Here is a 118129-nt window from a genome sequence, read left to right as displayed (position 1 = left end):
TGAAAAAATTATTTCCCCAATATTTTTCACTCAAGTTATGTTAAGTTAGTTAAATTCCTTCATGTTAATACTAATGTGTATGTGTTTCTGTAACTTTTTATTAATTAAATTATGTTTATTGCTTAATCGACAAGTCATTAGGTCAATAATAAACCAATTGTTAACGTAATATATGCGTAAAATAATTAGTCCCGAGAAGTCCTGGTGCCCGTGAAAACATCCAGCTTTGATTTTAGATGAGCTAGGCTCCCATTAAATTAATTTTATTTGGGCTTGGTTTTGATACAGTAAATCTTATTATTTCTGAGAAGATTTTACTCCAAATCGAATGAAATGTATTTTATTCTGTGGAACAACAAAGTTTCCCTCTTCTAACGTAATAAAAAAGATTCACTAGGTGACACCGTTTGCCGTTGGAAACATCTAATATGACAACGATAACATCACTACCATCAGGTCATATATTTTCTATTAATAATCCCAATACACGGTTATAAGGCAGAAACGCGGAATATTTGGGGGTCGTGTACCTATGCTCGTCGTAGGCTGAAGTATCAAGTTTCGCAATATTAGCGAGCCTCACAACCTCGTCATTAGTCTTCCTTGAATACAAGCGCGGTAGTTTACCTGTAATCCAAATTTGTATTGATCATCACCTCGTGGATATGTTGCTTGTCGAATTCGATCCAATATCTGTAGATTGATGACAGCGCCGCGTGGGGTGTGGTGAATTCGCTCCTTCCGGATTAATTGAACCCAACCGACCCAGCCCAATTCCGAGCTTCCGCGCGGAAGCTCAGAATTCAAGATTGGAAGTAAGAAATGCCTGCGGACCAATATTGCTCAGCAATCAGGGTCCGGGCCACGGAATTCCTATTACCGTAACCTGCCCCACGGTATAAAGTCTATCGCATGATATCGACTAGCCCTTATCGAAGTATTTAAATTAAAAGATGAATGTAGTTGAAATAATACTTAAGCGACTTCTAAAATGGCCGAGACTTCGTAGTCGTGGGCGTCACTACTTTTTTAAATTATCTATTAAAATTATTCAGCAAAAAAACTAATGATGAAAAAACTAATATCCGACTGAATGGGCTTGAAATTTAAAAAAAAACCAGAGGCCTTTTCATGTATGTATGTTTCGGGGATATCTCTAAGGTTTTATGCAATCGTTCTATGAGCCTTCGATAGGGATAGTTAAAATGCTGGCAGATCTATGTAGCGTGAAATTTATTTGTGAGCTTCTTACAGTTTTTTATAATTTGGCCTGTAAATTGTACTGTGGAAACCATAATATCCAGATATTTCCAGAAAACTATTAGGCAGTTATTTACTAAGGCCTCATCCAGCGCTGTTGATTAGGCCAGCGTTGTACTAAAAGGTAGACAATTTCTCCTTTGTGAATGTAACCAGCGTAAAAGAAGAAAAATTGAATTGATAAATGGTCTTACTGTTTTTCAAATTATGTCAAACGGACGGTATATTGAGTTACATTAAAATGCCAAATGTGATTTTCCATAAAGACACGAAAATCGGCCTGAGGTATCCAGAACTGTTTGCGACACACACCATCATGGAAAAATTATCATGATTTCCAAAAAGGCCATTGTATAAAAAAATAGAAAACGATGAAGGCACAACCACATAAAAAGGAAGCGTGATCTGTCTATATCTTCAATTCCAAGAAACTGTGGGAGATGGCGCGGCTGTAACTTTTAACGGAGTCGTTCGCTAAAGTTACATTACAATGCAACAATTTCAGGTGCAAAAATCATTCGCCTTGACCAGGAATCGAACCCAGCTCCCTCGGTGTCCGGCCGAGTAAATCAGTTAGGCTACCGACACTACCGAAGCTACTCCTTATATTTTCAATGGTTATATGTCAAAAAACCTACAACTGCATAATATAATTTAAAAATTTCACGTGTTAATTGCCAGCGCTCGTTTTTGATGATGTGTGGTTAATAAGAAATTGAGTTCGAGTATTTTGTAGTGCTTCCAAATCTAATTTTGATTTTTCATGGTACACCCGTGAATGACAAGGAAAATATTTTAGGCTAATGGAGTGGTAATATAGATAATTTACGGAGCCTGTAAGTTATCATCATGGTTGAAACGCCGAATCGTTTGAAATGTTTTGTTTTATCAGGATTTTACGTAATTCGTTATGAAAATTTGAGTCTAAATTGGTCTCATTCATCAAAGAAGGCCTCAGCGGCTAGGGCAAAAAGAAATCAGGCTATAATCGTTATTTTATTAATTATTTCGACGAAAAATGATGTGTACTGTGGTATTAATTCCTAAACGCATAAATGAAGAGCAGAAGATCGAGGAGGTCGTAACCTCTTTGAGAATATGATAGAACATTTTTTTTCTCAGCAAGACATTAGGTGCTACATTAATGAACTTCGAAAAGACCATTGATAAAACCTGGTAGAGTAATATCTTGAAATGGCAGGGGAAAAAAGAGATTGGTTGCAATGGCAAATAGTAAGCAAGCAAATATCAGAGTACCAAGCTGACGAGGAATAAAAGGCGAAAGAAAAAAGAAGATCCCATAAATGAAGGAGTTTCAAATGAATGCAACCCCTGGCCTACACTTATATATATAGGTAGAAAAGATGATTAAAATTAGTCTAATTAGTTAAAAATTATCCTATGTAGGTATTGAATAAATTTAAGTCGGGTGTGGAACATTAAGACATGCTCGGTTACAGACGATATAAGAGTTTTAGCGGAGAATTTAAGAGACCGTAAAAGATAATTTTGAAGATCGGCTATAATAAGTAGCTTAGCTAAAGGTCAGAGCAGAAAATTCTGAAAGAGTCCTTCTCTGAGTGCAGTGAATCAAGTATTCGACCGATGTATCATGAAAATGCGTACAAATTAAAATATAGCCCTATTATGCGGAAGAGAGCGGGCGAGACTGAAGGCAAGCTTTGCACGAGGAGGATAGAGAATGGAGCGATTGGAATCTTATAACTGCAGGAGAAGCAGCAAAGCGTGAAACGAAGACGTTTGGTGACATGGAGTTCAGAAAAGCACATACTAGGAAGCGTTCGTGATGAACAGCTATCAAGTACTACGCTCACATTGGATGCGATTACATATACGGAAATAGTGTGTGAAAAAATTCATTCAGAGTATGGCCTTCGTCGGGTAGGAGTCGTGGATATTAGGGGAAGTAGCCCAAAGAATAGTTACAGCCCTTGAAACCTAGCGCTGGAAGCGAATGCGGAATATCAAATGGGCAATGCTACTCTGCCCAATAAATACGCGAACTTCGCGCATAAAAACTTTATTTTACCAAATTTAGTCAACATCAATTTTAAATACATAATTGTTTCCCCTTCAAAGTACTCTCCATTCGTTACTATGTACTTATACCATCTTATTTTCCATTGTTAAAGCACCTTTGGAAGTCCTTGGCAGTTAGGCTTTTTAGTTTTCTCGTCGTTTCTATTTTATTGTGTCCACATCTTCCCCGTTAAATCCCCTCATCATATTTTTGCATTTAGGGAATAGGAAAAAGTCGCAGGGGGCGAGATCTGGCGAATGAGGAGGATGATTAAGGATGGTGATTGAATTTTTTGCCAGAAACTGGCGAACAATCAATTCTGAATGTGCAGGTGCATTGTCATAGTCAAGGATCCATCCATCATGTTCGGTTAAAATAGTGTTCTGTGATTTTCCTAAATTCAGTTCATGAGCGATCATTCGGACAGTTTTTCAACGATCGGCAAGGACAAGGGACCGCGCACGATCAATGCTGTCGTCAACAAAGGTGGTTGAAGGTCGTCCCGGCCTTGCATCATCTGTGGTGTCTTGACGGCCATCTTTAGAAGGCTTAATTCACTTGAAAATGGATGTTTTCTTCAGAGCATTATCACCGTAAACAGCTGTCAACATTTCAGTAATTTCCTGATAACTTTTACCGCACTTCACCAAAAAACTTGATTTCCATTCTTTGCTCCGTGATTTCGTCAATTTCCACTTTCGACAAACAGTAAAAACAAGGACAACGGAAACTAACATAGCTAGCACCATACGCACAGCTAGACGATCCGCCAAGCACAGATGGCTCATTGGGTCTCAGGCAACTAGAAACACTAGTGGGCTATAGTGGTGTAATGGCCACCAGATTACTCCAGTTCGCGCATTTATTGCACAGACCACGTATTGCGAACCCAAAGTGGCAAAATAACTACATATATTAAATGCACCTGGATAAATGCACGGTTTGAATCAAAAGTATCGGGAAATTTTTCGGAAAATTAGATTTGTTTCAGATATTACTACAATTCCTCAAAGTTCTTCAAAGTACACCTCTTGAGCGTCAACAAACTTTTGCCAGCGGCTTTTCCACGACTCGAAGGCTCCCTGGTAGGCGCATCCCGGAAGGTCATTGGAGCTACCGTGTGAGCTTCTTTGACGGCACTTGACGGGTCCCATTGTGGTGTCTTTTGAGGGAGGATTTCACTTTTGGGAATAGGAAATACCTAGTCGGGACTGTAAGGGGATTCGGGAATCGTCATGTCGCGTTGCAGAAGGTCTTTGCAAGCCGAAACATGTGCACATTTAACTGACGGTCTGAATTCTGCACTTGAACACACCACGACAAAATTGTTACCGATACTTTTTATACAAACCTCGTAATGGATTTGTTTGTCAAATTATAAAGTGAGGTACTCCACGAGAAAGGCTGAGAGATAAATGAACAGGCTAAAATAAGGTTGGGAAGAAAATCTATGCGGAAGTAAAGTATTAGGATTACATAAGACAGAATGGAAGGTTTCCGCCAACCAGCACTCCGGATGAAAGAAATAAATGCTCATTAATATCCTTCAATGAAAAAGTGGTGTAAAAGAGTCTTTTCACGTCGCCTGATAAACCTTTGTGTGTACAGCTGTTCGGAATCTCGTGTCTTTCAGCAAGAGAAAGAGAGACAGAAAGTAAAAAAGGTAGGAGATCCATGAAATTTGAAGACATTAGACCGAAAATCGAATGTGTCGTCAAACTAAATGCGGTGAAACTCAACTCCCTTCAGTCTGAAATATTTATGAAAAGAAGACGGCCATCGGTTGTAATCGAAGGGTAGATGTAGAAATGGACTGGGGACGGTTGGGGCCATTCTCCTGTGGAACTGTGTTAGTCTAATGCTACCTAATATAATGTACGTAGCGCTAGTGCAAAGCGTCCTGGGGTAAAAATGGAGCGCGCTTATAGCGCCGATCCAGTGAGCGTGGAGCAAGAACCGAACGAGAGGCTAATGCCTCGAGGATCTTTGGCAGAGGAAGGGTCCCAGTGAGGGACGAGTTAAAAGAAGGAGTAGAAGGTCGGAAATAGCTGGTGCTCATCGGTGGGATGCATCGAGGAGGAAGTCACCTGCACCTGCTTTTTTCTTATTCATCAGGTACTGAAATTCACGAGGCGTGTGACCGCGTAACCCCGAGCGATGCGCTCTCCTCCCTCGCTCCCCTCCGCCCGATCAATTCTCCACCGCGTCCTTTTTTTTCTCAAACGTTAGAACAGTAACAACGGAAACAGTCACTATTGGCATTCATCTACAATCTGAAATGGATCAAATGACTCTCCTGACTCATATAGGGGAATCGGGATGGCTAACGTACTGGCTTCTCACCGAGAGGGCCCAGGTTTGAATACTTGAGACGGTAGATCTTTTTTAGTCGTATCCCAATCCTTACTCGAGGTGCTTTGTGGAGAGTACTTAGAGTGAATACGCCGTCCGTCCGATGGGGCGTTAAGCTGCGGACCCCTTGGCGCATTTCGTAAAGAGTAGGCTAATGCCGACGCCGGGTTTCTCTCCACCCTTTCTCCTTTCCTATCCATCCCTAATGGCGTAAATGGGCTTAGCTGTCAGTCGCCTCCCTTAAAAACTACTACTACTGACTCATTTAATGTCATCCAAGTCTCGAAAAAAGCTCCCAAAGCTGTTTGCTGGTTGACATCCGGAATATATGTACAAGCTATACAAAATATCTGTAGAGTGGCCGTAGTCAGGGCGGGAATGAGGATTTGAGTGATGAAGTAGGACGCAGGAGCGAACCTCGGAGAAACAGCCAGGGTCGTCTTCCGGCATTCTCATGGGCTAGAGAAAACAGGAAACTCAGCCAGCGTTGGTGCATTCTCGAGAGCGTGTGCTCACTCTCTCTCTGCGTGTAGATTGGAAAAGGGTCACACGAGATTTAACGCCGTTTCCTATTGAATGTTCGATGGAGCGAGGAGGCCGCTCTACTTTTTTTGAGCAGGCATCCGTCTAATTAGACTTCTCCGTACCATGCTTATTTCGAATGTGATTATACCCTAGCACGCCCCCATTTCGATTCCCGCAGGCATTGCCAGTTAATTCATTGAACAACACTTTTAAGTGGCACATGAAATAATGCATATCAGTGCCCGACGGAAAGGAAGAAACTGGCGCAAAGGCGATAAAGCGATATGTATACCTTTACTGAAGGTGTACATATCTATGTAAAACTGCGGTGTTTTTAACCGATAAAAAATACGGTGGTTGCGCTACGTAAAAACGTGTATTAAAAACTACACGCACGTGCCCAGAGCAGTTCAGAGGTGCGCTTCCGACTCCTTATACTATGTGAGGGGGTGACGGTAGACCGGAGGTGGTGTGTATGCTAGCAGCCGAAGGTCATTGGTTCCATTCCCGTGACCGGCGAAAATTTTTCAGCCGAGAAAAAATTTGTTAATGGTTTTTTGGAACTAGGTAACCACACGTTAACAGAAAATACACAATAATGGTATTTCGGAACAAGACAACGAGGAAAATGGACTTTACCGGAAAAAGCTACCCTGAACCCATGGTGAAAGGCAGCAGTTTCACCATTAGGCACTGGTGGCGCAGACCGAGTGGGTCGGCCCGGCATCAGCTGCCACAGCTGCAGGCCAGAGTGACCAGAAGCTCACGGTATCGGCCGCATTACTGCGTTGTGGAATGCAACGGGGAACCACCACATTATTCTCTTTAGAACATGCAGCCTTGCATTAAAATATAATGAGGGTTGCCGTAAAACCAATCCAAGGATTGCAATACTGATGATGATACTATGTGAAGTATTTAAATGTCATTTTAACGTCTGTTCTAGACTGTGGAAAATCCAGAGTTAAGGTTTGGCAACGTAATGATAGGATTTATGAACCGCAGTGGAAAAAGAAAACGATTATAATTGAAGGAATAATGCTATTTCTCTTTTAATAGACTCTGCGTTGAATACATTGCAAGAATTATAGGGATGCGCCTTTAATTTTCCACTTGAAAGAGTATAAGATAGTGTGTGAGTAACTTTGTAGTATATGCATAAATATAGAATTAATTGATGAATTATTTCAGGAGTAAAATAAATCCATTTGGAATGAAATTGTCGCTAGATGATTTTTTTTACAAATGTATCTGCTTGGGAAATATCAAAAGAGCAATGACCTCTTGCTTCTGATAATAAGAGGAGAAGTTAGTGGAAGGAAAAGAATGTTACAAATTTGAGGAGAATCTCTTTCAGCTCATTACAAAAACACATACCCTAAGTAGAAATATTGTTCCTATTTTCTCTAAATTAAATAGTCTAAAAATTCAACCCTGAAAAATAACTTTTGGGATGAGTTATAGGGGTCGCAAACAGTTATCATATTCTATGATATAATTTTTGAATCCATATTCTAACCTTACCCAACAACAAACATAATTGTTGCACCTGGACATAAAATAATATTCCTTTATCAGAAGTGTTATTTAAAACATTTTAATCAATTCAAAAGTTGATGATTGTAAAGATTAAATCAGCGAAAATTGACTGTTTCCCATTTGAACTGAGCTAAAATCTTTGTGAATAAATAAGTAAAATTGTTAACTAATATAAGCATTACTGTTTACAAAAGCCGATTTTAACGAATTATGTTTATGTATTTTATAATGTGTACACATATGGAGTAAAAACCATTCCAAAAATAGTATTGCAATTCCAGGGAATAACATGACCCCAGGAGTATTTTATATAGTTGTAAAAAATGTTACTTAAGTTTATGACATGAAAAGTCTGATATTATATTTATATATTTAGGTCAATTACTTAAAATTTGATTTAGGCTCAACATCTCATTTTGCTTCTTTGCTGGTGATATTTAACTTTTATTATTGCCATCTAGAAAAAAGGAAATCAGGAAAAAATGAAAGCATTCATCAGGCTTATAAACAATATCAATTTGAATAGTGCTAATGATGAAGTTCCTCCTGGCTTGCAGAATGGCTATGGAAGGAAAAAATATTAAAATCCACTAGTCACTTTTTCCAGCTTTGTACTCGTACCAAACTTAGCTGGATATTATTTATTGCTGTTATTGCTTAAAACATATTTCATTATTCATTCAAATGTTCACAAAAATGCATATAGTATTGCGCAGTGATGAAGTTCATGCTGTTTTATCTGGAATTAAATAAGGAGAAATGAATTGCCTCAACTGATAAGTGGGATTCAAATTTTTATATGATATTCAATGAATTGGCAATGGCCTCTGATAAGCCCCCCAACGTTATTGTGTATCATGTGACATGCCACTTAGTATAAGGCTTGCCATTTCGTATAATCCTGAATTAAAATTTACAATTGGAAACATTTGTGATAAAGTAGTTATTAGTGCATTTTATGTTCTTCTTTGATCAGTGTTATTCTTTTATATATTCTTAAAATGTAGATCAAGAGTTAAAAAATAATAACATTATTTATGAAATTGGTTTCCAAAATGATTAAGTCTAAACTGTTTCAACAGCCTCAAAATTTGTTACCATGGTAATAGGCTGTCTAATGCTATAAAATGGGCACTGACTTATCAAGAGGCTTGCATCTTTTTAATGTAGATGCTCAAGGGATAAGAAGCTACACTTAAAGAGTGATGTGGTGAATAATATTCAATAAAAGAAGCTGGGTGATTGAAATGTGAAAGAACTTTCAATGTTGGCTTTGAGTCAGCTCCTATATCACCTTATAACATAATAGGTAGCTAAAATTTGGAAATCAGTACTTAGCACCAGTATATAAAGATACAACCACAGAATCTTCATGATCACTTTATCCAAAATTGTATGCATCCACAATTCAGTTAAATCATTCCTAAACATGTTGTTTAATTAGTGGAAAATAATACAATGCTAATACATCATCCAATTCTATGGTTTCCAGCTCAATTTGATGGAACTTCATGATGAAAAGTGAATAATAATAACTTTGTAAGTTCCTTTTATTTTTATTTTAAAAACAACCAGTTTCATTGAATAGTTGACCTGATGATGTCAACTATTTGTCGAAACTGGTCATTTTAAAAATAAAAATCAATGGAACTTAAAAAGGCATTATTGCTCACTTTTTAGATCATCCAGAGGAGGATATCTCATAGGCAAATTTCCAGTCCCAATGATTTTCCTTGTCCCAGTTTCAATGAAATCATCTTTTATAAAATGATTATTTATTTTTACAAGATATGTAATAAAATATAATAATATATATATATATAATTAATTATGTTTTCACAACTCATATTTATATATTAAATTTCAATTCAATAAACTTCACAAATCTTCCTCTTTTTAATGTTGGTGAATGACTAGAATAGCAAAAAGAGGTGACAGTGTGTCTACGTGCTTCACTGTTACAGAACTATGCACTAATCCACCCATCAACCCATGATGGGACACTTTTAATAGCCTCACGTTCCACTGGAGTACTTTTTGTTTCTTTCCTGGCTCAGTCTGATTGAAGTCTGTTCGATGAGGACATTCTGTAACATTATCTTAAACACAAAATTTCACTTAAACCTCTTCATGTATTGGTGAAGTATTATTTGTATCACAAGAATCAACATATCCATTGGCAGTTACTTTAGAAGGCACATAATCTTTCTTTGATTTGCCAATATCATTCTTCTCATCCCGGAAGTTAATGTTTAAGGTTGTGTTGGACATTGCTTTAGCAATATGGGATCCTTGACTCCCTATAAAGAGAAAATGAAAGATATTTCATTTTTTTTATACATTTATAATTTTTGTATGATACAACTAGCCAAGAAACACAGTTCATGGTTCAATTTTTAATTCTATCATACGAGCAACTTCCTTTTAATTAGATTGTCATGTATAATATACCTCATACAAATTCATGCCAGACATGTTCCTTAAATGATACTCATAAATTTAGGGTATTGCATTATTAATTGTCTGTCGTGTTATTATTTTGTTGGGTGAACTTAAAATAAATAGATAATTTGAAACATGCTTGAACAAGATAAAATAAACTTAAGAAAATATACCTACTTCAATGAACTAATCATAAGCATATCCAAGCCTTTATTTTCACACAAATCACTTATTCATTTATGACAAGTTTTGATGAAATATTGAATTAAGTCTTTACATTTTAGCTCTTTGAAGATATGAGTATGGAGAAGAATGGAAAAAATAAAATGGACGGAAAGGAAAAAAGAAGTGTGAGGCATGGTCAGGGAAGACATAAGAGAGATGAATTTGAAGGAGTCAGGAAACATGGATGAAGGAGGTTGTTGATCAATGCACATTAGCGGATGACTCCGTTAAAAGTTACTGTTGCGGCATCTCCCGCAGTTTCTTTGGAGGTTGTTGATGTCTGTGACGAAAGGGAGATGGTTGGGTAGGCACGGTGGAGGGAGAAAAATTTAGGGAATTTGCAATGAACGAAGGATGGGATGGAAAGACTCTCGAGAAGTAGATTACATTTTATCATGCTATGCATTTTAGGTTAAAACAAAAATTCTTAACCCTTTCACCATCAGAGACCTTTCTGCTCTGACTGACTATTCAGGGACTCTGTTGCATTGTGATTTTTGTTTTTTTTTCCTAATTGAACACATGCAAGAGAGCATTTGAGCCTGGATGATCGAATTGTAGATACTGATGAAAAATCACTTAATTTACAGTTGGTAGCTGAGAATGAAATACTTAATTTTGTGATAGTTTCTACCATATCCTGGCAGGAAAAAGTTTCATACAGTTTAATTTAGGCTTACCCAACTTTGAAATTTCCTTTAGTTTATGCTCTGATATGATGGAAAATCAGACAGCAACAATGGGGTTGTAGTCGGATGGGGATGAGTACATGAGTTAAAATCAGGAAGTTTTGGAAACCTCAAGCCTAAAATTTGATTGAACCATTCAAATAATGAAAGCCAATTTAAGTAAAGGTCATAATTAATATGTAGATATTCTCAGGATTTAGTGGTTCATAATCAAAGTAGTCTAATCACTTGAATATGAGACGAATGGTTGATAATCAAATTCAAAGATTACCAAGGAAGTTGTAATCCATCAGTCATCTAATATCTATCATTCTGTACTGTTGTTGCTTTCAATAAAATACCCACTAGCCTGGGACAAATCCCTTTTCTATCCCACTCTAGGGATGTGAACTCATTGCAGAGTGCATTTTTTAAACAGAAAGACTGCTTTTTGATGCATTGTTAAAATAGTAGAAATTCAACAATTTAGAACAGCTTTGCCCGTAAAAATTAGCCCAAGATATTGTAAAAATCAAAGTAATGATCTGAGGTGATTGACCAGTTCTGCTGGTCTGATATATAATGCAACTAATTTTATGTAGACATTTTCTCAAATTATATTTTATTAATCTGCAAAATACACTTTGTGGTTCTATTTAAAAAAAAATCAATCCCAAACATCCTTATCTTCATAGATGACCAAGAATATGTAAGAATTCTCTATATCTTCAGCTTAAAGAATTAAAAAGTGACGCAGAGGGTAATAATTTGAGCACTTGCAAAGAAGCTGTAATTTATCAATTAATTTTGCAAAACCCAGTTTTGGGCAAAATTGCGGGTTTATGCTAAACTCTAAGTTTACCAGAACTGAAACTGTCCAACAGTTAAAAAATGTTTTTTTTTCATTTCTGTTTTGTATCTGTGAATTGAAGTGAACTGAGAAGCATAATAACTGCCATCACTATTCAAAATATTCAGACTTGTGGTATGCCACTCAATACAACTTAACCATCAGGGGGTACCAATATATTTATTGTTCCACTCAAATACTGCAAAGGTATTTTCTACGTACAATCTTCCCAAAACCTCACAGATTATCAGGTAGTGTTAGTCATTGAAGCCAATATTTTGAAAGTCTAAGAATCTTGATTTGAATTCTACAACTTAAAAAAGAATTCCATATTAGTGAGGACAATATAAATATTATGTCCTAGTTACAGTATTTTTCCTGTTTAGGGTAGAATATAATGCTGACTATTTTCTGTTCCTTTAATATGGTACAGTTGAGAAACAAATTTTTTTTTGGACCTGAGCGTAAGAATGTTTAAAGGTTACCAATCCAGATTATGGATATCCCTTATCAAAACAAATCGTATGAATGGTTGACCAAGATGCCTTAAGAAGACATCTCTTTGCTCTTCTATTAAATTCAGCTCTTACTTATATTGATGAAATCAATGTGCGATTTTGTTTCTTGATGTAAAAAACACAAAAATGTAAACCAAATTATTTGGTCAACTGGATAGTAATGGTATGGGATGAAAAGGTTGCTTTACTTTAGAGTGGTGAATTGAAAATAATAGACTATTGGGCCACATTGGGCATGTTCTGACTGCAGGTACCTGACTGAAATACTGTATTGGCCTCATTGTAGTTCCCTATACTTTTTACTTATGGGTGTCAAAAATATTTAATTCCAAGCTCTTTAGGGGAAATAATTATTCTTATTGAAAGAGATACATAGTACAGGAAAGTGAGAGCATTTTAAAAATGTGAAAGAAATTATTATATAAATATCAATAAAATTCATGTACCATATAATACCTCAATGATATTTTTGCTGTTGATATTTCAGAAAATGGGGAATCATATCAGGAATTCAGGTCAATATAATTGTTTGATATTTCAACATAAGATGTGGAACATATTAATGTAAAAATGAAAATGGTAAAGCTCAATGAATAGTTGTCTCAAAGAGGTTTTGAGCCTTCTTTTAATGATTTTTTTTAAACTTCTGATAAAGTCTAAATTGCCCCAGTTAGCCTTTCCATTTCTGCATTAGTGTAAAGTTACTATCCATTGATAACCATGTACAATTACTTGTATATTTTGAAGGAGTTCAAAACTCATTAAAAATATATTTTGGTGTTTACATGATAGCCATTTTTGTTTAAAAACATTGGTTTTGAATACATACCTGCAAACAATTTTTCCAGAGATTCCTCACAGTGGAAATACTCCAACATTCCTGGGTCAATGCCAAAGCAAGTTTCAGCAACACTTCTTTTCCAATTCCAAAGGATGACTGAATACTTTTTGGCCTCTATGTCTTCTATCATTAACTTAATGCACTGAAATAAAATTGTGATCACATAATGAGATCCCTCCCAAAAGTACAGTAAGATCTAAAGAAGGTCACATACGAGGGTCATCCGGAAAGTAGTACCCGTTCGTGCCGCATGAAGTGCTGACGACGCGAGTAGCCGCTGGACGAGGTCAGATAGCTTCAGTGGCTTGTCTGCCTTCTCTGAGCCAAGTTGCGTGACGCTAGCATTGCCTGTGTTGTTTCTGTGATTGTTTACAATGTTTAAAAAAATTGAGAACGCCGCCAGTTGTGAAGTGAGGGCAGTGATTAAATTCCTCAATGCAAGAAACGTTCGCCCATGTGATATTCATCGCCAATTAAAGGAGGTGTATGGAGACAATGTAATGGACGAGTCGTCTGTTCGGCGGTGGTGTCGCAACTTCAACATGGGGAGGGGGAACACACACGACGATGAGCGTTCGGGGAGACCGTCTGTCATTACAGACCAACTGGTGAGCTCAGTTGACGAATTCGTGAGGAACGATCGGCGCGTCACAATTGATGACATCTGTGAGCATTTTCCCAATGTTTCTCGAACAATTGTTCATGAAATTGTTAAACACCATCTGCATTATGCAAAAATTTGTGCAAGATGGGTCCCTCGCGTATCTCAATGAGCTGGCGGCGAAGGACTATGCAGCAGGAATACAGAAACTTGTCACACGTTATGACAAATGCCTTAATTTGCTTGGAGATTATGTTGAGAAGTAGTTTAAAGTATCCTCTTTCAAATAAAATTTTTTATGTTTGTTAATATTTACTTTTGTGTCTTTATTTCACGAACGGGTACTACTTTCCGGATGACCCTCGTATTTATGTATATAAAATACACAATTTGCACATGAAGATTGTTGGCATAGGCCTCAAAGTTAAGTGGGTTGATATTTTTATCTTTATCAATCATGGGTTAATGTACATATGACTCATGTGATGAAAATGGTTCTTAAATATTAGAAATCTTGTTACATGTGTTATATACAGTGAAACACACCTTAGCTGCTGTTGCATCTATGTACTGTATGTGGGTACCATCAATTACAACAGTGTAATTGCAATCTTTCTGGTCATCACTGCCACTTGACTTCAGAACATATTCCCTTACATATTCAGCCGAAGGAAACACAACACTTCGGTCTGGGGTCATCAACAGCACACAGTTATGTCCATACTGAAATGAAAAATTAGCATAATATATCACTTGTATATCAAATATCCTGCAGCATAGTAAAACACAGATAATAAAGGGGAGAGTATATCTGGTATAAAATAATGTTATATTTAGTAATTGGTTCAAAGCAGATTGATTTATAGGTGTGCATCTATATTTTTAATTCTGATTTGATCAATTTTTTGAACATGAGGCATTTTGAAGTGTGGTTTTGTATGGCTTTGATATTTGGTTATTGAAGCAAGATAAGAGGCTAAGATTAAAGGTTTTTGAGATGTGGGTATGGAGAAGGATTAGAAGGGTAAAATGGATGGATATGAAACCAAACGAAGGAGTACTAGGCATGGTGGTGGATGAGAGAGCGTTAAGCGAAAAGGTAGGAGAGATGGATGTAGAGCATTTTAGAAGGTGATGGGCTGCTGAAAACTGTGACAGAGGGGAGGATGTTAGGCAAGCAAGGTAGGGGTATGAAAAGGATCAAGATGTTGGAAAAAATGAAGGGAGATAGAATGTTTACAGAATTGAAGAAGAGATATTGCAGTGTGGGTTGTCAGGTTTTATTTTGTTCAATGAAGCCAATAAATGTAGATATGCACAGTTGGTGTTCATCCAAAGCCTAGCTAAAATGGTAGAAAACCAAATGTTTATAATTGTTTTTGTTTCAGAGAAAGCCTTGAACTATGAATTCTTGATTACAAATTTGATTTATTTGAAATTAAGATTCATCCATTTATAATAGCTCCACAGTGTAGGATGAGGTTGGATAACTAGTGCTTTTTTCTCAATATGAAGGGAGGATTTATTAGCATTATAAAATAAAATATGAGGTTAAAATATATTTTTGTATTGAAATTTTCAATCTGAAGCCTGTAGAATAGTATTCAAGGTATATCGATGATCACCTTTAGCTAACAAGGGCAAGTTTACGTAATATAAACGTAGATGTTTTAGGTCTTGTGTTATTTTTGGAGATTTGGCTAGCTAAGTGAAAATACCCAAAGAATTACAATATCATTTCTAACACATAAATTCAATTGTCCTATAAACTATATAGAATTTGCTGAATTTAGTACATTACCTTTAACTTATTTATTTTAATTGAAGGTCTTGCAACATCATACAGCAGAAATAGTAAATTCACAGCCACACCAACCAAGATTCCATACTCCAATCCCAATAACAAGCTCACAAAAAAAGTTGTAAAGCATGGAATCAGATCAAGCTCTGTAAAATAAAAATATCATAATGTATATTTCTTCTCCAAGATTATTCGGGTCTCCCACCGGGTCCACGTTCGTAGGTTTGCCGACGTTTCGATGGCCGAGTCGTCCATCGTCTTCAGGGCATCTTGGAAAACATTATTCGCCGGGAAAGTACCAGATCATTCTTCATGTATATTTCTATTTGGATGTTTGTGTTAATTAGTTTACTTCACCATGGCGACCTTCACCATGTTTGATATAATTTAAGAGCCTTTTACAGTTATTCATTTTCACAATAGTTTCATATTCAATAGCATTTATTATTAAGCATTAGTTTTATAACCCATGTCGTTCCATCTTTTTCGATAACATGCTTTTAAAAAGAGCCATGAAAGGGAGTGTCGCCACAATAAATTTGATATGCTAGTAGTATTTTTACTATCTCAGTCGTAATAACCATTGAAAGGTTTTCAGTTTAACACATAGTAATAATGTTGAGAGAGAGGATATTATGACATTGTCATGCAGATTTTTCATTGGAAAATCAGACTTTGATGATTAAAATTAATTTAAAATTGCACAACTTAGGTAATATGCAATCAAAATCTGTCATTAGATTCCCTATGTGAAACCGGCTTGTATCACTGCTCATGGGAAAAAATCTGGCAGAGTGCTTAATTCAAAATGAACTTGCAATATATGTATTGTGGACTAGGCATGTTAAGAAACTACTATTTAAAATTTAGAAATACATTTGTTTCATACTTACTCTTTGTTTTCCATAGGACTATGACAACATGATATTCTATCATAAAGATCACAGCACAAATGATCACTGCTGACAGTGTTGCTTTTGGAATGAAGTAAAAAGTTGATGTCAGGAATCCCAGTGCCATGAGAACCATTACTCCTGCAAATATTAAATGGAGGTTAGTACCTTATCATTTATTAACTGATTACAACAAAGCATTAAAGGCTGTGGTTTTACGAATCAATAGGTTCAATATATTCATCTTTACATTATATAGAAGGCAGTATTTACTGAAAATATGTTTTGAATATATTTATAATGTGTACAAGTTAAGTTAGAGGTGTAATTTATGAGAGTTCATGATAATGGTCCACTTTGCCAAGGATCCTAATTTTAATATCTATGACATGGGGTGAAGAAGACTATTAGTCACTATTTGGCCGTTGATTTAATAGTACACAGGTAATTTCATTAATTGGCTGCAAGATGTGGGGGGGTTAGGGGATGCTAATTTCGAGCTCACAGCAAGGTTAAGAATGAACAGCAGGTAAACGAAAGACTAAAAAGCTGGTTAAAGAAGAAGCCATGTTATGGTCTGGGTGATCTATGTTGGGGAAGAAGAGTACTGGAACACAAAATATACAAGAGGTTTCGAATCATTGCTCACAAGGTTGAGTAAAGAGCACTTTGGGAGCAGCAAAAGTGGCCAATTTCCTACTGCTGATTTAGGGAAAATAAGTGATGAGTGTAGTCTAATGATTTACCCACTTTTACAAGGATTAGCACACATGGCGTGCTAGAATGCCCATCCGCATCATGCATGATTATGGTGAATGTCAAGAAGCTTTTTAAAGTACTTCCAGGCCTACCTAATGGAATTGACAGCATTTATTTGAAAAGAAAGATGCTTGGAAAGCTATTGTTTAAGATACCAGGGTTAAACAGTTTATTACTATGGTTACATTAGTGTAATGTCAATATTAAAAGTTATCTCCATTAGTTGCAGTTGGCATTCTTATTTTACTTCTTATCCTTGGATGTCAAATAAGCTGATCAAATGAGGAGTGTTAATAATGAGATCAGAATTTAACTTGGGTGCCCTCTGTATCATTCATTTATTAAATTAATGCTGAGGACCTCTTGAAAGGAGATGGAATAAAAAAAAATTGGAATTTATCCAGTTCAGTCATAACTACCATTTAAGAAGGTAATGAGGAAGTTGTTCCCTCCATTCATTGTTCATTTCCTCACATTAATTAATTGAATTTACTCCCTTAATTAATGTACATTAAATAGAAAAGGCAGTGTAAATTGGCCTTGAAAAATTCTACAATATCATTTTCACCATGAAGTCATTAATTTATGTTTTAGCTATTTTCCTTTTACGGATATTATGGGGTCTCATAAAGGGCATATTAAATAATCCTACTCTCACTACGCAACTAGGGATATAAACTGACATCATATATTCCTTTGTTAAATTAGCCTTTTCAGAGAATGGAATTATTTGGAAGAAATACAAGGTGGGATCAAAAACCTGCATCTGCTTGAGTGTTTTGTAGTCAAAAGTAGAAGTTGCTGGTAAACAGATAAAGGCCATGGCTAATCCAGGTAGCAAGAAAATGTATCATAACTCTTGAACTTATACAAATAATGAAGAATCTTATTGACTCACCCTCATACATACATAATAAAAATGGCTTGAATAAAAAATCTATCATGCTAACCTGTAAAAAGACCTCCTAAAGGTGTCCTTACTCCAGAAGCATTATTCACAGCTGTTCGTGTAAAAGAACCTGTCACAGGAATGGAGTGAACAAATGATCCAAAAATGTTGCAAGCCCCTAAAGCCACCATTTCCTGGGTTGCATCCAATGCCTTCCCATTAGCTGATCATTGAAAAAGAAAAAATAGTAATTAAGGCAACACTTTAAAAATATTTTTGTATCTGAATCTACTTTGTAATAAATCCTTTCTAATATAGGTAATTTCTAATGAACTTGGAAAAATTTCCAAGTTCAATTCAAGTTCGAGTTCCAAATTCAATGAACAAGATATTGAATTATTAGTTGAAAACATTTTGAAACCAATGGAAGCTTCTGTATATAGTTATAAAATAGAGGTAGAAAATATTATGTACATATTGCCATTTGAAAGCACTGATACACCAGCATTGGCAAATAATATAACATGTTGAATTCATGGTATTTACCTTTTTGGTAGTAGTTTTGATCTTAAAGTTATGTGTATATGACTTTAAATGTACACAATGAGGCACACTAATATATCATAAATGCATTCCTTTTTTGCCAGTTCAACAAAAAGGAGTGGTAATTGAATCATTTTGCTTCAGTCTCGGTGTTCCTAAAGTCACAGACCCCATCCAACTATGTGGAGTAGCACTAATGCAAGGATACATGATAGTCTAGGTTAGCTATCTTCCTTGCACTCATTGAGATGAGGGTCAGAATGGTGACAACTGGCCCTGACAGTGAAGAATCTGTGGTGGGGTTTTAAGGTAAATATGAAGAGCCACCATTTGTTTTGTCCATACTTACAAAATGCTTTTCCAATGGCAATGCTTTCCAAAACTGCTACTAGAGGAATTACAGCTATTGATGAACCAAGTTCTGACACCATTTCCACAAAAGTGTATGTATTGTTCCCATTAGTGGCATGGAATGGTGGGGGTTCAAAGTTGGGCAACCCTTCTTGAACGGCTCCTAAATGGATGCAACATATAAGTTGAATTAATGGATGTCCTTTATTTATGACAAGTACATGTTTTTTCATTAGTGAAGCAAAACAATACTTTCATAAATCTTGAAACAGAAGAACCCTGCTTTAGTTATTTGCACTGTTGATGTTTGCTTCTATAAATAGGAGAATTTTATTTCTTGTTTTGAATTTCAACAATCTAAATTTTTACATATCTACTGGTAGTCCACTTATATGCATCAGTTAGCAAATTCTTTGCTCAGAAAATGCATTTCAAGGTATCTTCACCATTACCTTCCATTTTAAGTCTATATTAGATCATGTTTTCATGAAATAATTAAGAAAGTGTTATACTTACTATATTTAATTAAAAATAGCCTTAATATTGGGAGTCCATTTATTATTAGATAGCTTGACTTTAATTAAGTGAATGGATTAATTATAGGATAAATCAAAGCTAATTTTTTTTACATACCTGTGAGTTGAAATGGTGTTGCTCCATTTAGGTAGCAAATGTAAGCAACTAAGGTACCAATAATTACAATGATGGCATTTCTTCCAAGAGAAGTGAGGCGAATCAATGCTGTTGCGACTCTGTTGTTACTCTTAACATCTTTCAGTTTCTTAAATGAAAAATGATATGGTATAAATTTATTTATCCTCGCATAATGACTTTCTAAGTAATATATTGAAGTGAATCCACCTGAATAAATATTTCCATGTAGTTATGTACTTGATAAGAATTGAATGAATTGAAAATTAGGCAATGAATCAAACTAGCCATTGTAATAAAAAATTGAATATAATTATTCCTTACAACGGGACAACTTTGTCACATCAGACCTGATACTACACATATATTACTTAAGCATATAAACCACAGTTATCAATCTGAAGTTCGGTTTGATAGATGAGGGTTGAGCTCATATAGTGCTATGCCCGATGATGTGCGAAATTCATATATCAGGGTAGAGTAGGCAAGTTCTTTTCCCTGTGCCACCTGTGCTTTCTCAGGAAGATCTGGTACCCAAAAAATCACACAGCTTGGGCAAGAGCACCCACAGGCATGCTCTGGAATTGAACCTGGATGCTCGGGTCAGTAGTTCAATGCTCTACCCTCCAGACTACCACATCCCTACTTCATAAACATATTTATTATTTTAGTAAGGTGTAACTTATTTACAGTCATTGTTAGGTAATTAATCTTGAATGTAATTAAATTTCCAATTTGCTTAAAAAATTCTGTTTTAAAATTGATGAGTAGTAGTTCTAATCTAGCATCAGAGGAAAGTTGATAATCCCGACAAAAGTTCAAGTTTACGTACATGTAATATTTGCTAACTTTACTACCAAAAATATTTTCCAATGAATGCTTCTGGGTCAATTTTTATTTCATGGCTCACTTTTTACACGTGCATAATCTACACATCTTTTTTTTATAAATTATATTATGTAAATATGTTTATCTGCTAACATTTATTATATATATATTTTTTCTATATATATATATTTATTTATTTATTTATTTATTTTGACACTAAATATTGATTATTTTTCTAATTTATTTGCCAGCTTTAGATGCTTCATTATTGCCAAACTGTTTCCTTTTAGAATTTTGAGTTCTTTGTTTTATCTTTTACATTGTCTAGCTGTATTAAGTGAATTGGTCCTTTCATATTTTTAAAAGTTTTCCCTGGCATTGGAGGAAGATCTTTAAATGCTTGATGGAAAAAATTGGCTGCTAATTTTTACAGTGGTGGGTAAAAAGTGAAAAATATATTTTATTCATGCTAAGTTACTATTGCCTCTTTGATGAATATACTAATTTTTTCTTGAATGATATCACTTTCTGTGCTCAATACAGATTTGAGGGAAAACAAACATTTCAAAAGTAATTGTTTAGAATTTAAGCCCTACCATTTTAATAATTTGTGATCAATTAACCAGATCAAGTCTGATTTGATTATAGTAAAATTAGATTTGATGCAAACAAATAAGATCAGATTTCTAGTAGCCAAGGTTTAACCTAACCGTAGCCATAGCCCTAGCCTAACTCAAGTTTAGGTTGTTCAGGTCTGATTTGAATTTGATTTGACATTTGCCAAATTTGGCCAAAGCAAAGACTCATCCATGAAACGTCTAACCTAGGTGTACCCTGGGTCATTTCCTGATGTGGTTTCATAGATCAGACCTGTTCTAAAATTTCTGTCAGGGTATAGATGCTTTTTATTCTAACTCGGATATTTTTCAGATTTTTGGCTTTAGCATGCATATTGAAAATCAGCAACATGCAATTTGCCACAATGTTATATCATTAGCTGGATGCATCAGATTTAATAAAAATGGGAGGTTTATGATATGCTAATTTTGAAGGAATTTTATCCAAGCATTGGTCTATTTGAAATTTAAATTTGGCTAAACCTTGGGAATTTGTAACAGAAGGACATTGTTTCCTTAATGCATCACGTTTTCATCAACTCCAGCATTGAAATTCTAAACAATATATTCTAGGGATATGAATATTTTATTAAAAAGCAGTGACTTACCCTGGCAGCTAACAGAAGTACAATACAAGTCACTCCTAAGAAAAAATCCCACAGATTTGTTTCTGTTATGTGCTCAAAAACATTGTGCCATGCTTCCAAAAATTCATTCGATTTCCCTCGAATGCCCAGAATTCCTTTAACTTGGCCTGAAGCAATTGTAATTGCAGCTGCTGAAGTGAAACCAGCGGTCACAGGCATTGAAATAAAATCCACTAGAAATCCTAGAAAATGAACAATAGATAAAGTAAAATATCAGTGATATGAATCAGGTTCCAGACTTCTCCAAGTCTGATATTTCTATCCCTGAACTACTTGTTAATCCTCTCATTTCAAATTCCTCTTTGGGCCAACAACAAAATATTGTGAATACTTATTTATAATATGATCACATAATAGCCTCTAGCATACATTAATATCAATTTTCTTTGGCCTTATTTGTAAAAATATATTCACCCAAAGAAAATTTCCTTATTTTAAGTGCTTGTCAAATGAAAATTAATGGCATTTACAATACTCGGCCTGATCAGCTCTTTTGGCTAAAAGGTTTTTTTTTTGCAATTATGAAGTTTAAAATTTGCTATCTACTAATGACCATTTCTTACACCAGGGCAACATATAGTAAAAATGCTAAAATACCATGACATCATAATATGCATAGATTTAGTTAGAAATTAAAGGCAAGATTGACTTAAATATCAGTTTAGCCTATTGCCCATGAATAAACTCCCATTTATTGGGCTAAAATAGAGCTGAGGACTGGTAGAATTATGAAACTCATACTTAAATACTTTTTCCAAGGGTTAATATTTGACTCTTGCATTATGGAAAAATTATATTGCAGCCAGCATACATGAAAGTATTATTTGTGCCAATTTCAGGTTGATTTATGGCCCCTAGCCTATTTTAAATGCTTACAGTTTGCCACCTAATTACAACCAGGTAAGATCAGTGTTCAAAAACAATGTTGTAAGAAAATTTTTTAATGAAATGGTTAAAGCAACAGATAAGTCTTTGAATTTTTTCATGCAACTGATTTATACTTATATGCTTAAAAATACTTAAATTTAGAGGATTCTTGCCAAAATGGAATTCATTCTTTAAAAAAATTTTGTCACCAGCATGCAAGAGTATAACAGATCATGCAAAATTAAGAAAATAAAACATGTCGGAGGCCTGGAGAAAAGTCCGTGTTCTTTCCAGAAAAGGATTTGGCATTATATGTGTCAAAATATTTCAGCCAGTATCCTTGCTGAGCAATTGAAACTAATCCAAAACCATTACTTTTGCATGGTGACAATATGATTTTATTATTTCTTAAGGAAAATAATAATACATAGAAATGTATTTAGTTGCTCCACTTACTGTAGCAATAGTGATATGCCTAATGCTCTTGGTAGTTCAATATTAAATAATTTATAAGTTATATTTTAGTTATAGAATTAGACTATTTAATAGAAAATGGTGGACTAAATACCAACCTAATTGAAGAAGGCCAAGGATAAGTATAATACAGCCTGACAAGAAGGTAAGGAGTGTTGCAAATGCTGGACCATAGCTCTCAACGTAGACTTGTGCCATCAGGGCCATAATAGCTGTAGGTCCAATTGTGATGTCTTTGCAGCTTCCAAGAAAAATATATACAAAACATCCCATAAAGGATGAATAAAGGCCATACTGAAATAGAAAATGAAAATAAAAATAGTTATTGGATCATTTATTGCATATGCGAAAGCAGCTTATGTTGATTTACCTAATGGTTAAGTGTGTGTGTGTATGTTTTTTGATATCATTTTTAGAAGTATTTCAAAATTTTGTTCTATATTTGTACAAATATTTGTGTTGATTAACAATATATGAATGGAAGATAATGACAAAAACTGCAATGAAAGCCATAGAAAAAAAGGAAACATTTTCTTTAATCCTTTCTCTGTAAAATAGCATTAATAATAAATTGTAATGAAATAATATGATGGAATTATATCTCTATAGGCTATTCATATTTCTACAAAGAACATATTTGGGAGTTAGATTTACAAATTGCTTGTCATTCATCTTCCATTGGCAATGGAATCATTTTATTTCATGATAACAGCTGAGAGGGTCATTGGGAAACAATCATTGGAAAGATGTGATTAAAGAAGTTCAAAGTGGCGAAAAACAGTTTGGTTTTCTTTAGATGTGTCATTTTAGTATTAACTTTTAATTGAAATCTGTTTTTCAGGGGAACTGTTTGGCTTTTCGAATGAAGTTTCCCTGAGAGTTAGAAAACAAATCGCACCAGAGGAAATGCTCGGGTGCTTGTAAAAGTTACGAAGTGTGGAAAAAGTATGGCCAAGGTCACACCTGAGGGGGAAGGCCGGCGACCACTCCATACGCTATGCCCTGAGGGATGGCCGTCAACCCGACAGTCAACCCGGCAAGGAAGTCTGCGAAGAGATCGTCAGCTTTGTAATTCCTGCTCCACGCGAGGAATGGGAACCTTCTCTCCCACGACTGTCTGGAACAGGAAGGTCGTGGGAAGCTGGAGCAGCAGCGGAGGAAGGAAGGGGAGGATGAGTCGGGGCCGCCGCGGGCATCGCCGCTGTCGGGGCCATCTGAGCGAGTCCTCCGGGTCACGGCTAAAGCAAGGCCACCTTCCGGCAAAATGCGGCAGCTGCCACCATCGCAGTCATCGTCACTTCGCATTCCTGTGGGCGGAAGAGGAGGAAATATGTAAGTGTGTCAGCTCGATCCGTTTTTTTTCTCCAGTTTTAGATTTTAGACGAATTTATCCCCGAAGATTTTGGTTCAAGGAAAATTCATAAATCTTGTCACTTATGCAATGGACCAAAAAAAAATTGCGTTAAAAATAAAGTATGAGGTTTCTCATTTCGTGGCAGCGAGCTGTGCCTCACCATTGTGATGTGGAGGTGCAGTGGCGCACCCTTTCGGTCATTCAAGGAGAAGGAGTGAAAAAAAGACGAGGAAGGGAGTAAGGAAAATAAGTCGGATACCAAGAGAGTGCTACAGTTAATTTTTCACTATAGAATGGGGAAAGTATGTCAAACACACCTACGAACCCCCTCGGAGCAGCCAAAAGGCGACAAATGATAGAACACGCTACAAAAGTTGCATATTTGCTCAATCGAGGTGTCGTGGCGTAAATGAAAGATCACCGGGCATCTGCTGAATCTTAATACGAAGGACAAAAAATTGGTTTATGAATTTCTATCCGAAAGAAAAGAATATCCTCAATTATTTGATGCAGAGAGATCTTTTCAATCGGTGTCCCTATGCCTTATGCACACGAAGTTCTGAGGGTGTTACCTCACATGCATCTCGGTGAAGGTAGGGAATAAAAGGTTTTGCCTGCCGTTGACCTCGAGTAAATATGTTTTTCAATTAATCATCAAAGGGTTGAGAAAAACTGCTGACGAATTTCTCAGAATGTACTTCTTTAACTGGATAGAGTGCTTACTGTATTTGACGTCTCAGGGTTTATTGATGTGGTCACCAACCTACGCTCTCTTCCTCAGTTGATTACCTTCCACTGTCAGTCTTGATTCTTGCTCGTTGATTCCTTATCTCTACCCTTTCATTTCTCTTCTCCAGCGTTCCATCTGCTCTCTCTCTATTCCCTCATCTTCCTGTCCGATACCTTCGCCACTACGTCAGGTTGTATGACCTCAACCCGGTACCATGGACATGTGGGTCAATGAAGGTCGATAGTTGACCTCTGTGCCTTCTCTATGCTCATTATGTTACGAGGGTATTCTGAAAAGTTTCCGAGCTGACAAAGGAAACTTTTCAGACCATCCTCGTAGCATAAAGCCACATCCTGGAGTCCCTCGTCTTTCCTAGCAGGCTAGGAGTGCAGGAGGAGCAAGAAAAGGAGTGCTTCAACTTGGCTTTCCTTCGTATCCTAGAAAAACCCTGTGTTGAGTCGATCCATGTCAGATGACGAGATGCACACGCAAATAAATAAGTGTAATATAACGTACACACATCAATTTTGTGAACAGAATATTATAAAATATGACGTGCTCGCCTTTTTCTTAAACGTCGAAAGGACGAAAATCACTACTGTTGATAGAATACTTGCGAATGGGCATAATTTTATCATAATCGCCTCATAATAATGCACGAAGATTATGGTTAAATTCGAAAATAGGCGCCCAAATAGATAGTACGTCCCTCCTGATTAGTTAATTTCACAAAGCCATATTCAGAAATGTCTGACTACCTAAAGTTCTCTAGGATTAAAATAAGAAGTTCAACCATTGAAAGGGCATTTCCACGATTTTAAAAATGTCAAAAGGTAACAGGCTACAGCTATTCATGAAATAGATTAAAATTTAAGCATATTTTTCAAATCCTAAATTTGTAAGAGAAAATTGAAATATTTTTGAAATTTTGGGAGGGAGTTTCTTCTCGTGGGTTTCTCGCCAACACGATATGCCACTGCAAAAGCTGTATCATAATTACTTTCCACAATAGGTATATGCCATTAGCATATTTCCCGAAAATCTGTCCTTGAAATAAGTCCGAAGTAAGGTAATCAAATTGGCACTCCTTGCATAGGACTTGCTCCGTTTGTGAACATGTCCAAATTTTTATCGGCATTGTTCAAATGCACGAAAAGATTAGTGTACACTTTTAGATTTCTAAGGACTGGACGAATGGTGGAACAAAGAGATCCGAGTGACGGAAAAAAAACATAATATAATATACATAAGCATAAACCGCATAGCGAAAAAGCGTTCTTTTTAACATTGAGATAATTTAGTTCGGCAATTCAACCACTCCTGGAACTTGTTAGCAGACGCAACCTCAGTCCCTTCTCGAGTGAATGGTACCTTATGAGAGAACAAAAGGGAATATCGGAGACGTTATTCCTAGGTGAGGGCGAAGAGTGACTGATCAAAAATATTTGGAGAAGAAGTCTTGAGGCATATAAAGTTTGTCTCCTCAAACAAAAAAAGCAATAAGCAGAGCAAGCTAAAGACTGAGTTTATAATTATATTTTCGTTCCTCCAGAAGTGGACTAAAAAAGTCGATGAACACATTTGACGAATTAAGTCGATATCTACGAACATTAAAACTTAATATAGATAGCTAATAAAGTCTATTTTCAAGCGAAAAAATATACATTTGGGTTTTGCGCGATTTCATTTTTTAAAGCTTTTTGAAGGCGTACCCGATCTCCAGAGGAGATCAATATCAAATTAATGGATTTTTGGCGAACTCTCATTGAGATATATTGAACATTTACTCCAATTATATTAGTGAGCATATTTTACTTTACATAAGACAACTTCGTAAAATTTGTACTATGAGGCAATTAAGGGGGGACAGTCAACTGCATGCAGGTGGGCATAAAAATAATATACCCATTTGAAGATCATTAGTTGTTAATTTTAAACGATACAGCTATAAAGACTTAATTTGTAATGCACAGTCAAACAGGGTTCGACTACAGATTCATGCATCAATGGCCTTGATTTCCTAATTCTTATGAGAATGAATGAAGACAGTGCTTAGCGCAAAGTTATTTTTGTAATTATCAATGGAAGAATATTATTCTAAAACGCTTACCAAAGTAACGATGATGTGCTGGGGCGATTTACCCACGCTGCTCGATAATGGACGATCGTGAAGAAATAAGTGCCTTAGTGTAATTCAGAATTCTGCTGATTGCTGAATATGGTTAGAGATGTGAATAAGATTCAGAAGAATGACCAAGGAAGATGACCATTTGGTTTTTTTAGGGAACGCGTCGAGTGGGCTAGCGAGTAGGTGACGATGTTATGTAGTGAGACGGCTTCTGAGACGAAAGTCGTGGGTGGAATGGGGGCGGCTGAAGGAACGAGGGTATTTTTTCTTTTAGACCGCACGCGCAGGTTGCGAGATGAAAACGTCCTCTATATTTTGTGGAATTTGATGGGGATAAGAAGGCAGTAAGGGATTTAACGGCCACGGACTGTTTCGGGCAGGGTTAAATGATAAGGAGATATTAAATATGCCAGTAATTAATTTCCACACTGGTTACAGAATTTGCTATTTTTTCAAGATAAAAGCCAACAACTACACATGGCGTAGGTATAAGTAATAATTTGGAGTATAAAAATAAAATATCAGTGTGGTACCCACAGTGTGGTACCACAGAGCATACTCCACGAATAAAGTTATTTTAAGGATCAGCAGGCATGTATGAAAAATCATCTGGAACACCAGCGTTGGTTTAGGGATTATTTCATAACCTCAGAATACGTATTTAAAATGGTTTTTATGGAATAATCCTAAGCAACTTAAATATAATAAAGAAGTTTTATAGACTTCACGCTAATATGGTTTTACTCGGCATATACGCGTACGGTAATTCGCTTCTTTTGTGGAGATACTGAGAGGTTATCATCCTGTATTAGTTATATGTCATATGGCGGCTTTTGGAAGGAAATAAGATAAAATGAAACCGATAGTTTGCAATGGCCAATGAATAATTGGACGAAATATTTTCTTCTGAATTTATGAACAGACAAAGAAAATTTTCTATTCACCACATACCATTTAATGGCTCAAGGATGTGTACGGTAGCGAAGGTTACTTCTAATAGGGAATTTGTGTGTCGTATTTTCTCAAACCGGAACGAGAATGGCAGTAGTTTCAAAATAAGGTCGGTTCCCGTCGTTAAAATATGTGTTTGGGGATAAAATTAATCGCAACGAATTACTTTCCAAGACATCACGGGAAAAGCTTAATTTTTCCTTATAAAGTTCCCCTATGAGATCCACCATCGACAGTACTCGTATCTTCAGTGTGCGATATCTGTATGAAAACAAGAGTGCGTAACTTGAGGTAATTGCGGCATGCACAAGCAATGTGGGCGCTCGTGAGAGAGTTGAAAGAGGTTCACGCGCCGATGGAATGCTCAATGTAGCCTCCGTTCATTGCAGGGGAGGAGCGTGGTTAGCCGCCTAACTCGAAGGTCGCGGGTTCGAATTACCTTGCTTAGAAACGGACACACTGTTGTGACGTAATTGGAATGAGTAAACAAAGCGAAATTCCCTCAGCCACTCGGGTACACGCTCCAAAGGACACTCGCTCAAGACGTCATCAACTTCCAAGAAACTGCGGGAGATGCCGGAGGAACTTTTAACGGAGTTATCCGCTAATATGCATTTGAATGCAACAATTTCAGAGTGTAAAAAATAAAAAATCCCGGTTAAGGCGAATGATTTTTACACTCTGAAATTGTTCCATTGAAATGCACATTAGCGGATGAATCCATTAAAAGTTACTGCTGCGGCATCTCCCGAAGTTTCCTGGAATTTGTCAAAGGTGAAAACAACCTGCGTTTAAAGTTGGCTTTAGCCTCGTGGACGACTACGAATGCCTGTGATTTATGTATGGTATTTCGTCACAACATCTTGTTCCTTTAAAGCCCCCAAAATGTCAGAATTTAAGAGGACGCCTCGATAGTTTAACTGGCTAAAGTACTCGGCAGGACATCGAGGGATCCCGGCTCGTATCCCGGTCAAGGCGAATAATTTTTAGTCTAAAATTGTTGCACTGACGCCATCAACGTTTCGCTGCAAGTATTTATTTCATTAATGAAATATGTAGCCATATTATGATTTTTTCAATTGAGCTATCGGGTACAGCATAAGGATAAGAGAATGGGAGCATAGGGGAAGGGGAGGGAAAGGAGGAACCAAGGACCATATTTCTCCTTGGATAGGATATTAATGATAAAAAAGTTGATGAATAGGTTTTGGTGGAAGGTCAAGGTTTAGCATCCACTTGATAACACCCTGCCAAATGTAGCTTCACTTAAGTCTTCGATGAAATGGAATTTATTAAGTTAACGGAATATTCAAAATTGTATAGGCGGAAGAAGGCTTGTAGATAGGGCGTTCGGTTATAGACCTGAGGGTTCAGGGTTTAAATTCGGTTGATTCCGAATGCCCCCAACTAAACCCAAGCCGTGTGATTTTCGTTCTTTCTGGGAAACCGCGGGCAGAGCCGGGCAAGGAACTGAATGCATAAATTTTACACACCTTAGGGCTGAGGACTGACATGAGTTCTGACCTCATCCATTGAACCGACCTTGGGGAATGTTGTGGTTGGGCAGTGGTTTGGATGGATATATTTCTCGGGATCGAAGCAAAAGCGTCCGCTGGCCTCGCCCGTCCATCAATGGGGATATAAATGCGGGCGGAACATCCATCACGCCTTAGGATTTCACTTTTCCATCGCCGTAAAGGACGATCGGCGATTCCACTGGTGGAGAGCGTCGGAGAAGTTTTACCGCTCCCTCACGGTCGCCATAGGAATTTCTCGCGGGCATTTTTGTTTTATCGTCGGGAGCGCCCCGATGTGGCGCCACCGAAGAATGAGTGTCCCACGGATTTCCCGTCCCTGACAAAGTGAGTGACCGTTGGGCACACCATTCCGCCTTGCCCCATCCCTTCCCCCTTCTTCCATCCACAACCATTCCCCCCCGGCTGACCCCTCTCACGCTGTCTCTCTCCCTTTCCCCCTCGATTGCCACCCCCAGGGGCATACCTTTGGTGCGCCAAAAGCTATCGAAAAAACTCGCTCTAGTCGTCGCCTGAAAGCCATAACATGTTTTACACTCGGCGGCTTTGTGAATTATACGTCAACGCTCCGGAAAGTTTTCCGAGCGTTGAGAGACGCATCGAAGCCGGTTTTTCGTGCAGAGTTGCGGCAGGAGGAAGCCTTATTTGTTAGCACCAGAAATGTGTCGTTTGAAGAGCTGTAAAATGTTTAGCTGATGAAAGGGACCTATAATATATTTTAATTAACCGTTTACGCGTTTAGAAGGACAGTTTCAACGGAGACTTGGGCCGTGTCGCAATGAAACGTTCACTATTGTTCATATTTCACGCTCTCTGATATTTTTTTGACTCCATTTGTTTTCATTGCCTTCAAGGTCGCGACCGTTGGCTCTGTGTTTCGAATTTAAATCTGTCGAGTTTTCCTCAAAGAAAATGTTTGAAATACGAAGAGGGAAGGGTTTTTATTGGAGCGACGGATTTACGTCAGTTGAAACGGTGAAATTCTCAACTGGAGAACTCACATTTTAGAATTTAAAAAGCGAATAATCTCTCGAAGGCTGTGAAGTGAATTGCAAAATGTCGAGGGAAAAACTCCATTAGATCAGGTTAAGAGCAGTTACCTCCTTGCCAACAAACCGCCGTCCACAATTGACTGCCTATTGAATAGGAAACGGTTATGCAATTCAGGTGGTAATTGCAGTGTACTCGGGACATAACCAAGGAGAAATATTTCTTGGCGTGGCATACGTTTACGAGGCAACTTGAGGATATTTTTTTCATGGTAAGAGCGAATGAAATAATAAGAAATATTCCTAACAATGGAGAAAATAACATAACTATTTATTAAATATCGTGAAGCGGCTCTAAATTTCATTTTGTGATATTGCTTTAGAAAGAGAATTTGATTCGGAACTCAAAGGTGAAATATTTCATTGGTACCGGAAGATCGTAATTCAATTTTAACTCAGAATTTTTTCTCGGAATAATCTTTAGATGCTGAATTTTTGGCTGGCAAACATATTTGGTATTGCTATTAAAATATCAAAGTAAAAAGTGGAATCTCGAAAGTGATAGAAAAAATCGCTAAAGAGGATATGAAAACAAATATCAATTATTAATATTCGACGCTTTGTTCTGCACAAATTATCGGAGTAAGTTTAAATGTGGGGAAATTTTATACAATCCAGTTGTCTTAATATCCAATTGTCTTTGTCTTCTGAAATACGCCGTGTCTTCCGTTCACCTTCCTGGTGCTTCAATGCGAAAGCTTCAAGCATCACTTTGTCTCCTTTAAATTAGTTATACATTATATGGATGCAATATAATTTTTATAATAATATTTTGAAACAATTTTATTGCCGAAACACAATTCTGGAAAAAGCTAATTAGAAAGAAAAAATTGATGACTTGCTAGTTTTTCCTGTCCCCTCTAGGAAAATACCTCACGATCTTATCCCTCAGTTGCGGTATGATATGCCTTAACGATATGACTCGGCTTTTTTGCATTTTAATAAAATATCTTGACAGTAAATTAAACGTGGCAACCTCGCTGTGACGGAGTTGAGTGGCGGGAAATCTCTCCTTTCCAGCCTCAACAGATCGCCGCGGTGGGGGAAGAATGCTGGCTCGGAGCAGGCTCCTCCACGGCCACCATCCAGCACACACACCACAAGACACGCGCTCACGTTGGTGACGAAAGGGGAAGAAGCGGGATAGGGACGTGAGGGGACATGGGAGGTGGATACGAAAGGGGGAAGGAAAAGAGTGGGAGACGTGATGGGAAAGAGAGAGATACAGAGAGAGTGGGAACACCAAAACTGGAAATGGTGAGTCCGTGCGTGCGCAAGTTTTCCTCGAGGTTCCTTGTAAATTGTGTGACGCAAACAAACAAGGTGTAGCCGACAAGTCTGCCGTGGCATACAAGAGGGCACTTCGTCCGAAAGATCATCTTCGGCTTTGCGTCACATCGTCGCGATATTCCGGCACGCTGAAGGTCTCCGCCGAGGCCCTCGTACTAAGTATGGACTGGGAGCGGTTGTTAAATCATTTTTAGCCGTGCTCTGGGGAATCACCATTCGACTATCCGAGAGGTTGAGATTTCTCTACTGTACCGTTGATAAAAGAATTCGCAATGATTTTTTACGAATTTCGTTTCGTGAAAATCTTCCTCCGATGTCAGTTACTGAGAAATTCTTGTCCTCCTGAGCCGTGATTATTTTATTATTGTTTATCATTAAAAATCCACATGTGCTGATAGACAGTGTCAGGTGGCACACAAGTCCCAAATAATCACAAAAGTAAAATCAGTCATTAAACAAGAGTACACTTAAAGGGAATCAGAATGACTATCAGGTAAAGTTGGTATTGTAGTGACTATGTCGTTCAGTAACTGACGGGGAGGTCTCATGTTCAAATCCTTTGTGAAGAGAAACAGTCATATGGAAAATCCGAACTAAAATCTTAATGGTACGATTATTTGAGTACGAACCACCTGGTTTATTACTGTGGTATGATGAAGCATGAGGTCGTAAATACAACAATTCAATTTTTTGAAAATAATACGAGAGAGATGAGTCATTCTTTCCATATACGCCCCTATAAAAGCATTCCGGTCGTCGAAATCAGGTATACCACGTGGACATAATCAAATTTGAGTGCATTCCTATGTAACACTTTTATTGCATTGTAATTGTGTGGACCTTAATGTTACCCAACGGTAATAAACACGAATGGATATTACCCTCGCTTTCGGAGAAACTATTCAGCACACTCAACAGGTTGCTATCCCTTCACCACGATTAGCGGGAGTGTTGTCAGTGGTATATACGCCTTCGTTGTGTAGCGAAAATCTCCAATGGAGAGGTGACGTCACCTTCGGCTTGAGAACGTCGGCTGGCAGAACCAAAGCTGCGGGAGAAGTGTCTCCGTTCGAGTGGGTGTGTTGTGTTCGGAACACCATTACAGAAAAACGAGCGTCCGGAGCGGAATTCTATTTTAAGGAAAAGATCGTCTTATTTTCAAGTCTTGTCGCACTTGACTTAGTTGCTGTTCAACGACGAAGAAGTTTGGTTTACGGGAAAGCAGTGATGCTGCCATCACTGGTTTCCCGAGTGCTAATCCCCCAGTCAATGGAATGGCAAAATGGACGTGGTTCTCTACGCAGGCGTGTTGGTTCGCACTGTCACATTGTCCTGGGAGCTAAATGAAATCCTCAATCATACCTCAACATTCAATTAAAGGTCAAAGCCAAACGAAGTCATGACGCAGCTGGAGTATAAAGTTCCGTCCCCGCTTTCTCCCTCGCAGGTCGTCCACTCGAAGACTCCATTCACGCCAGCAATTTCCAAACGCGGCAAAAGCATTTCCTAAAGCTCAAACAAAAGCATTTCTCCGACGAGGAATTTCAGCAACGCTGCAGTTTAATCGTGAGTATATCATAAGGTTATGACATGACCTTACGTTCAACAAAAATCGAAAGGTGATCATACGAAAGTCATTGAATTATCATGCGAGTCTACGGGTATATTTAGGCAGAAAAAAATCTTTCGGTTGACAGATAAAACATGGTCTACAGCTTTCGACCAAATTTGAATTCGACTTTCAACTAAGGTTAAGTTTTTCTATTTTTTAATCATTAAAACTTTTGCTTATGAGAAGCGAGAACACATTCAAAATTAATAAAGTTTATTCCTATATCGTAAAAAATACGGATCTCTTAAGAAAATTTAGCAAGCCGATAAGTACTGAAACTTTAGTATACATAAATTTGGTTGCAATTCTTAGCAAATGCTTGCTCACGGTGGCGCAAATTTCGCGGAGGGGAAATAAATGTATTTTATTCACTTATAACTTCCTTCAGATCTGCAGATAATTTATCAAAATATACTTATTCCTGCCATCAGACATCAGACATGTTGATCTAGACTATTCTACTCGGAGTCAAAAAATATCGAATGATTGATCTCTGAGAAAGTATCGTTGATTAGCCATCTTACTGGTCCCCATCCCCATTTGGCATGGGGTAAGGAAAATCTGAACGTGACGGTCTGAAGGAGACGGTGTTCGGATCATTAATATTGATGCCGATTGCGCTTACCAATAAGATGACCGGGTCTTGTCGCTGTTTTCATAGGAAGGTCCTAATAGTGTTTTTAGTAATTTTTCTGGCTTGACCTTTTGGCGTAGTTCATTATCATCAAGTGCATTTTAATATCTGTTGTCTACGTGGCTATATATTTGAGAATTCTTCATCGAAACTGCATCTGGCACAGCCATTAAAGAAAGAGATTATAAAACAATATGATAAAAAACTTTTAGTAGCATAAAGTCGTCACTTCACCCGCACATGACACTGATGTCGTATGTAATGGATTGGCCGGCTGAATTTCCGCTGGCCTCCCTCAATTCTTACTGAATCCCTGTCCTCCTTTGGCCAGCTACTTCCTCGAACTTTTCGTACCAAACTTTCTCAAAAATGCTTCAGCCTTGAGCGCGATTTTCTGTCATTGCTACGACGCATGCTCGCCGTTTTCCTCGTTACGCCTACATTCATGCATGCCCTCTATTGCCCTTCAGACATATCACTCACACGCTTGATCAAAGTTTTAACTTTTTTTTAACTCATTCACGCCCTACTGTGCCCGGGAACAAAAAGTTCTAGGCGAAATATTTTGCAACTCTCCGTGGACGGAGAGAGTCATGGCACACCCGCGGCAACGCAATAGCCGGGTGACGTCCTTCGTCATTTATAAGAGTGGAGAGTGAGAGGTTTTTCCTTTTCACTACGGGATTGTTTTCAAGCTAATACTTCAGAGCAAAACTGACGTAGTTGGGGAAAGATATACCCACCCGGGGCTGGAATGAGGAGCATTGGTGTTTGCCTAGTTCTAGCGGAACGGATGAGTTTATTTTCAGTAATGGTTCACATGGATTGATAAAATGCATTTTCGATGTTAATAAGAGTCCCAAGAAATACGTATCATGCGGCAATTCATCTACCTAATATATATCCAAAAACCTATTGCCTTTTGGAAAATATGACCAAATAATGTTTGCAAAAAACAAATAAGCAGAAAATAGCAAATTATGCAAAATTAAATCGATTAAAATCCTTAAAAAAATTGTAATTTTTTATTTTTAGGTACTTTAGGACCCTGCAAGCCACCGCTAGTCTGTGTAGAAGTGGGAGATTACACACTAGACTAATTTTTACCCGAATATGTCCCTGCTACAATCGGACGTTATTCTGATCCTTTATTGTTCGTGGAAGAAATGACATATTAAATCTACCTGTTCTGCACTTAATCTTTCTAATTTTATTGGCATGATACCTCCTACCGTAGTTGGATGGGGTAATAATACATTTTCAACATCACTGCCAAAGAGACGTCCATCCAATTTATGAAAGAGCTTCAATCTTTATTTTAACCTTTGCTCCGTAAGTGACTCCCAGCCTAGCTGCTCTAATATTTTGGATGTACTACTAAGTTTATCATGACAACGTTTTACAAATCTAGCTCTTATACACTGCACGCGATCCAATTCGGCAACCAATCCAACTTCGTAAGGATCACACACACTTGCAGCATATTCCATATGAGGGCTAACCGACGAAAGATAAAATTTCTCTTTGACCTTTTTAACGCTTTTACCCAGTACTCATCTAAAAATCCTAATTTTTTGTTAGAATGTCCACATATTCCCCATACATAAAACTCAGGAGAAGTCGTGAGTGATGGTAATGCCTAGGTATTTAATTGAGCCTACACATTCCATTTCGGTGTATTCGATGCAGTAGGCGTTCGGGAGGGAAATGCCATTTTTCGAAAAATTCACCACTATGCACTTCATAAAATTTAAGTCTAATTACCAAGTGTCACATTAGCGTTGTATAGCATTAAGGTCATCTGATAAAGCTGCTGTGTTCTCGGGATATTGGATATCACGGTCGTAAACCACTTCATCGTCGGCAAATAAACGTATCTTACTAGTGACTACGGAGTCAATGTTGTTAACGTTAAATAGGGATATGAGAGGTCCGATAACATTTCTAATGGGAGTACCTGAAGTAACTTTTACCGCATTTAAGCTCTCCATCTATGACTTATCTTTGTGTGTTGACCATTTAAAAAGTCTTTTAATCAACCCAGGATATTTTTATCTATGCCATGATATTGGGAATATTTTACCCTACTTACTATTTTACATCCTTACGTTATTGGGTGGGAATATTTTTACTTTACTGAACATATAGTGGTCACTTTGAAAAGTATCGATTTGAAACAAAAATTTATGAAAAGTCGGATAATTATTACCTTAATCCTGAAAAGAGACATGACGTACTGTTTTCTATTTTGACCGAGTTACGTAAATCTACATATTCATTACGCAAAAGCTCACTTCAAACGCAATTATACTATTGGATTTTTCGTTCAGATATTTTTTAATAGTGTAGAAATGGAAAAGATTTTGGCGGTGGTTTCTCGATAGCGTTATCTCTGAATTGTTAACAAAATTAGTAAATAATAAAGATATGATGGTAAAATAAGATATGGCCTCGCATATTTTTTGAAGATGATAAGCGAGAGCTATTGACATTAACGAGAAGAGCCTTCAAATTGTCCAACAAAGAGGCCAAATTGAACTTGTAAAATAATCTCCCTGGAAACACTTAAAGTGGGCTTTAAGGAAGTTTAGGGTAATGACATTACCATTGTTATTCAATTTACACTGCGGGTAGAAATTTTTTTCCCAATAAATTTCCGGTAAAATATTTGGAACAATATGACACATGCCGTCATAACATAGTGCCAGGCATAAGATCATGAGAAGGGTTTCCTTACTTATTTAGCGAAGCAAAAATTATTGCCTTCCCTGTCTTGCAGCTGAATGGATTCCTCAAATAATACAATGAAGCATTCGAAATGATAACAAGTAATACAATGAAGCTGGTCTCGATCAACTGTCATTTTTGTTCAGAAAATAAACAAACAGCCCACAGGAAAACAACTCTTATCCAGAAAACAAGACATTTACGATTTGCTCCTTGTCGGAACTCACTCCATATGTCCCGATCTTGACACATCATGAATGATTCACGTGTTATCGCGACCAGTAACAAAACATTGTATCCCCAGTGCGGTTTCCCTCGTAACAAAACACAGAACTCATACTCCACGTGATGGTGAAGCAACTTTTTATATTTTGCCCCGTTTTCTTTCGGCGAAATCTTTGAACTGCCCGGCCACAACGAGAAGGGGAGCTTCGGTGGGGAATCGTGCCTCAATTGTCTCTCCTCTTGTTTGCTTCTTCCGTCCGGAGGTGGAAGCGCACTCGATTAAGGGTATGCGCCTATGAGGAAGATAATAGTATATAGCGATCCGTCCTCACCTATTTTTCTGCGAAGCCCTCCCATGGGAGTCGACTCAGTCGGCGGTGGAAGCCGCGGCGCAGTGGGACGAATTCTTCTCTATCTCGGATGCGGTCTTTTCCCTCCAGAAGGCAGCGGGGCGCGCCATGATCGGTCGCACTGCAGCCAGTACGTTAACGAACTCATGGCCCGCCGCCCCACCTCGGTCACGAAAGACTAAATAAAAAGCACCTCAAATCGCGCCGTCGGACGGTCGATAATCACCTCGACGGGTGCAGTTGTGCCAGAGGGGAGTAGATTCCGACTCGGGGTGCATGTCCGCGGAATTAGGTATCGTTGTGGGGGAGCGTCCCTAAAAATAAATGTGGTGCGGATGGGACGAGGCACCACTGTGACACGAGCGGCCGAAAGGCAGTGAGTGCATCCGGCCACGTGACGGCAGCAGCTTCCGCCCGCGTTACGTCACTGTTGATCCCATCTCTTGTTTTCTCCTACCCCCCTCACCTCCCGCTTCGGATGGAGAAGTCGGTCGATAGCGAAGCGGGTGGGCGTGGTTAGCGTGCGTGGCGGGTCGCGTGGCGAAAGGGGGAGTTATGGGTGTGAATGAGGAGGGGTTAGGGAGAGGGGTAAAACTGTGAGAGGAAGAGGAGGAGAAATGAAGCGGGTGGATTCGTGGAATGCAATTGGTGGGAAAATTAAAAAAAGGAGCGATATTTCTCCGCGTAAGAAAGTAACCACGATTCCTCCGCTAAGAGTGAACTCTCAAATGATTATCCAAGTTTATCACCGTGCTTTCAGCGCTTAGACCCGTCAAGCCACTGCTGTGATGTCGTGATTGAGTTATTAGTTACTAGCATGTACGAGGGTCATCCGGAAAGTAGTACCCGTTCGTGAAATAAAGACACAAAAGTAAATATTAACAAACATAAAAAATTTTATTTGAAAGAGGATACTTTAAACTACTTCTCAACATAATCTCCAAGCAAATTAAGGCATTTGTCATAACGTGTGACAAGTTTCTGTATTCCTGCTGCATAGTCCTTCGCCGCCAGCTCATTGAGATACGCGAGGGACCCATCTTGCACAAATTTTTGCATAATGCAGATGGTGTTTAACAATTTCATGAACAATTGTTCGAGAAACATTGGGAAAATGCTCACAGATGTCATCAATTGTGACGCGCCGATCGTTCCTCACGAATTCGTCAACTGAGCTCACCAGTTGGTCTGTAATGACAGACGGTCTCTCCGAACGCTCATCGTCGTGTGTGTTCCCCCTCCCCATGTTGAAGTTGCGACACCACCGCCGAACAGACGACTCGTCCATTACATTGTCTCCATACACCTCCTTTAATTGGCGATGAATATCACATGGGCGAACGTTTCTTGCATTGAGGAATTTAATCACTGCCCTCACTTCACAACTGGCGGCGTTCTCAATTTTTTTAAACATTGTAAACAATCACAGAAACAACACAGGCAATGCTAGCGTCACGCAACTTGGCTCAGAGAAGGCAGACAAGCCACTGAAGCTATCTGACCTCGTCCAGCGGCTACTCGCGTCGTCAGCACTTCATGCGGCACGAACGGGTACTACTTTCCGGATGACCCTCGTAGTTATTATGGGATTTGGCCGCCAGGATATGTTCAGGGAATTGGAAAAGCGTGGAGGGAAACCCGGGGTCGGCATATTCCTGCTCTTGAGGAAAGGGCCCAGATATACTCAGTTTAATCTCCCACTCAACAACCATCTTACTCCAAATTAAGTTTACTACATATAGCATCCAAGTAGAGGATCGGGATACCACTGGAAAATCCCGCCATCGCCCGCATTCCGTCCTGGGCCCTGGGGGTTGGAAGCTGGTACAGTGGCCACTTCATCAACCGGACTGCCTAATAGTCAGGAGTTGTCAATAGCATTTCGGATCCATTGACTCAGGTCATAATTGTGAAATCTCAGTTTTCCCATAATAAATATATATATTTAAGAAATAAGTACGAAAATTTAGTTTTTAATATGAAATTAAAGGACAAAACAGGTCATTAGAATTGATGATATCAGAGCTGAAAAGTTTTCCTATTAGATACATGTTTGACCCTAAAATTTATGTTGAAGATCCTGAGCTTTGGAAATATCCAAGATCAAGACATATTTTGGATAGCAATAAAAAGGTTAATAATACCTATTTTTCGTTTTTTTGGTCAAAATTATGCCTGAAAATATATTTTCTCACTGCCCATACTCTCGTCCACCAATAATAATGTTAGTAATAACAGCTAAAGTTTCAGAAAATTATGTATACATTACATGATATGATAAATTGACAGGACAGGTGAGAAAAGATGCGTTATGACCAGTACCATCGATGCATCTTAAATGTAATGTGAAGTACTGCATTTGGTTGACTTTACGTAGACCTAATTCAGAAATGATGTGATCATGAAGTAGATCTGCAACTATTTGAAGCAAGGAAATTAAAAATATTCAGTTGAATCAAAGTATACATGCAGGTATTTTTTTTAAGTGTTGGTTGACGCACTTATTTATGCCTTTTGTCGTGCCATTTGACCATTTACCTTTTGTTACGTCAGTCACTATGCGGTAGAACTATATAGAACATGAAACGCTTCACTGCACAATGCTATTGACGGACCTGGACTATGATCACAATCTTCATAACAAACAGTACGCTATCATTATTTTCAGATAAGACGAAAAATAACGGAAAAAACGATCACTGATTTTGGGTCAGATAGATTTGGGATCTCATTAGGTAATCAGAGTATATTCGAAAATATTACAGATTTAAGTCAAATAATTTCCGTCACCACACTTTCACTAAAGAATTGCCTTATCAATCGTAACTTTTTACCGACCTTTAGTCATTTTTTTCAAAGTTTTCCAGTTTGTTGTTGAGCAATCAGTATAAATAAGGCGTTTATCCTAATCTACTCATTTTCATATACTTCGATACATATTGAAGGAGCCTTGGATATTTGCGTGTAACAGTAGGTTTGGCGTGATTTCATATTTATTTTACTCCAAAAGTACAGCTGGGCCAAGGCTTCCAGGACAAACTTTTAATCAGCGTTTGAGTAATCCCATTTTGTTATTTGTTGGGAAGAATGTCCATAGTCCATGGATAAGAGGCGGCTTACATTTATCTTTTAATGCGATACCACATTATCTGACGAGTGTTTAATGGTATAATGACATAACTTGATAGGTGACGTTTTTGACGTTTGACTTAATTTCTCGACATTTCTCAAGCTCTTCCGAACCTGACCTTATTTTGTAAAAGAACAGAATGGAAAGAACGAAATTTGTATTACCTACATATTTAATAACAGACACTTTGTTAATTTAAGACATATAATTTAAAGAAAGCTTTATTTATTGTTATTTATACAAAAGGTGCCTGGGTTACAATAAAATTTCATTTTTAAACGCAAACCTATGCAAATATGACATACTTTTGGATGTTATAGCGCTTACGCTGAGTAACAATTTGCAAGTCTTATGAAAGAAGTATCGATACTTTAGGTTACCCCGGGAATAACATTGCAGTTTTCCATTTTTCATCGATCATCTTAAGATTTAAGGAACTTACCCGTTCGGCCAGTCAATGAACATTTCGGGGCGGAGTAAGGAGAGATATTGAATATTTATGACCAATCATAATCCCGCATTAATTTGTAATATTGAACGTGTTTTAATAGGTGCCGTTTTTACGCGAACGAAAGTTTAGAGTATAATTGTCGTTGTAGTTGGTGGTAGAAGGCTATTTTATTGAGTAGGGTACATTTAGGCTAATTATTAGTTCCTGTAATTCGTGTCTGCGAAAATCAATGCGAATATCATGGGAAATCCTAGTGAATAATTATGTTAATGAAAACCAACCAATAGTATCTCAGTTTTTACTTGATTTGGACAACCGTGGCCAATCCCGGAATTTTGTGACTTGTGATCAAAACGTACGCGATAATATCCTAACGGTAAGATAAAAAAAACCCTCCGGAAGACTGGAGAAGTAGTACGATTTTATGCTTAATTTATATACACACGAAAGGTAAAGCGCAGTTCAAGTTTGCCAAGATAAACGAAAGAATATTTTTTTCAACCGGAGTGTAACATTTAAAAACGTAGAGATTGGGCACCACTTTCGAAAATGTCTCTCTTCAATCGATAAGCATACGATATCTTTATTTTTTACGGTAGATAAATGAGTTATCCCTCAGAAAACACGCCAATCGATGGAATATATTTGAAAATCAGTCTCAGTCATTTCACTTCCCACAACGCAGTTCGACAATTTGATCTAACTCGAGAAATGTTTCATCCGCCATTTAAATATTTACTCCTCACTTAAATTAATTTGGAAAAAGCCTGTGATACATTACACTGAATCTTATCTTTGCAATAATGAGTAGTTTAGGAATTTTGACTGTAAATGCCAGAAGGCTTCTAATTTAGCCCCATGAGAACTAAAGTACCTTAATAGCAGTAAATAAATGTGAGAAAGAAGCAAAGATTAGGAGCGGTGTAAGGCATCACTCTCCAATCTCTATGTAACTTGGAGTCATAGTTACAATGAATGAAATTACTAATGGTATTAAGTTAAATGGGAGGAAGAAGAAGCATTGCATTAGATTTCCAGGTGAGATATTATCACCATGGTTGATTCAGCTAGAGATATGGATAGAATGCTTGGAATTTTGTCAATGCCTATGAGAAATGGAAATTGGTAATAAATTTAAGGAAAAAAGAGATATTAATTTTTAAAAATCTGGTCAATGAAACGGTAAGGAATTCGATGGTAAGTCAAGTAGAAGAATACTCCTATTTAAGGAACATAGTTAAAAGAGAGAGCAGATGCATTTTCGAAGTGAAAAGACGAAAGGCTTTGGCATCGTGGGCATGCGAAAGTAAAAGGTATGATTTGAGGATCAAACGCGTGTACTTGTGCATTAGAAATCCTTATCAAATATCTCTACTTGGCGTATGTTGGAAGTTAAAGATGGACGATGGGAAAGAGAAAATTCATGCTTGGAACCAATGAAAGTACGGATTTAGAAAAGGGAAACAAGTACCAGAAGGACATATACGAAAAGAAAAATAGAGAGGAAAGTTAAAGATGGGAGTAATTTGATAATATTATTTGGAGAACAGGAAAATTTAATTTGTGGGGCATATTTATTAATTGGAGAACAGGAAAATTAAATTTGTTGGGCATGTTTTTAGGGATAACATCTAGAGGATATAAAGGAAGGAAAAGTTATTGGTTCAAAAGGAAGAGGAAAAGCCCAAGAAAGAAATTCCTGAATGTCGATAAAAAGCATTACGGGTGTTACAACGTATCAGAAATCGAAAAGCAAGTAATGGAGAGAACCACATGACTACGACGACGAGATTCAGCCTTTAGATCGATGATGGATCGCCATTGAAACTAGTTTGGCGCAGCAATAATATCGGCCATGATTATTTTTTAGACGTCGTCATTGTCTACATCTAAAGTTACGTTAACTCATAAACCTCTACTACAACGCCTGAAAACTTTGACCTGCTGTACTCCTTAGGAAATTAATGGTAACGCAACAAAATGCTTAATCGTTCTACATTATACCTACAATTAAAAATGCAGAGAAGAGATACACAAGTCGATCTAGAATTTTGTTTCTAATAAGGAAAACGAGGACTTTGTAAGATGATAGACCGCAGAATCTCCTTCACCACTAGCAATTCCCACTGGAATCATCTGTCGCTCAGATTAGAAGTAACCGAAGAAAGATCTTCGCAAACTGAAGTTAATGTTTTTTCTGACCTTGCAGCAGAATCAAATATTTGAAAATATGTTTTTCGTTCTGCGATACAAAAAATATTAGAGGTGCATTGATTGGTTTCCATACCAAATTACAAAATAGAGTCCTATTAGAAAAAGGGTGATCTTGCCCTAAACTCAAGTTTTATATTGCATACATGTATACGTCGTCCGTGATATTTTTGCAGTTAGTGAAAATTGGAATTGTGAATTTAAAACATTTTTAAAGATTGAGTGAACCGGATGGTCAGTGAAGCCACCACATTAGTTGCTGCCTTCCTTTCAGCTCCCTACTCCTGCGTTAGTTCATTCGAGGAGTTATTTATAATGGGCTCAAATGGTCGTGTAAGAAAGAGAAATAATCTTATAGCTGTAATCGTACGATGTATGTTATGTACGATTTACTCGTATGTTAAGAAATTGAAACTCTGCTAAAGGCCATGACCATCCTTCCCCGTCTGTATCCATCCTTTTGAGTAACTTGAGAAATTGGTAGACGAAACTATGGAAACTCCTTGTCCTTTGAAGTTTCTCCAGTTCATTGGCTATGTATTATCAAAATAATTAGTTCCTCAACAATAGCTAGAGCTTTGTAGTAGATTATTGTATTATCTCATGAATTGGCGAGAATACGGCCAGGGTATGGATTTATAGTTCTTGGTAAGGATGGATAGTTGTGTACGATCATAAGTGATTAATGTGAGCAATTAAACGATATAAGTAATAAAAAATGCCTTTTTATGAGTCACTTTTTTTTAAATCACAAGTTTTGACATTTTTGAACATTTTTTCCAAACAAAATTGCTGTGTGCATCTTGCATGATAATAGACCAAAGATTTTATAAACGGTTCTAACCTCACGGGAAATTAATAGTAATTAATTCATCTAATGTGTAAAAATACGAGATTAAAATTGATCATGAAACACAGTAATGCATGATTAAATTTTGCTTCAATGCGGCGACAGAATATCTTGGTATGCGCAGTACGCGAATGGAGTATTCGCTGCACATCATTTTACACTAGGGATATGAGTCATTTATAAACTATGAAGCATTCCTGAAGTGGGAGTGAAGGGAAAATACGTGTATATCGTTACGATTATAATAAATATAAACATAAGCCATTAAAATATCATTGAAATTGTTTTATGTGATTTATGCTCATTAAAGAAGACCTTGTGCCCGAGAAAATAGAGCCTGATACCATTGTTCCTTTTCACGAAGCTGTATCATATCCACTGTTCAGGCTTATAAACAACTCAGTTTATGTATGAGCACCGTGACAATAAGTAATTTCTGAATTGGCATGCCTTAGGTAAGCACTGCTTATGATAATCCTAAATGATAGTTGCATCCTTAGAGAATTCCACTCATGAGATACGTTTTCCATTTGTATTAACGCAGCTATCAAGACTTTCTCGTAATTCATTTTTCTCTTCCTTCTTCACTGACAAATTTTACTCGCATATGATATAAAGCATTTCATCGAATTGGAATGAAAAACTGTTACTTAGTGATTCCACGGCATTTTATTTAGATACGAGCCGGATTTGGACGATCAACGTCATCTTCAGGTTCTGCGGAGAACGTTGAAACTCAGATCGTATCGAAATAAAATACTGTGCAATCACAAAATTATAGCTTACAATCTAATGCGATTCGATTCCATGGAGTCATACCCTCCAGTTCCATATGATGTTTTTATCACCTACCAGATTCGCGTTGTTAAATATTCTTTAAGAGCGTGGTCTACTTAGGGAAGCATATTGTTTTCAATTCATAATCATGAGTATTGAAAAAGGGACTTGCCTGGTAAGCTTTCTCCTCGATAAATATGTCCTTACTATCTTTGTGATCATTGAACGAGTACACGTTTATGTATGCGGTAATAAGGAGATGGAAATGATTGAATTTATGTCTTTTGACTATTTATTCGCTCGACATTTAATTAAAATCGTACTGTGGGATTCCATAAACTTTTTTCTCATCCCATTAATGCTGAATGCACCAACGGAGAATAGATTAGAACTCCCAATTACGACTGATACGCCTTACCTATTAACGCGATAATTCTGCAATCCTTTAAATGATTTTCATCGAATCAAGTGAGTATGCACGTAAAGGGCTTCATGGGCCCTCATCTCCCGTAGGAGAGAAACACCTTTTCATGTTTACGCAATGCTGTTGGCGCTTTTCCTGTTGCACTCGGTCACATTCCGCTGGTCACGTGCACGTCCAAGGACGACTCTGCCCATCTGCTGAGGCTGCAGAACCTCCACAACCCTCTCTCTCTCTCTGGTCCATAGATCTTCATGAGTCATCAACCCGTCCGCCCGTCTGAGGAAAGCATCGTCTCCGTACGCGAGTAGGGATTTTTCAGACGGGTTCAGTGGCTAGTTTACATAAACAGTCAATAGTGAAGTGGGAAGGATCAGAGAAACATCCAAATGCATCTCCTGCGATTGAGTTTCGTGTGATCGCTAACAGTTTCATCGATCGGATTAATATTATTCTCCTGCGCCATTTTATTTCTCTTATTGGATAATGAAGACGCAGTCAGGATCACTCCTTACGTTGACAGACTGACTAAAAGATTTGTCTTGGTCATTAATTTGAATAATGTTTGCACACGAATCTCATCGCGAAATTCATGCGAGGAGACAGTTCACTCACTATGTCTCCTATCACTTGTCGCCTTAACTTTATTCGAGGAAGTTAGCCTCTTGCATTCTGTTCAAAGTAGCAGAAAGATTATGGAAATGATGAAACCCTGATAAGGGCGTGTCCGACGAACGATATTTCAAACATACGGGTTCAACGATGGCATCGATAGAAAGTTCTTCATTTACAATTTAACGTTTGCATACACCATATCGATCACCCAGAATCCATAGGTGCAAACAAATCGAAGAACGAAAAAGGAACTTATGTGGGAGTTATTGACAACGTATACGATTTATGTACCTCTCCCTCCAATAGATAAGACTTGCTCATAAGGAACTTAATACTTTATTGAAATATATTTGTTTCTTGCGACATAAATTATAAGCTATTGTCATTTAAAATTATGACCACTTCACCTATGAGTCATTAATAGACGCCGTGGACATGGAGAGTTAACTACCGGTTGTTGCTAAGAATTAGCATTCTATTGAAAATGTGGCCTGAAATTATTTCCTTTTCAATAATTTTTATGTCTATAAACCTGGTGTAGTAACTGGAGCCTGCTCGATCACCGAGTGAGTAGACACGGAATATGTAAGAACGTGCCAATCCACCACTTGAGAAATGAAAAAAATATGAAAAGCTGGGTAAGAGTCGCTTACTCCAGAAAATCGTAAATGATCGGACATTGGACCTTCGATTCCTTCTTCAATCATATTCACGGAAAATATTGGCAATATTTTTATTTTGGGAAATAATATGTTTGTCGTTATTAATTACTGGTTAAAATATGTGATTGACATTTTTATTTTTTGGAACTGATCGCGCTCGGCTTGAAAACGTTATTTTACTAAGTAAATTAATAATACCAATTACAGTTCTTATTCGGGAGTAGGCGAATTTATTTTGTGAGCGAAATTCGCCTAATTTATTTATATTTTTTCCTGGAGAAGGATTGGCACGATTTATGTCTAATTACTCTCTATTCCCACGGACTCGGGAAACTCTCACCTTGATAAATTTCCAACTTCTCTAAGGTTTAATCGTCGACTATTTGATCGAGTACACAGTTCAAGAAATCCAAGAAGATTATGGCCACAGTAGCGATTTTTAATAACGTGTGCTTAGCGCTCTGAAACTGGTTTTTTCCCAAAGAATTGCATCGTTAGCATCCATGACCCAAAAGTCACTCGTGGAAACGAGGTCTTGAATCTCACTTTTTCATCCGTCCTCGTAGCGCTGACCAATTAATCCTTTCCACATTTTATTCCTCTTCCCACCACCCCACACTACCGTCGATCTACGTAATGTACCAGTTATATTGGGGTTGTTGGTCGTACGCCTCCCCTGAATGTGAGGTTGAAGTTCTGAAACGCATATTATGTTAAAAATATTCTGTGACTAGTTAAGATTTTTTTAAACTGAATAAATTGCAACCATTGAATTTATCTATTGCCTTTTGGTCCATCCTTGTTATATTTGGCATATATCCTGCTCGTTCAGTCCTTAGAATGCTTATCGTTAGAATGCATGGTCAATATTTTCTCGCTAATGAAAGTATAGATGAGGGAAATGAGAGAACATCTTAAGGAGAGAGACTTTTTATCTCTCTGATACTACTACAAAAGAGACGATAAAGGCAATTAGTTTGTTTTTAACTCTTGACAGACGATTCCATTGTAAAAATTAGTCGAAACGCTCTTAGCCTTGAGTTGATTTTGGTATAATCACGTTATGTTTCACGAGATAAATGACTTCCTAGATATGATCATACCGGTATGTCATCGCAGGGACTGCGCTTTCCGATGTCGATTTAGTTCCAAATGCTGTTCGAGGTCCAGTTGAGTCTGTGTCCTTCGCCATCAACGGATGAAAAGCAATTGAAACGCCGTCTCTTTTGGCTGTTGGGAAATCTGCGCTTGGAGGTAGACACAGAAGATGAGTTGGATTATATAAAATATGGTTTATCAATTTTAATAAGGATTTAATTATGAAATAAGGACAATTTGCACTTTTCCACAGTTTATTTAACGTACGACGCGTTTCAACTCACAGAGTCATCATCAGGTACAAGACAAACTAAATAGTAAGGAGACCTTATTTATATGTACAGAAGATGTGGTTGGGGAGGGAGAGTCGTGTAGGGGAGAGGAGGAGGGGGGGGAGGAGAGGCGGAGAGGTTATAAAGAGCGAAAAATGGGGGGTTAATGACAGGAAAAACCGCAAAGTGGGGGACAAGGGGCTGGAGTATCGGGAGCGGGTTGTTGTATAGCAGGGGGTTAAAGGCTTAAGGACATAGGGAAGGAATTATCAGTAGGAGATAGTGGGGGGGGGGGGGAAGATGGGTTAAACAGGTAACTTTCTGGGAAGCAGAGCCCACTGCTGGTTTTAGTGGAAGGGATGAGCCACGTGCTGCGAGGGGGGGAAGGTGGGGGGAATGCACTAGTTAATTCTTGGAAAATATGATGAGCGGTGGTAGTGGGCAGTGAGAGACCCTGACAGGGGGGGGGGAAGAGAGGAGAAGGTAGGAGGGTGAAGTCATGAAAGAGGAGGGGCAGTAGGATTTTGATTCTTGAGTTTATTAATCGTGAAAGGGATCTTGAGGAGGGGTGAATGGTTCACAAAAATTTGTTCATTTAGGAGAACATTGTGGTCCTCCTGCAGTATTTCCAATTGTTCCAATGTGTCCAGTTTCATCCCCTTATTCTCCAGGTGGAGGATTTCCGGAACAAACTTGCACTCATGTGATGTCCTTATTAGATGTTTGGCTAGGAGAGACGTTTCATCCCCTGATGTCCAGCATCTCTTATGTTCTTTCACTCTCGTGATGAAACCTCTCCCAGTCTGACCTATGTAGCACTTTTCATTTTTATCCTTTCATCCCTTTCACGATTAATAAACTCAAGAATCAAAATCCTACTGCCCCTCCTCTTTCATGACTTCACCCTCCTACCTTCTCCTCTCTTCCCCCCCCCTGTCAGGGTCTCTCACTGCCCACTACCACCGCTCATCATATTTTCCAAGAATTAACTAGTGCATTCCCCCCACCTTCCCCCCCTCGCAGCACGTGGCTCATCCCTTCCACTAAAACCAGCAGTGGGCTCTGCTTCCCAGAAAGTTACCTGTTTAACCCATCTTCCCCCCCCCCCCCACTATCTCCTACTGATAATTCCTTCCCTATGTCCTTAAGCCTTTAACCCCCTGCTATACAACAACCCGCTCCCGATACTCCAGCCCCTTGTCCCCCACTTTGCGGTTTTTCCTGTCATTAACCCCCCATTTTTCGCTCTTTATAACCTCTCCGCCTCTCCTCCCCCCCCTCCTCCTCTCCCCTACACGACTCTCCCTCCCCAACCACATCTTCTGTACATATAAATAAGGTCTCCTTACTATTTAGTTTGTCTTGTACCTGATGATGACTCTGTGAGTTGAAACGCGTCGTACGTTAAATAAACTGTGGAAAAGTGCAAATTGTCCTTATTTCATTATGATGAACTTCCACGACCTCAAGCCTGAATCTGTTGAACTTAAGGATTTAATTGTCTTAAGCTATTGGATGACCTACTGATTCGTCACTAGAAGGGTGTACCACAAAGATGGTGAAAAAAGAAATTTCTAAAAACAGGTGGAGCTAGTGACCTTACTTGAAAAAATCAGCATTTCAAGACGATTTATGCTAATTGAATAAGTGCGCAAGGAAATTGATGATGAAATGTTTTGTTTATTTATTTCGAACCACTACAGATAGGCCTACAACCAGGTGGCAAGGCGTAATAGCGTTATAAATAGCCCAGGAATAACATAATCCCGATGTTAACAATCTCGCGGTAAAATTGATACGGCGGTACTTTCATTCGGGTATAGTGGCATTTTATTTAATTCACTGCCACGTTATAGTATTGCATCTGACTTGTTTAGGTAGTGGTGATATCGATATGAAATTAAATATTAGGAGTTAAGTTGCTACCGATTTTATAGCGAATATGAATTAATGCTGGTAAAAGATTTGGTATTTTCCCGGCGTATCAGCTGCGTAAATTCCTCTCGGGTCCACCGGGTTATATCGTCCATCTCGGCCGAGATGGACGATATAACCCGGTGGAGGACCCGAGAGGAATTTACGCAGATGAATTAATGCTGTTGACTTGCAGATTAATGTTTTAGATAACACTTGAATATCAACTTCTTATGAGCTGTATCTATGTTTTATTCTTTTGTTTTAGGAAACTGCAATTTTTCTTTAAGCAGAGAAACTAATTGGAAGGCATACACTTATTTAAGATATTGTAAATTATATGAATTATTAATATCGACGCATCTGTCGGGTTTACAAAACTGCATAATCCCTAGCTTACCTTTAATTGGTAGCATAGATTATTTATCTCTCTGCCTCTTCTCTCTGAGGAATAGGCTAAGCGTACTTTACTAGTAAAACTGCAGAATCACTCAAATTGTAGAGTATAGGTTATTTACCGCAAGCATTACACCGCATGAATAATTGCAATGAAGATTACCATAACTGGTTCGCTGCCTTGTACTTTTGAACTCTCTATGGTGACAATAACGCATATCTGTTCATTTCTGAAACATTCTGCAGAATTCATGCAATACTTGTATATCTTCAGTATTGACTTAACCAACAATTCCTAGTTTCCTCCTCATCATGACGCCAAAGGTATCTGCCATTACCTTCATGCCGCCTCCTTGTTTACGGTATTCTCCTTGCTCTACTAACAACGTTTAGTATCTCTTTATCACTCAGTATCTCCTTCATGCCCATTTTCTGTAACCTTTGAATTTTCCACATCAAATTACTTTTTTCCCCAACCCATACTAGAGCTCTAATCTTTTGTTTGCCTTCGTCTCTAATCAGTGAACCATTTTCATGATTATGTGTATAAAAACTATCATATCTCGCTTAAGTAGTTAATCATGACTTTATTGCTATCCCCATCTGGCACCAAAATAATGCCTGAGTATGCGAATTGTTCCATCTGCTCTTATTTATTTCTTTATATATTTTTTCGTGTTTAACTATTCTTTCCATCTTCTCAAAAATGCCAAATCTTTCGCTTTAATGATCATTGAATCTTGTTACTCTGATATTCAAAACTCAGACTAATTCCGCATCGCAATCGAAAATGAATTTTCTATTTTCTTGAAAGAGAAAGCACGGAATATTACGAACATTCTGTCTTACTCACCCACCTAGGCATAAAAAGGTGTGTTATTAGATGCAAATAGCCTTCTTGAAGATTAATACTTGGATGGTTAGAAACTTTCCTTTTGCGAAAAACTCCGAACCCTGAAGGATTTCTCATGGTTCTGTCTGAGTGCGATTTTTGTAATGAATGGGATTGGGTAGCGACAGAACTCGGCTGGCAGAAGAAGACACTAAAAAAAGTAATTCTTATATTTTCGTTTAAAAAAGAAATGCATGGGAATCTGCCAATTTATGCTGAATCATATTCGTAATTTCTCCTATTGCAAATATTTATTTGATTAAATGATAAATAAGCCTGTTTTAATTATCTCTAATAGTATAATTAAATTCTTTTTCTTTCTTGCATACTATTAATGCTTATTTTGATGTATATCAGTGTGCTTATATTTTTAAATGAAAATAAAAAGCCTACAAATTCAACACTTTCATCTCTGAAATTGTTGCATTTCAATGCAAATTCAGCGGTTGACTCCGTTAAAAGTTACTGTCGCTGGATCTCCCGCAGTTCCTTGGACATGGAGGTAGAGTTTCTAACGGGCTTTTTTGCTAATTGTTTTTAAAAACTGCTCTAAAGACTCCACTCATACTCATGAACGATCCAGTAATTTCCAGGCATAATATTTCTGTAGCTAAGCGCCTTGCTTAAAAAAGATTCGAACAATGTAAAACATGACCATGAATCCCATTGTAGTGAGTGGGCGGTAGTGACCTCGAACGTTTGTCTACCTTTCTTGTGCCACGTGCGAACTCTTCCTTAAAATTAGGTAAGAGGACAATGCTAACGTGTTTGGCCGCTTAAGGTAAATCAACGAATGATTTATGTAAATCTAATACCCTCTATTTGTACAGAACTCATTATACAACGCCCCCATTCAATTTGTGAGACCAAGTGTGACAATAGCGGAACAAGGGAGTCGCTTCTTACGTGAAGACAGGACGTTTTAGAGATGAACGCCATCGTGGCAGTTTGTTAGTCAAGTCTAATGCCGCTTCCACATGTGGAAGGGCAAAGCCATTACGAAAATCCGCACCCTTCCTCGATTAGCTCACTGCCACACTATTATCAATGCCAGAGTGGCCTCATGCCCTTCGACACAAGAATTGGCCGACAGGTAGGTGTACGTACACGCTACCTGCGCAGTAAACATATACTGTCTGCGTCGACATGCTTTTAGGTAAACGAGCAATAGATAGTGTACCACCTACTGTGTATGACATCACCAGCAAATATTTCCCGTATAAATTATCTCTACCAATCACCTGAACGACCTGTACGAAGCAAAAGTTATCGTGTCTCAGTACTGAGCAAAGGATATTACACAGCTTCTTGATGTTTTCTTAAAACACTTGTGTTTTAAAATTGAGTTGACGAATGAAAGGGGTTGTGAATGTAATGGAATGATTCAGTTGTTTTTCTTGTAGACACGTGCCATAATGATAATTTCCGTCCGGTAATAGGAAAATGTAGATGAATATAATTGGATTGTATTGTTTAAACCCTGTCTACTTATACCCCGTCAACCTTTCCCCGTCTGTTTTGTTAGAATAATTCTCCAGGTAGAAAAATTCAAATTTAGTCACAGTTAAGCGGGCAGTTCCTCAATTATCTATTTCTTCGATTGCATTTCCATGTATGGAACAATACCGATGCCTTTGCTTACCGTAATATTTTATTGTTATTGTTAATTATTTATTGTTATTTCCTTAAGGACTCGTCATGGAGCGTGTTGATGGAATGGGCCGACACTGATATCATCATTTCGTGAGAAAAAAAGGAGTGTGATATATATTATTCATTTGGTTGTTGGCGGAAAGTTTTTGTTAGTGCTTGACCTCGGCTAAGATTGTGTGTTCTGGGAAGTTGCCAATATTTCTTGCCTCGTGCGATTGTGACCGAAAAATTCTTCGTGAAATATTTCGTAGGTTTTGATTTAGAAATACGATTTATTAACGAGTGATGTTTTTGCCAGTCTCATCTAGCTATCGAGTTTGACGTGAATGTAGAACACAGGCGAATGAGTTGGCAGTCATAACCCATCACTCGACTTCGTTACTCTACATAATGTTTTTCGCATTTCTTGTTGAAATGAGAAGAAGTTTCGGTCATGTGTTGGATAATGTTGCCAATGCCTTTCAAAGGTAAATCCGGCCGTTCATCACCATAACTAACACTCGATTTGTAATTGACTAGGGTTGCAACTTACAAAAATTGGAAGGACGTCTCTTTAGTATTAAGGTTGAGAATGTATTATTACCCCCATCGTACTACGGTAGGAGAGATAATGTCAATAAAATTAGAGAGATCAAGTGTAGAACTGATAGACTTAATATGTCATTTTTTTCACGAACAATAAGGGATCAGAAAACATTGTCCTACCAAGGTACGGTTATATTCGGGTAAAAATTAGTCTGGTGTGTATTCACCCCCTGCCACATACCCTAGCGATGGCTTGCAGGGTAGTTACATAAGAAATGTATCGAATTACCATTGAAATACCATTCAAGCATATTTTGGTCAGTAAAGTAATTGCACGACTAATTTATTAATTACGACTGGTATTATTTTTCAACTGGACATCCTAATAGTCCACTATAGTTCATAATAATCCAATTCAGTAACACTTTATATTAGTATACCTTTCGATTTCGCTTTCCAGGACTCATCGGAAGGTTTTCTATCTGCCTTGAATGAACACAGTATTATCACAATATTTGTCACTAGAGGGTTTTCATTACAAATCAATGTTGGACGTATTTTCATTATTTTTATCAGTTGAAATTATTGAACAGATATAATGATCAGTAATTACTTGTATCTTGACAAGGTTGGTAATCTTTAGGCCCCGAAACCACGATAATGGACCGGAAGATTGACTGTAACAGGTGAGGGTTGCGCTCACTTAGAACGACGCACATTTGAGATTCACACATTCATTTCCTTCCCTTGTTCCACCTGCGGTTTCCCACGGAACCGTAGCCAAAATATTGCAACACTTAGGTTTCTGATGAAGTTGTCTACATGGTACCCTCGGTATTTGAAACGGGGACACTAGGTACCAGTAGAGAGGTGCTCTATCTGCTGGCCTCTACCGCGTCGCTCTAAAGTCAACGAAATTACTGTCGGGTTTTCAGGTTAACGAGGGTTATAATTCCGATGCTATTCATGTTGAAACCTGATTCCTTAATGCCATAGAATTCTGGGGTTCCATAAAATAATAATGTGTCAATTAGAATGTCATTATGTAGGCATGATTCTCTCTTCCGATACGATTCATTATTTTAAAATGCTTTCTCATTTATCATTGCCCTAGTTCTTTTTATTACAAGTTATAGGCAGTACTATTAAAACGAAAAATAGGTATGACGTGGGTATTTTCTCATATTTTTAGCAAATAGGTACTTCATTCCTGAATTTTATTCATTCCATGTGTATGACTCTTGGACATACAATTGGTATGATGGTAAAAAATATTGTGACGAATTACAACAGGTATTTTCCGGAAACTATGTTTATAATATAGTGAACATATGTGAAAAAACCGGCATTCCTCTGTCAATCTTTTGAGACATTTAGGCGGATAGTGCAAATAATCTGATAATTAGATAATCCAAAGGTAAGCCATAAGAGATTGGGACCGGTTTAAGTTGGAAATGTACTCGTAGTCTCTCCCGGAGAAATAGAGGCAATAAAATAAAATGTTGAACAGCTGTGGGTGAGAGTGGTGTCAAGGATTCTCTTGCTAAACTTTCACATTCTCATTTGGAAGAAAGAAAGAGGGAAATGAAAGGATTCGAGGGCAGTCACCTCACATACCTATCGAGTAATCGTGTTTTAAATTATCTGGAAATGTTGCAATTTTTGTTCATCATTAGGCCCTAAAAACTTGAATCCTTCCAATATCAATCATTTAAAATCTGGCCTTTATTCTCATTCTCGCATTCATCACTCGTCATGTTAGTTTTAGCAATTTTTATATCACAAATTTATGTTACTTCCTCAGTTTACAACGCATGACTAAATAACCATTTCTACAATGAGCGAGCGGAAATAAAATAAAATTTTTAAGGTTTATGGCATCCCCAACAATATTTACCTCGGGCTCAGTTCACGCTAATCATACCTTTTCTGTCTTTACTTGAATATACTATAGTAAGTAATGAAACTTTTGACCACAGTATGATGAACTGTAGAATGGCATCTTTTATTTAAAAATAAAATCAAGCATCTTTATAAAACTTCTGCTTCGAGGAACGTACACGTGCATGCATAAATATAAAATGAGCATTGCAAAATAATATTATAGAGCAAAAATAAAATGTTTTAATCAATATTCAATATAATTTTCATATATTATTTTATTCAATAACACGAGCCAGGAAATCAGTCAACAGCATATACAAACGTAAATACATAATTTCATCTTTCTGTTAGGGGGAGACATGAGCGATAGAACTAACGTGGGAAAGAGCATTATGTATGTGGATATGCAAGGTACTGAAAATGTGACCCATGATTTATTGTTTTTCATACGTTGTACAATTTTGAAAGTATGGAAGAGAACACCTAAAGAGGACCAAGGACGAAGAAAAAGTCATGAAATATGCTATGCATGGGAGATCTAGTTTAATAAAGAGGTGGGTAGTCAATTTCAGCTTATAATATTCCAAAGAATGGTTAAAACGAAACTTTTCAATACCACCCTTCACATTTTTTCATCCCCAACGACCATGGGTACACTTCCGTGCAATATTTACAGGTGACCTGATGATCCTGTACGGCAGCGAAACCATGATGGTGACAGTGATAAATTGTGAAGAGTGGAATCACAGAGTTTATTCTTAGCATTCCTGGGAATATGGAGAAATGCCACAGGGGTTGGCCTATGGCAGTATCAACTGATAATAGTTTGTAGAACTGCAACAAAACGCACGTAGGATAGGTAAACTGTCATAGTGATGATAAATTGTTTTTAATGTGATTTCATATAGTTTCATTACATCACGTGAGATTTTCTTGAGTATTTCTTAATAATAAGTTACATATTGATAGATCAATGCTTACGAGCAAACGTCCTGGACAAATAATTGGAGTATTGACAGCGTTTCTGATACAAATATATCACGACGCTGTTCAGATGCATGATTCCCTCATCTTTAAATATCGTTTACTATATTTGGAGAGAAAAAGTACCTAAAGAATATTCTATTTATGGCTATCGTAGGGGACGTCGACTCTTATGATTTTTAATGGGTTAGATAGGGTAAGATGATCTTAAACATTACCATAACAAGGCCGGCCAACCGTAAAAGTGATTGCAGAGACCTCCAGTTTGCCAGAAATACTACTCAGGAATTCATGAATGTAAGTAGATTCGCCTCAAGGGAAAATATGGACTCACAAATGTTACTGCTGCATAAGGAAAAGAAAAACAAACGCAAAATCGTCTCGGCACACTCTCCAAGCGATTAGCTAATGTTTTCACATTCGTGCCTTTCCTCCCGGAGTTTTAGCAGCCACCCTGGCGATGGATACTGCGCAGAATGCGTCGCCTCCAATTAAAAAGAAGGGTTGCCAAACGAATTTGCCGTCCGCCCACCCTTCCCTTCAGTAATGCGACCCACCCCCCGCCCCCGGACTCTCCGTTCCGTCCACCATCCGTCCGCTTCCCTATTCTCGCTCAAGTGCGCTCGCCTGTTCTCGATCCGGACGCGGGGGTGTGGAAGGATTTCCCGCTTCACTATCACGTGACTCACCTGATCTGTGATAGGGATATAACCTCGGCTGTCCCTCGGTCGGTCTTCGGACGGCGGCGGCGTCGGTGGTGCACGTCCGTCAGTTGCAGTCGGATCGGGAGGGGTGAGATTTTTGGAAGGGGTTGACGGACACCTGTTGCGACCGCAGGATGGCCACCTTCCAAGAGCGCGGACCAAGAGGTGAGGGGAGGACCCAGGAGGTCCACCGCTTTCGCACTTTAAGGATGACGGAGAGAGGAGGTGCGGACGTGGGGCCGAACGTCAGTAGACGACACGATTGAGGAATGACGGAGGCTCCCGGGACAATGGCGGAGAGAGAAAACGGATGAAAGGGTTTTTGTAGTGGTGCGGAGTTGGGACGGAGAGAGATGGCAGTGAGGAAAGGGAGTTTCGCCCGGGATCTTTCTCTCGAGCCGTGTCCCACGACGGAATGAGAATCTCCTTCCGCACGGGTCTCCCTCTATACTATCCGCCTCCCTCCCTGCCGCCGCTCCCTCGCCCTCCGCAGGCCGACAGCCTCCCCGCCCCCCTTCCCGAACACACACTCGCCTCCCTCTCCCTCTCGAAAGCCTCCCCTCTGTCCGCCCCTCCTCCGACTCACCACCTTCCCCTGGGTCCCTCCTCCTCTCCGCCTACTCCCTCACACACACACACACCTCAACTCCCACCTCAACACTCCTCCTCACTCACTCCTTCCCTCCCTCCCTCTCACACCTGCCCGCTCCTTCCTCCCCGGCACTTCCCTCATCCTCCTCTCGCCTCCGTCGTCGTCGCCGGAGGAGCAATTTGTGTGGACGCACCTTCCCCTTCCCTTCAACCCATTCCTTCTACGCTTAACGACGGCGGTGTAGGGTCGGCGGCGCCGGAGTTCTCGCGGATCTCCGTATTCATTTCTCTCTCCCTTCCGGGGCGGGCGAATTTATCCCGTGGCCACTCGCGCCGGGAGTGATTTGAGTGTGCGGATGCTGGGGGCCCGTCTCTTCCTGAAGCCTCTCTCACGAGACGCAAAATCCATTGGAAAGTTAAATGTCATCCTAGGAGGTGGAATCAGATCAGTCATAAAAATCATTTCGCAGTGATTTTGCTCGGCTTGATTATGTGAATAAAGTGCGCGATGGGTGGCTAATTTCTTCCACAGGATGGACTGCTAATTTAACCACACATCCGTGTTATGGGACGTTAATGATCGTATTGGGGAAACTGATATGAGAATAGGGAAAACAATTAAGCATCTATAATTTAGTTGCTCTCCATATTCAGTGCATTTAAAATTATTTCATCGATAAGTTATGTTCTATCGAATCACGATGTGACAAAAAATATCTCTAATTACTGCGTAAAGATGATGACACATTTCATGTTCTTTCGTTTATATGCTGGAGACCTACATTTGCACCCTGGGATGAACGTTAAAAAATGTATTGGCCATTAACGGTGTCGCTTAAAATACGAGATAATAAATATAAATACTTGTTTTTATCGCTTTCATTTCACATATTATACCGTTGTGATATCTTCATTGCGTAAGACCAGTGGGAGGAGTTATTCGGGTAATAATTCCAGGGGAAATGAATGATTTTTCTTGGAAAGTAATCACTCCTACGGCATGCCACGTGAATATTCTGCATGGCATTCACCTATATAATTACGTAAAAGCTACGGGGACGGTGTTTGGCAATGGGTGTATCCACACCAGACACGCACATCACACGAACAGACGAAGTCGCGGATCATGCATGATCTTCAATGCAGAAAAAAATTTCAGCATACATTCATCTATAAATTCAACGCGATACAATGGCGTTCTTTTGCTATCATTTAACTTTTTAAATACTATTCCTTTCCCGTTGATTCCATTTACACAAATTGTTTTTCTCAGAATATTTTGCACACTTCAAAAAGGACCCAGAATCGTTCGAAAGTGGATTTATTCGTTGAGTGTTAGGTAAGAGTTATTACCATGGAAAGCCTAATAAGTTATCCTGTTCATCATTTCTAGGTATAATTATTTCAAAACCTCTGTATTTATGAGAGAATGAAGGGGAAGGGTGATGTTGGAAAACATTGGCTCTCCTCTGCCTTCCTCGCCGATTTTCCCGCATCCCTTTTCCATAAATAAAGAACATTTCATCATTTGTTGCACTGATTTAGAGTACCTGGGGTGAGTCACATCGTGCCTATGGCACTACGGCCTAAAGGTTCAATTTGTAATATGTACTCGCAGAAAACCCCTTAATTCATTTTTTACATGTACTTTCAGTACACGGATCGGTATTTTCTCTGAGTACGAGAGTCTGCTGCTTCTTCATCGTGAACGATTGCTGAACTTCAGCTATTATTCTGTGGGTCTCCGTCAAACTCAATCGACATACGATATTATGCTGCATCCATGAATGAATGAGATACGTATACTTGTAATTACTCTCGAGTTGTTAAAAACACCTGAATTCAGCTAATCCTTTTGCTTGCTTGGGTTTTGGTTTCTTTTGGCATTGTTTTTACGTGGTGTTGCTTAAGTTCTGGATCTGCTGGTTTCAAGGATGCCTACAGGTCTTCTCGAATCCCTGAGATAACTACGATGCCTCTTGCGGAACGGAGAGTGTACGAGGGTCATCCGGAAAGTAGTACCCGTTCGTGAAATAAAGACACAAAAGTAAATATTAACAAACATAAAAAATTTTATTTGAAAGAGGATACTTTAAACTACTTCTCAACATAATCTCCAAGCAAATTAAGGCATTTGTCATAACGTGTGACAAGTTTCTGTATTCCTGCTGCATAGTCCTTCGCCGCCAGCTCATTGAGATACACGAGGGACCCATCTTGCACAAATTTTTGCATAATGCAGATGGTGTTTAACAATTTCATGAACAATTGTTCGAGAAACATTGGGAAAATGCTCACAGATGTCATCAATTGTGACGCGCCGATCGTTCCTCACGAATTCGTCAACTGAGCTCACCAGTTGGTCTGTAATGACAGACGGTCTCTCCGAACGCTCATCGTCGTGTGTGTTCCCCCTCCCCATGTTGAAGTTGCGACACCACCGCCGAACAGACGACTCGTCCATTACATTGTCTCCATACACCTCCTTTAATTGGCGATGAATATCACATGGGCGAACGTTTCTTGCATTGAGGAATTTAATCACTGCCCTCACTTCACAACTGGCGGCGTTCTCAATTTTTTTAAACATTGTAAACAATCACAGAAACAACACAGGCAATGCTAGCGTCACGCAACTTGGCTCAGAGAAGGCAGACAAGCCACTGAAGCTATCTGACCTCGTCCAGCGGCTACTCGCGTCGTCAGCACTTCATGCGGCACGAACGGGTACTACTTTCCGGATGACCCTCGTAAATTTCTTCACATTCAGCTTTTATTTTCATTTATTTTGATTATCTTTTTTGCCCTTTTTCAGCACCATATTATACTGTGCAAGTTCGAGACACCATTCTCCTCTTACTGCTGATTTCATTTTCAGCTTCGTTTTTCCTTCGTTCTTCATTCGCTCTTTGTTGATTCTTGTAGAGTTTAAAGGTTAATTATTCGGCCGTTGCGATCCATTCTGATTTTTTCCAGGAATTTTAACGCCATATTTCGCTGAAATCTACCCAATGCATTTTCTAAATCCTTGAATATAAATGAATCCCGTTTATAATGGGTTGCTGACGCCCTGAATTTTTTGCGTTAGTATCCTTAGGCAGAGTGTGATTCCTATGCTTCTCCGGAATGCGTATTAATTTTCCCGACGGGTTTTCCTCAATTTTTTGTTCCAACCCTCGTCTGATTATTTGTGTTAATTAGTGGCATTCAACACTCGACTCAAGGTTTGGCGCAAATCACTGTTCTCACTTTCTTCAGTTCGTGAACATTTCGCTCTTCTCTCGAAATCCTTTGGTGATATCTCACTCACGTAGGTATCACTAGTCTTTGATCATTCCAAAGCGATGCTTTCAGTTATACTCACCAACCTCTTGATTTATTATTCTAAGACGCCGTGTTTCAGGCACATTCACTGCTGTGTGGAATCAGCTTATTGATATTCCAGCACCCATACAGTCTCTGAGCTATTCGCACCCGCCTTTCTTTCTACCATCTGCTAAACATATTCGAATTCAGCGCTGCTATGAAATTCATGGTCATAGCAACGACTAAAAATATTTTAATATTTCTAGGTTCCAAAACGCGGCAAATTATTTGCTCATGCTCCAATAAAGTAAAACTTTTAACCCCTTCGAAGGTAAAGTTTGATCTAATAATTATGGTCTAGCATTCAAATGATATCCTACGATGTGATTGGTGGTACGGAAGTAGAAAGAACTGCTGCGGTACCTGTGACTGGTTAAGCTGTCATAGATTCCGAGTGTGGAAACATGTTTACTGCTCAATCGCTTAGAAGGCAGTACTAAAAGTGTTTAACAATATCTTGGTTTGCTGAATATATGCGTCACTCACTGACCTATATCTCTGGAGAGGGTATGCGATCATGTAAGTTCTTTTATTTCTCCGACTACTGATTAGATTCCAGATGCTATGACCCTCAGTTGTTGCAATTCACTTCACCGTTTTTTCTTGCGATTTTTCGAGTTTATAAACCCTTTATTTTAACTACGCAATCCTATCCTAATGAGTTATATGAGTAGCTGCTCGATGGATACGATGCGTAAGGAAATCTAAATGCTGCCGAAAACATGATTCATTTTTTGTTTTAAATAATTTCTTAACTCTTTAATAATAGGTATAAATGCATGGGGATGGAAATTATTTAAATGGAAGACCTGATACAGGTGTGTTACGTATGCCTAACACCATTTGTTGCAATAATTTCAGCAGCAGAAGATAAACTGAATTGAAAAATTGTACAGACCTTGTTACACTTCAATTGGTAGAGGGCGAGGAGAAATTTCCCCCTATCCACTCTCCGATATCCTTCTGTCAACTCCAAGCTCCGTGCGTCAAGGATGGTACCAGAATATAAAAGATCTGGCCGCGAGATGAAGGTCATCGACCTCTTGCTTGAGGCGCTGTATCAAGGTAATCCAAACCAGTGGATTGGCCAATCTATAGCTCCGGGGGGACCAGTTTCACTTCCCTTTTTCGTGCCTGACCGTGTTTTCAAAGCGCACCGAATTAAGAGTAGAATTGCAAGTCATACTTGAAGACTTGTAATCTTACTGGCTAAATCGGATCCTGATCTCTTTCTGACCAGAAAATATTGGTCATATCCGATAGTTATTGCGAATGAATTACCTTTTACTGCTCTCTCTTTGTGTTATGATAGGAATTTCAGTAATGTGGGGATGATTCACTAAGCGCTAGTGATTTTTGACAGCAGTAACACTGACGTTTTCATTTTCCTTTTGGATTGTTGTACATATGGCGCCTTTTTTTTCAACAACGACAATTATCGAGCCTATTTGTTTATAAGTCATTATCGGTATTTCTCGCAGAAAGGTGACTACGTTTTTGCAGGTCCCATGCATATAATAGCAATGAAATTTTATCACTCGTAGAGAAAAGTGGTTTCTGTGGACACTTGGCTAAAGTTTCATTTGTATTCACGTCGAAAGGAGAGCATTTAAAATAGATATACAGTTGGGGGATCGGCTTGATTGCTTTTTAATGAGATCGTACCATTTAATTTAATTGATGAGATGGAAAAATGTCTATTACAAGTATTTGTGAACTCGGATTTAATTTTGCCACGAAATTTTAGGCTCCAGGCCTGCAGGAAATTTGTCCTACATTAGTTGTTACTCTTATTTTATTGTTACGCACACCAAAGATCTGTTAGCGTCAACTTAGGCACCAACGACCCAAAAATAGCTATGTCTGAAACTGACGTACGCTTCCAAGTTGGGCTGACGAACTATTTTAATTGATCATAGCATTATTCGTCAACTTTTATCAAATATGAGCTACAATAATATCTTAACAGTGCATTTTTTATCAATACCATTAGGTAGTTTAAGTTCTTTAAAGCCAGAAATTGAGGCTAGTGGGATTAGTCAAAAATGCCCCAGATCCTCCATACTTGAATTTTAATAGCATTTCTTTAGTCAGGTCTACAGACCGATCTTTACCGTCGTTCGCACTATTTCTTAGTCTATTCAAAGTTCATTTTCTGCGTAACGTTCATTCCGCCATTCTCCTACATCAAATGGTGTATTATTTCAATTTTGTTAAACAAGGAAATAGTACTATCCACAGAATTAACTTGAAGATACAAGACGTTTCATCGACTACTCGGGGTACCATTCTGTTATTTTTAAGTTTTTCTGTGGAAAATATTAAATTAATATTCAATTGCATTAATCTCCGATAGTATTTCAATTTATGGAAAGGATCAAGGCTGCATTATTACGTTAAAGATTTTACAGGTATTTTATCTGCCCAGGAATTTACTGCTAAATTTACCCCATTTTTATTTTAACAGGGATATGTTGTCAGAATACGAAAGTTATTAATGTTAGCAGTTTAAAGTGACTTCTGAATCAACTTCAGATAGTGAAAAAGATAACATAATTTCAGGACATAAAATACGGTTGTTTCTTCACAAAAAAACAATAAAATATTAAAGTAATGAATTTGTTTAGTGACGGTCGTTTAATATTTTTAGGAATGTTTCATTCTTGATTTTTTAAGCATCGAAATTACTACTTAATTAAAATATAAATTAAAGGGACAATAATTCGTTAAATTTATCAGTGGTGGGTATCGCATATTCTGTTGGAAGACGATGCATGCATGTAGAGGGTACTTGTAATGCATCATTGCTATCACTCTAATTATTCAATGCAGATTTTACATTTGATCGTCAGTAAAAAAGATTTCATGGAATTTCAGCTAAATGAGTATGGTTTACGGTCACTAAATTTTATTGGCTGAATGGAAGGCATCACATTTTTCCCTCTTGAGTGTTACGTGTTTCGGCACTGATCAGTGATGGTTTTAGAATTTCAGTTCTGGTTCCGCTTGGATACCAACAAAAAAATGAATGTACTTTTTGCGGCTACGGTTCTTGACTTGGCCCCTTGCTTATAAAGCATGGAGGCCAGCATTATAACGTTTGAAGGCCAAACCAGTTGGTAAGATTTGCCCGAATTTTTGAGATTTTGGTGTTGCAAAATGATGCTCGGCATGAGTGGGTACATGGAATTTATTTCTCCTTCTAAAGTATGCTTGTCTAAGACCGTATTTCCCATTTAAATGTGGATCCTCTACGTCTACATTTATCAGATGTAACACTTCTACAAGTGTGAGCAAAACTTATCACCTCTAAGATTGTTAGAAATAAAAGTACCGTAAATTTTCATAACATTGTTGGTCTGTCTCTTCAGCCCCACGCCATGTTTCTGGTTCACCCCTGGTTTTCTGCTAAGAGAGTGAAGCTTGGCTTTATAAAATTTATAAAATTTTAATTATAAAAGCTTTAAATAATTTTAAATTATATGCGATTTCATAGAATCAATGTCTTTCGCCTAGAGTTTATTTATTTCCGTTTCATAGATAAGCATAGATACCATCGTTGAAACACAAACATAGAATATATATTGTTTATTTATGATTATATATATATATATTAATATATATATATATATATATATATATATATATATATATATATATATATACATATATTACTTCTATTTCTTCCAATGAAGACGGAGTTGAATTCCGTCAAAATGATCAAGAAATAACGTGTGAGTGATCTTTTTATGTGTTCTTATATTGTTTGTTGCTGTCAAAGCTTGTTATATATATATATATATATATATATATATATATATATATATATGCATATATACATTAAAAAATATATATATATGCATATATATGTATGAATATATATAAATATATATAAATGTATATGCATATATACATATATATATATGAATATATATATATATATATATGAATATATATATATATATATATATGCATATATATATGAATATATCGAAGTGAGCTGTGTTTATGTTAATATTTTTATTTGTCTACTATAATTAAATGCAAGTATGCATGAAGAATAAGTGAACACCATAAAGGTGGTAACTGAACAACATATGTATGTATATATATATAATATATATATGTGTGTATATATAATATATGTGGGCACAAAATTTGATTAAAAACTTATTGTAAAACAGAACCACAAACAAAGGACAATCACTCATATATTTGAAGTATGTTTGTGTTTTTACGAACATGAAAGAATTTAGAGTGAAGGAAGAGTTAACATTTTATGAGATGAAAAGAGTGATTTACCGTAGTACAAATAGTTATTCACTCCGAACTCTTGTGGCTGAGTTCTGTTGGGAAAATGCCTTATAAGAAATAGATGAACTCCTCCAAACATAATGGCATATGCAAAGTTCGCGTATCCTTTATTCCAGTCGACTCTAAACATACCTGTCAGGTAGGTGAATTTTATTTGGCACATTGGTAATTTCATCATCGAAAGTATTCGCTCAGCCGATAATAGTTTTTCATCTCCGTCGCAGCTGATATTTCGGTCTGGGAGTAGCTTTGGAATTTACTGAAGGCTTATTTCTCTATAACTTCGGGAATAAATGATTTAGTTCATCGGAAAACATATAAATTTTTTGGAATTTTTTTCCTTAATTTTACTTTAAAATATTTAATTAATTTTTAAACTTCAGTGTCAGACGTCATCATTGGTGACAAAGTTCGTATTAGATCGGTAAGAAAGTTGATTCCAAAACATTTCTCCGAACTTCATTAAAGCTTTAGTATGATCTCGTTTAGCCGCTAGCGCTTAGAATTCAAACTACGCATGTAAATAAGTAGTAAGAGATAGCTTTTTCATGTAATTTTTTTACGCTATTACAAAACGCACGGGGCACAGTATATGCACTCTTCGCCATTCTGGAAAAGTGTTTGTTTCGAGTTTGGGGCATCATGAAGGCTATTCGAATATATTGATGGCTTATAACAATGTTGACATTTTCAAAGTTATATTTTCAGAAATTTGGCAAAAAATTATTTTCCCTCAGCATTATACATGCCATGCGTACTGTGGGATTCGATCATATATGCACGGGGTATATATTCAAGTATTCGTGGAAAAAACCAGTCACGCATTAATTCAATGTCGTAAATTTCTATTCCCACTTGGTAGTGGTCCTCTTCCCTTGAACAAACAGTTTGTTCGAACAAGTTGTACAGCGGTTCTCATTTCCTTTCTGGCATTTCGATTGGTAATGTACTCGTGATTAATGAGTTACCATATGGAATATGTATCCTTTTGGCGGGTATTGTGGATTACCTTTGGCACTATTTATCTCTTCCTGTCTATCTCTGTAAAACTTTCAGCTGTGCGCTTTCTATTTCCATTACCCCCCCCCCCCCCACACCATCGAGCTCTTCCCTAGCGCACTAATTGGATTACTAAATAAAGGCACTTCACTTTCCTGTAATGTACTAAAAATGTGATGTTTTCAGAGTAAATCGTAAATATGGGGAGTGAGTAAGTACTTTTGTCAGCCACACGCGTAAGTTGAAGGGGGAAAAATATTACTCCGTTGAATCTTGTTTCGAGAAAAAGCAGATAACCTTTTAAGTTGAGTGTCGTTTCCTGTATTTAAAATCGATGTTTTTGTTTTAAGTGATGAGAGAACATGATTCCTTGACTACCGAGTAGCAAGAACCATAGTGCCTGCAGCAATAAAGCACCCCAGATCTCTCCCAAACCCTGACCTCCTAGTGTAATTTTCCAATAGCCCTCTACGTGAGTACATTTGTTTCGTCAGAAACGTAGGAACTAGTGGTCAAAAATTCCCTGTCAACGTCAATTGACGCCCTTGATCCTTGCTCTCCACAGTAATCGTCAGCTATCGGTTCACTGACGGAGCACGATGAAACCGCGATGATAAGGGTGTAAGAGGTAACCGAGTTGCTCCCTCGTCGGTTTTTCGCGAAAAACTCCCCCGGGCCCCGTCTCGTCTCAATTGTCCCGTGTTGTGGCGCCTCCGCTTCCGCGACGCGGCGATTCGCGCGGCAATCGGTGAAAGAAGAATCCGCGCTCGTGCGCACAGTGGAGGCGGGTAAACACGCCGTTTTAATTCCTCGCTCCCTGTCCCTTATTGACTCGGGCAACACAATGCGGTGGCGTGACGACCTGTACCACCACGGTCGCCCTCCCTCCTTGGGTCTCCTTCCTGTCTCACTCTCTCCTGCACTCTGTCCCCCCCACCCCACGCCCCACCCGCCGCTAATTTTTCGCATCCGATCACCTTGGGTGTCGGAAGGAGGTGTGTCTTCCCGGCGACGTATCGCGAGAGCCCGTGGAGAGATCCCGATCGCGCGGGTGGCGTGGTCGGGTGGGCGGAGGAGGAGGCGGGTAGCATTAGAGGGAGCGGGTAGGGAGAGGAATTACAAGGTGCGTCAATAAACCGCAGTGGAAAATTTCGAGCGGGTATCTTTTTGCGAGAATTACGTAAAAATCTCCCTCACCTGAGTTCGGAAAGATATATAAATGTTTACCCTCAGGAAGAACAATGATTTTGCAGAATATTTGTAAAAATCCGGTGAGTTTTTGAAGAGCCTATAAATTGCCCCTTGCTGTTGAAAATAGTTAGAGGTTTCCGTGAACTTAGTTCAGAGGAATATAAATTCATTTTCGACCACGTTTTTTCGTGTGGGTCTTTTTATTTCCTAGTCAGATATTTTCGATTATTTGAAAAAAATTGAATTTGGTAATTGTCAACCGGCAGCTGCTCCTTTCTTGATTCCGATGCATGAAAGTGATAATCGGTGTTGGAAACTCATGAATCAAAAAAATTAATTAATGCTCAATGGTTTTACGATAAGTAAATATTACGATTTGGTTATTTTCGCTAAATTAAAGGAAACTACTACAACGTTACAAAGATTCGACAGTGTTTTGGTAGGAAAAGGACGACTGAATACCTCCGCAAGGACACGTAAATCATAAATATTTTTCGGAAGGAAAACATGAAAATCATATTCCAGGTCTAATGATTTTTTCATGTACAAAAACGATCACGGAAAACGAAATTTTTTTCTTACTTCTTTGCCTTCAACGTTCAATTTCACTTTCATTCCATAAAAGGCGGGACGTTTTCAAAACTTCTCTTCAATAATTCGCTGGAATTTCAAAAGAAATCCTTTTTCGAAATCTTATTGTAACTTTTTTCGACCTTGTCGCCTTTGGTGGGAAAAACTTTATATTTGGCCGTGCGATATCGCAAAAAAAAAACTAGCGCATTTCTGGACCAAGTTCTGCGACCGCTAAAATATGAAAGCTATTCTGGTGTAGGAAAGAAAGCTTTAAATTACCATTTTAAAATGGGCAACTGTCACTCCAATGTTAAAATCCATCGTGATTAAAAATTTCAATTGAAACAACCCACGGTCAATTGAAATTTATTTGCTAGAAGATTTTGATTCAATCGTCATTAGCTATCCGATGCTACAAGTAATTGGCCTAAAAGTTTTAAGCGGTAATATCTGAAACCTGAATTCCCTGCGGGTGTATCTGTGAAATAATCTGAAATAGATGCAGCTCTTTGAAAATTTAGGAGCTTTAGAGAAGCTGTAATCGCTATTGATTTCACTTCGTGTGCAATTATACCGAAAACTTTCTATTTCTTGATTATGTAAAGTGTCGAAAAGTAAAATGGACGACAATTGTTTATTGGCGTAAAATGAAGATATCATTCACGAGGCAACGGCTGAAAAATGTTTCGCATATTACATAATGCAGGTTGACGAAATATATAGTATTTTGAACAGAATATACATAGAAAAAATATGTTTCACTTTCAGAAAATATATTTTCATAGTTAGATTGGCTCTTGAGATAATTGTAGATAAGGCATCAGCAACTGATCGGACAACTTTATTACAATTCGCATAAACTTATTGATTTTACCTACTCAATTTTTTGAAAACAAACATTCTTTATGCATGTAAAATATGTTAAGAAAGTGTCTATTGGTGATAAATAGTGGGACAACTTGATTTTAATGATCATGCATTGATTTCATTACTTGGAAAGGTAGAACGTCAATCACCTTTACATGTAACGATTTTATGAAATCATTAAATATGTTTAAATTAGTATAAAGCATTCTTTGGAAGGTCTTTTATGCTAACTCGCTGTCTAATAGTAGCACTGTGTCATTTTCAGACGAGCAGTTTTGAAATATCAAGCTCGTTGCCATTCAGCAATCATATGATCCATTACTAATGCATTGGTATTCCTTATAAATGAAAATTATCTAGTCTAATCTGAAAACATAAGTAATATTTTCTATTTTTAGAGTTAAGTTGGTAATATATGTACGTATTAACTGTAATATCAAAAAATACATTTGTTCATAAATTAAATTATTTGAATATTTGTGAGTTTAGCTGGGAAATAATTTAATAGTGTATGTTTTATACTTTTGTTTGGAAATTCTTAAATTTTACTTAAAATGGATGAAACCATTTTGCTAAGGATAGTATTGGTTACATGGCCATTAACACTCGTTTTATGAATGAGTTTTTATTGGGTACTCTGGAAAAACTTGTGAAGGTATTGAAAATCTTTGACAATGCTTAATATCGCCGTAATCTTTTTATGCATATTTCAAAATAGTAGACATTATGCCTACACAATATTTCTCCCTGATAACGTACACTACGCAATTATTTTGAAATGTTTGATCACGAAGGTGTTCTAAAATTTTCTTTCTAGTACTTGAGCCAATGTGATACTGTGACAACGTGTTAATGTTAAGCATGGCATTTCATACATTTATTTCATATTTACGGCATTAACAAAAGCATAGGATTTGGACGGTTTAAAAATAATAATCAACTGTCCTTCCCTTCTCTATTGCTCACTACCTTACGCAAGGTTAAGTAGATTGAATCAATATTCGAGCGTTATTGCTTAAAGAACGCCGAATGGCTTTCATGAAACCAATGATCCAACTTCGGGATTGATAGGAAATTTCTGACAAACACACAAACCCAAGCGCTCGAATTATATGAACTTATACGCCCGATGCATGTATAAGTCCTTAAAAACTAGGTCGATAACTATCAATAAAATTAAGGGCCAAGTTCTGGTATTGGGGAGCCGGTAATCTTTTGATTGTCCACCGAGAAACCGGAACGAGTTCTTGATATTTTTAGATATGACAGCGAAGAAATATAAAATTTATATCCTCGGCTAAATTAAAGACTTTTTGAATGGTCGCATGCAAATAGTTGTCATAGATGGTGCTAGCTCTAATGTAGTGGAAGGCAGTGCAGGTTTTCCACGCGGAAGTACTATCGAACTTATTTTATTCATTCTGTATGCTAACGAAATTAACTCCGTGGTAAGATGCCTTTATTTGCCGACATTGCAGTGGTTTACAGAGATATCCGTAATCCTGAGGAAAAAGTAGCTTCAGCAGATGATCTGAATGCTATACAACATTGGTGCGATACTTAGAAATAAGAATTGAACTTAAAAAAGTGCATAGTGGTGAATTTTTTCAAATTAGAGTAGCTCACTCCCGAATTCCTACTGTATCAGGAACGCCGTAATAGAAAGTTTGGACTTAGGCGTGACTCACCACCTCTCCTGGGTAAAAATAGGCGGGGAATAAGCATTAAACTTATAGTTAAATTCATATGTACACATAAATACATATAGACAGACATAAAATCATTTAGCACAGATTTGCACATCGAAAAGAAAAAAGTATATATATATATATATATATATATATATGTATATATATACACATACATACATATACATATATATAAACATATATACATACATATATGTACATAGAAATATACATATGCACACACATACACATATACATATATACATTCATATATATATACATATACACACAAATACATACACACACACATACACATATATATGCATACACATACCTACAAATATACATACATATCCACACACACATACATACACACATAAGCATACATACACACATAAGCATACATACACACATAAGCATACATACACACATAAGCATACATACATGCATGCATACACATACATAATTACGCACATATACACCCATGCATACATACATATATAAATTAAGGATATACCTACTCATACACACATACTCAAATTAAATGACAATGAAGATAGAGTACAATAAAATAAGGAAAGTCAAGCAAAGAATGAGGTTTGTGGGAAAAGCTAGAGAGAGCGTAATATGCGAGAATATGCTGCCATGATATGGGATTCTCATGAAGAGGTATTAATTGCCGAATTAGACAGCGTACAGCGTAGAGAAGCTAAATTTTAAAAACTTTGCAATGATAAATTGAGTAGCGCATCAACATTTTCCGAGGAGCAAGGATGGGAATCACTCACGTAATGAATTGCGCACCTAATTACAGATTAAATCTGTTGCATACATTGGAAAGATGTCTCTTCCTCAATGATGTTGAGAATGTATTATAAACCCCATCGTGTTACGGTAGGACAGATAATGCAAATGAAATGGGTGAGATTAAGTGTAGATCACATAGATTTATGATGTCATTTTTCCCATGAACGATAAGAGATCAGAATAACATATCCCGACCTCGCTAGGGGGGGGGGGGAGCATTTTGGGTCAAAAGTAGTTTGGTGTATGGCCACTCCCGGCCTTAAACCCTAGCGGTCGCTTGCAGGGTGCCATGCATGAATGAATAACTGAATAAACCGGAACCACCCTCTATATCCGTCAATGCCTGCAGTTTTCCCATTGAAAGGCAATAAACCAGACACCATTAATGGATGATGTCTTTCGGTGTTTAGATTTCTGTGGAAACGAAGTATTAATGTGATCCTAAGATCTCCTAACGACACTAGTCCCCACTCAAGCCCTTGGTTTGCTACTTCAAAACGAGTTTTTTATCGACTTTCACGGAGTGAGTTTTTACCATTTCTAATGAAATCGCACTTGTCCTAGTCTTAAATTGACGAAATCGTTAACATTTTGGCTCGGTTATATATGTGAACTATCCTGATACAATAAAAAGGAAGTGAAAGAGTGATTGGAAGAACTGGGAGCGTGAAGGGGAAGAGAGCTGAAGAATTTTATGATAAAAATTGGGATACCGGAATAAAATATATCAAGCAATAACAAGATTAAAATACAAGTGCATGTTGTTGGCATATTGATCGATAAATAATTATTTATCACATCCCTAAAACTTTTTTGAACATGTAAAAAATATAAGTTTTAGATTCAGGTGTGGCGTGGTGGAACTGTTCCATAACGACAGAGACGTAACATTTTGCAGTTTTCCACTTAATAAAGATTTATTTTCGACTAGTTTCGATGTGCTACATCATTTTTAAGTTGAATGAATTGAAAATTGCGTAGTTCATCGAAACTAGTCGAAAATAAATCTTTATTAAGTGGAAAACTGCAAGAGTTTTCGTCTCTGTTAGTATAAGAAAAATAGTTTGGAAGTCCAAAGCTAGCTGCTGTCAAAACTCTTTCCGTTTAAATGATACTTAATCTTTGGAGAGTGGCTTCACAGAACTGTCATGTTACTGAGTGATGTGATTGCTCTCAAGTTCAGATTTATGGCCCGAGAAATGAAGTAATTATGAGAGATACATTAGGTATTAGGTTTCCTGTAGTTTTATATAGAGGAAACATTTCCAACAGTCTTTGCTCATTCTTTTTTCGTGATGAAGCAGAACGTTGCAATTCCGCATTTCTGCCCAAATGTACCTTTCGCATTGCCATTTCAATGCATATGCTAAATTTATAACCAGTCTCCTAAGTACAATGTTAAAAAAAGGTAAACGCAATTGAAGCATATGCAAATTCTATTTCAGTGTCGGAGAGCATCAAAACCAAGACTCTTTTTTTTTATGATTCTTTTCCTGCAAACTCCCTTATGAGTAACCCATGGCGCCGGCCAAAGTTGACTGATACGAAGTTCGCGCATGGTGATATCCCCTGCTTTGTGTCTCGTCGACGTGAACGTTATGATAGTAGAGGCAGCTAATTCTTAACCTCAACAACACCACGGAGACTTCAAGTGGGATTATAATTCATGAGGGCAAACAAAGCACGGTTTTATTGTAAGCAGTTTCGCGGTATCTTCAATGCAGAACGAAAGCACGAAAGTTTAAAACCGCCTTAGACGCGTGTCAAAGTGTCTCTTTTATATGGAAGGTCGCGGATTCTCCTGAGAAATGATACCATCGTGTAGATATTATTTCCGGAAGCACGTAGAAAATGTTTATTATGCGCGTTAAAGAGTTTAATTCCAAGTAAATATAAGTAAGCGCTATTCTTGGCCAATCTGAGCTTCTTCTCCAGTAGGAAATTTCCATGGGTGGTATTGTCAAGTGCCGTTCCCAGCTGGGTTGCTGCTTGTTCATAAATTGAATTTATTTTCACTCATTAGTTAAAAAAAATATAGATGGTTATGTAATTCCAGTAAATCGTCATTCCTATTCGGGCCAAACCAGCTAATGACCAAAACCTGTTTTTCACCATTAGTAAATAGAAGAGATACCTCTTAGGTGCTTAGCTTGATTGGCTTGCAGGTAATAAGCAACAAATATCAATAGACACTCTTCTATGTACGTGAGTCGTTCAAAAAGTCCTCAGAAAATCCAAAAAATGGCGCTCGTAATATTTGGAAAGGTTTGCGTTTAGTAAGCCTCATCTCTGACTTAGCTGCTGTTTAAGGTTCAACTATATCCAACACGTGAATTCATTTTCATAGTCGATTGAAGAAACAATTTTATTTATGTAGAAAAATGGAAAAACTGAGTGTCGTGTAGTGATTAATCACTTCTATTTAAGAAGCTAAATTCTCAAATAAATTAAATCCGAGTTGGTTGAAGTTCTTCGCAACTGTTTACAAGGACTCTACAATTTACTCTACTATTACACTACAGATATTGCGTTTTCATATCTTATCCTTCGTTCAATAATCAAATTCAAACGTTTTCTTTGAATCTCTGCCAATACTGTGTTCCTTAAAGCTTCTTCTCGTTTAGTGAAATATTTATGGATATAAATTGATACATATACTATTTGGGCCTTCATTAGTTTTTCTTATGTTTCTTTTGGCTCTAGTTCTTCGGCGTTCAGATTTATATACTTCAGAGCGACGGCTGCGGGCACAAAGTGTTCAAGGCTGCGGGTCGTGGCTCATGTTGGTGTCAACGATGCCGTCAACCGTGAATCTGAAGAGATTCTGAATTCCTTCAGGGAATTGAACATGGAAACGAAGCGGGTGGGTGGTGTCGATGGGATTGATGTGATGCCCTAGATCTGTAGTCTTGTCCCCAGGATTTATCTAGGACCTCTAGTTTGGAGCCGAGTGGAAGGCATAAATCAGAGGTTGCGTGCTTACTGCAGGGATATCGGGGCGTCCTTCGTTGACCTTCAGCCGGCGATCCAATCGTGTTGGAACGCTCTGAACCATTCCGGTGTTCACTACACGTCTGAGTTGGTCAGGTGTGTAGCAAGTAGGATATTCGAGCACTGCAGGGCTTTTTTAGATTATAGTGTACTCGTACGTCAGCGTGTAGGCAGCGTTTTACAAATCTGGCTCCTCTACGCTTCACGCGATCCAATTCGGCAAATAATCCAATTTCGTGAGGACCCCATATACTTGCATTATATTCTAAATGAGGTCTAACCAGCGATATAACATTTCTCTTTGATCTTTTCATCACAGTTACATAATACATCTCTAATAAATTCTAAATTTTTGCTAGCTTGTCCACATATTCCCTGGTGTTCACTACGCGTCTAAGGCCGCCAGATATGTAACGGGTAGAATATCCGAGCACTGCAGGGCTTTTTTAGATTTAAAGTGTAGGTCAGCGTGTAGGTCAATTAGTGGGTCTCTAAAGTCTCCTTTACCAAAGTATGTAGCTTTAAATTAATTGAAGTTCAGCGTTGGCTATAGTTAATTTAACATGAATCAGATAGCATCGGACGGAAAATTTTATAAGGGTGTCAACATTAATAAGAAGACGATCCTCGTTAAAAATTCAAAAAAATCGTAATGTCAAGGAAACATTTTCTGTATTGGTAGTAAATTGGCGAAGTTTAAAAAACAAAGTCGCAGAATATCATCACCTTATTCGAAGCAAAGGCGCAGATATAATTGTTGGGACAGAAACCTAGTATCCAAAGATATTGCCGATGGTGAAATTTTCCCAAAATTCTTTTCCATTTACAGAAATGACAGAACAAAGAGAATCGGGGGTGGTACTTTTATTGCAGTTAAAAATTCTTGCTTCAGTAGGGCTAAGGTAAATCCGAGTAATGGTTTGGAAAGTGTTTGTTGCTCAATAAAAAGCCCTCAATCCAAAAGAATTTATGCATGCGCATTTTACAGACCGCCTGTCGACAGAAACAATTTAATACTAGAATTATATCAGCAAATCAAAGGTTTATTGTCGAAACAAAATGATCGCGACGTTATAATCGGTGGAGATTTCAATATTCCATCTATTGACTGGAGCACATATAGTTTTAAAACTGGAGGTAAAGACAAATATATCAGCGAATCGCTAATACATTCTATTCTACGTTGAACTCTTTGAATCAACTTTTCATTTTACCAACTAGGGGCGATAATATTCTTGTTTTGTTAGCGACAAATATTCGCGAAAATGTAATAATCTATAGAAACTATAAAAGGAATCAGTGACCACAGGGCAGTAAATGATAAGTTTCCGCTCCATGGGGTCCGAAATAAGAGGCATGAAAGGAAAATTTACTTTTTTAAAGAAGGGCGCTACAATGGCCTACTGTACGTGCTGCATAATCAATTTGCAACTTTTAGCAAATATAGAAATCACCGATATACTGGGGATACTTGGAATCACTTCCTTAAGATCACGCGCTCAGCAGTCAACAAGTTCATTCCAAGTAAATTTATAAAAGATAACACGGAAACTAGATGGTACAACGCGGATGTTAGAAAGGCATTACGAAGTTAAAGGCTATATCATACCAACATGAAAAATATTAGGGATTGTATTTCTAGCGTCAAAATCCTGATAAGATATTCAGGGCGAATGCTGAGAATGAATTTCGGAAAGTGTTAAGTGAATTCGAAAGGAAAAGTTCAGCGGAAAATTTGAAAGAGAATCCAAAAGCCTTTTTGGTCATGCGTCAGAGAAGTTTAAGGAAATAAGTCAACTGCTAACTCACTCAAAAATGATATAGGCGAAAGAGTACCCAGCAGTTTGGAAAAGGCTAACTTATTAAATTCCCTCTTACAAAGCGTCTTCACCGAGTACCTCCGATGGCTTACCAAATCGTGCCAGTCAACCGATGCCCAAAATTGAAATCTCTTATAATGAAATAGAACGTTGCTGAAAAATATGAAGCCTAATAAATCCTCCGGGCCCGATGAAATACCTACTCGTATATTAGAGGATCTTGCTTAGGAAATTGCGCCGTGTCTAGAAATAATATTTAAGAAGTCGCTGGTAGATCACAAGGTTCCCAGAGATTGGAAAACAGCTAACGGTACACCAATATTTAAAAACGGAAGCAAGGAGGAACCGAGTAATTACAGATCTATTTCCCTTACATCCATTTCGTGCAAGGTTGTGGAACATATAGTATAGTTGCTAGTTCGATCATGAGACACCTTGATAATCAGAAGTTATTAATGAAAAATCAGCAGGGTTTCTGAAAAGGTTGATCCTGCGAGACACACTTGCGCTTTTTGTTCATGATATTCTTATTTCGGGGGAGAGCAATGTTCCATTGGACCAGGTTTTTCTAGATTTATAGAAAGCCTTCGACAAAGTACCTCATAGTAAACTACTCGCAAAGCTAGAAACATATGGCATAGATAAAAATATCCGGGGTTGGATTATAGACTCAGAGAATACTACTACACCGAGGTGTAGTAGTATGTAGCGAGTGCTGTGATACTAATTGGATGTTCTTATTATTGCAGAATTTTAATGGCGTACAACACTTCTCTCTGTTAAAATTAACCACCCATAACTGATAATTCTCATTTAACTTCCCATTCGATTCCTATGTATGGCAACACATTAATTTGTTTTGTTTTGAAAAATGCAGACGTTTCCTCTGATCCAATTCACCGCGGACCCAAAATAATGAAAATAAACACAAATTATTCATAATGTGTAATTGCCAGTCATACTTAATTTAAATATTATATATTACCTAAAAATATACCATATTATTTTCTACATTACTGCGGATCCCTTGGAACTTATAATATGTACAGAACCCTGTGTATTGATGGTAGGTGGACATCCGAGAATAAGCATCAAGCGAGAAAACACTCCAACAGCGTTGTGTAATATGGATAATATTGCAGCGCCGACATTCAATAATAGGGTATAATTTGAGAAATATTTTTAACCAATACATTTATTTTGATGCACATTATTAGTTGTCATTTAATAATGAAGTCCTACTACAAATTATGTCTACAGCAAATGCAAGAAATCTTGCGATAATAGTAATTAGCCTTCAGAACAAGTACATCATTGAGTTCTCAATGAGACTGTCCGTAATTGATGTCAAGGAATGATTAGGAAAACTTGTGCTCTTGTAGATAAGAGTAATTACTTCAAGGGACTGATACCTAATGGAGGGATTCGGCATTGGTTTACCTAAATAGGCCAATAGTTTACCATGGAAGAACGGAGAGGGTCAACTAGCATGATGGCCTAAGATTTCTAATGGGGTCAGAGAAGCCGAATGAGTTCAATTTATGGGCCAAAATTAATGAGATAATGACTTAAATCCATATTCATAGATGTATGCATGTGCTTGGTTTCATAATATTTTAACTTTGGTCTAAAATTATGTTACTAGAAAAATGCGGAGTAATTTTAACATGACAGTAGTTAAATAACACTGTTCTTCTATTTGCTATTTTCTTTGAATGTAGCTCGTGCATACATTATTATTATAGAGTGTCTATTTTTTTGGATTTAATTATAGCTACATCCACGATATGATTTCATGGAAGTCAATTCAAATGCCGAGTCGCCATGTAGGAAAGTATGTCTGTTTTTCTTGGAATTCAGCATAATATGTGTAATATGAATTATGATTCGATCTCTGAAGGAAAGCTGAATGGCAATTAATTTGATCCCAAATTTCCATTTACTGCCATTGGACATATATGCCTAAATGTTCTATATATTCTGTTTTAATTTTATAGAAAACGAAATATGAACTCTGTCAGAGGCCAAAAGCCCAATAATAAGAAATAAATTGTAATATAAACATCTATAAGAGAAGATCTTTATTGATGTAAGATTGATGAGACTCTTCTTTTATAATTCCTTTTGTGAGAAACCTCATCATTCAATGAATTGAGGGACATTTTCACTCCTAGATGCCTCCTGGAATGGTTTTCACTCGTAACCCAGATTGTAAAGCATTTGTGATTTGTATTAAAAATATCAACAGTATTGTTGCTTCTTAGATTTAGTTAAATAGCACAAAATATTTTCAATTTGAATCAATTATGATCTATTAATATTCATTTCTGTTGATAATTGTACTCATAAAGCCGTATTAGATCTACAAAGATACGTGCAGGTATAGCGAGTAATCGATTGTGGTCGGGAAAAACATTTTTTTACATGCAGTATGGTTATGTAGTCCTTCTTGTCAACGAAAACTGTCCTTACTGTAATGAATTTTAAAGGTTATTTAACTGGAAAGCCATCTGGAATAGCTGGGAGAATAGGTTTTCAATTAATTGAATATTGCTGTACTGTTATTGATGGATAAAAATTGGACATGCTGTTGTAAAAGGAAAGGAGATGTGTTAACTAAGTAAGCGCTTTTGTCCGTAATCTTTTCCATGTTTGTGGTGTTCCTAAAGGCAACCCTTGAGGTTTATTGGTGCCCTACGCCGAAGAGGACATGCACTCATTACATCCATAAACTGTGAAAGAAATTTATGGCAAACATGTGCGTCGGCTGTTCTATTTCAGTATTGCCTTGTTTCTAACGTGTGGTGCCTCACTTCAATTTTGCGTTGCGTGGAGAGTTGCGTACGCTCCTGACGCCAACAATCTCAATTCGCCATGTGGGTGCTACCAACGACGTCCTTTTGGTAGTAGCTACATTCGTCCCCGTGCGAGCGGCGGGAATGGACGGGCATGTCTCCTCCGGAAGCAAAAAAGAAAAATCCATCGCCTCTTTTGTAATTCAGGATTTTCCTGGTAATCATGAATGCCAATACATGAGGTAATTGGAATTCAAAATGTAAAAAGCTAGATATTTTTCAATAATAAAAGCGTCTTTTAAACCGCCTTAATGACTTTCCCTGAGATAAACATTATGTAATGACTACAGGGGGTTAACTTTCTTCCAGGCTGGATGTATTTAAGGTATATTTATCGTGGCAAAAATGTTGCAACAATGCTATTGACTGTATTTTAAACGAAAACTTAAAATCGAGACGATATGACTGTTATCCGTCATTTCATTTTCTACATATAGTTTTACGGGAATTATTTATAAATTTAGCCTTCAATTTAATGCAAAAATGTTATAAATAGAATTGATTTTGGAATAAACAAAAACCTTTTCTATTTAATAATTGTATAAAATGAAATGTTACCCTTTTAAAGTCTCTTCTTGTGTCAATCATTATGAAACGACTCCATCACATCACGTTCTAAATCTCTATTGCATATCTTACATTGACTGTATTTTAAACGAAAACATAAAATTGAGGTCATAGCATGAAGTCTTGTTCGAAAAGATATTTGGATTTCACTGCTAAATTAACAATATTTTAAAATATCAACTGTAGAACGTCGAAGTTTTGAATGGTTTATATTGCATATTGTTCATTTGATTCATTGTTACTCGTTGACATTAAGGCCTACTCCAACGTGGTTTCGGTTGTTAAATTGAGGTAATAGACTGAAAGTCTATCAATTAATGAACGGCGTGGCTCAAAGAGATGAAAGTTTACCTATTGTATTCTGCTTTATATAGCATCCCCTTATAGAATATCCGCTCTTTGATATTTGAGTTTGTTATCATTGATAAAAACTCAGTCAGATGTCAGTGCTCATTATTTTTCTCGTATCAAGATTCAGATGATGAACGCACCTTCCACATTTAAAGTTTGGCTTTCTTAATGCTTGCTTGACCCTGCTTATATATGTCAAGGCCACACTCTCTACGCTGGAATCTTCCTTGTTGAAGGCCGCCCGTCGTATAGCCGCCATACCAGCCAAGAAATGGGTTATGAGAGTAAAATATTGGCAAGTCGTCGTGATTTTGTTGCCATTGGTGGTGACATGTATTTCTCGCTTGCTCTCGTGTTTACATCTAGCTTAATTCGTTTGCCTTTCCATTGATGAATTTGATCTCCTAATCGCAATTGTTCGGTGAATTCATCACCACTAAGTTCAAGGCGCGGCCTTCTGTGGCTATCAGCATCCTTCTTTTTATGTTCCAATCGATACCACATGTGACCTTTACCTGGAAATTCGATTTTTGAGTCGCTTTGATTTGTACAAGTTCGTTTTAGAAATGGAAGAAGGGGCCGAAGAAATAGAAAACTATCGGTTTTCCGGGTGCTCGAGAGTGTTATTAAGTTTTTAATGTTGTTTGAATCTGCCAAGGATGCCTTTCCACTTTCACGAGTGAAGAAATGAGCAGTGTCGCCAATTCGATACACACGTGATCCCTTTCAATGGAGGACACCACAGTGAAGATTACCCTAATTCGTTATTAGTTGGACGCCAAATAAAGTTGATCTAGCCTTGTTGCCGAAGAAGGATCATCTTCTGCGACGCATTTTTTTTTAAATCTCTGCACTAATAATTACTCGTATTTTTTCCTTGTGCACCTCTGTTGGCAAAAGTAAAGCGTGCAACAGTTTGGGACAAGTTCCAGAATCTAATGCAGATGATAAACACAAGAAGGAAAGAAGGAAATAAGGTCTCTAAATATGAAAATTGTCATTCGTTAAATTGACGATAAACTGTCCTCCCTGTAGTTGTCATATCACAATATATATCGTCCAGATTCACCCTCCTTTCAGTGATTTAGATAATTTATTAGAATTTCCTCCATGGATAATGAAACAGTCTTAATATCCAATGCGTCAGTCATTGTGAACTCGGCTTTAAGCTTTCGCTTCAGAGATATCGATTTTGAATATAGCTTCCGATGGCTTTCGTTTATGAAATTCGTTATTCACAAGTCTTTTCGTGTGGTATTTTCTAATTATTCTGAAAGGAGAACACTTACGAAGACTCGATACTCTTTGGACTCGTGCGATGACTTGAAATTCTTCTAAGCTAGATCTTGGGATTTTTTGAAAATATTTGTGTGCTTGGAAGTCTGCCTGAGGATATTGCGAATGTTTGGCATTAAATAGTGTCAAAATAATGTTGTTTATGTGACACTTTAACTCCTGAATCCTACGAGAATAGTCTACTTGCTCCACTATTTATTTATTATTTTTATTTATTTAAGAATTACGTTGCAATTATGCGATTTTCCTGGTGGTAACGGTCAAGTTTGGTCAATGATTACTCTAACAACGAAAAATACATGCACACACCCACTAGAAAAACAGATGGGAGACAAAATATTTTTACCTACAATGACACTTCCACATCGCATTCAAACAAACTTCCACATCACATACAAACAATATTTTAATAACTACAATGATGTTTATTACCCAGTGGCGGCTTTACTTTTATTCTTAAAACTGCTAAAATTGGATGGAAAGGGCTCAAACAAACCTCCATGCAGCTGGTTCCAATCAATAATAGTTCTATTTAAAAAATAGTACTTTTTCTTATTTGTTTTTTGCGTCCTTATTTTTATTTTGAAACTATGGTCGTTTTTTCCCTTAAAGATTGGCTTTTCTATCTCTTTCCATAAATCTTCCCACGCTTCGTCCTTTTTAACAATTCTATACATGGCGCCTAACCTACTATTTTTTCTTCTATTTTTCAAACTCTTCCATTTCAGTGTATCTAAAATTTCTGTGACACTATCTGTTCTTTTGTACCTTCCAGGTACACATCTTGCTGCTTTTCTTTGAACTTTTACTATCTTTTTAATATATCCCACGTCATATGGATCCCATACTATCCCACTTATAAGTGCCTAAACACCAATCAATTTTATTGGAAATAAGGAAATATCCTTACATTGAAGAGCAATTTATATTCAGTTGTAGAGACCCTGCAATACCATGTTTGAAAATATGAGCAAGTGTGGTAGATCCTGCAAAACCGAAGAGCATTTAGAAGCGGAGAGGAAAATTATTCCGAGTGACGGCTTAACCAGTTTTCCTATTCTACTTCAAAGGAAAGGTCACGCAAGGCTATTAAAACTTGCGTATTAACCCGTAAGATACGTGGAAGTATGTGTAACTTGACGTAAGAGGGTGTCATAGAACGCTGCGATGGTGGGGAAAGATGATCTCCAAGAGGATGTTAAGGGCGGAGTAGATGACTTTGAGAAGCAGTCGTTGAACGAGACAGTGAAAGTAGAGTTGCTGACTTGGTTCGGGGAAATATTGTGAATACTTTGTTGGAAGGAGGAAAGAGAAGAAACAAGTTCTCATTACGGTTCGCCGTCCTACGACTTCATCGCTCAGAATCTCCATGTGCTTACTTTGGTTCTGGAAGGCGAGTTTAAAGAGGCGAGAGGGAGTGGGCAGCGGAAACTAAGTCTCAGTTTCCAGCAAACTTCCTAGAGTGGACAGGAAGTGGAAGGCGGAGGAAGCGTTTGAGAGAAAGAGCGAAGGTGAAAGGCGAACAAAAGTCTAAGTAGACCAATGATAAATTTAGAACAATTGTGTACTCTGTCCGCTGGTATATAGTATTTCACTGAAGAGTTTCTCCTTTGAGCAGTTGCTTGAATAAAAAGGAGCGTGGAAAGAATCAAGAAATACCTGAGGAATTGAGAAGAAAAGTCTCACATTTTAAGACTATTTTATGCGCATTACAAACGGAAAAATAAATTATAGGTATTGGAACTCTTTCGACATGTCTCCTTGAAGAAGAGCGAAAGAGCAGTGGTTAATTTTATGTTCAGACAACCGCAAGTGAATCTTGTTTACCTTATTTTCTCTCTCATCAAAGGTTGACTATTTGAAGATAGCTCATTATTTCGAAACTTTATAACTACGTATAATATGAGCAGCCAGTAACTTAGAAGGCTAATTTCATTGCGTGGGCGATTTTTAAAACTCTTTTTGAAGTTGAAGGTTGAGTCAACCTTCAACTTCAAAAAGTCAACCTTCGACCTTCAAGTAGTGAAAAAATGATTAAAATTATGATTTCCGTTGGAGTCAGGGTGAAGGTTAACTATTAGGTGATAGGTGATTCTCTCTGTATCTGTCTTCCAGTCAGTTTTTGCCCACACTCTCCTTATCACTTGAAGAAGGCAAAAAAAGAAATACGGGTCCCACCGACAAGACAATGGCCGCATTGAATTCTACGGCTTTGTTTTATAACAGTTGTGATAATTCATGTAAGCCCTATCCTAAATGCCCTTGCCATTCAAACTATAGCCCATATAATTCAATGCCTTGAGAGCGGTCGTAGAGAGCACTGATTTTTTTCTACCCGTAGAAAATCCATCAAATTTATTTAATGTGAAGGAATATATAAGAATCTTATCTATTCAGTAGGTTGGAATGCGATTAAATAATTTTAACGAAAATAGGTATGCTTAAATGGAGAATATAATTGAATATATCAGCTGGTGACTCTTAGCCTCCAGTTTTTCAAAAAGAGATCACAACAGTTGGAGTGATTCGTTAATATGTACATGAGTATTAACATCTTCAAAATTATAGGGGTGCGTATTTTTTTGGCTGTTTTAAAAATATTTGCCACCAATAAAATATGGGTGATATACTAATTGATTAGAAATATATTACTTAATTAGAGATCATACTGTCGAAGAAAATGCATCAAGACAACTTCGCCTCCTACAAATGTCCACAACTTACGGTTTATAACGTTTTAAATCAGATTTAAGCTGCCATGCTATTCTTTTGCTAGGCGGAATGGAAAATTCTCGTTGTTTTCGTATTACAGTGCCAATGTTGTTATTCTTGCTTCTTTTGCTATGTGATTTTAAGTTCTCAAATGAGTAAAATTCTATTTCTGTTTAAATTATCTTTTCACGCTGTTGGAGGTCGGTAGTCGCATTTGGCCGGCCGAAGATATTGGGTGGTAGCTAGTATGAAAACACCGGGTGCAGAAATAAATGTATGTGGACGGCTAAGAGACAGAATATTTTTTGAAATTCAAATAAAAATTTTACTTAATAACTCTATTCTGGATTGTGTAATGGTATTTGTTGAATTTTTTAATGGTTTTGTAGAGAAAATCCTATCAGATATTATAGTTTTAATTATTATTAGGCAATCTACCGGTTAAAGTAGGTTTTGGATAGACACAACTACCAAATAAAAATTTTGCGATTCCTAAATACAGACAACCCAACATCCTAATCTGCAACAAGTCCCTCTACATCTCTGTGCACTTCCTTCCTCCCCTCATCCCGTCCAATATCTGAATTCTATTCCTGCCCTTTCCTCGTTTACCTAACATTCTCCCCTCTATCACAATCTTCAGCATCCCACTTCCGATCAATACGCCCTTCATCCATTTTTCCTGCCTCCTTATGATTGCTCCCAACTATCTCCTCTGCACGTCCACCATACCTAGCACTTCCTCATTTGTTTTCTTCTCGGTCCATTTCACCTTCTCCATTCTTGTCCACACCCACATTTCAAAAGCCTCAAATCTACTTCTATCATCCTGCTTCGGTGACTATGTTTCCATGCCGTGCATTACTACGCTCCACATCAAAGTTTTTACGAGTCTTTTCTTAACATCCTTACTCAACGTCCCTGTCATCAACTCCCTCCTCGTGAAAGCCTCTTTTTCTAATCCAATTCTTCTCCATACATACTATTATGAACGCGTGGGTCCAAAATACTTCCGATATACGTAAACTGTTCCACCTACTCTAGTTTTCGCTCTCCTATTTTAATGTTTAGCTTAGCCTTTGTCTGTCTGGAAAATCACATAAGAGTTTTTAAATTTATATTGATTCTCATCCCATACCTGTCGCGCTGAATTTCCAATTCACTCAGCAATGGTTGCAACCTCATTGCTGATTGACAAACTAAAGCTTGGTCATCAGCAAACCTAACTGATTTTACGTATTCCTCGCCGACTATCATTCCTACCTCCAGTTCATCCAATGCCTCTTTAATCATTTCCTCCACGTATACGTTGAACAGCAACGATGATATTGGCCAACCCTGCCTTACACCTCTTCCTAACACTGCCCATCCGGCTTGCCGTCCCCCACTCGTATCTGAGCAGTCTGAGACGCGTACGGATTGTGAATTAGTCTCCTATCCCCCCAATCTATGCCTATTTTACGCAATAGTCTTATTGGATATTCCCAATTCACACAATTGAACGTCTTTTCCAAATCTATGGCAAATCTAAGGCATATACGTCCTGATTGTATTCTATATTCCTCTCGATTAGTGATCTCATTACTGCAATGACATCGCGCGTACCTTTCCCGTTCCTAAACCCAAAATGATCATCCCCTAAGTAATCATTTTCCCTACTTTCCATTGTTTTGTTGATGCTCCTGAGAAAAAATTTAGCTGCGTGGGAAATTAAACGTATTGTTCTGTAGTCCTTATATGATGTAGCCTTTATCTTTTTCGGAATAGAAACTAACACTGATCTCACAAAGTCTTCCGGCCAGATTCCTTCCTCATAGATGCTACAAAAAAGTCCATATAGACTCTTCCTCCCACGTTTTCTGAAACCTTTTAGTAGTTCCGCAGGGATGTTGTGCATCCCGGCGACCTAATTTGATTTCATTTCTCTTAATGCTCTTTCTATCTCATCGTCGATTATGCCTTGACCCGTAACCTATCTTAACCTATCTTCATCTACCTCATATTTTATTTCTATGTCTAAACTTTTTGGCTTAAGTTCTTTGCCTTACAATTGTTTTATATATTCCTTCCATCTCTCTTCGATCTTTTCTGTTTCAACTATTACCTTACTTGACCTACCTCTAACTGTTAACACAGATCTCTTCTTAAATCCCGATAGTATTTAAACCTTCTTTTATAGCGCACCAATTTCACTGCAAGCCTCTTCCACTGCAAGCTTTCTATATCACCGCACTGCGTCTTCCGCCATGCTACTTCTGCTTTATTTTTACTCGTCTCAAATTATTTCTCTTTGTACTTCCTTCCACCTAAATCTGAGTACACATTATTCTATTCCCTTCTCTCATCTATCTTTCTATTCATCTCATCCGAGATCCATGGTTTCCTAGTCCTTTTCGCGCTAACGGTTCCAATAGTGTCTTTTGCCGCTTTCGATAGCCCTCTCTTGATACTTTCCCATTTTTCTACGATAGTACTTAGCTCTTTACCATCCTCATTGATTTCCTCTACAGCCTGTTGGTACTCCTTCCTTTTCAATCCACGTAATGCTACTACATTCCATTCCCTACCCGCCGCCCCTGCCTTATTTTTTTTAAACGGACGCTGGACTTCATGACAAATAAATTGTGTTCAGAATCCCCATGCACTACCGGGAAGCTGTGCGAATTGATCACACTGTTCCTAAATCTATGTCTAATCATAATATTATCTAACTGTTGTATTTCTGAGTCATCTAGAATTTTCCATGTATCCCTACACCTTTTGTGGTGTCTGTACCAAGTGTTGGTGATGACTAACCCCTGTCTCCTTTAGAATTCGATTGCTGTCTCCCCGCGGTCATTCCTCGTACCCAAACCGTAGCGCCCAACCTCATCAACATCTCTTCCTTCGTCTACCGTCGCATTCCAATCCCCAATCACTATCAAATGTTTTCCTGCCGGAACACACGAGAATTTATCCTTTAACTGATGGCATATCCTATCGACTTCTTCCTCCTTATGATTGCTTGGTGGCATGCAATCCTAAACAATGACAAAGTTCTTGGGATCTGCTTTTATCTCTACTAGTAGTATTCTATCCGTTGCTTGCTCTATGTTGACTCAATAGTGCTTTTAACGTGACACCATCACTCAATGGCTCAATGGTCAGACACCTTTGTAGCAGCCTCACTGAGGAACAGCTGCGTGGACTACCTTTCGTCTGGTTCCTAACGTTCAACCTATCTGGCATGGGTACCCCTACCAGGAGCTCCATTACTCCCGCCAACACAGCTCTAGGGGTCATTGGAACGCACAATCCCTTCCACCATGTCGAGGTTGTAGTCCGCAGGAGGGAATAATTTTTATATAGGGTCATAAATATATCCTTTAATCAATAGAATAATTCTAATAGAAATTTTTTCCCGAAATGCATGTTATTAGAAACAAAAGAAGCTGATAAAATGTTATTTAAAAAAATACTATTCGGGGCAGTGAAAATTTGTCAATTGTACGTGATAATAGTGTCTTTATGATGACATTGGAGAGAAGATTGAAATTCAAATCCAGACGATTATTTTTAACGTAGTATTTCATATAAAATTGGCCACTAGTATGGGAGAAACCCCAATTTGAAGAAGTTATGCGCTCCATTTCCACGTCGAAAACGTTTTGGTTCGTTTAGTTCCTGTGGCGCTGTCAATCAGACGTTAAAATCTCCTCGCCGTATCTGTAGGTGCAGAAGCCGATAGCAGCGCTCTGCGTGGAGCTTTATCTAACTGTCAGTGAAGAACAGCGTTTATAATTTCTGACGGAGTGAATGATGGAATAATTGTGTTAAGTTTTTAAAGAAAAAGAATTTATCAGAATTTTAATGTCTCGAAGTTAATTATCTTATCAGCTCCCGTTCGCTGTTGCTTGCTTCGCAGGAAGGGTTGAATCTCACTTTCAATGTCCCACCTTCTGCATCCAATCTTTCTACGTTTATAGATTGTCATACATACATTTATGTTATTAACTCCGTTGACAGAAACCATGTATTTATCATTCCTGATTTGTACCGGCTTCCTTAGTGCTCTGCTAGCCAAATACAGTCTGGGCTATACAGGTTTGAGTATGCCCACTGCTTCAATTCAATTTTTCAGCGGTATCCCGATCCCTATTCGAATTAATGTTTGAAGAGCGCTCTGAGTTAGAATGCCTTTCGTCGGATTGGGTGTTAAACTGATCCCTAGGCGCTTTTCCATAGAAGTAAGCTAATGCTGGTTCTCTCCCCATTTCTCTTCTCTTCGTTCTCATCCATCCCCAAAAATGACAAATGACCTCAGCTGTCTGTTGCCTCCCCTAAAGCTACTACTACTTCAATATCAATTTTCCGCCAGTGAAAATCAGGACAAGGTTCTCAATCGCAAATTTTATGCCCTAATTCCACAGCCATACGAGCCTCGCATATTTAAATAAAGTTCACTGTGGATTTACTTCGCTTTCGGTGTAATGTATGCACAAAAGGGGAAATTTAATATTTAAACTGATTTCATATAATTAATAAAAGTCATGCACTGTGTTAAAGTTCATGCTAGATTTCACCGGAGAAACTTCTTTTGAAATTAAGGATTACTTATCTTGATTTTGTATTTTTACACCATTATTTTCAATGACATTTCAACACACCATTTGCGAAATCATTCATTTCCTATTGCTACTGAAATAAGGAGATGCGGTTCGTGGCAAGAGTAGTAATAAAAATATTCTGTTCGAAAAACATTTCCTTCACAAATATTTTTGTAAGTATTGCATTTATTGTGAAAGCAGTTCATTAGCAGAGGGAAAGAGAAGAAAAGGAAGTGATGAAATAATTATAGTCTCTTATATGTCAATTAGAAATATTTTAATTGGTATTTCTCCTTAATCTAATTCTCTAGCATGAGCAATATTTTGTGTGCATAAAAGTAAATGTTCACGAATTAATTTTCATAATGATTTTCATGAAACGTGGTAACAACAGATCTTTGTGAGTGTAAAGTTCATTTAGCTAAGTCGTATTTTTATAAAATCTCATTTTCCTTAAAAATGCCTCAAAGTTCATACGAAATACATCGTAGACACAAAATCGGAACCCTCGTTCATTTGCGACGTAAAAATCCTGCCTTGTGCGTTATTCGTGCAATTAACAAAAGTTTTTTTTTTCATTTTGAGAAATTTTCTTTTCAATTTGAACAAAATCTGTTAAAATGTGACCGAAATGACATATGAGTTATTATTAAATTGAGTTAAAAATTTGTGACGTGAGCTTAGGTTGATTTGCAATGCATGAAAAAACATTTCATTTGCAAAAACCCGTGTTCAGTTACATAAAATTAAGAAAATAGCAATGAAAAATAAATTATTTCCTGCATTTATGAGGATAATTCTTGTACATATACGTTGAAAACGGTTACTGATGAGGAAGGTTTCGACAAATAGGGTGAATCTACCGTTTTCGGATACAAGAAGGCGACTGAACTAAGCCTCAACGTTGGAAAAACTCATGGAAGAGGGGTTTAGCATTCATTAAAAAAGTAATTTTGTTTTTGTTAAACAAACAATTAGAGGAATATCGGCAAACTGTTTAGAGAATTATAGCGAAAGTCAGAAATAATAATGTTTTAAAAGGTGCGTCATTTTCTCATTCTCTCTTTCAAATCATAATTAAATATTAAAGGTGTGACAACGTCACACCTTTTATGTATATAGTATAGCATACTGATTTGAAACATACCAAATACCACGTATGACGTGTTTGAGGATTTTGAAAAATTAAGGCGACTCTATTTTTTTCTTGAACGAGGAACGAGGATTTACATAGGTATCAATTTTTGAAGGATACTAATAAGTCAATAAAATAATTATAGCGCTATGTTTTTCTTTATTTAACCAATAAAATATCATTTTTGTGCAGCATTGAGAAAGCTAGATATAATAATAATTAACCCTGTTCCTCCTCTTTGGCCACTATGGATTTTGACGTTAAATACCTACATTACAATGAAACACGAGAAAACATATTTTAAAAGAGATTCTTACTGTGAACAAAACAAAAAACTGATAATTTATTTTTCTTTGGCTTTTTATCTTTGTTTTGTCTCCGATTCGTCTTAAATCATTGGTCTAGAAGATTTGGAAGTATTATTTCGCTGTTGGGAACAGCATTGTACATTTTTAGAGGCAGTAATTTTCAATCCGGGTGCAATGATCAAAGCTCGTTCAGGTATTGAGCGTTTTAAATTTGACCCAACTGTAATGCTACAGAGGTTATTACGTTAGTTAGAGAGCAGGAGTAGGAGTTAAAATTTTATGGTCATGAATGACTAATTCACACTAATGTGGTACAAAGTTTGAATTTACATATACCGTTAATAACTGCAGACACATATATGAAGTGAGAGCAAATCGTGCGTTTTCTTGTAGTATTATACTAAAGTCATTGGAGCTTGATCACTTCATGGGCAACTGAATGCCAGTGAGGGAGGCGTGCTATCTCAGTCTCAGGTATGGGGGCTAAGTCGTCAGCTTGACGCACCTAACTTGAAGTAATAAGGCAAAGTATTAAAATTTTAAAAACGAAAGGGATTGCTAGCTATTGCCCATGCATTCCTTCGTGAACCTTTGCATAAGGTATTTGAAATGTAAAAACAAAATCTTATCAAAAATATGAATCAACTCTTTGTTTTGATACAGCTATTGTGAGGCGTCCATTATGATTAATACTATAAATAATGACTTGCAATACTTAGTAATGTGGTAGCCTAGTGGGAAGAGAGTACTATTGGGCTGTGTTCAATTCCGGGTGGCACCTCTGGACACTCCCAAATTCGCCCGGGCTGTGTCGTGTGCCTTCCGGTGAATCCGCATGCAGTCCGCCCTCACTATAGAAACCAACTTTCAGGCTGTTCACTATGATGGTGGTTATGTTCCTATCCCATAAATGCAAGTTTTTTTAAATGAAAAGCATGGATTAATAATTAATGCCGATTTTAATTCTATTTAAATTATGCTTGCATTTGTTCCTACGTTAGTCTGTAAATTATAAAACTCACTTTAATTATATTCAGTGTATCAGTGAAAGTGACTTGCAATCAAGGATGTGTTACTAAAAAGAGAAAATGGGAATTCCAGAAGTAGTAATTTGCGGATGAAGGCGAGTTAACACTCAGCAGATATATTTAATATTGCCAAAATGACGATTAATGCCTGTAATGAATGGCCTTGTAACTTTAAATCCATATTTATGTTAAAATTGCATGACGAGAAAACGAGAAGGTTGAATAGGGTGAATATGCATTACGAAGAGGTGACGCTGTATGGCATATTCTTTCTTGGTTAAAATATATAATTACAATTTCACCACTTAGGAATATGATATATTACTCCTAAAATCATAGAGTCCAATACAACGAGGGATACCACAATTTCTCTATGCGGGCACTTAACAAATGCATAGTAAAGTGTGCTTGATGAATTTTGCTCTGTACCTGAAGTCAATTAATGATTTGAAAATGTCCGAATATTCTGCAATTGAATAGGTGACAATACGTGAAATGACCTCGTTATTTAAGGACACCCATTGTTAACTTTTAGATATGAGGCTGTCCAACTGCTATTGTTTTCCAAGGACAGTTTGCCAATATTTCAGCGATCGACACCAACAAATTATGGATGAAATTTGCGAGTATCGGAATCGTAGATTAAACATATCATTTCATTAGTAGTAAGATTGGAAATGTATGGCGACATTAAAGAATCCCCTGAATTTGGAGAAAATATATGGTGGTAAAATATCAAATAAAATTGGTCATCTAGACAAGTACTATATTTTTATTTTTCAATTCATGCTTGAAGCTATCAAGTCTCAAGAATTATTTTTGCCAAAACCTATGTATCTTTCCGAGTTTGAATTATTTTATTCGAAAATTTAGTGATACCCAATCTTTTATTTATTATACTTTTTTTATAAGATTCTCGATAAATGTCTTGAAATAAAGATAAGAAATTGAATATTTGCTTATAGAAGACAAGAGACCTTGGAGTGTAAGTCTATACGAGCAGATCAAAGTGCTGTTTTGTATTAAGGTCGAAAATATTTCTAGAAATCAGTTGCATATTCATTCACCCATCTTTTTTTGCGCCCGCAATAGCTTGTTTTGTACGAAACATCTTGAAATGGGGTTCCTAAGCTTAAGAATACATTTTCTATTCAGAGTAGTAGGCTGGGGAGTCTTAATTGTAAAATTTTATCAATTATAGGAAAACAGTATAAGCTGCACTGAGATGCTTTATTTACTCACTTTGAAGTTTGATTTGGTTTCCAAATTGTTTATATTCTTAGTCAAATTCCATCCGAAACCACTCCATAAAATATTTACCCCCTAAAATGAGGGCACATGAGCTTTCAAGTTGAAGTTAGGTCGGCCGTAGATCATGACATACAAAATTCTAGCCGGCAACCATAGTTGGTTATTACCTACACGTTAATGCTATGAACGACAGTGGAAAGTAGGTGAAGCTCAGCCTGGCGTAAAGTTTTCTACGATATGAGCTGAGGGTAAACTCCGGAGTAATGAGCATGGGATACGCATGGTGTGTATTCCCCAATCCCAAGTTCAGATGGAAGTTTCCCTGGCTGCCTGCTCATGTGGAACTGTCTAATGATCTCATTTAGTAATGAGGTATCGATTTACTCTCGACAGGTTTTCAGGAATCACATATCCACACATTAGCTGTTGCTGGTGAGTGAATATTTATTTATAAAAACCTAAGTAATAATTGTTTTAATGTTAGCAGTATTTGTCAAGAGTATATTCTAATGTTACAATTGCAGTGTTTAGTCTAATCGCATAGAATGACCAGAACTATTTTGTTCGTGCTGGGAAATTTCCGAGGTTGCTCATTTATGCTCGTAACTAGGCACGACTAATCATACAAATACATACTATACTTTTAATATTGATAGGATATTATTTGAAAATTCTTATGGAGAGAAATATTTCACACACACCTATATAAGATCCTGATCCAAATTGAAATGCACATTCTATCAGCTTAATTTAATTCAGAGGCGCTGTCATAATTGCCAAATCTGCATAAAAATATTCATAGGGACAATTTTATAGACGGAGGTTTATCGTATGTCGGAAAATACAAATATTCTACGTAATATATGCTTCCGGCCGGTTAGTTACGTAGGTAATGCCCTCGATTACTGAATCTAATATCGTGAGTTCGAGTCCCGCCTTGTGCATGATTCTTTCGCAACTCTAGTGGTTCCACTCCTAAGAAACCTGATGACAATCTAGGAGTGGCTAATCGGGATTCGAAGGGGCACGCGGTCCACCATCGAGCTAACAAAACATGCCAACAGCAATTACGAACGGAGTGAAAAATAAAAATTGAGATGTGAATATGATGCATTCAAAAAATTTCCCTACCGGTGCCGATTAAATGATGGCTTAAAACTATGAACGTACAAATTATGAAATGAATGAACGCGAATTAATTCCACTATCTGTGTTTTCTTATTTAAAAAAGTTTGGTGCCTAATTCTCGTACGGAAGTTCAGTTGCTTCAAAGAGCACGGCCTTATTTTTTTTCGGTCGAAGCTCCGAGGTGTGTACACAAAATATGACATTCCACCGATATCGGTCGATGGTGTGGCGGACGTGAGAAAAGTTTGCTTGAAGTCTGAATAAAAAAGAACGCTTTATATAGTGTGGGAGTCCTATCGTGAGACCACAAGCGGGCCCAAGGCGCATGCGCGTGCTGATAAGGACGATGAGACAACTGGAACGAGGAAGCGGAGATTCGTCCCGCAGCCACATGTGTCACGATGCCCTTCTCTCTTTTTTATTCCTCTCTCACTCCATCTTTTCGTGCCACATGCTCCACTGGATGTGCGCAGTGAGATTCTGTGTTTCTCAGAGAGAAGATTTTAAATGAGATACGTTATTTTATAAAGCAGTCCACGGGTCAGTTCGCTAAATACCTGTGTCTATAATTTTGTTTAGTTAAAAAAAAAAAAGACTTGGGAAAGAAAATCTTAATCGTTTCTTTTGATTATGTAAAATTTAATCAACTGACAGGTTGAATTTCAGTCTACTTCTAAGTGTTGATTATTATTTTTCACCTCAGGAAATTAAAGGGTGTACGAATAGTTTCCGCCAAGCAGGAGACACATCTTAGTATAATTACCAGAAAAATAAAGAAAAGCGAAATCGTACATACTCTCTGAAACAGAGAATAACTGCTGACCTTCGCTTGAGAAAATAATTGGCATCAAAATTCAAGCATTACCTCATTAGAAATGGTTTTATTTTCATTAAGATTGTTTTCATTTCCTCCATGCAATAATCAGTTACATGGCCGTAGTAGTTTTGCAAAGAAATAGATTTTGTACAGGGAATTATACCTTAGATGTTTTAGGTAATAAACAACAGCGGGACTGATGTAAATTAAAAGATACCTACGCAATTCTACTTGATTTGAGATAGTTGATGAAAGCAGAAAGTAGTTGAAATGATATATCAACTTTAACGGTGAATGCTATCTGACAATTTATAACAGTATTTTGTGTTCACTACCAGTATTCTCTGGTCGTTGCTTATCTAAGCCCTTTAAACCTACTGCAGATAACTACTTCTCTCTTGGGCACTTGCACTGATCTATTTGATATTCGTCCGCCACGCTTCTGCATTAAAACGAAATCAGTTGCACAAAAAGGATGGGGATCGATTATGTATTCTTTACCACTGCCATTGAAAAATTTGGTTAGTAATTTAGTTGAAAAATATAAAGAATGGGTTGTATTCTCTAATGTATAAGACCTGAAGTATATTGTTCACTCAGAGTTGGATAGAGAGAGTACCAATACCTTGAATCGCTGATGGTGCCTATAATGTTGTTGCGTTGAAGTATGCTGTTGCATTACAGTTATTATAATCTTGATAGCAGGGCAAAAATTGCTAAATTTAGCCTGGAAAATATATCAATGTAATTCCGTATCTCTATCGTAAACAGTTGTAATAATGGAATTTCTATGGATAGACTAATAGTTTGAAAAGGTTTTACAGTATACATAGCTGATGATTATGTGGATGATGGTACGATATTATTAAAATTAAAAAATTTACTATCTACACAATTTCTTTTAACAAGCTCGAGACTACCGATGATTTTACTTTTCCCACACGCGCATGCCGAGATATGCATCCCTGAGCTGTTAAATATTTTTAATACTTTTTTTTAGTAGTTAATGTTAGGTACCTCCAGATTGTAAACTTTTATTTGTTCTCTTCTGAAGTGTGACCCAAAATTACGTATAACTTAATATGCTATGATTAAAATGGATAAACGATAGTTAGGTAGTGGATATTATGTTTGCCATACCATGTACCATCTAATTCTAGGTTGAGATCAATCAGAATGTAAAAGTAAGTAAAATATAGGAGATGTTTAGGAACTGCGAAAGAGAATGCAAAAATAATGAACTTAGAGAGGAAATACTAAGGAAATATAAAGTCTACATGCCGTGGAGCAAGATTGGGAAAACACGCTGGGGTCAAAACGAGGCTATCTATCTATCCACTCTCCCCACTTCATTGATGACCCTTGACGTCCAATATTTTCCCCACTGCGTCTTCTTTCATTGAGATACTGATGTGGACTTTGTTCTGTGATTTGAATCATTTTGCAGCTTTGGGAAAAACATATGATTTTTGCGTCGGGGTCAAAAATATTTTTGGGAAATCCCATGAAAGTATCTCATAAGTTTGAAACTTAAAAACAATTTGAAACGAGGAGGTACTTTTCATGATACATTTACAGAAATGAATACATATATTTTAGGTTTTTTAAATCGCATGTAATGCTGAATTCGTATCTAAGAATTCGAAGAAAGAATTCACACTGATATCATCAAAGCAAAGAATTGATTAATGCATAAATTTAAGACATCTTTGCGATATTTTGTGGTCCGCGATAATTGGTAGCTGAAAGATAAACTACCCCAATGTTACGAAGTTCTGCGATTTGTTTTGGTATTTGACTTTTTTGTCTTTGTACTGGATGGAATGGCCTGACAGTATGTTATATCGCCGAGTAGTTTTAACATTCTTTTTCGCGACTGAGAGGTAAAATTCAGAGAGTTAGGGGATTCATAATAAAATCTTGCATTTTTAGGGCCCTATCCCTCCTCCACGACTCTATAGACCTTAACACTATAAAACCGAATTTAGAAGCCTATTTTCAATAAATTTAGAAATTTATTCTTCAATTTGGGTAAATTATCATGGAGTAAAGCCGGAGACTTTAAATGGAAGGTTTAAAGACACTAATATTAATGTAATTAATTAATGAGCCTGTAAGAAAAATCTTATTTAAAATATTTTGTGCTTAAATCGTTTTACAGAACCTGAAATGAAGTAATAATGCTTATCAATTCCACAAGTTATGTTATAAAAGGTTTTAATTTATTATTGCAACATGTACATGCTCTTCGTATTTATCAGCAATTGGTGGCTGCCATACTTGTAACTACCCTTCTATGACTTCAGTTTTCTCTTTGCATAGAAAGAACCAGTTATTATTATTCTAATAGTCTATAGTGTTCCTGGTGAGTTCGTATTTCTAGACATAGCATTAATCTTTATTATTGAGGTCTATAACTCCGAAGTTTAAACACATTCCTAACCAAAAATGTGACCACCATATGTATATGGTTCTATTAATTGTAATATTTATTATATTTTTCGAAAATTTGGTTCAATTCTGTGAATTTCTGAAGAAATTAATGCGAGAATGTTACCAGTACATCGCTGCGAAAAATGATACTCTGCCTCCAGCCATACTTTTTATTGATTAATGGATTTCCCCCGTGAAATGGTTTCTTAAATGAATATGGGTTAAGGTGGTTTAAATAACCTTTCGCTACCATTAATATCTCTGGGTTTGATTGAACACGTTTAAATTGACCAAATGTTCAATATCACTCCTCGGATATGATACGCCTCTTGTGATGGTAGATCTACGCCATTGGAAACCGTGTTCATCAGGCAGCGATGCGGTCTAACTCCGCCAAATCCCCCTGACAACAAAGGGCACACTTTGAATCCGAGAGAGAGAGAGAGAGAGAGAGAGTGATCGGGTGGTAGGAGGAGGGTCTCGCGTGTCTGCCCTTAACATTCGATAACGGTGATACCACTCCTCATAGAACAACCTCTCGTTCTCCCACTCGAGGCTCGTCTCAGGGCCCGATCGAAAACTTCTTCGAGATAATCGGGAGCGCATTCTCCCCTCTCCCGATTCTCTCGACGGACACGGCAGAGGATGCGCCGGTCTGCGCGGGATTCCTCTTCCCCACCGACTGGACCGGCCTCCCCGCGGCGAATGGGGGCGACCGCACCACACAGTCCTACCTTTCTTTGGGTCCACTTTCGAAACAGGAGCCGGCGCGAGGGACGTCATCGGAGGCAGCACCTTTCCTCCTCCTTCCGCTTCCTTATCTCCCCGCGACGCAGCTTCTTCCGCCTCCCCCTCGACCAACTCCCGCTCATCCCCCTTTCCGCCCTCCTCGCGGCCCGGGACCCCCGGCGACACCTCACCATCTCCGCCCCTCGTCTTCTCCCCTTCCACTTCCTTTCCCTCGCCTCTGGTTTCCATGTGGAGAGAGAGAGAGAGATCCTGATGCTGGGTGACGAAGAATTTGTTTATGCGCGGTAACTGTGTGTTCGCGTCAACCGCTCCTCGTCGCCCGTTTTCGCGCGTGCCTGCCCCTCCTGCTTTGTCCGCTCCTCGCCCGTCGATGGAGTACGGCCGAATGGTCTGTGCAGTGCCGAAGGTGCCTTGGTCATCCTCCTTTCGCTCGCCTCCACACTTCCCACCGCCGCCTCTCCCGCCGTCCCCACCTCCTCTCCTCCCCTTCCTCCACCCCATGGGGATTGCCGGGGCGCGCTCTCTCTCCCACTCCCTGGCCACTCATCCGCTCACTATCTCCCCTCCCAGCACACCCACCCTTTCCTTCTTTCCTTTTTTCCTCCCCGCGACGCGGTCCTCTCTCTTTCTCTCTTCCGCGAACGGACTGTGGACGGCATAGGGAGGCCTCCGACGGCCGCCGAGAGTGAGAGCGGGGAATTTTTTGGTTGGTTCCGTGTGCCAGGGCTCCGTCGGTTCTCGATTTCGATTCAACGAACGTTAGGCTAGCGATTCCTGACCCCGAGCGTCGAGTCTCCAACGTCTCTTCTTTCCACCGGGTCTCACCCTCCCTCCCACTTCTTAGCCATTGGCCCCGTTCCCTTTCAACACCCCTATCGCCAATACGATCTCCGCGAGGGTTTCCGTCTCCGCGTCTTTCCGCGCTTGACCAACGGTGGTCTTGAACTTAGACGAAAGCTCTGCTTCCCCACCCCCGACGTAACATTGGGCGAACTGCGCTCTCCCGCAAATCGTCCGAGAGTGAATTAAGTGAATAAAAACGTGGAACGATGTGGTTAAACTATGTTAGCCATTTTAGTTTTTTGAAGAGTTTTTATGCATCTTTGCCACCTCTCTTGGGCTGCAAAATGTTCTTTCGAGATCTTCATTTTATTAGTTACCAAGTATGGATTTGGAGGAATGGAAGCTTGTTTTTACAAATGATTTTTTCCTTATATTTTAGTTTATAATTATTTCTTTAGAAATATTTTTCAAGTGTGGAGAACGTCCATTTAATTTCGTCGAAGAAGTGTTTCTTCTGTCAATCTGTTACAATTCTGTATTCTTAAATGTTTTGATTTACTTAGAATACTTGGTGATATCATTCTCTAATTGATATGAAGAATCAGGATGATCCAAATTCTTTTGAAGGAAGAGCACTTCAAGTTAAGTGCAACTACCGCCGGATAGGACGTCAAATGGTGGGCCCCTTGATGCTTTTTGTTAAGGAGTAGGTTATTGGCGAAGTCGGGTTTCTCTCCACCCTTCCCTCATTCCCCGAGCATCTTACCTCCACCAAATTATCTGCGTATCCGTAATGGTGCAAATTAACTCAGCTGTCGGTCGTCTCCCCAACCGACTACTTCTACCGAGGTGCCTTTTCGATATCTTTTTTAATTATACACCATCATCTTTCAACGCAAAGGGGAAAATTTCTGTTGAATGTGTAATATTTGATTGATGTGTGAGACGCTCATCTCGAAATAGGTCGCTCAATATCCACTTAAAATGAAACATTTCCACTTCTATGATACTATTTATCAATTATCGTTTTTATTAAGTATCATCCGATATAACCTCATTGTCACTGTTATCATCTCTTTTCCCGTATCCTGCTCTTTTTTGCTTATCCAAATTCGTACGTATTTAATTATTTTTTTAGAATTGAGGGCGACACCTTACGAATTGATGGAAGTTGTAAGTTGAACCGTACCTTTTTTGTCGTTGGATTTATGTTAATAAATGACTTTTGCGCTCAGTGGGTCTTAAAAAAAACTCAATCCCCATAGCTGCATGCGTACACAGTCTGCCAGTTTGAATTATCAGTTTGGTTAATGTGACGAGAGGTTATTTAAATTTAATTTTCGATTACAAAGCGACATTACTTTAGACATTTTATTATTGTGGAACATGATTATTTTCTGATAATTATATTTTATATTTGCATATTTTAACTATTTTCCATGCCTATAATTGGAGTTTCCGGACATTTTTTAATGAATGACGTTAGAAATGCATAGCTGTCGTGCATCAGAATTCAAATGATGACTCTACCCTACGTTTATGGGTAGGCCGCCTCTCCAGCGATCACGCGAAGAGAATCACCTCTTCCCATAAACCATTTCGCCTTCCCGCGCTTCACCTCTCGGCCCACCTCCAACCCCCATTCCTTCTACCCACCGTTGACCATAACCTCCTTCCTCACGCCCCCTACCCCTCCACGTTCTGGTCGCCGTCAGTTTCCCTCTCGTGGTCATCCTCTCGCTCTCTCCTCCCAGTCCCCAAGCTTCCCTCGCTCTCCCCCCTTTGCTTTCTTCGAAGATCCCTCGCATCTCCCACCCTTTCCTCTATAGCATATTCCCACGACCCCTTCCCCAATCCTTCCTCCAGGGGGGTATCAGTCTCACGAACCGACCTCCCTTTGTGCGATTCAGTCCCGTACCCCACGACCACCCATTGTAAATTTCCCTAAAATTCTCACGTGCTTCTACCCACCCGCGCGAGGAGCACCCCTGAGCACGCTCCTACCTCCCCTTTCCTCCCTCTAGGCCACTCTACGGCACGCGTCCTCTCCTCCCCGCTCGAAGCTACTCGGCGGGGAACTCCCGCTACGCCGGCCGGGGAGAGAAGTCCCCACTCGCCCTCCGCTAACGGCTTTCGCGGCTCAGAATGTGAATTATTGACGTTCCGACGCTCTCGTGTGGTCCGTGTCGATTGGAAAGTGACGTATGTCGGTCCCTTTGGCCGTCCGGCACGCGCGTGCCGCGAATCCCGATGCACTCGGCGATATTCGGCGATCCTCTTCGTCCGCTGGCCGTCCTTGGGGTGCTCGCCGTTTAAGTGGGCCATCAATACCAAAAGTGGACGGCTGGAGTGGGGATGCCATCGACACGGAAGCAGTATGAGGAGTGAGGCGGATGTGTGAAGCAATGTGGGGAGGTTTAAGCAATCAAAGCGAAGCAATAGGACATCCCCCCCCCTCCGCGGGCGATATGCGTGCGAGGTGCCACATCGTTCATAAAAGTCGCAGGACTTGACGTAGTACTTCCTTGGTGCACAGGCAGGGGCGAAGATTATGTCAGGGGGGCGGCAGTTGGTGGCGTGGTATTATCGCGGTCAGGGAAATCGTGGGAGGTCGGATTCGCGAAGGTTGTGGAGGAACACATAGCGTTCCAAAGGAGTGCTGCGGTGGACGAGGAATACCTTGTGAGCACATCATTATGCTAAAGATGAAAGAGCCCCTGCATGACCTCCGTGGTAATTCAAGGAAGAGAAAGCGGCTCTTAGATATTTTAAAGTAAGTTATCTGGTTAAATCACTGTATGCACGCAAACATTATTCTGTTCTTGGTTAAAGCGGAAATGTAATTAAAATTATACTCGTTATGCTGTGCACAGATGTAGTTATATACACTTTTTATTATAAATTTGTTGTCTTTCTTTACTAAGTTTAAGCCAATCAAGCTTTAAAATCTTTAATCGTATATTTTATAAATATTGTCTATAAAAAGGCGTTAAATAAATAAATTTTTTGCTGTACGAGAGATTTACCTATACGAAATCATGTATTCTTTTGATGGAAAGTGCAATTACTAAAGGAAATATATGTGCACAATAATTGTAAAATACATTCATGTTGAACGTCGCAACCTGTGTCATGTCTTAATTACGTACTGTGGATTTATGAAGTGATAGTGTCTCATCATAAAATGAATTGATTTCATAAAGTCACACATCAAATAAGTAATTATTTCATATTCTATTTACAGCGCACTTTCCTATAATGTGTCGTAGAGCAGGGAAGGGAATAGTATTTATCAATTAGTGGAATATATATTTCTGTTGTTAGTAGAGTTTTTAGTCCTCATAAAACTCTTAACTAATTATAAATCAGTCTTTTTCACATTTTTTTCCAAATTTTTTTGCATTCAAAAATATATCTACGAATATCAGTTGGATTGGAATATAAGTGTGGCAAAATTTCCGAAAACTTCACGCCAAGTTGTGCAGCACTAAAACAAAGTTTCGATGGTCAATTAGTGGAGCTGAACGGAAATTTATCGAACAATTTAGTTGTGTTTTTCATGCAGGTATATATAGCATTTGCTAAAATTAAAAAAATAAATCTTAAGAATATTTATCTCTCCTGTCCATGAAAAACTACACTAACAAGCTGCCTCGTTTATATTTGACAAACCTTTGGCCAATCATTCTGTCTAGGAATGCACCGGTCAGAAAATTCTTCATCATACTCCATAGTAAACTGGTTGATCGAGTTTTTCGATTTGGCTTCACTGCCTTTCTGTTATGTTCTCAGCGTAGGATTGAATGTAGGAAGAATCTGTGAACAGAAGCACAGAAGACGCGCCGACAGTTTTAACCATCTAAGGGCCGGTATCATGACTGATTCAGTGATTTTGAAACGTCTCAGTTAGCCAGTTGCTGTAGCAGTTAGCTAGTTAATACGGAACTATAGGGTATCACCGTTTTACCTGACGGTTGTTAGCAGTGTATAATTAGATTGTATTTCATTTATATGCCATATCACCGAATTTCAGACCAATTTTAGGCGATTTAATAGATATTTGAAGACTATAAAATATCAGGAAATTACAAAGTAAGCAAGAGCATCAAACTTTTCGTAGCAACAACCGTGATCTTCTTTCAATTAAATTCCAAAGAAACTGCGGAAGATGCCGCAACAGTAACTTTTAACGGAGTCATCCGCTAATGTGCATTTCAATGCAAATATTTCAGAGTATAAAAATCCCAGTCAAGGCGAATGATTTTTATACTCTGAAATATTTGCATTCTTTCAATTAGTTAAAAATGTGGTTTACCAAAACATTCCGCGATACAATTTGTATGCTTGTCAAGCAAGGTCAACTCAAATGCCCACCTATTTATTGCCAAGAATATCGCTATCAATATATGTGAATGTACGATTACACAGTTTCAGAATATGATACGCATGCATTTTTCACGTTCAAGATATTCATTTTCTACCTAAGTAAGTTGAATTTCACTGAATTGTGATATTTTGATAGAGTTATCGCAGAACTTCCTGTGCACATAACTACAGGCCATAATGTTTCTTTCGTAAATATACGTGAATATTATTATAAATAATTATTATACACTTATCCAGAAACACCCTACTGAGCAATGACGAATACTTTCCGTACTTTCTAATTGCTGAATATGGAGACTTTTAACTCAACCGTAGTGCCAACACATTCAGTAGTGCCTACTTTCGTGATGATATAAACATATGCACTTAAATAAACTTAATTATGCATTTAATCTTTCATAGACAAAACTATTCTCACAAGCATGAACAACGCTAATTTGGTAGAGCAAACACAATTCTTATGAAATGTAAACATTGGAACATACCAATCATTAAAAAAGTCAAAGTTTATACATCTTTTAACCTTCTCTGATAAGGGGACAATATTTTTGAGTGATTACATTTGTTGAATGTGGGAAATACTGAACATAATTTTCCACGGATAAGGAATTTCTTGTTACACAAGAAATCCATGATAGCGCCAAATTTGTTTCATCGTTTTCAGATAGTAAGTTGCCCTAATGTAACTGGAGACTTGTGACAAGCTACATTGAGATTCCCACGTATTTTGTAATTTTCTGACTGTGTAAATCAAAGTAATACGAAAATAGTGGGGAGATGTAAATGGTAATTAGCTAAAGTGAATATAAAAAGATCGGCAGTCGCTCAACTCGTAAAGATAATTGAGGAGAATTATCACTATTTATTGTCAACTACTTATGTTCAAAATTTACGATATTGAAGGTGAGAATAAAAGATGACAGTCTCTCAATGTCAATTTCGTCATGTAAGTCGATTGTTTTATTTAATTATACCGCAATAAACGTTCTAAAGCGGAACACAGCCATATTACTTGAATAACTTTCAGTTTAGTCCTAATTAGAGGCTTCATTCTGAAATTAAATAAACTGGATGTGTTTAACAATGTCTCTAACAGAGATTCGATTTAAGTCAATTTAGGAAAGGAAAAAGTCCTGACGTCATATTATGCAGGAGTGGTACACTGAGCGAAAGTGTAATTAATGTTCCATCCAATGGTTATATGATAAGTTAGTCGAACTTTTTGCTTACTTCCGGCTGCTGGAGTGCAAAAACCTAACTGGAAAAGAAATTTGGGCGACATCCGGATGGTAGCCAGAATGCAACTGAAAAATCTGTCTCTTTAGAAAGCCGACTGGCAACCTGTGATACGAGAAGTCCCTGTTACTCGTCTGGAGTGCAGGTAGGTACATCCGAATCGACGACGGACGGTCAGAACTGGATCACAACGCGGGACACTCCTGCCTACAATACGGAACGTAGATCCCTAAAGCGGTAGAGTTATTTAGGAAAAAAATTTTTTCGGTTCTAAAAAATAAGATTTTTGGTCACTTATCAAATCATTATAATGTTATATTAAATTAAGATCATCGCTCGCATGTTGAGTAAATTATTGGTTTCGTCTTTAATTATAGATTTAAATATCCAAATCTTTTTTTCAATAACATACGAGGACATTTATAAAAGATAGCGATCATTTTCGTTTTATCTTGTTCACATAATAAAATCTTAAACTGAGTATAACGGACATAAAGTAATGGAGCATGGGTCGAAGTGGCTCTCTGAAGGTTAACAGCTTCTTTCAAATATCGTGGGGTGATATCCTTGACACAAACCTGTCTGTGCCTGAAAAATAGTATTGTTACAGTGATAATGAGTACTCTAATACATTTGCTGGAATGCCTCCATTGTAATTATTTATTTTTAACCTCAAAGTAAATCATTTAATTGTAATTAATCTATTAATAGGTTCAGATATTTTTGGTAGGGTTCGTGCCCAATACGATAGCGTTAACGAGAACAGCAGGACTGGAAATAGAAGTCTATTTTTTCTTGCCATATATAAGAAGAAGCTCTAAAAATTTTCCTGCACACAACTAAATCCGCTTGTTGTTTTCTCGCATCTATGTGGGTAGGAAAAAGAACAGAATTGCAATTCCTCAAATAAAATTGTTTTAAGAGTGCGTTTGCCTTAAAAGCATTTATTTATACGAGATATTTACGAAGAAAAATGAGCAAGTTTTAACCTTCTTCGTGTAAAGGTGAAGCAAAACAATATTTTTCTGAGCGGATATTTGAAAGTTACTCACCGATCCTTGGTTAAATCTGTGGCTTTTGAGAGCTATAAAAACGCTCTTACCATGACTTAATTTCGTCGGGCAGAGGTCTAGGTCTTTTACAAGGACATGAAAATAAGAAATATGCAATAAGAGGTTAGTTTTACGCGGTTGCCATACCTCCTTCTGCAAGATAAAAATGCTAATCTCGCTTTTGTACCAACTCGAAAATTCTTTAAAAAAACGGCCTTTCTCTCTCGCTCTGTCAAAAATAAATCTTGGGCTAAGGAATTGAAAATTTTCAAGGCAGTTTATCCAACCAATACTATATGTCTTATGACCGTTCTCTTGTTGAGTTGACGTCCCACCAATTTTTAAACCCGGAAAAAATATTTTATATAAAAAACAGTACATGCTTCGAGATTTAAATTAGGAGGTCTGTATTGTCATCAATTGGTTTTATCTACCGATTGTGGCATGCATGTATGAATGCCCCTCGCTCTTGTCACACCAAATATCAGCCTTATTTTAAGTAGACAAATCAATCAAATAAATATGATTGACCGCAACTGTTTTCCTTTGAGGGTGGTTTTGACTAAAGATGAGTCCCTTCGAGACATGGTTGACATTACGTTACCAAAGAGCAACTCCGTCCATTTTAAGTCACAAGCTGGCTTTTGCGTGACGATCTTTGGAATGCGGTGCACCTAACCACAGCAATCAACCCGAAGCCTGCATTGTTAAGTGAAGGTAGAGTTCGCCTCTTACTAAGCCGTAGGCTGTGTGAAATTATCAGGTTAGGGAAGCATTCCCCATCCATACGCAGTTGCGGTTTCCCTTGAAGATTTCGTGTGCTACATTTCACACTTTATCTTGGTGGAGATATCCAGGGGCGTCACCTGGGAACATTTGAAGCCGGGACCCTCTTGCTAATAGCCGAAGATTCTTACCATTGATCTACCACGATGATGGTATGGTGGCAGAAAATCGATAAAAAGAAACCTTAGTCCGTAGGAAACCCAGATCAGTTGAGAAGTTGGAATGATGAGAAAGGGCAACTAATCGTAAATCCTTATAGATCTTTTCCAAGGGCATCGCGAAGGAGATGGAAACCAAAGATATTGTGAAGAATGGACATGAAAAGGAAACACACCGGAGATTATATGTGACCAGGGTTGAATGAGAGTGAAAATGAAGAGAGGGAGGAAATGATGGAAGGGGAAGATAGGGTTGAGAGGGAGTGTGACTCCGACGGCAAGGGGGATGAGGCGGGAGAAAGGCAGACGAGCGTCGAACTCTGGATGGCGAAGAGTCCTTCGTTTCGGGCGGCGGCGTGTAAAGGCCAGGTGTGTTTGAGTGCCCGGAGCGTCGTAATCATCCGCTTCATCGACGTCCGCGTCCCCCGTGGCGGGGAGGGACTCGTCGTCGGGGTCGCACCGCAAAGAACGGTGGAGCGAAGCGGCGAGTAGTGCAGTGAGCTGCAATCGAAAATGGGAGTCTAAGTTCTATAAAAAAGTGTTTTGCCCGTTGGGAATTTTAAATTCCGCATGTACACCCTCTAGCAAATGAGAAAATGGGAGCAAAATTAACTCTACGCAATAAATGTTTACAATTACCGAAATACGCTCGCTGGAAGCATCGGTTCTCAACTGCGTGAGTGAAATTTTCAAAGTCACCAGCGTGTGGTCACTATTGGAATACTAAACTAATTTCTGGGTTCAAATTAATAATTTTTTTAAGTTTTGTAATGTACCTGTTTGTTCACTACGTATCACTTAACTACTTCTATGACATACCAATTAGCGGTCTTATCTCTATCTTAGCTTTTGCCTTGGAATATTACTCTTATCGGCGTTTTTCGAGTCGTAAATAAGAGAGTATGCATATCACAACGTTGTAGTGATACAGGATCAGTGACTACATTGGGTCGAGTGCTCTGCGGGGTAGATGCGTGCAATATGCATATCAGGTTCCCTTGGGAAAAATCACCTTCGGAGTCGGGAACCACTTGTGGGTGAAGTGGGAAGTGTTGCGCGTCGTACTGCTCTCGGTGGGGTGACGGATTCGAATTGGGAGCAGTTATCAAATTTTTTCAAGGTTCGTCACATGGTACAGCGCAAATCGGCAAAAATGGACAGCAAGGTCCCAATTTTTGGTGCCAAAATGTTGAAAAAAGAACTCCCAATCTTGGTAACCCCTTAACTTTGATGTGACCCTGAATTCTGCTAAACAGAAAGCATCACACTCTTTGGTATGGTTCAGTAAATGTCACATTGTGCATGCCAATCTTGGAGCAGACGTCCATGCCTGGAGATTAGTGGGAAAACACGATGGTGGAATCAAAATTAGTTGCTCGGCTAACTCTGTCTCCTGAGTGATTCGATACCTTTTTCTGTTGAAGGTTTCCAGCAACGACTTATGCCTTTTCCACAAAACGATTTTCGGCGACATTTACGCGATTAATTTAAATCATAGACCCACACACTCCAAAAAACACCATTATATGAAGAGTTTCCCTTTACAGGTTTTCGCTTTTTTTTAGTTTTATTCGTGAAGCATGTGGAATAAGCTACTGAACTAACTACTAATAAGCTACTGAACTAAGCTACTGAACCGGTCCCCTTGATTATACGAATTGGTATCACTCGAAACATTGATAATTTCCGTCTTTCCGTTTGCATTCTATGTACATTAAGCGAAATTCATTTAATTTGTGCTTCTTCGATTCCCGGGGTCTGCTTGCGTCGCCGCTCAACTTACCTAAATTCGCTGAGATATCGTTCAATTTTAGGAATGTGGGCATTTTACAGTTCGCATTTCATTCTGCTTGTGGAATACTTTTGTGTTTTTTATACCTCATGTTATTTGATTACGTGGATCATGTGATGTGTGGCATGTTGTAAGTAATTCGAATTTAATTCTTGCTTCTCCATTTCCGCTTCTGTACGCCTCCAGTGAAATGCAGTTAAGTTTAAAGTATAAAAATACTCATTTTGCATTCATTTAATGGAAAACTTAAAAGTCGGGAGAAACTGATTTAATTATTTTAATCCTGAATTTCCCGAAACGTCCACAGGTATTTGTGATTTGGTTTTCGTCGCAGATTTCTTTTTTTTAATGTTTTCTTTTTGACTTCTTCATCAGAGAGAGGCTCATGAGCACGATACTACGGATTCTTTGAACGACGTTTGAGACTCGATTTTGAAAGTATTTTGAATTCCTGGCTAAACAAGACTTTGAAATTTAATTCAAATTCGTTCGCGGAAAATCAATTCCTTAACTCGCGAAGCCTTACGGCAGCTTCTAGATCATATTCTAATGAGGGTTGAAACAATACTTTCTTTCGTTCGTGAGAGGTACTTCGTTTACAGTAAAAAGCAAACCAATGTCAATTTAACCATATTATCAAGATGTAATTATAAATATATTTTGGGTCATGGTGGTAATCAGGCTAAACATGATAAGCTTTTTCCCACTTTAGATAACGAGATCGATCTTGAAATTACTCGGCAAAAGATGCGAAGTATTTAAAAAGGAGATATGAAAACTCTCTTATACAAATTGTATGGACTGTTTTGCATTGTAATTGAATTCACGGAAAATTTAACTCACTTAAAAGCCTCTGAAAGGTAGGTTTCAAGATGCTTCTTGGGGTAATGCCATTGAGGGTCGGAACATCAGAAATTCATTCAGGGTCAATACCTACTCATTGAGTTAAAAGATAATAGGCTGTAATCCCGAGGTTTTTCAATTAATTTTAGAAGCCAATGCTACAGATAAGCCAATACCTTTGCAAGTAAGAATTCGATAGATTTCCATTACTTTATCGTATAGATGTATATTTCAAAAGAGCTTGAAATATCTGTGATGGATATAAGAGAAATCTGGGAGGAGAATCGCATTTGCTCATCGAGAGATCTAAACAATGGTAAAAAATTGACCTGCTCTGCAGGGAAATTTTCTAACGCACCTTTCTATGAATCGATAGAGAAAGGGGATGAGGCAGACCCCAAGCCGCAGTGCGTAGTAGCCACGATTGTACCTCCTGAGCAATGACAGTACTTTCTAAGTGGATGAAATTTGACCCTGTTTAAAATGAGTTTTCAGAAGAGGAAGCTCCTATGAGAGATCTGGTGCTCTGCTGGCGTACCTTCGGAACGAGTACCTCTCGGGTCTCCCACCTCACGGCTTTAGTTCGAAGCAGTCATTTCGGTGATTGGCGTGCTTACCATCCTATTGAAAAGCCCCGCAATCATCAACTCAGTGGCCCTGATGAGAAAGGGAAAGTCGGTCATCGAAACGTCGGAAACGTAGAATTGTTTAAGATGAGTTAAAAAAGGATGTACCCGTAATTGTTACTCGCAGTAAGTTAGCTAACAACTCTGTAAAAATAAACTTTCGAAAAAGTGGCATGAAATTCCGGATTACGATTTTACCCACTTAGTAAACATTTTGCGCCCGTGACATTTGGCATGCAGATCGATTCCATCATCTTCAAGGACGGGATGGTGAAAACAAACGTGCAGTGGCACACACATTTTGGCGAGAGGAATTTTCATTTTGACAACAACAGTAAGGAAAAATAGTGGATTTGGATACAAAGACTGAGATAAATAAAATTACACATGTGAAGTGTAGATACGACCAAGAGAATAAGCAGTATGACTACCGCTGCGGCAACAGTAATAAATATGTAGACTGTTATTTTTGCAGTGCCGTCATCCATATAAAAATTTGGATTTTGATACATTTGGGATGGCTTGATTGCATATTTTATTTCCACCTTTGGCAACGGACATTAGAGCTATTGAAATACTTCGGTACCGCAAATAGTAAAAATAATTACTCAGGTAAACTATACCATTCAATGTAGATTGGTTCATGAATTCCTTTTAATTGTAAAGGTACTCGATGTTTTTGCATTCTGCGCTTAATACGCACGCACAGACAAACTTGCAAAAAGCTTTGGGGCACTCGAATAAATTTTTGTTTACAAACAATGTGAGTAGATATTTCATGCTACACTCATAATATCTTCTCGGCTATTCTTTAAAAAAAAACCATTTTCTAATTTTAGTCTTACATTTGTGCGAAAACTCACTTTTTATAGGATATTGCAACTAGGGCACGGAAATCATTTTAGTCATCATCAAATCAAAATAGTTAAGAGGTAAGTAAATGTTTAATTGTAGAGCATTTTCTTTGCAACAAACTTCCTCTTACATGTTATACATTAGCCTGGCTTTAAATATGATGAGGGAATGTTGAGGATGACCAATTGTTTGGCAAATACCAATCGGGTTGTGGTTCATGAATAAATACATAATATTAAAATGTATTAACAAAAATAATGGAATATATATTAGTGCCTAAGACTTATAAAAACGCAGCTGGGGATAGCAAATTCCCCGATTACTAAGGGTAAGAATCCGAAGCTACCATAATAATAACATCATCAGAACCACTTCTTGAAAAATGACCGACTTCTTGACTTTGATCGTCCGACAGCCAACTGAGCGGCGGCTGATGATTGTGGGGGGGGGGGGGCAAATGGATAAGTGTTAAACGAAGATGAATGGGGATATCATGGGTGAGGAGGAAATCGCAAGGGATAAGGTGCGGGGAGAAGAAGTAATTGAGGAAAGGTAAATTATGACCGGGAAATTCACACCGTTGTGTCCTGCAGTGGTGAAACTCTCTCTCCCACCTGGCCTCTCACGGCCGGCGCTTTACGTGGAATCACTCGTGTCGCTCGCCTCTTTCCTCTCAAAGTGGAAAAATCTCCCCACTGACAATCTCTCTGCCGTCGCGTTTTCAATGTTTTCTACCCCAAGTCCAGTTCGATGGCACGAAAGCATTCCTGCGTTTCGCTTCCCAGAAGACGGCTTGGGCATTTTTCTGTCGTCGCGACTGAACATCCAGCGTACCCAATGGCTCTTCATAAATAGTCCTCCGCAGTGGAAAAAGCTCTATTGCCCCGCGTTCATTTCCTGCGGACCTATAGTTTTCCATCTTCGCGACCCAATTGTGTGCTACGACCTAGACTCGGAGTAGCGCTCGCTCGGAGTGATTCTTTTATGAGTAACAAATAAGGAAGCAACTAGTGAGGAACTTTTTTGGTTTTTCTGAGAGATATGAAGATTTGCTTGCATGATATCGGGCCGGCGAGGTTATTTTGATCCGTGACTTAGGTTGCATTAAATTCAATCACGGGAAACTTCCATCTTGATGTTTTTTTCTGAATAATCACTTCTCACATTATTCCGGGACCATGGTTGAAGGAAAATAATGCGAATATGCTGTAGAAATGGCTTTCGTGCTGCATCCTGGGGTGCAGTATTTTGTTGGTTTGTGGTATATAGTATGTTTTTGCATGAGTGTTGGATGAAGGGATTTTTGCATGCGTGTGTGCGCTGCTGTGGGTGTAATTCTCCATGTTGTTGTTTTACTTGTGGTATTGTTCCATTTTACGGTTGGTGACCTAACACCCTCCGCCACACGCCGTTGCGGCGGCTTGCGGTAGATGAAATCTGTATTTGAATGCGTTGTTAAAAGGCTGTCGCTAAAACCCAAGAAAATGCGTTTATATCATATACGATGAAATCTATGAAGACTAAATGGGAAATACTCAATCACAAAAAAACCCAAAACAAGTGTGTGGGGAAAACAGTATTCTATACTCAATCGCCGGGATTGGGTCCCATTAATCAATACCAGCACTGAGTTTTCAGACTTGTCCAAAATTGTATGATTATTTTTGAAAAGAAAGGTACTAGCCAAAGTATTTGGAAAATTCGAAGTGCTACCATAGTATGGAAAATGGAGACGTAGCGTTGTGTTTAGATCATTAGTAAAATATTTCAATACAGCTATTAATACCACGAGAGGTTAGAACTCGGTGATGACATTTTTATTAATTCGCCTAATCTTCCTTTGGATTAGATTAAATTAATAGCTCCTAGACTCGTGAATACTCCCGTGCATTGATGTGTTCAAATGTTCCACACATTGTGAGGAAGCGTTGGGTCGATTTCAAGCTTTCAAAATTTCCTTTTTGAAAAGTATCAACCTATGTTTACATCTCAAGACTTGAAATAATAAGTCGACGTAGAAAGAGTTTTGCTTGCTCTTGAACATTAAGAAGTGCTGCATTATAATGCCATGAAATTACATGAACACTTAAGTCAAAAAATCATGAAATAGCCTATCACCTAAACACGAAAAACTATGAAGTGTGCATGTATTAGAAAATTTAAGGAGGAAGATTCTGGCTCTTACGTGCTGATTTTTTCATAACAATCAAGTTAAGGAAAGGAAATCCGTGGTTTCGTGCAAGTTTCATCGTGTTCGATTACCAAGGTGGAATTGGATATTGGCGGGAAGTGGTAGTCTTCGTCGGCCAGTTCGAGGATATTCTCGGCAATAAAACAAAACTCACCGCCAGAGGAAAAGAAAGGAAAGTGAAGGGAATGTACTCAAGAAGGAAGGAGAGAGAGAGAGTGAGGTTTTAATGCGAAGCTTACGGGGAATTGGAAAGGAAACTCCCAAATAGCAAGACAAATGAAGGAAACGCCCTGCTTCTCCAATGAATGGCTATAACGGGACAAATGGGTCGTGGGAGACGGCGAGGAGAATCGGAAGGACGAGAGATGAGGTAGCATTTCACGCTGAGTGAAGCACTCATCACTCATCGATATTTCGATGTACCGGCTGAGGTGAGCGATATTTATGCTATCTCGCATTACGATGCCATTTTGCCATCATTATCACTTGTCGTTTCATTGTAGCGATTTAAAAGTGGAATGGGTTCCGTTTCATTTAAATATTCACCTATGATATTGAATATTTACTTTTACTATTGAGTTTATGAGGATAGAGATATATTATATAACATATCGTTCAGCCAGTATATTATATTGATATTGGATTCATAAAGGACGATGGGTTTACATGTAAAATCGATACCGTGTTGATCATCCAATCACAGGAAAGACTTGATAGGATCAACCATTTAGGATGACTAACATTTAATGTTTTTTTTCACATTCCTCAGCGTATGATTTTAAGCGCATAAATTTGATAGTCTTTAAAAGTGAATAAATGTCTCACATAGGTGATTTAAATAATACTCCTCTTTTCAACGACTGCCGTTCGTAGCTTTTTTCCCCACACTTATGGTACCTTACTGATATGCCTGCCAACTCATATACCGGCCTCCCTATGTATGTTTTTCTTTTAAGCTGAAGTACGTTTTTCAGATGAACATTTGTTCTTTCTGATCATTACGTGCAAATACCGAGAAACGGTATGTGCACGTAATTTCAGTCTTCCAAAAGAGTATATATTGTTTTCGTAATGGAATTTGCCTCATACACTCCCGACATTTCAAGGTCATCACGTTATATACCTATTGAAAAGGACTCGCACCTCTTGAAATAGACTGGCAATAAATTTTCTCTTATCTGCTCATTGTTTTTCAAAGAATGGAATTGATATTTCTTCTAAAATATAGTATGTGACGAATGCCGATACAAAAGAGATTTGAAGTCATTGGTCAGTGAAAAAATTTGCTGGGAAGTATTTGGTGTTTCCTGCTGTAAGAGTGAATTGTTAAGAGTGAAACTGTTTTGTCTCACAAAACTGATAAATATATTAATTTATAAAATGAAATGCTGAAAATATATCCATACTTATGGCAGTTACATGAAAACAATATGATCTCTTCGTCCAAAATGTGATGAAGTTTTTCATGCGTTTTCACAATAATGGGAAAAACTTTGCTGAACTTTTAAATATTTTTAACTCTTGTATATAATTTCTAAAAGGGGTGAGCATTTACTGAGAAAATTCAAAATTATTAAGTGAAGTTCAAAATAAATAATGGGACCGAAAGGGGTTAACCTCTAATCATCATAAAGCCTTTCGAAAGTGTCCTTGCATAATCTTCCTATTCCTTAATCATTTCAGAATGTAGAAACGTTGGGGATAAAAATTTGTAATATTTTCTGTGGTGTTAATGGAAATAAGACAGTTTAGGGGTTACAATTATTCTTGAGTCCTTGACAGAAACGGCAACGGAATGGGTTGATGATTGACCTTAGGGAAACGAAATGAAAAATGTTCTCAAAGAGTAGGAAAGCCAAGTTAAACGTTGAAATAGGAAGGAATAAACTAGGATAGATGAAGCAATTGGGAGAAGGAGAGAGAAATGTATTTACCAAGAGAAAAGAAATGATCACATGTCTGCTATATAAAATGACGAAGTAATAAATGAAATAAATGTGGCAAAAATGATTCGTAAAGCCTTTATTAAGGACAGTAAGGAAGACAAACCTTTATTTTTTAATAGGATGCCCTAAGAGAGTGAATATTCCGGAGGAAATCCAATGAGGGCAGATAAACAGGGAAGAAATATTGATGGGTGCGATGTTGAAGGCCGTGATAGAAGGGAGAATATTTGTAAGGTGGTCCGGAGGAGGAAGTGAGCGGTATTTTTGGCTGCAGGGATGCTGGTTGAAGTTACTAAGAAATGGAAAATGAAGTTATTTAGGAGAGAAAAAGGAAGTTCTCGTGATACGTAGAAGATAATAATCGTCAGAAATGTCCTAAGCCTAACTGAAATGGGTAGAATACCTTGGATGAATGAATAATTAAAACCATAAGGAATTCATATTTAGTAAAAGGAATGTTTACTGGACGAGCGTTTCTGGACCACTATCAATAAAATGGAGATGACTTGACCTTGCGCCTGGCGACTATTTCCTCTCCTTGCACTTGAAAAAGTGGCTTGGTGGACATCGGTTTGAAAACGACTAGGAATTCAAGGCCACCTTTGTCAACTGGTTCGATTCCCAGGCAGCGAACTTCTATGCTGAGGTATTGACTCTAGCTATGCTTATGTATAAACGAAGCGGGTTCAGCATTAGGAAAGGCGCTGCGATAGTACTGAATCATGGTTAGGCGCGATTAAATAAGAAAATTGGCAATATTTTTCTTCAAAGCATCGTGCCCAGCTACGTGTATGCCCTCAAAGGTTATTTCACCTAGTTATGATTACAGCTTTCGTGGTTGTGTCCTTCAATGTTACCTTAAAAAATGAAAGTTGCTTTTCCTCTTTGGCGTATTCTATCTCGTTTGCACAAGCCCGGCCATTTATATGATTGAACAATCGGATTAGAATCATAGAAACAACATCATGATAATGTTTCCGCCATAGCATCATATTTATTTCTTAATATGACATTTCGACATGAAAGGTAATGAGCGATATTAAATATGCTCTTGTCATCCTATTTAGAACTCCCCTCCATTTATTATGGACAAAGGTGGATACGCGTGCCTTCATGTATTTAGCTGAAACTACATAAAAAAACATGTGAACTGTCTTGCACGTGTTTCTGTACCCCGATACGCGTGCTTTCTTACAGGATAAGCGCTTCGTTGAGCGCGTGTGCACTCGCGTGTGTTACTGTATGAATACACGAATATTCCATGCGTCATCTATATTTCATAAGTGTCCGATCGTACAAAGGGAAACTTAATGCGATCCTTCCGTCTCTAAATGCTTCCATGGTATGCATTTAGAGATGGAGGCATATATTTTTGATCACTGATTTAGTCTGATACTGAATACACGAGTTTTCAGAACTTGTCATCAAAGTTCAAGGATGAAAAAGGCCAGCCACGCAGGTAGTCCACGCAGCATCTGTTCCTCGGTGAAGAAAAATAATGAATGGTGCAAAATAATTTATACCAAAATTACAGTACCAATTATTTTATACTATGCCGAATGTTACAGAAAAATGATATTATTTCCTAGCATTTCGTTCATATTTGAACCAATCCCGAATTACCCCTTCACCTACCGAATTATGAAAAGTAAGAATTTCGAAACATATACAGTCTCCGATTATTCGTTGGATCGCTGGTTTCCTCAAGTGCCTTTTTCAACCATTCACGTGAAAAGAATGTGCATAAAGAAGTATAAAAAACTACCTTCTTGTTGATTATTGTGGATGGATCGAAATACATATATTAAGTATTTGCCTATACCTATTTGCATGTATTGCTAAATTCCTGCCTAAATTATATATGTTTTTTCCGAGGAATGGAGAAATGAAATAATGGTATGAAATTTTGCTAATAATATTTAACGGTACCAATAGAGTACCTTAAATAATTCCTACTCTCAAAAGGACTAAAACTGTGGGGTGTCAGAGGGGCTTGGGCCTTTCCATACCGCATACTGGCGGAAAGAGATAAATGATCCTTGGCGGGTCACTCAAGCCACCGTTGGATAGAAACCAGATGAAAGGTAGTGCACGCCGTGTCTGTCCCTCAGAGAGAAGGCTGCTAGGGTATATGGTCCCAATCAAGGGGGCTTTTAAGCAATGTGACGTGAAAAATACTATTGTAAATGGTAACAGGAAACCATCTCAGCTATATTTCCCATCACACATACGTATATAGATGATCACAATGTTAACATCGGTTTTATATGTTTGCCGGTCTCAGTGGCGGTGGGGTAACGAGGTCTTCTGATAAACCTGATGTCGTCAGTTCGGTTCCTTGTCAGGTGGATTTTCCTCCATCCAAGGCTAGCTCTATTTTGGTTGTCCTTATTATTATTTCATAGTATTATTCCGATGAAAAAGGCTGAAAATTGGCCGCTTTCCGATTAGATTTGAATAACTCAACAATTGGATAATAATTCATGACAATTTAAAGAGAAGACCGCGTGGTCCTTCTCGTGTCTGGAAGGAGAGGATGGGTGAGGAGGTCCATGCCCCGATGGATGTTGTCCGTCGTATCTGACCAGTGTGGTCATCTCTGGCAGGAGTCTGATTATGGTTGTTTCCTGTGCGTTTTTCCGTCATCACACGAAATTCTTTTACAATGGAGATTGAAAGCAATGAGGATACGAGAAAGAGGACCGTAACTGTGAGGACAGGAATCTGGGATCTTTGGAAGATGCTAAGGTCAAAGAGATAGGAGAGAGGGAGGTGGGTAGAGAGGAGGCAGGCAGAAGAGTACAGTTGAGAAATAAGGAATGATCTCTGGAAGAATACAGTTGATTGTTGCTGGAGAAATAGTTGAATAATATCCAACATCTGAATCAAATACTATTGTAGGGTTAAGTACGAATAAAATTTTCCATGAAAAATAGGGCGATAACAACTTACATCAGGGTATGTTAGGTAATCTGGGAAGAGAATAGACTTTTTGGACGCTATGAAAGCCGGTAGAAAAAGTATTTAGAAGTGTATGGAATGGTGTAAGGCAAACAGGAGAAAGTATACTTGATGCGTAACGTGCAATTGTTGCTACGGACTGTACGAAACCTTCCTTTAATTGGTGGATTTAATTAACTGTGATTTTAAACACTGAATAATGTTAAAATACACCGCAGGGGCATCCGTTGCAAATACATATAAATGGATACACAGCCATATACGTATTGCCGAAAGCTGTATTCCAACTCCATTTCGATAAAAAGGAAATTTCGGGAATTTCAGTTGTCATCTAGTCCCGACCCGATCGTTGGTGGCAGAGGGCACTACAGGCCAGAGCTCCTCTCCCCTCCGCCCGCTCTGTTTAGTTTCGAAGTCCGTGTGTCGCATTGTCAATGGTCGACACGCGGGGATGAGTTTCCGATAGGATGGCAGAGATAATGTATTTCGGTCGGTTAACGAGTCAATCGACGCCCAAGGCGACGCGTCCTCGGCTCAGTCGCCTCGATGACTCCGCGCTATTGCCAAGGACAGATGTAATTGCTCGGCATGGGAGACGAGGGTAGCGGGTGGAGAGAGAATGAGAGAGAGGGAGTGTGTCGGTTGGAGTAAAGGTATCGCGGGCTTTGATCGCGTTATTCCATTTTTCTGTCTTTGGTACCAATCCGCGCATGTCTCCCACCCATTCTACCGCTCCTCATCCTTTTTGGCCCTTTTTTCCGAGCCAATCGTCGAAACGGCTCGAAATGCGACCTATGTATAATATTGCCTTCGATGCTGTTGCCGACGGGAAAAAATCCTGCGGCACGGCGAAAGACAATTGAGAACGCGGAAAAATTAAATCG

The 118129-nt window shown here is 38.1% G+C and overlaps 1 protein-coding gene across 3 annotated transcripts; it reads right to left on the bottom strand.

Annotated features, from left to right (window-relative positions):
* Nucleotides 1-9401: 9401 nt before the first annotated feature.
* On the bottom strand, nt 9402-97982 carry LOC139690685 (sodium-independent sulfate anion transporter-like). Of its 3 annotated transcripts, none has more exons than XM_071588183.1 (12): nt 97615-97982; nt 24146-24489; nt 23281-23476; nt 21803-22023; nt 19732-19879; nt 19097-19261; nt 18266-18427; nt 16557-16697; nt 15664-15809; nt 14409-14585; nt 13250-13403; nt 9402-10017 (listed from the first exon to the last, which is right to left on the bottom strand). In XM_071588183.1, the coding sequence occupies exons 1-12, from the start codon at nt 97856-97858 to the stop codon at nt 9836-9838; spliced, it is 2280 nt and encodes a 759-aa protein (XP_071444284.1). In that variant the 5' UTR covers nt 97859-97982; the 3' UTR covers nt 9402-9835. The 3 variants fall into 3 exon arrangements, with proteins under 3 accessions (XP_071444284.1, XP_071444287.1, XP_071444285.1); XM_071588186.1 differs by lacking the exon at nt 97615-97982 and adding an exon at nt 57192-57606; XM_071588184.1 differs by lacking the exon at nt 97615-97982 and adding an exon at nt 37750-38094.
* Nucleotides 97983-118129: the final 20147 nt, after the last annotated feature.

Source organism: Hetaerina americana, unplaced genomic scaffold, assembly GCF_022747635.1.
Source record: "Hetaerina americana unplaced genomic scaffold, ioHetAmer1.1.p SCAF_3, whole genome shotgun sequence".
NCBI classification, from domain to species: Eukaryota; Metazoa; Arthropoda; class Insecta; order Odonata; family Calopterygidae; genus Hetaerina; species Hetaerina americana.
Note: the sequence above shows the minus strand (reverse complement) of the source record. Positions and strands in the feature narration are given on the sequence as shown.

Excerpts from the sequence above, each read along its gene's own strand:
- LOC139690685 (XM_071588183.1), bottom strand. The coding sequence starts at position 97,858 with ATGGAAACCAGAGGCGAGGGAAAGGAAGTGGAAGGGGAGAAGACGAGG. Across the intron at positions 15,810-16,556 it reads AGTCCTATGGAAAACAAAGA|AGCTTGATCTGATTCCATGC; the intron begins GTAAGTATGAAA and ends TTTATTTTACAG. Across the intron at positions 10,018-13,249 it reads TCTGGAAAAATTGTTTGCAG|GGAGTCAAGGATCCCATATT; the intron begins GTATGTATTCAA and ends TTCTCTTTATAG.